Source organism: Trachurus japonicus, chromosome 16, assembly GCF_045865225.1.
Source record: "Trachurus japonicus isolate A0001 chromosome 16, Traja_1.0".
NCBI classification, from domain to species: Eukaryota; Metazoa; Chordata; class Actinopteri; order Carangiformes; family Carangidae; genus Trachurus; species Trachurus japonicus.
Window position 1 is genome coordinate 19351545 of NC_140922.1, and position 142907 is coordinate 19494451.

The 142907-nt window shown below is 41.4% G+C and overlaps 9 protein-coding genes across 15 annotated transcripts; 2 read left to right on the forward strand and 7 right to left on the reverse strand.

Moving 5' to 3' along the window:
* The first annotated feature begins 429 nt into the window (after positions 1-429).
* thrap3a (thyroid hormone receptor associated protein 3a) lies at positions 430-15875 on the forward strand. 4 transcript variants are annotated; one of them, XM_085802417.1, is made up of 11 exons: positions 430-588; positions 5596-5752; positions 8613-9533; positions 9983-10675; positions 10823-10995; positions 11507-11618; positions 11930-12014; positions 13387-13565; positions 13667-13847; positions 14015-14158; positions 14286-15875. In XM_085802417.1, the coding sequence occupies exons 2-11, from the start codon at positions 5619-5621 to the stop codon at positions 14508-14510; spliced, it is 2847 nt and encodes a 948-aa protein (XP_085658543.1). In that variant the 5' UTR covers positions 430-588; positions 5596-5618; the 3' UTR covers positions 14511-15875. The 4 variants fall into 4 exon arrangements, with proteins under 4 accessions (XP_085658543.1, XP_085658545.1, XP_085658544.1 ...); XM_085802419.1 differs by having other exon boundaries at positions 11933-12014; XM_085802418.1 differs by lacking the exon at positions 430-588 and adding an exon at positions 5234-5462.
* A 1679-nt stretch (positions 15876-17554) lies between these two features.
* Positions 17555-29385, forward strand: mnmip1 (manchette microtubule inner protein 1). Its single transcript, XM_085802421.1, has 16 exons — positions 17555-17683; positions 18216-18373; positions 18485-18542; positions 19359-19468; positions 19771-19861; positions 19962-20023; positions 20106-20145; positions 20544-20638; positions 21018-21119; positions 21514-21565; positions 24052-24102; positions 24189-24306; positions 25166-25334; positions 26414-26610; positions 27974-28037; positions 28164-29385. Exons 1-16 carry the CDS (start codon positions 17680-17682, stop codon positions 28194-28196), a joined length of 1404 nt encoding a protein of 467 aa, XP_085658547.1. The 5' UTR covers positions 17555-17679; the 3' UTR covers positions 28197-29385.
* A 4175-nt stretch (positions 29386-33560) lies between these two features.
* eva1ba (eva-1 homolog Ba (C. elegans)) lies at positions 33561-36399 on the reverse strand. 2 transcript variants are annotated; one of them, XM_085802423.1, is made up of 3 exons: positions 36326-36399; positions 34746-34840; positions 33561-34646 (listed from the first exon to the last, which is right to left on the reverse strand). In XM_085802423.1, exons 2-3 carry the CDS (start codon positions 34810-34812, stop codon positions 34225-34227), a joined length of 489 nt encoding a protein of 162 aa, XP_085658549.1. In that variant the 5' UTR covers positions 34813-34840; positions 36326-36399; the 3' UTR covers positions 33561-34224. The 2 variants fall into 2 exon arrangements, with proteins under 2 accessions (XP_085658549.1, XP_085658550.1); XM_085802424.1 differs by having other exon boundaries at positions 34983-36399.
* Positions 36400-79482: 43083 nt separating this feature from the next.
* Positions 79483-97075, reverse strand: stk40 (serine/threonine kinase 40). Of its 2 annotated transcripts, none has more exons than XM_085802427.1 (11): positions 96874-97075; positions 93278-93404; positions 92678-92763; positions 91850-91993; positions 90552-90776; positions 90208-90260; positions 86510-86625; positions 84987-85131; positions 84469-84588; positions 84226-84310; positions 79483-83227 (listed from the first exon to the last, which is right to left on the reverse strand). In XM_085802427.1, the coding sequence occupies exons 2-11, from the start codon at positions 93393-93395 to the stop codon at positions 83009-83011; spliced, it is 1311 nt and encodes a 436-aa protein (XP_085658553.1). In that variant the 5' UTR covers positions 93396-93404; positions 96874-97075; the 3' UTR covers positions 79483-83008. The 2 variants fall into 2 exon arrangements, with proteins under 2 accessions (XP_085658553.1, XP_085658554.1); XM_085802428.1 differs by having other exon boundaries at positions 79483-83299.
* A 2147-nt stretch (positions 97076-99222) lies between these two features.
* Positions 99223-105977, reverse strand: oscp1b (organic solute carrier partner 1b). 2 transcript variants are annotated; one of them, XM_085802429.1, is made up of 10 exons: positions 105738-105977; positions 104143-104297; positions 103575-103742; positions 103042-103122; positions 102814-102917; positions 102314-102442; positions 101628-101697; positions 101223-101362; positions 101045-101108; positions 99223-100320 (listed from the first exon to the last, which is right to left on the reverse strand). In XM_085802429.1, exons 1-10 carry the CDS (start codon positions 105847-105849, stop codon positions 100201-100203), a joined length of 1143 nt encoding a protein of 380 aa, XP_085658555.1. In that variant the 5' UTR covers positions 105850-105977; the 3' UTR covers positions 99223-100200. The 2 variants fall into 2 exon arrangements, with proteins under 2 accessions (XP_085658555.1, XP_085658556.1); XM_085802430.1 differs by having other exon boundaries at positions 99996-100311.
* Positions 105978-106269: 292 nt separating this feature from the next.
* On the reverse strand, positions 106270-108391 carry LOC146972340 (cornifelin homolog). The gene is made up of 4 exons (XM_085802431.1): positions 108175-108391; positions 107213-107365; positions 106942-107078; positions 106270-106713 (listed from the first exon to the last, which is right to left on the reverse strand). Exons 2-4 carry the CDS (start codon positions 107322-107324, stop codon positions 106609-106611), a joined length of 354 nt encoding a protein of 117 aa, XP_085658557.1. The 5' UTR covers positions 107325-107365; positions 108175-108391; the 3' UTR covers positions 106270-106608.
* Positions 108392-109300: 909 nt separating this feature from the next.
* mrps15 (mitochondrial ribosomal protein S15) lies at positions 109301-113922 on the reverse strand. The gene is made up of 8 exons (XM_085802432.1): positions 113686-113922; positions 111068-111136; positions 110905-110980; positions 110750-110798; positions 110525-110609; positions 110348-110406; positions 109696-109887; positions 109301-109574 (listed from the first exon to the last, which is right to left on the reverse strand). Exons 1-8 carry the CDS (start codon positions 113816-113818, stop codon positions 109479-109481), a joined length of 759 nt encoding a protein of 252 aa, XP_085658558.1. The 5' UTR covers positions 113819-113922; the 3' UTR covers positions 109301-109478.
* A 1167-nt stretch (positions 113923-115089) lies between these two features.
* On the reverse strand, positions 115090-127138 carry LOC146972342 (granulocyte colony-stimulating factor receptor-like). Its single transcript, XM_085802433.1, has 17 exons — positions 126918-127138; positions 124788-124881; positions 123877-123951; positions 122062-122358; positions 120906-121035; positions 120596-120762; positions 119807-119976; positions 119487-119637; positions 119110-119192; positions 118776-118983; positions 118509-118697; positions 118185-118286; positions 117761-117907; positions 117476-117616; positions 117292-117388; positions 117121-117199; positions 115090-116602 (listed from the first exon to the last, which is right to left on the reverse strand). The coding sequence occupies exons 3-17, from the start codon at positions 123938-123940 to the stop codon at positions 116120-116122; spliced, it is 2508 nt and encodes an 835-aa protein (XP_085658559.1). The 5' UTR covers positions 123941-123951; positions 124788-124881; positions 126918-127138; the 3' UTR covers positions 115090-116119.
* Positions 127139-135405: 8267 nt separating this feature from the next.
* Positions 135406-137294, reverse strand: LOC146972343 (uncharacterized). The gene is made up of 3 exons (XM_085803351.1): positions 137144-137294; positions 136954-137012; positions 135406-136802 (listed from the first exon to the last, which is right to left on the reverse strand). The coding sequence occupies exons 1-3, from the start codon at positions 137182-137184 to the stop codon at positions 136021-136023; spliced, it is 882 nt and encodes a 293-aa protein (XP_085659477.1). The 5' UTR covers positions 137185-137294; the 3' UTR covers positions 135406-136020.
* Between the last annotated feature and the right edge of the window lie 5613 nt (positions 137295-142907).

Consider the following 142907-nt stretch of genomic DNA (forward strand, 5'->3'; position numbering starts at 1 on the left):
CATCATAATGCCACATCATGTAAATAATTAACAAACAAGAATACATTTGATTTGACTATATTGATTTGATGCTATAATAGATGCCACCAAGGACCATTGTTCACCACACACACACACACACACACACACACACACACACACACACACACACACACACAGACAGTAGCTGCTCCCTGTAGGAACACGGTTACTACAGTGACTCCTCGTCGGGGATAATTCCTGTTCCACGACAGAGTGATGTTATTACAGGGATATAAGGACCGATTAGCTTCCTATATTTACAAATGCAAATATGACTTAGTGAACTCATTCACTCAAAGACGGTGTTTTGACAGTCGGCGAAGGCGGAAGGAAATATGAACCTCTGAGCCACACGGAGCAGTCACACCCCCTTTCTCTAAACACCGCAGACTCCAGCCGACGCACACCAGCGCGCGCACACATACACACAAACACACTTGACACAAGTTGGGCACAAGAGCGCAGACACACAGAAGACCGGGGAGAAATAGTCTTTAACTCGTTGATGCAGAGAAACGCCGCGGTGACTGAATGTGACGCGACAATACACAAGGACAACGTCGACCGGTAAGTGCATTTATTCATTTTCTCTTTATTCTTTGGGCAAAAAAAAAATGGACGCAACTTCACAGTAGCTTTGTGACATAATGGCAGCGGGGTGGAAAATGAAACTTACAAATTGTGATGACAAAGTTATGTAGCACATTGTCTGATGGTTAAATAACATAAGAGCGATCCACTGGAAAAAAAGAAAACCAACCTTTGCTCGTTATTTTGTCTTTTCTATTGTTGTGAGTGCTTTTATTTTATTAAATGGTAGATTCCTTATTTTCCTTAACTTGACTGACACACTGTACTAATGGGAACAGGGGAATAATGCACTGTCCATCCCATCATGGACATGACCCACTGGCTCTGATACGCTTTCATTTTACGTCCAATGATGTCATTTGAACAGCTGTAGTGAAAATATCTGTGAAGTAAGTGTGGAATAATCTGCTGGAAGCTCAGCAGCTTCATGCAGACAGGCTACTATGACTCTATGAGTCAATATTCATGTCTTTATTCAATAGCTCCATGGACCACCTCAGGACTCAAGGGGGGAGCTTAGTAAAAACCTACAGTAACAGTAGTAAAACTGTTTTTAGTGGTTGGAGCGATGACGGTTGAGATTGTAGGTTTGACTAAATTGTCCCTCCACCTCCAGTAAACAGCGACAATCCTGAATTAACCCCAAACAAGCTACACACAGCAACAAGAGCTGTCTGTGAGTCATGAGCTTCCTGTACAGGCTCATCTAACTGGCTTCTGTGGTTCCATGTGAATACATTTCTGGAGTCCAGTGATGCAAAAAAAAAAAAAAAGAAAAGAAAAAGAAAACATTATCACGCAATTTCCTGCAGCCGGGCTTCATGGATCCTGGTCAATCCTCCTTAACAAACACCAGCTGCACAAAAAGTACATACACCATGAAAAGGTGTGCCCATATTTAAATATGCTGGCCTGAACTCAAGTGACAGTGCAACACATCTGCTTTTTTTCTATTGTCTGTGCCACTTTCTTTGTGGGAATATAGAGATGACCACTTAATTGACTTTCTGTGTGTGTATGTTATAAGCTACTGTTCTTTAAAGACATAATATATGGAAATGGTGAAGCCTGTATGAATCTTATTTGGTTGCACCATTTGCATGTGGAATTCTTCAGTAAGTGAAACTGGTGCCCCCACAGCAAAAACAAAAGTATTCAGGTTAAACAGCATGCCACTGTCTGCCACTCATAATAAACAACACGCACCAAACTTGTTTCCAAGTTTACGTTTGTGAGTTGAGCACAGGAAAACAAACATCAATTGTAATAATTTCGAAAAAAATACACAACTATAACTCATCATTTGCCAGGCTGTTACCAACTGACCAAAATAGAGAGGACCTTTAACTGCCAAGTCCCCCCTTCTGTTCAACAAACGCAGTGATGACAGACAGATGAGAAGCATGTTGGTGTGAGGATGCCTCAGTGTCGCCCTGCTGTTTGCCATTTTCCAAGCAGAGGTAGCCTCATGTGTGTTGTAGAAAACCCATTCAGTAGTAGTTTCTGAACTGCTGACTGTGTCTGTAATAGATTTTCAACTGGAACTAAATGATTTAAAACAGCACAGATCCTTCCAAAAAATCTGATTACCCTGCGGAGTCAAGAGTGATATTGAACTGCCTTAGCTGGCAGAACGTTAGGTGCTACTGGGATCATGCGGCCAAGTTCAATGCCAAGCGGAAAGGTGTTCTCATCTGTCATTGTAGGTGATTAGCAAAGAATAATGTTGCATTAAATCTCCTGCATGAGGTGATCTGTTTGTTTAACAGCTAGGTTACGGTAGCTCCCTCAAGACAAACGACTGCTAGCCAATACTCATTTAGACATAGCTGAATGAAGCAGGCCATTCAGAGGGAGATTTATTTGCTGATTAAACAAGCAAGGGAGGAAGCTGTTAGGTTTATCTCGTCTGAAACAGCGCTGCCAGTGCCTTCACTATCCATTAACCGCTCAAGTATGTGAAGTGCCTTGCTACATGTCAATAACAAAAGATTGTGCCAATGACAGTTGCCGTGGCTTTTCTGAAATAGCGGTTGCAGAGTCTCCGGGGAACGTATAGATAGCAAATGTTATTCCAGCTGCCACTATGGCATCCCAGTCTTAATGATGGCGCAGTTGATTGAGCGGACTGTTTCTTCTCCGACGCTTTGAGCCATGTATCGAGTTGCTGGACCATTGTTGATCAGAGCTACTTTTGCTGTTACATGGAGTAAGCAGCTGATGAGGATTATACAGCTGTCACTCCCTCCTCTAAGGGGACTCTTAATCATGTGTGTAACCGAAGGTCTGAACTTCTATCCATGTGAGAACCACTACCAGCTGAATTCTATTTTACTATTTAAGAGACCATCTACTGTATTCACTACCCCCTGTTGTTTCAGTTCTGTGTTAAAGACCTGCTTTTCTAGTTTTGAGTGCTGTTCCTCTTTGTCAAGTGAACTAGATTTTCCATTCAATTACCAGTTAATATATTGCAATGATTCTATTTGTCAGAAAATCTTGATACAAGCATGACATAATGAAAAACAGGGGTCAGGAAAAGCGGAAGGCTGAGTTAGACTTTAAACCAGGAAAAATTCTGTTTTTTTCTTGGTAATACGTAGCCATTTTTCGCTGCACCATAAAGCATAGGGTTTCTTACAGCGTTGACAAGTGTAATGGCATGCCATGGTTCAGTGGACACATATTTGGATTGGTGACAAATGGTGAAGTGAAGTGTTTTCTTGGTTTAGGATGTGGTAAAAGGTGTGAATTCAGCTCAAGTGAAAAGGTCCTTACAAGTACAGTAAGACACGTGTTTGCGTTTGGGTGCCCATATGTCATTAACTGTGCTGGTGTGCTGAAATCTAGTAGCAAGTGATTAAAGACCAAGCTTGCCACAGCCTTTTTTGAGAGGCTGAAATCTCAGTGATTAGGCTGCCGACCACACAGTGTGGAAGAGAAGCAGCTGCAGATGGTTATCAATGGAAACTGATCCCAGTGTTCAATTCTGCCCACCAGTTTTCAAACTTGAGTACAGGAGACAAAGGCAATGGATCCTCAAGACAATGTACAGACATAAGGTTGTGTGTGTTTTTAAGTAGTCATAATGCAATCGTTTCAAGAGCTGATGAACCGTAAGCTGTTTTGTGTACAGTTTCTAATGACACAAGTTTCAAGAGAACTATTTTCAGCCACGTGAAAATGTCTGAAACACAGATGTGTCGGGTTTCAGCGTTTTTATACCACTATTATAACAAACTTAGAACAACCCACTACAGTTGAATTTTTCCTCAGGAATCACCTTCAAGGCCAAATTCCTCTTGTATATAAAGCAAAATTAGTAAGACTGTCACAATGTATTTGTTTTATACGTGCTACCACATGCTGGAATGGGGGCACATCTGAATGCCATACTTTTCGGTGTGCACTGTAAGCTAAATTGACGGTCTGTCTAGGGTGGACCTTCAGGAAATTATTCTCTGAAAGCCAAAAACAACAAGCTGCCAGGAATAAGGTGAGTGTGAAGTTCACCAAGCACACAGAGGAGGCAGGGTATGTGTGTGTGTTTGTGTGTGTGTGTATGTGTGTGTGTGTGTGGAAGGGGGTGGGGGATGGATCCATTTCAATACTCTCCAAAATAGTAGCAAAGATACACAGAGGGACCACCATGTGATAGCGTGCACTGGTTTTGAAATCCTCCGTCATGTGTAGTTGGCAATTTCCTCTTTCCAAAGTCTCTGAAGATGACTCTCATAATGAAAGATCAATTATTTGATCCCTGGTATTTTCTGTTCCATTAGGACCATATGTCAAGAGATAATGCCAAGTGAACCTTGGGAAGAATTAGATCGTCCTACAATAGAGTTTTTATTAATAATTTCAGGGGTTTACAAAGGAAGCCCCGCAGGAGTTGAGAAGAAACATCCTTTGAAGTTAAAACTGTGTATCTGAGGGCTGTGTGCACTGAGCTGTAAAAAGTGAGCGTCTCCTGTACCAGATTCCGAGCAATCTTCAACCACAAACAAATGTGACATGGTACATTAGCTATTATTAAAAATTAACTACTTTCCCATTAACTGAGTGGGGTGATAATGGGTTGAAAATTCCCCTGTGTCATTTGCTTAAAAGTAGTATTAATCTCACCTAATAATCCAAAGAACAAACAATCCGTACACACATTACATTTGTTAAATGTTGTGTACAACTACACTTCGCAGCACTGTACATGTATTCATCTGTTTTCTTTGGAGAAACCTGGACAGACCCGTTGCATAATCCATTTAATGTGTGAATCATTTAAGGAAATGCAATGTTACTTGTTACATTGCATTTCCTTAAATGATTCACACATTAAATGGAAACTTGACTGAAAAAAAAACAGTAGCTTTTAACACTAAAGTCTGTGTCGTCTTTTAATGAGAGAAGTACAAAAAATTCTCTCAACATCATAAATGTTGATTTGCTATCTTCTGCTGTAGCAGGAAGAACAGGGCTGGTATATCTTTCTGATAAGGCTGTCTTTGTGGTAAATATCCTAAAGTTGGCTCAGCAGTTAATATGTCAGATGACTGACGTTAGACTGCCCTCTATGCAAATGATTGGTGACTAAATAAAACTGGTTCTGTTTGGATGCAACGACACTGCCCTCGATTGCCGTCTTCCTTTTCTCACAGCTGCTCTGTTTCTTCACTCATCTTTTGCACCAGCTGGGCGTTTGAAGTGCATCTTGGATGGCTGATCTGTGTTGGATACTTCATTACATGGATGTGTGACTACCAGCTTCTTTCAAAGTCATTTTTGTTCTGTGCGACCTTGCCTGTTACCTCAGATGATTAATACGCATTCGGTACAGCCAGAGTCTTGATAAGGTGATTTAAAAAGGCTTTGATACGTTCTTTTTTCTGTTCTTTCTTTCTTTCTTTTTTACGACGTGTACGGTACGGTTCATGTACATAGATTTTTCAAACCCTAACTTGGACATACAACTCTTTTGTGTGACAGTTTGAGGTGGGCTGGCTGCAGTGATGTCCAGATCCACAAAATCTGCCTCGAGGTCTCGGAGCCGTTCAAGATCCCGTTCGAGGTCCCGGTCAAGATCCCGCTACACCTCACACTCCAGAAGTCGCTCCAGGTCCCGGTCCAGGAGGCGTCGTTACAGGTAAGAGTCCATTTAATGTTTGAGAAATCCGTTTACTGTACTGTGTCCTTGGAGACAAGAGCAACTTGGTCTTCCTTCAGTCCTAATTAAAGATTTGTTATGATGGCCCTGAGCCTTTGTCTGCAGCAGATTGTATTACAGTGTGATTAAAGAATGCGCCTAATTCCTTAAGAATGAACAACATGGAAACTAGCAGCAGGTGCAGCTGACAAAGTGCCACCAGGTTATGCAAGGACATGAACAGTGATCATCCCATGTTTTCTCTGTCTTTCTTATTCAAATTCTAGCCAGTAAATTTTATCATCTCTTTGAGGGTACACAGTATAATGTTGTGTAGGAAAAAAATGCAGGTTGTTAATTTTTGACAGTGGAAGTATGTCAACGGACACTTCTGTGATGTGTTATGCCATCTTTTCTTGTTGTCTACATATCGTTTGATTTCTATCTGTAAGACCTTCTCTATATGAACAGACAAAGCCGGTGTAATATATCAATGGATTTGGGTCTGGTCCAATAACTGGTGTCAGCTTGTGTTGAGGGGAAATTGTTTTTTGAGGAAGAGTTCTGCGGCCAGTTAGTGAATTAACTAAAATTTGAGTGAAAATTATTCAGTGATATTGTTTGCATTGCATGGGGAAACATTTGCATTTGTCTTAACCTCTGTGGCATATGGAAATATTTCATCAAGCAAATCAAGGCAGCATTTGATGTTTGTTGCTTTGCTTAAACCAAAGTGCCCTGGCTGTGGGGTCATCTGCTGGCTCTGATGTGCACTTGGAAGAAAGGGCCAGGCTTCACTCTGATGCCTCTGCTGTTTCTGGCAGAACGGCTGTGGCATGGCAGTAAAATGGCAGGGCAGCTCATTTCCTGGCAGCGTCGCAGCTCGCATTAAAATTAGCATAAAGAAGAGACATGGAAGGAATCTAATGGTTAACTCTTCCTGTGTGCACAGGGCACACGTGCAGATAGGCTTGTGGTACTGAAACCATGAATGCACACATTTGCCTAGGCTTTACAGAAGTACCGATACCCGAGAAAAACAACAGGCATTGAAATGATTTATTCCCCTTACAACCTCCTGGGAAAAACATCCCCGACATGTTGACAGGACTGATAACTAAAACCGAGCAACAGTTCCAGTCTGGAGCTTAATCTTGACCATCTCTCACTGTCACCATCTCCTGCTTTTAACACCTCAGGGCTTAAATGGGCCACAGATGTAGCCAAACACTGTGTGGACTTCAATAAGAGAAGCTATGTTGCATCTTGCTTGAATATTAGATAAATCAGTAGTTTGGTAGTCCAACTGTCCTTTTTATAAAGTCTCACTACTCTGGCTGAACAGCCCTTGAAACTAGCAAGCATAGAGGGAAAGGAGTTGCGTAGATTTTTTCCCACCCCCCTCTTACGGTCCATGTGACTCCCTGCTCCACCAGAGCTGGCCAGAGGAGCTGCAGTGTCTGTAGCTCCCACTGAGTGTGCAGTGCTGCCTAGTGCGCTGCCGTCTTTAATCACTCTGTATTCCAATGAAAAAACACACTAGGTGAGTTTTTCAGCCTTTATCTATGGCTTCATAATGCATTTGCATGTGGTGTTGCACTGCTTGGATCTGACAGTTGAGAAATATGGTTCTGCAATATGTTGTAAGCTTTGTATATGTTTGACATTTTCTTAAAAACATTTCAGGAGGTCCTAATATTATATTAAGAGATCAGTGGGCAAACGGAGCAGTAACTTTTTATTCAATGGTAGCTGTAGAAAAGTTGCTGAAGATGTAGTTGTAGGAAAAAGTGACAAAATACAGAATCATTATCTCTAGAGTGCAGTGAAAAGTTAGCAGTTGTGTTGGTATGTGGTTCGCTTTAAAGTTACAAGTTTGGCTGATAGAATTATTAATCTGAAGAATAGAACATCCTGTATTGTGGTAGCACTCTTACGGCTATGTTAGAAGTTTCAGGGCTGAGTACAACATGAGGCTCTTTTTTTGTAATCAGAAGCACAGTAGAGCCACCATGTGGACGAATCTGAACCTGCAGCCTGGCTCAGCAGCATGCTGTAAACGTTCTGCTTTTCTCCATACACTGCTCCTTTGTGGCCTTCTCTAAGCTTGGAGGCTCATGTTATACACTGACATGTTTTGACAATTCCAACAGTTTTATGGCTGCAGGATGCAGCTGCACATTTTGCGTGTCATGGTTTTGTGATTCATAAGTATCTGCCTTGCTTGTTGCATGTTGTTTAGCATCTGTTAAAGAAAAGCGAAAAGACTGGTTTAAAGTGTGGTGTATCAAACTGTGTTTGGCTGCAATCAGTCATGGTTGTTTTTATACACCAGAGGTTCATCAGTAGTTAGTTGTCTATTCAGTCATTGTGTCATTCAGTACACTACACTGCTCTTTTTGAATATATTTTAAGAATAATAAGAATCAATGCCTTTAAGTACTGACTGTTGATCTTGGATTATGTACGTCAGTAAGAAAATGAAAAGTCTAGCATGTGTCTAGAAGGCATTTATTCACTTTGTCTGCAAGTTTTGGTGCCAATAAATATGGCTTTAGATTGGCTTTAGTTTAATGGCTACTTTAACATTGGTCAACAGAACAATTCCCTTTCAAGTCAGTGTATGTAGAAGTGCTTGCACGTGTCTGTCTTTTGTGAAACTGTATCAGTGCACTATTCATTTTAGGCTGTGGTTAAGAGTTTGTGGTAGGGTTGCATTACATAACATCTCTGTCGAGTTTTCTATTTTTGGGGCCAGAAAAAGAACAGAAGAAAAACTCTGCACATGTTACACTCTGTCTCTTTCCAGAGAGAAGTTATGTGCTTTCTCTCTTTCTTTCTTATCTCAACTTGTTTGTAGCTCTAGGTCTCGGTCACGATCAAGATCTCATTCTCCATCTTATCACCGAGAGAAGAAATATCCCAGAGGATACCACAACAACCGGGAGTTCCGGGGCTACCACCGCGGCTTCCGGAGACCTTACAACTTCAGGGGCCGAGGGCGGGGCTACTTCCCACGTGGACGGTATCAGCGTGGTGGCGGAGGGGGTGGTGGCGGATACAACAACAACAACTTCCGCCCCAACTGGAAGAATTACAAGCAGTATCCTCAAAAGCAGCAACAACAACAACAGCAGCAGCAGCAGCAGCAGCAGCAGCAGCAGCAACAGCAGCATCAAAACCAGCCAAGAGGACGATCACACAACGTCCAGAAACGCTCAGGAAGCCCCCCTCATGGTCACACTCAGCACTCTGACCGATCCTCTTCGCCATTATCCCGACACTCTCAGCATTCTTCCTCCTCCTCACACTCATCTTCTCCCAAATGCAGACCATCCTTTTTGCTGGTTAATCAGCAGAGCTCCAAAGATGTGAAAGATGAGCACTTGGCCCCAAGGGAGGTCCAAAAGGGAGAAGGGGGAGATGGGGAGTCAGTGGAGCTTGTCGGGGTGTCGGGAGAAGATGCCAAAGATGGCACATACAGTGGGAAAAGTGAGGGGAACTGGCAGGCCCTGACAGACTGCAATGGCAGCGCAAAGAGAACCAGTCCTCTGGCTAATTCTGGTCAGAGCAGCCAAACTACAAACCAGTCTGGTTCCTCCCCTAAAAACACAAATGACACCAGCAATGGTGCCCCCTCCTGGCAGATGGTGTGTACTTCATCCCCCACAAAAAAACCTTCACGAGAAGGTCTAAACCCAATGCTTTCCAGCTTTGACTTCTTCTCCAATGAGGAATACCTGGATGGAGATAGAGCAGCAATCTCCATTGCCTTCAGAAAGTAAGGCCTATTTTTACTTATCCTCTATCAAATTGATTCTGACATTGTTATAGCAAACTATGCATGTTTTATAAAAGCATACACATAGCACGGTATGAATTATTGTTTGGTTCTCAAATGCTTCCAGGTGCCTTCTTTATAGCACAATAAATTGCAAATCCCACAGCTTTTCAAGATTTGTGTAGTTGAGTGTAGTTGTCATAACAAACCAAAAGAAAATTTTGGTTTTGGGGGGATTCAAAGTATTTCATTTGTCAAACAGCATATTTAGTCCATATACTCTGTGATAATTTTCACAGATAAAAGACTACCCTCTCACAATTCACAGTTTTACCTTTTTTTGTAGAGGCCCTGTCAATTGTTTTTGTTTTCTTAATCTACTTGTGCAGTTGTCTTTTAAGTAGCATGTCCAGCTACATGCAGCTCTTTATCTCTTTGTCATTGTTCAGGTTTCTGGAGGAGCAAAATAAAAAAGCCACATCTTCCTGGGAAAATGGCAAGAACACAGAGGCAAATGATGTGGATATGGAGCAGGGGAAAGTAAATGGTAAAGCATCAACCTTGAACACAGATTCTGTATCAAGGAAGTTCAAAGAGGATGCAGAGAGCGAAGTGTCTCTGACCAGCTTTTTGAAGGCCTCTCCTTTTCTGTCGGCTGACGGGGAGGAAGAGGAGGAGGTGATCAGGAAGCCTCATTCAAAGTCATGTTATAACGACTGGCACAATGGCGATGAGTCCTCTAAGCCAAAGAGCAAGGTCACTCACTCAGCCCGCGAACTGTTTGAAGAATGCTTTGGAAAATGGCAGAATGTGGCCTATTCACAGATAGCAAACAGTGACCTCGACGCCATGGCAGAGGAGATATATCTCAGTCGGAAGCAGGATAAAGCGGCAGCCATTGCCGCTGCCCTCGCAAAGAGGGAGTTCGCAGGAAAGCTTGACGACCTCTCCCCAGACACAAGTTGTAAGGCCAGGAAGATGGTAAAATCTCCATCAGCCCCATCCCCTACACCACCAGCAAGTAGGAATTCTGACAGAGAGATGTTTATGATCAGGGGAGATGACTCACCTCTCATGTCCTCAAGAAAACAGGAAGCTAAATTTAATATCAGAATGGATTTCCTCGGAGACAGCCTGATGAGGTGAGCATCATACTGGCATTTCTTGTCCCACATAAATTCTTTCCACAGTGAACCAGAGGTACAAGAATTTGCTTGTTTGATCTAAATGGACAACTGTTTCAGTCTATATATTTTGGAAAAACAGTGTTTTTTTTTTGTCATTTTCAGCTCTTCTGATATTTTAGCTGAGGAGCGACAGTTGTCTCAGGATCTTGTGCAGTCTTCAAAAAAGGATCAGCAGTTTCGCTCCATCTTTCAACATGTTCAGGCTGCTCAGTTACCCAGGAGTCCCTCTGAGCTGTTCGCTCAACACATTGTCACCATCGTTCACCACATTAAAGGTGAGTTCTCACTGTGTCTGATACATCTCTCGACATATTCACAACACACATTTACCTACGTAAACTGACACAGGTTCATTAGTAACAAAGTATCTGTTTTTCAGAATCATACGCCATATTGTATTTACTTTGGCCATGGGGTTATAGGCTCATCTTTAACTTTCAAATAAGAGTCAAGCAATCACAATGTCATTTTTTGCTGAAAAAGCAGCATTTAAACTTTGAGAACAATGTAAAGCAGTAGGGATGAGCAATATGGAGTAAATTATCTGGAAAGTCAATTAGGAAACTGTTTATGGACACAATGAGCATACAGGTAGGTCTGTCTTTTGTTAATCCAGTGCATTAAATGCTTGACAAATAAGGGGTCATTAATGCAAAAATTATATAAAAAATTCAATATTGTCCAACTGTAAAGCCTTTGCATTGATTTGCAATATTAGCTATAATTGCTGAATAAATGAATCTGTATATAACAATAGCCTGTATTTACTACTGTTTACCCACACAGCTCAGCACTTTCCGTCTTCTGGCATGACTCTTAACGAACGATTCACCATGTACCAAAGACGCGCTGCAGAGAAGGAAATGATGAAGCCAAGAAAAAGCCCAGAGATACACAGGTAGAGTCGCCTATTGAGTGACCCTCTCACCTTCAGTGTGCTGTGGCTTCACCTCCTCTTTTAACAGCTTTCAGGTATTCCTCTCACCTTTCCTACCTGAAAAATCAACAGACTATCTTGGCTTATTTGTTCTCATGCTTGGTGGAGGTCAGTTTTATTTTCCCAGCAGTTTTCCTTTTCTTTTTTTCTGTTTTGTGTCGCCCTTGTAGTTAAGTGTAGCTCACAGTGTTGGTGTTTCAGTAGCTTTGCTTTTGTCGCTGTTAAGATGTGCATTTAATTGTCTTAATTTCAACTTTGTTTCTTTCTCACAGAAGAATTGACGTTTCAACGAGTGCTTTTAAGAAACACTCTCAACTTTTTGAGGCGATGAAAAGCTCAGAGGATGGCACTTACAAGGTGACTGAACATTTTGCAGTATGAAGTATGTTGGAAAAACAAACAACAGCAAACAAGTGAGGAAGCCAGATGCCTTTAGACTGCACTCTCTAAAGCCTGTGGCTTTCCTTCAAGGGGGATGCTTCAAGTCTAAGAAATGCACATGCAAAATAAGGCACTTTGACTTTGTTGTTTGTTATATCGCCTTCACCCATGGTGAATTGAGTGAGTTATACAATGGGCACAAGCCTGACCAAGGCTAAAGAATCAAATAAGGTCAGAAATGGAAGCCACTGTGCCAAAGCTGTTCAAAGGACTCTAATCAATTGTCTTCGTAAGTATTCTTTAAAACAAAATAAAAAATAAGGAACGGACATAACCAACTGCAATCACTACATGCACCTCTGCTCATATTTTACATCCATAACTTTTTGAATACTTTCACAATGTTTCTTTATCGATGCGCATGGACACATGTGACCACCATTTGTAAAAATGAAGGATAAACACTACTAAAAAAAAGGAACATTTTTATTAAGTAACCGCAAATTAGCATGAGCTCATATCTTCTTTTTCACTGTTGCTAACGATACAGGTAGTTTTGCATGTACAGCCAAATACCCTATAATACCCTTTAAAATGCATATACACCAACTGTTTCCTACAGCATACCTCAACGTTTTTAAATTTTAATGTCAGCTCATAGCATCAGTATGGTATGACAATCAACCGACAATGACTTGAAACTTGTTTGAAATAGGAAATACATCACATTGAACAATAGAGATCATTCTGAAACCACTTGTGAAAGGACCCTGTTGCTAAAGCTCCAGCATGTGGGAAAATGTGGGAACCAGCTGATGGAAGGAGGACAAACAAGCCATGATGATGTGAACAACATTTGTTGCTATTGACCAATGGATTCCTCAAGAATCAGATGATGGCATGTCCCGCTTCAATGCACCAGTGAGGCGGCTTTCAAAACACACCCTTCTTGAATATAAATTTGACATAAGAAATAAAGCTGACAGTGATGTGTTGCCCTTTTTCAAGGAACTTACAAGCCTTTTGCAAGTTGATTATCATACCATATTCAAACTGCCAAGAAGCCACCTTGAAGAAATAATGTCAATCTAAAAACATATGCTTTGGAGAATGGTTCGAATTAGGTATTCCTAAAGACATGCAAAACTACTGGTTTGGCTCTTCAAGTCCACTGGGAAATTCACTCCAGATTGACTTGGTTTTATTCATGCCAGCTGACTGTTACCTGAGTTTGTCCCCTTTTTCCACTATTTAGTTTACAGACAAATTTGGTGAGAGCAGACTGATAGCATCTTCATGCTAATGCAAAGTCTGTCCACTACGTTGTGCTCTGTTTTGATTTGCCCAGGACGGCGGGGAAAAAAAGGGTGACCCAATGGACCTTCGTTTGGATATTGAGCGGCGTAAAAAATATTCCACCAATGAAAGAGATTATAATCAGGATCGGGGAAGAGATACAGGGGATTCCCCAGATTCTAGTAGAGAGAGATCTGCGGAGAAGTTCTCCAAACGCCACAAGAAATCAAAGTATGTGCAACCACCCTTTACTACAAAAACATTGAATAGTGTTGTCCATACACTTAAAACAACTGAGCATGAAAGATTTTGCCTACCATTTCTGCTTTTAGGAAAAGTAAGAAGAAGCGCTCTCGCTCAAGTTCATCCTCATCCTCCTCATCCTCCAAGTCCCATCAAGAAGGAGATTTGCCTCAGGACAAGTCTGATCCCAAAGATGAAGGCTTTGATAGGGCAAGACTGGGTCAGAGGGAGTTACCAGGGGCCGAAAGAGGGAAGCCACGTGGAGGATTTGTAAGTTAAACAAATTTTGTTGGGTAGGTGGTTTTAAGGTGATGCGATCCTGTTTGAGGAGCATAGTTTGAAGGAATAGCTGCACTGGGTGACTCTGTACAATTGCCTTAAAAGGGTTTCTTCGGTCAGTCTCTTTTTTTCAGTTGCATTTTATTCTCTGATTACAGCAAGTGCGAATTCGAGGAAGGGGTTGGAACAGAGGTAACTGTCAGGGGAACAGTTCACTTAGTAACCCCATGAACATGGTAGGCCACCCGAAAAGTGAGGACTGGGACCCAGAGTACACTCCCAAGAGCAAACAATATTACTTGGTAGGCACAATCTTTTACCCTCTCATCTCTTTCAATTCATGACTTGGTGTTAGTTCGTCAAATCTGGCTGAAGCTTGTTACAGTTGTTGTTGACACCCATCCTTCCTCTCCTCTTGTTTCCTTTCAGCACGACGACCGAGATGGGGAGGGAGAGTGCAAGTGGATTGATAATCGCGGGAGAGGGCGGGGAAGCTTCTTACGTGGAAGGGCACGATTCATCATCCGCAAAGCCACCGGGGGCTCCAACACCAATAGCCCCAGATGGGCCCATGACAAGTTCCAGGTCAATGGGGAGCAAGGTGGTGCCCAGGAAGAGGAGACAGAACAGGACCATAAAGTGGGAGAAACTTGAGCGCTGAAGCAGTCTGCCGAAAATCATAAATGTTTTCTGTGATTGAGTGATCTTATCCATCACAATGGATTGATAAATGATTTGAGAGTCAGCTATTAGTAGGAAAACTTTTAAGCTTTAATTTCACATTGACTGGACAAAACCAGTTACTACATCAGGATACAGCTTGTTACTAGTAGAAGCACTGTTTAAGGGTGAAATGCTGTGTCTCGTGACAACCAAGGTTTGTGTTACATGTTTCTTTGCTCTTTCTTAGTGAATTGAATTCTTCTGTGCAGCATATACACCCATCATATTTATACCTTTCTCACATGGGTAATTAGGAAATGGTTACATTAGGGGTAGAAAGCGAAAATTACTTTTCGGATCAACTGAGTTTGTGCCTTAGACTTGTGAAACTGAAGAAGCGCTTTCTGAATTGGCTGTGAGGTGACTTATGGTATCACATGTATTGAAATCTACTTTAATTCTCTATCCATTATTGTAGAAAAAGCAGGCATGTTTTTTAACTATGTCATGCAGCAATAAATACACTGTAGTTCATGTTGACACAAAAAACACATCACTGTTTAGCCAATTTAGCACTCTGCAAATGACCCTGATCTGACAATGGGACCAAACTGTAAAGGGTCAAAGGTTACGTTCTGCAGTCTTTCAATGTACAACAGATCTATAATACCATCTGGCAGCCTAGGAAATTGTTATAAGGCTAACTACCTGTACATTTAACACCTTCCTTAAACGTTTTGCTATCAGAGATTTCTACTCTTCACAGTAGCAGTTTGCTCGATCATGGATACCACTAATCAATGTATAATTATGATAGCAATTATATATGTTTTCCATCGTAGTTTTTCTACCTGGCTTGGCAGGATTATGACTTTGTAATGTGGCGGAGAATGTTTTCTTATTACAGTAGATGTGTATGTGATTTTTGTTTGCTGATGGCAAAGTTTTCTCCATCCAATGATGTTCATGTTGGTGTATATGGTGTGCAAATGTGTCAGCATTTAACAGGTTCAAAATGAGCAGTTGTTTAGTGTATAGTTTGTAACAGAAAATTGCAGGGCGGTTTATATGACAAGGATTACATCTAATCCTATAATAAGAATGTTTTTTCAGTGCCTATGGTTTTCTTGAAGTGTAGGGGTAAACTCATTTATGTTTGGCTGAAAGTCACAATTTGTGCCTTACTATCGGTGCACTGTTCTTACTTGTACAACACAGGCCTATACGGATTATAATTCATGTTTAACTGTTAAAAGGTTATCTACATATGAAATAAGGTTTTTTTGTTAAATAGGTGTTGTTACTGTTTGTTTATTTCGTAGAGGATGTAAATTAAAAATACACTGATTTCTTTGATGGTTTCTTTAATGTGTGTCTTTTATTGCAATTACACTTCTGATGAGAGAAATTTCATCAGACACTGTATTTTTCTCTATTCAAATAATTAATGGGAAAGAAGCAAGCAACTAAACCTGCATCAATTTGCACAATTATCTGCAGCACTGTGCACCCACTGAAAAATCCAACTGAAAACCATGCTTTTAGATACCAGAAACAGCCTAATTTCCTCTGCGCGATAGTACAGTGAATAATTGTTAACGTGTTAACCAATGAGGAATAGAGTTTATTTCTATTGTGTTGTCTGAATGAGCATGTGAAAGAGATCTCCCGTATAACTCCATCAATTTAAACAGTCACCCCTGGGGACAGTTTACCAGTTATTCAACTTGAAAATAAGGAAGTAGAGCAGCTGCACAATAAGTCACTACACATCTAGATTTTTGAATGACACTGCCATCGTGTGTTTGAGCACAAATTCACACATTAGCCTTATGCAACCTGGAGATCATGAATAATCTTTTGGCAGACTGGATGAGTTTTCCCACATCCTGCTGCACCAACCAGGATGGCTTTGTTGAACATGTTACAACTTAGGTCGACTCATGCACACACAATAATAAGAAGGTGCTACTGTATCTGCATGGTGCCTGTTAGCTGTTATGGTGCCTGGTTAGGCTTAGTAAAAGAAATGGTCAGGCAGATCGTGTAAACCTCTTCAGAGTCAGATGAATAAATTCAGCTGAACAGTTTCTGCCTTTTGATAAACATTTCTAAATACAAATGTACAAACCTGACTAACATAAATTTGTTCTCGTGTTCATCCAGACTTCAAGTGGAGTAGTGTCCAGTTGTACTATGGTTTAATATTTTCTATAAAATATCATATTTTCTATCATTCTTCTGCTGCATCATACTGTTATTTGTAAGATACATCTTAGTGTAATTGGCTTTTTCTAAATATGTTTTGTATTTATAGACCATAACTTAAAATCTCACACGTTTTAAAAAGCAACACTTGATGTCATCCAAGACAAAACTGATAGATTTTCTATTCTTCACACTTTTGATGACTGATTGTCTGACATGACCTAGATGAGGAAGTAGTTGAGTGGAGCTTAACTCCATATCAAGTGACAAAACCACCATAACATGTGAGTGGTTTGATTTCATCAGAAGATAAAGAAAAGGGTTTATTTATTATTTGGTTTGGGAAATTCAGCCTTGTTTGCCTCAGTTCTGCTTTCTATAAATGGCAAGCACTTTGCCTAAAGAGGTTTACAAAAACATGACAGACACACTGGAACAAACTCCTCCCAACAAACACTCATTTGAAATCAGTGGCTAATTTATCCTATAGTGACAGTGCAAAAGACGGTGTTAAGGTGTGATTGTTGTTCTTGTGAATGCTCTTTGTGTTCTGATATTTTTTGTTGCTCCAGAATAACTAAGTATATTGTCATGCTCTATTTTAAGTACCCTTATTATGGGCTTTGCAAACCTGTCTTACCTGTTCCTCCTTCTCCTCCTTCTGCCCACCTCTGTCTGTTGCTGTCTGTTTCTCTCTCTCCCTCTCTCTCTTGCTCTTTGTACTGCATAAGCCATCCTACTCCTTGCTATTGGCTTGTCATGACTAGCCTCAGGAAAGGTTGCTCAATGTTAATGTTTGACAAGTAGGAAGAAGGGCCTTGGCTGCCATATCTATCAGCCTTTGACAACACAACCACACTCTTTCAGTTCTCCTTCAGACTCAAGAGTTTGTTTGCCACTTTGAGAAGGAGGCGCATATTCAAATCAAAAGGACAAACCTAAGAAAGACGCCATGGGTGAGTCAGTTTATGGCTTTTTCTCATAGATGAGTAGACTTTCTCTCGGTTTAATAGTATTTTTTCTCGGTTTTTGGTCAAACACAAAGGACACTGGTGACAAAACTGAGCTGGTCTTTGTGTGTTTAATGCAGTGGTACCACTAAATAGCTTCACATACTGTACACTGAACATATGCATTTGTGTTTGCTCAACATGAGGGTAAACTTATTTGTGTCCACAGATCTTTAAGTCAGTGAGTGTTTAAAATAAAAACCCAAATGGCTTTTCTGCAAGTTGTTGGCTTTCTTGATACTGCAAGAAAATACTCATGTGGAAAATATGGTTTTCTGTGAGTGAGGAAAGATCCCTGACAAGCGTGCAGTGGACAGTTTATCCATAATAATCCACATTTACTTGCAGCTTGTATTCTTGGCCAGAGCTTTCTAGTGCTTTTGAAATGTCAAGACACATCAACTTGTGAGGCAAGTACACACCAGCCTTTGAATGAAGAATCTGATTTTCTGCCCCATTTACGGCTCCGCCACTACAGAGGTGCTGGTGCTGGTCGACTTCGAGGGCACCATGGCAGACGAGCTCGCTATCAGTGCGGGGGATGTGGTCGAAAAAGTCACCAAGGCAGGAGAGGAGGGGTGGCTGGAGGGGCAGCTGAGGGGAAAGAGAGGCATCTTCCCTGCCAACTTTGTCAAGGTATGTTGACATGACACTGTTCTGTAATTGTACTGTGTGTTCATGTCTGCATGTGTGTGTGTGTGTGTGTGTGTGTGTTACAATAAGCCTTGTTTTGTTTTGTCATCACAGGAGGTGCCGGTCTATTTGACAGGAGACAGCAAGAGGGAACCACGAAGCATCAGAAAAAGTACAGTCGCCTTTACTCTTTCTTACTCTTGCTATAGTTTAAAGATGAAATATTCCCTTGAGATGTATTTTTGTTCATTTTATTGTGATGAGACACTCAGACGTATCTATAACTCAAAAAATCCAACTGACTTTTATCATCTTTTCCCCCAAATCATGCGATCTAATATTTCAAATTAAAACAACAACTTCATCTTCTCAAAAGTGCAACATTTCTCCCTAAAGGAGTACATTTTGCTGGGAGTTGGTATCGCATAAATCTGATTGTGTACAAGATCCCGAGTTAACTGCCCTCTGGCATCACAGTGTTGTCTGTTTTCAGTTCCCCTCATTGAAGAGGTGATTTTATTACATTAAATGTACTCAGGTCTACACATGCAATGTCAATAAACCACTTCTCTCAGCTTGCACAAGCTAAAAAAAAAAAACATGAAAATATTTGACAATGCTATTCAACTCAGGTTGGTTTCTCGGCTGAAACCTTTATGGTCTAAAATTGCAAGTGCTAAATATTGTGGTCAGTGTGGTGCATGATAGTACAGCAAGCAAGATGACTGTGAATACCACATCCTTACTACACAAAGATTGATTATACTGTATGAACATAAAGACCTACAGAGAAGCTTTGATGGATCGGACACATAAGGAAGATGAAAAAGGCCCCACAGTGCCCATAATCAGACTTGACTACTCTACCTTCTATCAAGCTAAACATACAACTATTGAGCTCTAGTTTCTTCACCTGCAGTGGCAGCAGGTTATTAACCTTACACACCTGTCTGTCAATGTGGCTGGCGGTGGTTCTCTGTGTTTTCAGCAAAGAAGATGAAACCCACAAGGAAATGCGAGGCAATGTTCGCCTACAGCCCTTCCAATGAGGATGAGCTGGAGCTAGTTGTTGGGGAGACAATTGAGATCATCAGAGAGGTAAAGTCATTTAGAATCCCTGCTGAAATATTCACAGGTGAACTGACATAACTGACTTCAATTCTGCACACTCAGCAAAGGAGTGGTTGTCAGCTGCTATTGAGTTGCCTGAAGCACCTGCTAAAACCTGAGAATTATATACATCAAAATGTTGAACCGGTTTCCCAAGTTCAATCATTGTCACTGTGTCACATTCTCTTTGTCTTTGGCTGCAGTGCCAATATGACGTAGTCTCTATGACAAACAGCTTCAAGGAAATGCATGTGACTTTACATTCTGTCTTCCTCATATCTTTATCACAGATTGAAGATGGATGGTGGATGGGGGTGAAAAATGGCAAAGTGGGGGCATTTCCTTCAAATTTTGTCAGAGAAATCTTTGTTTCTCCTAAAGGTTGGTAAATCCAAAGCCATGTGTGTTTTCTTTATGGATAATCTAAACTTATATTTAAAAAAAACACTGCCGATCTCATTATAACTTACTCTTTTGACAGACATCATGCACAGTGAGGGCAAGGCCAGACCCAAACTCACAGATGCTCTGTTCAGTAAGGATGTACGTAACATTGAAATAACTTTCCTATAACATATATGGATCATTTTCCTTCCATTTACATTTTGTTTTTGTCTCCATGAAGATATCACAAAGAGCAAGTGTAAGGAATACAGAACATAACAGTAAGTCAAAGTTTCTCACAAGTGCAGTTTAAGTTTAGCAAGCTAAAATGTTTGACACAGTTTCTAATTTTGAACAGTATGTCCAAAAGCAGCCAGACAGGTTTATCTATACCTTAAAATACTGTCAACACTCCAGAGGATTCCAGTACTTTCACCTGACTGGTAAATGGGTGTGGTAAGGAATAAATACTTCCAGTAAACAGGCTTGATTAATCACTGTCTATTCTTACAACACAGTGGAGTTTCAGTTAGAGATGAGTGGTTTGCTCTGTAAATGTTTCACACAGGGCTGATCAGATTAGTCATTGTTGGATAAATCTTTACCATTACAATTAATGTATAACACAATGCCCAGGTCCTTTATAAATGGTAACCATGTTGTCTCCATGTGTCTGCAGTGAAGGAGTGTTGCCAGGTCATGTTTGACTACAAGGCCAAAGCAGGGGACGAACTGGAGCTGACTAAAGGAGATGTTGTTGTGATACTGAGCAAGGTTTGAGCACATTTTATTATCTGGCATGACACGTTTGTCATGATGTCATACTTTTAACAGACTTATAAATTCCCCCGGGAGCAATTTCTTATCTTGTTATAGTAAGAAGCTGCATATATATACAGTATGTATCTAGCCAAACCAGTTGTGTCACACTCCAGGAAATCATATGTGCACATGATGACAAACATGTTCCAATGTCACAAATCTAACGGCTGTAAAAATGACGAGGCATTATGTGGGGAAAACCCAAAGAGGGTCTGAAGTGGACTGATGACGAAGCAGCCGGGTCTTGTGCTTGACCGTGCGGTAACCTCATGTCCCAGAAGACCACTCAGTGTTGGAGCTTCTAATGTGACTCTTTAATCTCCATCTGAAGGAAACAGAAGATGAAGGCTGGTGGGAGGGAGAGCTGAACGGACGCTGTGGCTTCTTTCCTGATAACTTCGTCATGGTGATACCACCAGTGGACAGTTTACAAGTGAGTGGACCTGACACACTAACTGAAATAAAGTGCATCTTCATTGGACCGGACCTTTCTTATCGTTAAGGAGTGTTTGACCATTGCAGGGCACTGCCATGAACCCATGGACATGCTTTACCGTAACTAATAGTACCTAATACTTCTATTATTTTTGAAATGTCTGTAAATTGCAAAGTACCTAATGTGTGTTTATTTTCAACTGGCTGGTATTTTGTGTTACTTAAGTCTGCAGCCTGCACACAGTGACTCAGGGTTGAAGTTAACATCCTCTCTGTTGGAATTACTCACTGAAAATTCCCTCAGTGGAAACAGTGTGTTGAATAGAGGTGTCTTAATACACGGGGGGATATACTAGCAAGCCTGTTGAGTTTTTCCGTTTCTCCTCCTCTAGTCTGGAAACACAAGCCAACCGCCTGCACGCAAAGTCAGCAAGAAACTTTCAGGTAAGAGAACAACATCGATCAAACACAGCAGCACAGGAACAGATGTGAGGTTGAGCTTCGTGTTTTTAGAGGTTCTCTTCTGACTCATATGGTTTCTGGCTGTAGTGGTGTTTGGCCTGGCAGTGTGCTGCTCACAGTCTGGACATTGATGGCCTGTTGTTTTAGCAGATGGAGAAACTGGCAGCATTCCTGGTTGGGCACTTTTTTTGGCTTGTGGTAGAAAAGCAGTCAATAAAGGAACCCTGGAATACCTTCAAGCCCTTACACTACTGCTTCTACATATCAATTCACTACAATTATACCTTTAATTATACAATTCAAAAATAACTGTGTGTATTAAACCACACAGTTGAAAACTTACAATAACTACTGGATTCCAAATTCTCCTCAGAAGATTGATCATCATTATTCATAATTTTTTTTTTACACAATGTTTGTAGATTTTTAGATACAGGAAGGACAATTTTCACCAAATGTGCCGATTGTCGTTAGAGTTCTATAAAGATAAGATGTTCCTGCCTCTATTGTTTCAGACCTAGCTGTTACATAAAGAAACTATTTCTGACGTAGTGCAATCAGATATCTTGACTAAAAGTATGCACCTAGTCTGTCCTGGAGCACGTAATAAATAAACTCAGTGTAGCTCAGTTGCTGTCTCTCAAAGTTTTCTCCGTACTGAGAAAGTCAACATATAAAAGGATTTATTTTTATTCAAACAATAATCTGAACATTATTTCCATTGTTTATGTTTTCAGATTTGGTGCATTTAACAGTGAGTGCAACATTAGGAACATTATTTTAACTTTAACGTCTGAATAGCCTTATTATCATGTTAATTGGAAAATAACCAAGAAACAAAAAAATCTCCAATCAGGTTTACAAAGTAAACATATATTTGAGCTTATTTGTCATTGCTGCTTTTGTTTTAGATCATGTGTTATTTAAGTCAGGTGATTTAAAAACCCTGAGTATGCATTAACAGCATTTGAAAGAAGAAGATGTCAAGTCTGCAAGCTGCACTGAGCAGGATGTGGCTTACAGTCAAGTTTCGGCTGAGGAATGCTGTCAGTGGTGCATGTTGCAAATTTAGCACATTTTTGGAACCAACGAAACAACAAATATGTCGCTTTATACTTCTGGATTTACTTTAGAAAATTCAAAATGCACACTCATCAAAACATCTATGGTGAAACAGAGAGATGAAAACAGTGCTCTCACACACAGAGTGCACTTCCACTTAAAGCTGTCACCTGGACCAACTGAATATCAGCTCCATCTCACATTCTGTGTTGCCACCACATTATAGTCATTATAGCATTATTTCCCCCTGCACACTATCACTCACAAGAATTCTCACAGGAAGTCTCAGACTATAGTGAAATGGGGGATGGTTAGAGTGGTCATGTGACACAGTTCAAGAGTCTTGGAGGAAACAAGGCGGTGGAGGTGGGGATGCGAGGGGAGAGAGCTCTGTCACAGAGATTTTCACAACCAGCCCAAGGAGCAGCATTTGAGCTACTACTGCTGTGTGGATGGTTTGCTTAAGAGGGAATGTTACACAATGCTTTGAATAGTCAAGGTAGGCTTCCTGTATTTTTATTCAGTCTGTTGTTGTCTGAGCCTGAGTCCTAAAAGCTTTTAGGGAAAGCGTTGTTGTTTTTTTCTTGAGGGCAATGCTTTACAGTTTTTTTTTTTTACTTTTTATGTACACTTTTCTATTTGTTTAGCAGGGGTGTAACCTGGTTTGTAAACCTTATCTGTTCTCAAACTCTTTACTTGCATGGCAAACAGGAATCACATTACCTTCAGTTGACTGAAGCTTCCTAATTTAAGCATCTGTTCTCTCAGTCTCCAAGGTGAACTCTGTCATGGGCTGTATTATTGTGAGTGTCCCTGATGAACCTGTTGAGACCCTGGGGAACTGTTCCTCCAGTAGACTGGATGCAGCTGCAGCGATGTGCATATCATTACTTTCCCATGCAACTGCTCCTAAACTAGATTACAACTGAATTAAAAGACCATTTGCATTTCATCCCCAACACATTAAACAGTAGGCCTAAGGGTTTCTGGAATATATGAATGTAAAAATTACTCTCGCTGACTTATGAATTAAACCCATGTTTTTTTTTCTAAAGTATATTTTTGGGCTTTTGCCTTTAATCGATAGAGTAGTAGTATAGTAGTAGAGAGAGACAAGAAATGGCGAGGCAGAGAGAGGGAGAATGACTTGCAGCAAAGGGCCGCCCGAATCGGGATTCGATACTGGGCCAGCTGCAGCAAGGACTATAGCCTCTGAACATGGGGCGCCTGCTCCACCAACCGAGCCAAACAACACCCCATAAACCAATGGGGTTTTAAAGACAACAATACATTCACAAAATAACAGTTAGGAAGTCATGTATGCACTAGATTTCCAGACGGCTCCAAGTGACAATATTTTTGTAATAAAATAATTTTTCATTCACTTTTTTTCCCCATTTTTTCAGTGAGGATAGAGGCTTCAGCGATGGAGAAAGGCGGTCAAGTAAAAACAAAAGGTATGAATACCATTTTCACCCACTGTAAACATAACACTGTTGGGGAATACTCGATCTAAAAATAATGTGATGACTTTGCTGTGCAGATGAAAAACCAGAGACTAAGGACCTGAGAACCAATCCTCCAACCAAAGTCAAGCTGCCATCTATCCACAAGCCCAGTCCGCCTCCAGTCAAAGACAAACCTAACAAGCTTTTACCCAAGTGAGTTCTGCCAAACAGGTCTGGTGCTCTCTCGCACTACTGATCTCCATGCATTACCACTTAGGACTTACTGGGTAATATGTCGTGACTCGTGGACACAAATAGTGATTCATGTGCAACCTTTCTAAAGCAACACAGAGCCTTTGGGGAAATGTCAGGAACACTTTCTCCTCTTTGGTCTGGCACCAGGCGTGGAGCTTTTAGAAGTTAAAGGTTTTGGTTGCTGCCACCAGTTGCCATGGTGTCTTAAATAGAAGAATGCCAGGATGCCCGACCTTTAGTGGCTCAGTGGAAACTCTGGGATGAGTCAGATTGGGCCTAAACAGACGAGAGCAGCCCATTTCCTGTTTCCTGAGCAAAACACACACAAACATGCACACACACAAAGCTGAGAAAACAAAAACGGCCCTGTCTTGAGGGGGCTGCTAATAAGGAACAAGCTTTCTGAAAATTATTTCCAAGCAAATACTGTTGGTTTGGACGGGATAGTTTCCAGGCTTTCCTAGTGTCCTTCTTTATGTTACATAAACTCACTCTTCTCATTACCTCACATCAGATTAAACAAACAGTATGTGAAATGGTATTGAGCTTTCACTCTAGAGACAAGCCATCATTATATGTGCTGTGAAAGTAAAACACATGCCAGAACAAAACACAACTTGCAAGGAGACTTCAAGGCTTCAGCTGCCATGCTCTGCACCTGCACCCATCAGCTTTTAGGAGACCGGAAACCTCATTCAGTTTTTCTCCCTTGAGAATGTGAAGTATGAAAAACTACAAGCCACAGTTGATTTTCACCGATTGATTTTTCATTCAGTCAAAGGTGGATGTAAATTTAAACTTCTGCTTTTATTTTTAGTAAAACCAATGGCGATGCGGCTCCTCTTTCATCAAAACAACTTGAGGAGAAAGAAAACAACAAGTTTGATGGAGTGGATGTGCAGACTGAAAAGTTGAGCCACCCTACAGCAAACAGAGCCAAACCCCCCCAGAGGAGACCACCAACAGGCCTGGGGACAACAACACAAGTACGTCCAGTTGTGTGACAGCCAAATGTTGATGTAACTTTAGCCTGAAGCTCTAACAACACAGAAGGAAGGAGTTACATAATAAATGCATGAGTGTGCAACAAACACAACCTGCTAAACCAACTACTAGGTAGTATTAGCCACTATTTCTGAAGATGACCTTTGCAACTTCCCTCTACTTTATCTTGTAGGTAAACCATATGTCTGTCATACAAAGAATGAGGACAGATTTCCTTGAAATGCATATTTTAGTTGATCGTTTTTATACCCATCTTTATATTGCAGAGACGTTTTCTCGTGTCAGGTGATTTCTAGCAGACAGAAATCAAGGAACAGAAAAAAAGGTTTTCCAATCAATACCATGGGTGGTAGATATTTTATAGGCTCTATCTGCCTCACCCAGGCTATAAAGGTCCAGCAAAAGAAGAGAAGTTATTGCAACAGAGGAAGAGATAAGAATTGTTGCACTTGCACCCTCAATACATCAGGAAGAAACTATGTGACGTGTTTGAACCAGAGAAAGGCCCGATAGTGGAAGACACACCCCAAGTTTTCATTAGCTGTCTACATTCTTTCTTTATGTAACAAGTTTAGGCCTGATCCCTAGGGTATTAAATGTTATCCTGAGAAATAAAGGAGCATAATCTCTAAATTATCCTTTTAAGGTCTGACTGCTCAAAAGAGATTACAACAGGTCGTGCGCAATGATGTCATTTACTACTAGAGAATTTAACTGACTTAAACTGACCTGTGAACACATAAAGCACATGTTTTGTTTTTTTGAAAAACCTTTATTTAACCAGGTAAAGCTTATTGAGATATAGAATCTCTTTTTCAAAAGCGACCTGGCCAAGAGGCAGCAAAATTACAAGTACGAGCAGTAATACAAATTAAATAACAATAGTTCAATAAATAAAAATGAAATGATCAGGGATAGATTGTGTTTGTTTTTCAGTTTCTAGTCTAAATTTAATTGTTATGTAATTTCTATTCATTTGGATGAGTCAGTGTTTTACCCTGAAGCCTATTAAGTTCATTGGTCTGCACAGTGTAATGGAAAGCCACCTTATTCATTGCAGGGTACAGAAAATCTGCTGCCATCGCCAGCAAAGCCTGAACATTGCCCTAAGACACCGCCTCCTGTTCGACCAGCACCACCCAAAGTAGCTGTGGATGGTAGAACTGTGACCAATAAAGAAGAGCCGAGCGTGGAGAGCCTACAGGCCGAGATCAAAGAGCTGCGGATGGCTCTGGATCTGCTACAGACACGACACGAGTGAGTAACACTCATCTGAAATGTGGGCATGTGAGTGGCAGAGACGTGTTTATTTTTAATACTAAATTCGAAAACAGTCTTGTCATCTTAAATCACAAAGAGTGACTTCAAAACATTAGGAATTGTTTCTTATCTTCTGACTGAGATGGTGAAGACGCCTCCTCTTTTCCCAGTTGAATTTCTCATGTTTGAAGACTTCAGCGCACACAGGAAGTGACTAATCAAAACCTAAGAGAGAAATACAAGCTGTGTAGTTAACTTGAGTGCTTCATCCTGCAAAAAAAAACTGGGCTCCACAATGTCACATCTTTGGCATCTGTTGTCTCTTTGATTGCTTTGATGTGAAACATCACAGAGCCCTGGCTGGTAAGCACGAGCCATGCTTCGTGTTAACACGTGATTCCCTGCCCACTTAACTTTAACCAACTGGAGCCTTGGACAATGTTTTTTGAAAACATATTTCTATTTTAAATTTAAAAGCATTATCTTTTATAAAAATAAGAACTAATAACACCCACTGTTCACCCACACAGTTCCTTCCCTTTGTGTAGGCGTATTCTAAGTAGCTAGTGTGACTGACATCTCCCTCCCTATCCAGTTAGGTTAGTTTTTTATGACGACTTACCCTGGAAAAATGCTTATTGATCATGACGTCACCAACCTGCACCACCCTCATGTTTTGTAAAGGCAGGTCATCAAGGTTTTAATCTCTGCCAGTCACACAAACTGTTTGCGTGTGTTTTTCCTCAGACCACTGAAACAGAGTTATAGAAATGTGTACAATTATTGGTCATTGCAGGTCAGCATCAGAAATAAACATATAATGTCAGTTAATTCAACCCACTGGCCCACCAGCCGGCCCAGCATGCATTAGAAGCAATACGACCCACAGGCCAGTGGGTAGAGATACCAAAGCATCCCTAGAGAGAGACATCCCTAGTTTTTGGACGTCACACTGTGAGAACTTGGTCCTATATTTCTGTCACTTTCTGAAGGCTGCCTTTAGCTCCATATCAGCAACTTGTCTCACACTTCAATTTAGCACGACTATTTCGCATCGACAACCGCAGATTTTCCTACATTTCTCTCACCACTGTCAACTTAGATTGCAGATGACCTAAAATTACATACCCTATCCCCGAAAAAGGGGTCATAGATATGTTGGTCAAATCAGTGTGTTAGTTGTAAACTTATTAGAACTAACTAAATGACTCCTAAATTTAATAAATTTGGAAAAATGTAGAAAAGATAAATTAAATCCTAATTAATTCATGTCATATACAAATGGCAGTGTACAGTGTAGCTGACCTATTTAGACACGATCATGTCTTTCATCTCTTCTTTTTCGGTCTCTTTTGATTAGGCAAGACATGCAGGAAGTGAAAGAAGAACTGAGGGTGCAGAGAGACAAACAACTGGCGCTGCAGGTAAGTGAAGCGCGTCTTGGGTTTTGCGTGAGTGTCTGCACTACATACTGTATTGCCAAACCAGAAGCTGTGGTTCAATCATGACTGTGGTAGTAATCTATTGTTAAACACGTCTTGTCCATACAGGAAGAAGTAAACAGTTTGAGGATGGCTGTCTGATACTCTGCCTCTCAGGCCCCCGGACTGCAAATTGAAACAAGATGAACATTTTTCTTTTGTGGAGTAGAGAGAGAGTGGGAGAGGACAAGTGAGCTCTCCCACTGCGGACAAACAAAAAGAGGGCAACGTTAGAAAGTATAGTTGACCATGGGATCAAGCCCCTTCTGCACTGGACTGAACCATCTTGATCCTCCGGAAGACTACACTGTTAAATGTTTAAACATATTTGAATGCTGGAAAGAACAAATATTGATACTCAGCGGGTTACACTTGACTGTGGATTTATGTTTTACATTGTGCTACTTCAACTGTTTATTTCTTATCATAGGTTTTACTGTATCTTTAAAATCAATGTCTCAGCAGAATATGTAATATAAGCTGTAAATAAGAGGAAATATTGTGGTTTGTCTTTTGCAAAGAAATAAAAAAAAAAGGCATCCAAAGGAGCATTGTTATCTGATGTTAGGACCTGAAATACTATTGTTAAAACGTGGACTTGCAGGTGAAATTTTGCATCAGAATGTAATACAACATGAATCCACTTGGGGGCACTGTATGTCCATTCTTCTACATCCAGAGGCGCACCATATTCAGTAAATGCTGGAATTATGTAAGTGAACTGGTGCCTCTGATCTCACAAAAACAAACAAAAGAACTCATTTCCAGAAGATTGAAATATGAAAAGACTTAAGCATTTGGCAAACAACATGTGTTAATGGATGATGCTTTAATCAGAAGAAATATTTTTAAATATGCTGCTGAAGCACCACAGGATTTATACAAAGTTTGTGGTCAGCTGCAGCATTTTTGTAGCTAAGTTGAAAAGGCATCCCATGTCACCAAGAAAACCTGACTCACTCTGAAAACTCTTAAAATAGTGACTCATAACAGTGGGAAGATTTAATAAGAAACTCTTTGCACCCATCCCAGGGAACGCTATTGAACTTGACCATGTTTGGATCCTGCCATCTTAAGAATGAGGCATATAAATCTGGTTTTGGCTCCAAATGATGGTGGTAGTAGTGGTCGTGTGTTCCTGTCTAAGCCTAAGCCTACTAGTGTTGCCCACTACAGAGCACATCTGGACAACATCTGGAGCTCATCAGGGACCGGGTGCTTCTGAAACTGCCATGGGAACGTACTATTTTTAAAAACTGTGTTGAATAATGGTGATCAAGGCCACATTCCCTCTTGGACAAAGGGTGAGAAAAACGAGCGTAAACAGACAAAAGGTCAGATGATATAGCAGAATTTTTTATAATTTTTTGGAAAATATGAAGAATGAATACTCCTCCTGTGCAAACACAAGTGGAAATTTCACTTCTTTGACTAAGGGGAACTCTAAAGTCTAGTGATGACGGGTACTGCTTACACTGCAGGCTCTCCTATAAATCATAATACCCCACTTGTGTGAATATTTGACTTGCTGGTAAGAAATGTTGTGCTGTAGGTCTCCAAACAACCCTTGTACAGTGAACTGTAACAGCAGAGAAATGTAAGGCAAGTAAGATGAACTGAAGTGTTGAAAACTGAGTCATTTTGGAGCTCAGAGGTCAGATACAAAAAGAGTCCCTAGGAGTTAAATTTAGAAATAGTGAAAGAGGAGCTGAGAAAGAACAGTCGGCCTGTGTCACACAAAAAGGTCTGGACCTATTCATAAACAAATCATATGCATGACCTCATGGGAAATATTAATAAATCTGCCACATATCAAAAAAATATCTTAACATGAGCCATTACCTGAGGGGAATCAAAATCATTACACCAGAACTGCTGTGTATGCTACATTTTATACTTCACAAAACATTCATATTTGACCAAATCTGTAATAAAAAAGAAAATCGTTTACCTATTGTAAAGTGGTTGTGTTGTAATAAGGGGATGTTTTCTGCAATCAGCCAAAGAGCCACAAATGAGAGCCTTACATCTTGTCATCTGTTTGCGTTTGAGGACATCTTTCCCACACTGTGTTGCGGTTCAGGCTCATCCATTTCCCTAAGTGGATTTTCCTCATGTTGACGTTCACTTAATTTCAGTGATGTATTGTTTTTGCAAGTACATGATTACCATCAGGCTAAAATATGTTTCTTCTAATTACATGCGTGTTTTGATTACATCCTGCAAAACGAAAAGGACACAGTTTAAAATATTCAATGGTGGGTCTTCTTGTAAAACATATTTTAGGTCCTATGATTTTGGAGTAGAAGCCAGTCACAAGAGTTTTATACAAATATAATTACACAACTACTTCAAAGAGTCCACCCCATCAACGCCTCCGATTTCTGAAAGCCCGTGACCACATGTGAGGTTTTTCCAAGACCTCAATAGAAGAAGACTTCAGTGTGGGCTGCATCTGAAAGCACAGTGGGCCCCAAGGCAAACCTGAACCCTGTCTGTTCCTCCAGCACAGTTTGTACTTTGAGGAAGACTCTAGTAGTAATTCTTGGCCTGTTCTGCTCTCCAAAGATGTTCCTCTATGCAATGCCAGCCTAAAGTTTTAACACTGAAGTTTCTGGCTCCACATTGGCCAAAAGAGAGAATGTGGACACATGCCGTACCCTGGTGAGTATTTAGTATATTTTCCCTTTTGTATAGCTTTACTAACATGCCAAGAATGCATACTTCCATGACTTCTAAATTACCAAACCCCAGAAGACTGACTTGTGATAACGTCCAGTACAAACATTCGCCCAATGCAGGGAATTCATCAACACACTGCAAGTATTGATTGAGAGCCAAACAATATTTCAGCCAGTCGCCTCACGCGAAACAGATTCATTATGGGAATCATATTTGCCATCTTCTCCATGGCTCCGTCACTCCCTACACCACAGTCAGAACAACAGCATTTTGAGAATGATAGTAATAACTTCTCCTCCCAAAAAAACACATTAAACAAAGTGCCTGACAGTATTACTGTATGGAGCCTACTATATGTTTGGGCAATTCCTCTGACAAGGAAGCAAGCAAATTAGGCTGTTTAGAGAGCATCTTCCTTCTGTGGGGCAGGCACCAGTATGACCAGTTCTAAACAAAGCATCTCCCATCAAGAAATATACTATCAAGCAAACTGAGATAAGTGTTAGTAGTTATATCAGAGGTGGGCATCAGATTAGAGATGTAGGCCTAAGCAAAATGTAGGCTAGATGCACGATATGTAAGAGAAAAACAGCCAAGCCAGCAACACACTCTGAAATATTTCTCTAAGATGACAAAATGCATAAAGTGTACGTCAAAAATAATCATGAATGTGATATTATGTTATATTAAAAAGTCATCAAATTAATCTGCATTCCTGATATTACCACCCTTCATATGTCAGTGAGCCATTGGGAAACAAAATGAATATGAAATATTTCATATGCCAAACAACCAAAAGGAGAAAAAAAAATCTATCAATGTTGGAATCCAAATCCTACACAGCATATCAGAAGAATAAGAGCAGAAGCACAGGGAGCCAGCAGAGCAAATATGAACAGAAAGTAGCAGCCAGCATCACATCAACACATGAGCAGGGAAACAGACAGTAGACTACATGAACAGCATAAGCAAATGCAGCCAGCAGATATTAGCAGCACAAGAGCACATAGGCTAGTAGCAGCCAGCCATTACCAAGGCAGCAGTGTGGACAGAAAAACAATTTAACAACAGTTCAACTAAGCAACCTGGGTTTGGAGCTGATAGCCTACTCTGTCAGAAAACATTTAGGCTAGCTAGGCTCAGTCCATCCAGTAATTTTTAACCACCTGGGCCAAACTGGAGGCTCAAACACCAACCCAGCACATCACATGGCTTAACTTAAGTCATTGCCAAATGCAGCTCAACAATGCTAATGCAACTTTCACAGTAGGATACGCTACATGTTAGAATAACAATTAGCACTTAGCTTTACTATGCACTGCTCCCAGGTGTTGTGGTCCTGAGGAGAAAAGTCCGACTTCCGGCTTGAAGTGGCGTTTCAGGACAGAAGTGACCCAACAGCCGGCGGCGACGCAAATATACGACTTTATTTTAACACATAAAACCAACTTTATGAAACATAGTTGGACTTTCAGATGGTGAGTGTTTGGAGAGAATACCACAGGGGCAGCTCCAGACAAACTGCCAGGCAGGTGCTGTCAGGTTGAACTTCCCGCCTTCCGGTGTCCTGCCGAAAAACACTGCCCCTCTACTCAGGATTGCAAGGGATGATATTGAACAAAAATCCACTGTAGGCCAACTTACTTACTGTAGCCTACTTATTGTTGTGGATCCTTGATAATTAGCACATAGCTACTAAGTAATTTCTAGTTATGTGTTGTTATGTTTTGCTATATGACATCAAAGCATTCTGCATTAATTTAGGCTATTTATCCCCATAAAATCATTGAAATCACTGTGGAGAAATACAGTAGGCACAATAAGCATTACATTTTTTTTTTTTAATTTCCTACCAAACCAAGGGTAGGCCTATACAGTTTTAAACCTTTCACCAAAATGTAGCCCAAATAGGCTACTGCTGAAACTTTTGTCCACTTAAACTCATTACAAATTATTAAGTCCATCACTCTGTTTTTTTCAAAAACTGTAAAACTTATTAAACCTCCCACAATTTCGCTCAATTGACACCAAACTTGCAGGAGCATCTTCAGATTGTAGGCTACAAACAATCCACACAGACTTTGAGCCTATGAAAATGTTTGACTGTAAACAGTATAGGCTACCATCCAATTCTTGCTAAATAGCTACATTTTCAATCTTCCTGAAAAAAATCCACTTTAAAAAAATATATATTTTCACTTCCAGCTAATTAGCTCAATGAGGTAGGCGCTGGTTCTTGGTGTCAGACGTTGTGTGTTCCAGCCCCAGCTAGGGTGATGATGACACATCAAAATGTTAGATGTCTTCACTTGGGAACACATGACAACAATCCTCTCTAAATTCCAAAACATTTCACAAACAAACAAATCAACTAGCCATTATGTGCTACAGCTTTGGAACTTTCACTTTCAAATTGCCTAATTTTTCCTAAAATTGCCCGGCCCCGACCAATGATGCGCAGCAGCTATAATTTATTTTTTAATTTTGTGTTTTAGTTTTTGAGAAGGGAAGGAAATAATTGAATTTAAAGTTACTCTGGAGCTACACATTGTTATCAGAAAATATCAACCTTTACTCTGCCAGAGCCTTGTAGAAACATAAAAGCACTAGGCCTATGGGATTCTCAGACATTTTATTATAAAAGTGTAATTCTTTAACCATAAGACAGAGACACTGAACAGAAAAAATACATGACAACAAATGACCTTTCAAACATACTGATAAAAATCTTCATCATAAATCCATGGCCCAAAGGTATACAGAGAAGAAGAGCTTTGTTGTTTATTTGTTTGACATTTGAGCATTATGAGGAGACACAAGGGGAAATAATTACAGCTTAATACTTTAATTCTGTCATTTCCTCTGCCGGAATTAACCCTGAAATATTGGCATCGATGTAATGTATTTTTAAATTCTTCCATTTTAATTGTCTTTGTGTTATATTGTAGGTAGTCTCTATCCCAAACTGATTCATATGTGTTTGTTGAAACCATGTAATTCCATTTTCCTTTTCACTGCAAACAAATAGCCTAATCTTCTTGAAACATACAGTACATACATTGTACTTATTTCTATATAAATCAAATTGTGTGCATTTCTAACCTTAAGCGCCATACATTTAACAGACTGATTACTTCAAGTGTCCTTCAGCTCCCACATTCATACTCCATCTTTTCCAAATGAACCAACCAGTTGTTAAGACATCTCTTGATTTAAGTTCGTATAGTCAGTTGAAAATAACATTGCTTATTGAAGTGCAATATCTCAAAGTTCAGCTCTGTCTGAGCCAAGTACATATCAAAGCTGGCACATCACTGTCCTGACATGTGTCCATGTGTCATTTGTGTCAACACAGTTTCTCAAGTCTTGCAGGCTTCAGGAACACCAGGCCAGATATAAGGTCTTTGTTACTCCTTCACAGAGTTTACAGTATTTCCCTTGCAGCCTCTTAGTAGTAATGCACTCTTCCAATGGTCCCCGTTCCCGTCCCCAGGATGTCAGGTTGGCCGTTCCTCCAGATCTCACGTATGATACGTTCCCTCTCCTCCAGCCGCTGTGCCCGCTCCAGCTCTTCGGCTGAAGTAAATACGTTCACACTCAGCGTCCCGTCTGACTGGCTGCTATGATTACCAACAGGGATTTCTGTGCTGGGCAAAGGGATCGGGGCCTCTACATCATCCACCTCTTCATCTTCGTCCTCCTCGCTCTCCTCCTCCTCACTGATGTCCTTTAATTGTTTCTTCTCAGGTGTGGAGGTGGCCACTTTGGTCCGTGGCTTGCAAGAGATGCGGATGACCAGGAGGCAGAGCGTCAGCACCAGGCCGAAACACACTCCCAGAACAAAGTAAAGGCCAAAGCTCTCTGGGTTTGCTGCAGAGAAGACACACATGAACAACAACAGTTAAATGTTGTCACATCATTAACAGAAGTCAGAGTAGATGCTGTGCTGGGCTGCAGAGTGAGGCCTACCTTTAATGTGTGCATAAGCGGCTATGCTGTTGCTAAGGAGGTCCATTTCTTTCTTCTTCGCATCCATGGTGAGCTTGACTTTGTTTTCTTCACACCTGAAAAACAACAAACATGTGACACCATGTTAAATCTGACTTTAATGTGTAATGCAGATAGACTTTAATGCTCCTCCAGTTGTCAAACACCCTTCCTCCAGTGTTATATTCTGAGCCGTGCTTGGATGTCAAACCCACTGACCACAACAGTTCTTGATACGCCTCAGGGTGGGTGGGATGAGGCCTCCAAGTGTCACACAAAAGCTCCTCTGTGTTTTATTTAAGCACTGGCTTCATCTGGGATTGTCATAACGCATTTGGCACATGGCCTTTCTGCCTCTGCCTCTGCCATGCTCTCTGAATCATGACAGCCCTCTGTAAATGAGGTCAAGTGTCAATTTCCCAAGCGGCCACAAAGGACTCTTTCCCCTCTGATAGGACTTCCAGATCAATCTGTGAGGCTCAGAGGAAAAGGCCAAAGTGTTGTTGACTTATTTGTAATGTTTGGACTCGGTGTCCCTGACATTTAAGCTGTCTATCTTCCTGGCATCCTGTTAGTATGAGGAGCCCTATTGTGTTTTTAACTGTTCCTGTCTGCAGTGGTGACTCCTATAACTCTCCCAAGGAAGTCTTTCTGAAAGTAAAAACCTGTGGAGCCATTCACGGGATGAGGTACAGTACAAGAGCATCTCAAGTTCATTGTAATTTGCAGTCTGTTTTTTGTTTTCAGTAGTTATCTGTATCCAGTCCTCTGTGTTACCTTCATGCTACCTCCTCGCTCTGTAGCTTTTGTCTCCAGGAGAAACAAATCTGTTTCTCATCTGCAACCAAACATTTATTGGATTTGCCTGCATGGAATACCACACCAAGGTCGTGTTGCACTGTTGGGTCTTTCTGTATTTCCTCTGTTAACCTTACCAAGCTCCCCTCCCTCTCCACCCTGCAGCCCTTTCCTGCTGACTCTGGTTTTTCTCCGCCACTTTGCCATTTTGTCAACAATTTCCACCTCCCCGGCTTGATGACATCATGGTGTTGCCCCATGAGGCACATAGTGTTGATGGCAACCGGGTTCAAACTAAAAGGAACGTGGCTTTAATCCTTCCAGTTAGTGTTAGCACCGCTCCCCTTTAACATGTGCTTTGTGTTGTGGCTGGCTGTGGAAAAAAAAAAAACACCCTGTTCATGTGAAATGATGATGAACTCTGAAGTCGTCCGACGGCAACCCGTGTTCACTGCTCTCTAAGTCGAACCACATGTCATTAAGCCTACACATGGATCATATGGATGTCCTCAAATTGCACAAACCACATGTTTGTGTTTGCATTTACCTCTAAATTACATCCACTGATAACCTCAGAGCCTGATCTCTATCATGGTGTGAATACCTCAGTGATTTATGAAGCATTTGGGCTTATTTGTTGACACGGCTTTCAGTAAACCATATGTGACGTGTCCCACTAATGAACATTAAAACACGGCAAACACTCTCCTTTAAAAACAGGAGTAAATACACAAGGAAGAACAGAGAGAGAGAATGAAACTTACCACAAAATGAAACTTTGGAGTGTGTCCTCAGTCCCAGCTCATAGTGTAATGGGAGGTTGGAGAAGAGATGCAAAATGATCACGATTCTCTCTTTTTCTCTCCCTTGCTGTTGGACCGTGATCTTTGGTCCTCAGGCTAAACAGTTCATTTGGCCACCCTGAGACAAGAGCAAACACACGCACACACACACACACACAGAGAGAGAGAGGGAGAGAGACAGAGAGACACACACACAGACATCCACACACACAGACGTCAAGCTACATTAGAACCAAACTCACTGAGGTGTCTGCAATGCAAACACTGACAGGCCTATTGTAGGATACACGGTCCAGCTAGAGACCAGAGGCAGGCTTTTCAGTTGCCAGTGGTTCAGCTGTGCTCCCTTGAGCCAACACTGGGTAAAATGCACAGAGACTGTAAAAAGCACAGGAATGTCTAAGCTGCCTGGGCAGAGCAAATGGTATCTTTATAGTGAACCTGAACATTGTAAATGACCAAAATGGTGATGTCTTTAAAGTAATTATATTGGATTTGTGAAGGTAGGTACTTAAAACAGATTATATCACTTAAGTTGGACTCACATGAAGTGAACCAGCTGTAGGACTGAAGTTACCCCATCTCAGAGTAAAGTACAGAGTGCAGAATGAACAGGGCTATTCATTATACAGGGCTAGTATCACCTACAGTTGCTTTTTCACCCACGTTCAAATTTCGGATCATTTCTAAACAGTTTGAATACAAGGAAAAGTTTAATATCCTGAAATCTGAAGTTTCCCTGCCACAACAGAATTGCTTCACATTTCTAGCACTCAAACCTGCATCAAGAGAACAAGACCCCCAGAATCACTTTCTTTTACTCAATTAAAGTCCTATAACTTGCTGGGGGTCGATGTTTTACATGCCAGGTGGGTATATCCAGAGCTGTGAAAAATGCCACGCTGTGAAGTTTTCTAACTCATAGCCATGTTTAGGAAAAAGCTCCTCCACCAGCTGCAGTTGGTTTAACAGAGCCTTTGTGCTTTCCAGGGCAGATTTTGATCTTGCTGACTCTTGGCAGATCCTATGTACACTGCAAAGCGCCTGACTGAGACAGCGCTCGGGGGCTAAGTGACAGAGTGGTCACTATGGCAACGGGCTTTCCAGGCCACCCCCTCTGTCCCCACGGGAGCGAGACGATGGACCTTTTGTTTCTGCTCCACACCGTAGGGATGGACCTACGCACTGTCTTCCTGGCGAGTTCCTTCCTTTCTTTTCAATTATGAACAAGTTCATCTCCTCTCTCCCACAGAGCCGCCTCCTCCCCAGCTAACGGAATCTATTCATCACTATCCAAGCAGAGCCGGAGAGCACGGGCTTTCAATGAGATGTTTTGTTTTTGTCTCAAGGGTAATAAAGTGAACGGCTCGGATGACTACAGTCGTTCTTGGAGCCAAGGTCAAAGCTAACGAGTGGACACCTACAGTACAGTAACCGGCCCCCTCTCCCACACTGGAATGCAGCAAACCTGAGCTTCGTCGGCACTCAGGCGTCTGTTACTGGTGATTAATGACAAGTGCAGACCTGTTTAAAGGCCCATCTAAACACTAATTACCCTGCTGTGTTGTTTTGTTGTGTTTTTGTTTTACCCCAAGTAGGAAATTATTAACAGACCCTCTCTCCTCCCCAGCTTTGTATCCATGACTCAACTTTCAGTCATTTTCTCCAACTGACCCAATTTGCTTTTCTATTGCAGATGTTGCCCTTCCCTTCAGCCTTGAAAATGAGACCTCCATCATAACAAAAGAGTCATGCCATAGTGATTTGGTCTATCATTTTGTCCCATCATGTTTAACTCAAACTTAAGCTGCATTATTAACTGTCTGGTAAATATTATGAATGAAAACAATAGCAGTCCTTATAATATGGCTCTTGTCGTAATCAAATACTGATGCGGAACTGGGGTATGCACCCCATGAAAAAAAGTAATAAACAAACAATGGAAGCTTTGCACTTATAAATTTCTAGATTGCAGTTTTCAGAGAGTGCTGACTTGTGGGAGCTTTCACACCATCTGCTGTGAAATAGAAGTGACAATATCTCAAGAATCAGGACACCATATGTTATTGTTGTTATGTTATGTGGTAAACTTAGTCTCAGTGCAGACTATAGTGTTAAACTGAAGCTTTCCCTTGTCTTTCATAATTTAGTAGCAAATATATTTAGAGTTGAGATATAAAAAGATGAAATGACATTTTCCAGTGATCTGGCCGAGCCAGCTGCAGCACGTGTCACTCTGCCACATCTGTGACGTTAATGTTTGGTCCTTTTTTTGTCCCTGCAAGCTTATCATTTGCTCTTTCCCGGCCTCATATCCTGAGGTCAAACATTCAGGCATCCCTTTCCTGACTCTTTTGCACGCTGCTGACTATTAAATAATCAAGTAACCCATCCTGACAGGGCTTAAATTGCGTGGGAAATGTATGTCTAATGATCCAAAACAAAATATAATCCCAGCAACAAATGGTAAAGATTGCAACTAGCTCAGCTTTTTTCCCTGCAAAATCTGTCAGTCAGTGATGAGCTATTTATGTAAGGAAAATGTGCCCTGACTGATGCCAGCGTAAACAGACTATGCTGTGCTGTTATGGCCTGAGAAGAGGTCAAAAGCTATTTCTAACCGAGCGCTGTTTGCTTTGGTTTGGATGCAGGAGCGAGAGTGGATGAAAACCTCAAAACGATCATATAGTGTTATATTTTTTGTTGTCATCCACTTGAAGATAACCACAATGGCTCTTCCTTCCCACAGGGTTTGTCCCTTTCCGCAGAGTCAACATCCAGGTCCAAGCCTTCCTTAAGCATCTCATCCTATTGTCTGGGATAAGTATAAGACAGAATGACCGAGCTGTCTGCTGTACACACACGTCAGCTAGGTGCTTTATCAGCTACCTCCAAACAGAGCAGACCTCCAAAGCAAAGGTTTGTCACAGAACAGTGGCTATTTTCCCCAGACACTTCACCAGTGATACTTGTTTCAGAAACCGTCCAACCACAATGGGCTACTACTCTTGCACAATGAAAGAATCAAAGTCATAACCTTCCGTGGAATTTATGCAAGGAGTCAAGCCACATTTGATTTATCCACAGAAGATGAAAAGGTCAGATTACACAAGGGAACAAGTCGGTGTTATTTCCTCATTGTCCTGACACACGCCGAACCGCAGAGGGAGAGAAATATTTTTAATACCTTGAATTTCTCTGCAACCACAACAATTCCTGGCACAATCGAGAGTCTTTCTGTGGTCCTCCTGGGATAGAACTTCACAGAATGAAAATAGCCAGACTTTAATTAAATCACACTTCAGTGTTTTTAAACTCAAGTCCTACACACAGGCTCTATCTAGTAGAGGAAGCTGCCAAAAGAATTTACAGCATCTTACATAGTATCTTTACTTCAAATAATGTTCATTAAAATGTGCCGCTTTGATTCGGTGGCAGCTACTGAAGAAAATCAGTCTGGACTTAATGATGCACAACATCAAACAAACCGATCTGGGTAATTTATTCACAATTTTTAGCTTGCAGAGCACATTCTGAAACTCTACATGGTCTCCTTAAATAAATATACTGAATCAGAGCTCAGACTTGGCTCAGTTATTCTCCTATACTCAAAAAGAAAGTTTCTCAGTCGCTGATGAAAGCTTAACAGCTACCTACAAACTGCCAAAGAATCTGAAACTGAACACAAAAATATCTGTTGGACGTCCCTACAAGCCATTCATCACACACCTGAGTGATCTCCAAGTCTTAAAATATAATGGATCTTCAAGATCTCTCCTAAACAACAGAGTTACAGGCAATCACTCCGTAAACAGAAACGTTGTCCAAACCAACATCTCCATTTACAGAGTCTGTGAAAGCATTCATGAAAGTTCACAGGGTGTAGATAATTTCTTGTGGAAGCAGAAGCAAGATTACTTCACATCCAAGAGGGATGCAAAGAATATTTCTGGAGGAAAGTGGGGTTTGTTTCTTTCCAGTTCCTTTTGACGTGAATATCTTGGGATTCAAGCTGTGCTAACTGTTACTGCTGCTTCCCTCTTGTCAAGGTCTGCCAGAGTTTCTGACTGAGAGGAAGGTTGTTACATTTGGAAGCAGGACAGGCATGTGGTTGCCATCAGGACAGAGACATGGAGTGCCAGGTGTGGGGGACCCCAAACAGACCCAGGTCAAGAGTATTTGCAAATGCTTTTATAGTTGGTTTTATGCTTATTTTGTGTCGGATCAATGAGATATAGTGTGACAGTGAGGGATGTGATGAACTAAAATAACCCCATATGGGTTTTTGAGAGTGAACGCCACACCAGCGAGTGACTGCGCCTCATGCGCCACATCAAAAGAGACAAATGGCGACAATCAAAGGCGTAGCAGGAAGCTACACATCTTAAAGTTAGGGTCAGATTGTAAAGTACTTGGAGAGATAAACAGGCGCCAGAGAGAAAAAAAATATTGAATTTAACAATTAGAAAGAGTAGCCACATGTGTAATGAATACCAGCAAATGTGTCTGGGGCACAATGGTGGTTAATAGTGGAATAGTAGAACGGCACAGCCCCTGGTTTGAGTTTGACTGGAAAGCTTATTTGCAGCTCTCTTTCCCTCTCCACTGTCTGTTTTTTATACTGCACTGTATTTCATAAATGCAAAATGCTGGAGACAGCACAGAGTGGAGGTGACAGAAAAGTCAATGCGAGAAAGCAGTAGTCTGACAGTACTGAAATGTTTCAGCTGTTGTGCAGTACTGGATCCCAGTTTTGATTGCACTCCTCCCAGTTCTGAAGCCAAAGGTTACAAACCCTTCTTCACTTTGTAAACAGCAGTTGTCATGGAACCGAAGATGTTGAATCTGTCTTTATATTCTGTGCATCTCTAGGACTTCAAACTACATCCGCTGATGAAAATTGCAAGATACTGCTAAATGCTCCAGAACAAACACTTAAGAGGTTCTTGAGTGCAGTCTCCCACTTCCAAGGACAAGAATAAACGGTAAACGTGATTTGCTGAGCCAACATAAATGAGAAGACCTCAAGGTACTTGGAACCACGGAAAGTTTAAACTTCTAAAGTTAAATAACAACTGAACAAACTTCATTTGATGATGAAAACCATGTGATATTGCTGAAAGTTCGAGAATAAGAAGTGACTGGAATTTGCAAGGATTTTTCTTTTCTTTTGTCAACGTCTTAAGGTTATTTGTAATCATTTTCAGATTGTAGCTTAGGGTATATTCATGTTTATACAGTATAATAATGAGTATAATACTAATTTATCCTGAAATGAAAGTTCACCCAGCTCACACCCTCTGCAGGTAAAACCATCCACATTCTCAGTCACATGTGACCCTTGTCTGAACTACAGTGTGCTGCCAGCTGCTGAGACAAACTGCTTCAGTGAATGCAAAGTCAGCACTTACCCAGTTTTTTTTTTATTAAGTTTCCTCTTGAATCAATCTCAACACACATAAAAAAAATAAGATCTAAACCTGTCTTGTTTGTGCACAATTCAAACTTTGACATTTTTGTTCCATTACACGGTTCAATCATCTCCAAACGTTTTGAATATGCTTTTATGTTTGACATAGAGCTGAAAGCAAGCTTTGTTTCTTTCCACATGTGTTGATGTATTGGTCTTTGGGCATGTACTTTATTTGACGTAGACTCAATGAACAATAGCTTTGGACTCAAGGATAAAGACTTTTCCCTGGGTAAACACAGAATCAAACCAGTAAGGCATTGTTAGGCAGATATTATTCAAGTTTTGAGCTGACACTTTTCAACATGGGTATAAGTTATAAATTCAACATGACTCTGTATGCCAACATGGCGCCAGCTTGGTTTAGATTAACTGCAACCCTTGCCCGAAAAGATCCCTGTGTATCGTTGTCATAATAAGTGAACCACAGTGCACTGCTTGTCCTAGAACATGTCTTATGGGCTATGGCAGGTAATAGTAGGGTAAAGGAGATATGGGAGTGAGCCAGGGGTTAGGGCAAATGGTTAATAGTACCCAGATGTGTTCCTGATTTGAGTCAGAGTCAGAATGCTTTACTATGTAAATGAGGAGGAGATATCCCACGTACCATCTTCAAATTGACGTTATCATGGTTCCAATCAAGCAAATCATGCAGAGCTCATGGCAGTAGCAAGACGAATAGAAACCACAGCTGTGTGTGTGTTTGCTGACAGGGGTTATTTGTGCGTGTGTGTACAATATATGTCTGGATGTTGACAGTTACTGGTTGTCTGTGTATGTTCCTGTATGTTGAACTTGATTCACATGAACATTCCTCTGTGATTTGCGAAAGCACAGTGGGTTTAGATCATCCCAAACCTCAAGCTCCAGAAATAGAGCATGAGCTCACCCTTTTCATCGATCTGGGCTCGCCATCCTGCTGCACGCCTACGCCACATACTGTATCAATTACATGGACCCTATGGATTACGCTGTGACACAAATCATGTGAATGCCCTTTCCATGATTGGCTCCATAGCATTTGTTCATGAGCACAATACAGTCCCAGGCCCATGAGTTTCAGGAGGTTCAGAACTTTGTGACAGGGACTTTGTTTGTGTTGTGAAAGTGAAGATTGGTTGGGTGGTTTCAGATATTTATGGGCCTTTGAGTCCATGGCATTTACTGACCTCTACCAACGACCAGTAGCAATTAGAGAAACAGCAACAGCATTGTGATCTGTCATGATCACAGTGGCATTGTAATATTACAATAGAGATGAGTTTGTATTGTAAACTCCTCTGCGCTTTGACCTTAAAGGAATATTTCAGAAGAGATTATTTATCACACTGGGGAACGCTCTAGAGATACTAATAATATCTCTTTGTCTTTTTTTGTAGCGAGAGAATGAAATGCTTTGTGATGGTTGTTAGTGTGTGGGGGTGGGAGATTTGAAAGATTTTGTTCCAATACAAAAGTAAAGCCCAGAAAAAAAGAGAAGATCTCTGTGTTATTTTGTCAATGGCGCTGATATTACAGAACACTAAACAATCCTAGAAATTATTTATTCATTTATTTTTTACATAGGAGCATGTACAACTCTTTAAAACGTTTAGCAACTCAATGGTCTGGTCTCTCTTGCCAATGTTGTTTTAAACCACATGTGGTACATATACAAAAGGTTGTAATCTTTGCATCCTCTTTAACAAAATATTTACACTGAGCTTAAAGAAAATAAAAGGTTTCGGTTTCTGTGTGTCCTACTCATTGCATGTATTTGTGTGCTTGTGTGTGAGTGTGTGCACTCAAGGTAGAAGTGTGGGCTTAGGCAAACCCAGTGGACTTAGCATGTCAAACACCTATTTGAACCTCAGGTTATTAAAGAGAAGCACTGTTAAAGGAGCAGTGACTAAACTTCACATTCAGTGCTATAATTTTCCCATAAGAGGATGGCCATAATACTGTGTATTTACAAGGGTTTGAAAAGGGCATTAATGAAAACCAGCTGCTGCATGATGGTGAAATGAGCAAAGGAATGTTTTAAGGAATTTTCTTTCTAAACTGTATCAGAGAGTCCATTTGCAAATTTACTACTTGTTCACAAGAGTACTATGGAACAAGTTGTATGGTTCAATCAATAGTGAATCTCTATGAAAAAACATGGGTGGATGAATGAATGGGTGGAATACATGGCTGTTTTTCAGTCTGCAGCACTGTATAGTCACTAGGCAAAAAATTATCCTCAGCAGGAGTTAAAGCAAATCAGCAACAATTAGTTTAAATGGAGCACTCTGTTGATGGGAGTAGATATATAGCCAGTGTTCAAAGACATCAGCTGATGATCAGCTGATCTGGCTGACACTAAGGACTTCACGCCTTTGCCTAAATATGTGCCTTGAAATCCATTATGACAGCGTTTCGAGTTTTCGTACATTAATCCTTCACGGTGTGTTTCTGCTGGATATTAGCTCTGGCTCTGTTGGCCGGCTTTCTTATCTCTGGCTTGATCACTGGATTGTCCCAAGTAGAAGGACTTGTCAAAATAACAGGTCAGCTAAGGTCAGTCACTGTGCCTTAAAGCATACACTGAGCAAAAACTGAACTAACTGCTGTGGTGTTTAAATGATGGACTATAATATTTTAGGTTTAAATAATACCATGTTTATGGCCAAAGGGTGTAAACAGCAAAACTGTAACTTATGTATGCTGAAGCTTCTCCTATATTCACAACTGTTTTTCATTTTCTGTTGCACCTTTACTTTTGAACATTGCTACAATACAGAACCACCAGCCAACAATGATCTCTTTATGCAGAATATGAAATCTCTATTGGTAACATTGGGGGAAAGAGACACCTCGCACTGAATAAATAGTACATTATGGCCAACATCACTAAAGTTACATATTAATTGAAAAGTTACCTATAAAATGCAATGACTAACCTTCAGATGATTTGTTTCTTAATGTAATAATGCTCTCTCAAGTAATTCACAACATGGAAAACTGAAAATTAAAGGAGCTGCTAAATGCAGATGACAGGGACTGTTTCATGATGACATGGATGAAACTCCTCAAGATCAACTAAATGCATTGTCTGTGGGGGGCTTCATCCAGGATGGCATTGTCACATGCCCTCATTTCTGGCTGAAAGTGGTTATTTCTCCTTCATCATTATAGATCTCAACCTTAAAACAATGGGATTATGTTTATTTCTTGTCAGTGTATAAATCTGTCTACGTTGGGTTTTGGTTGACTTCACTTATCCTGACTTTGTGTAGGCTGAGACTGTCTGTATCTCTGCCACAAACAAATTGGTATCCTGGGAGTTTAGACAAGCAGTTCAAATCACAGTGTGACCTCTGACCTCTGGGTAAATAGAATAAGTTAACAACCATCCTCAGGACAGATAAGACAGGCCGACTGATAAGTGAGTCAGTTGGGTTTTGGAAAAAGGAAAGTCTACTGGCACAAAGAGCTCACATGGGGTCATAGAGAAGTCAACTCTTTCCAGCCATGAAGCCTTGAAGGGGTTACTTAACTACAGTGAGCATTCACACTCATCCTATGGACAGTTATCTGATTGACTGGAGGAGACACAGCTGAAGTGCTGCCTGCCTAGTCAGATAATATAAATTAAAGGAGACCCCCGAGAGCAACCCATCCCAGCCCAGCCTACACCCATCAACTCCCCCTTCTTGCACCTCGCTTTCTCCCTGATAAGAGGTGCTAACCACAACCATCCAGAGAGAGAGAGAGAGCCACGAGAGCTGAAGCATATGTTTCACTGTTGTTCCACATTAATGTTTCTATGGACACATTTAAGACGGGAGGAACAGCTGAAAGAGAAACAGAGCCATCTGGACCATGTGTACACTCTTAAAACCTCCTTTTGAAATCCGGTGATGTCTCTCGCCTCTCTGATTATATGATGTCTGCTCTTTTTGGCCACACAAAAGAAAAAACTAAAAGCGACAGGATGTTTGCTTTGATTGTAGCAAGGTGACAACTAATTAATCACCACAAGGTTAGCCAATAACGTGCAGCTGCACAGGAAAGCCATACCCGGCTTCTCCTGTCCTGTTTCACCTATAAGTGCTGCATCAGCTCCTCTTTGGTTCATCAAATACATGCACATCTAACAGGACAACATTATGATGCTTTTAAACTGGTGAGGACTGAGAGGTGTTTATTCAACACCACTTCTTTATCACAGGTTCAGACATAAACACTCACATAAGGAACCCCCTTTTCACATGAAATGAAACTGAGAGCTGCTGTGATGAAAACCAGATATCAAACTTTATAACACAAACACACACACCTCTAAACAAGCCTGCAAAAGTTTGAATTCAAACAAGCTGCTAGCAATAAACTTCCACTGCTGCAGGAAAAGTTCATCTACTGTGAAAGTTCAGAAACAGAGAAGCTGTGGTTCACTGGGGTTTCTATGGTGCTGCGCATACACTCAAATGAACTGTCAAACTCACCAGTCAGTGATAAGAGAAAACGTCCCTCTGAAATGGCTCAGTCCACACACACAGAGAGCCTCGGGCAAACTGCAAATCTTTAGTCCTCTTTCCCTCCAAATTTAAAAAACAACACTGCACTACAAGCAGCCCTGCCTGTTTCTGTTGATTCCCTGTTGCTGCTGTGGTCAAGTCCTGAAGAGTGTGTGTGTCTGCCTGAGCGTGCGTGCGTGTGCAGAGTCTGGGGAAGAGGTGGTAACTTCCTCTCAAAGTTGGAGACGGAGTGAGTAACAGAGTTTTCTCCCTCCCGGCTCCAATCCACAAGAAGCAGGAAAAGCTGTCATACTATCCCCCTTTTCAGACGAAAAAAAAAGAGAGAGAGAGAAAAAAAAGAGGAACAGCCTAAAAAGGGCAAGCTCGGGGAAGAGAGGAGGGAGGGAAGCAGTGGTTGTGTGTGTGTGTGTGCATGCATGTGTGTGGTGTGTGTGTGGTGTGTGAGGGGGGGTTTCTCCCTCTGTTGTTGAGGAAACAGGGAGAAAGCAACTCCAAGGAAATTAGCTCAAGTTTTTTCCATGCACAGTCCAGTGTCACAGGAAAACAAAAACAACAACAACAAAGCAAATTTGTGTATGTAAAGCTGTTGGACAGCTGTGTAAGATTTCAGCAGCACATATTAAAAGAGCTATTTAAAAGTTTTTTCTGGCTCTTTGCTTGCCAAGATCTGTGCCCTGCAGTGAAAAGCAACCCTCTTGTTTTGCCTTTATTTCTATCACTTCTTTTTTACTACTGAAGTTTGCATGCTAACCAGCTAGTGCCTGCTTTGTCACTTTTTCCAATACCGAGTCATTGTAGCCTAGTCTGCCATGAAGGAATGGCAGAAGATGGCAAAACTGGTAAGTAACACAGGCTATGAAGCACTAGCAAAACCTAAAATAGCTCTGGTGGAGCCGGGGTCATTCCTATGTTCCCTCAGCCCTATGTTCCCACATTTCTAACTTTTGTTGTCACTGAAAATTAGGCCCTATGTTCCCACAGCCCTTTGGTCCCACCATTGGTTGGGTTTAGGCAATGAATAAAGGAGTTGGTTAAGTTTAGTAAAAAGACCAGGTAGAGGCTAGACAGGCCAGATAGATAGAGTCCAGATAGGTCAAGAGAGTCCAGTGGGAACATAGGGCTGAGGGAACATAGGCACGCTCCCGAGCCAATAGTGTTCAAGGAAAACTTTGGGGAAAATTAGTTTATCAAGTCTCTTGACGCTGTCTTGTTAGAGGAAGATTGATATGCTGCTCACGTCTGTATGCTATATGAAGCTTGTGCAGGCTCCTGCTTTAATTAGCTTATCTTAAAGAGGAGACAGTGAGGGAAATGGCTAGACTAGCTAATATAGATAAAGTGTAAAAAATTGTAAAATGTTACGTGTTGTTTTTGGGTGCAGAGACACAACTTTTTGCTGTTGATTTTCACATTAAATCTCTCCACAGGGCATTTTTATTGAGCATAAATTGGCCAGGGGGAGTCACTCTTTGAAAAGGAGAGAAAGCAAACACATTTATCCACCAGGTAATATTATTCACAGTACATCACTCTTAATATTACCATCTCTTAGTGCACCGCTGCAACATAAACCATTTTTTGCTGACAGTGTGTCATAAGAACTTTCCAAAGAACTTCTGAAGTTGCAAATTTATTATGTCCCATTAGCAGCAGTTGTATAGGGATGCTTACAATACACAGAAGGCTGCCTCCTAGTTTGAATTTGCCATCGAGTCAGAAATGTTATGAGCATTTGCAACTTATTACTGGAGTCACGTTCCTCCCAGAATGCAGCTTTAATGAGACGGCTATATGGTTTTGGTGAAAGCAGCGGCACACAGAACACGGTAAACATGTAATCACACTAACATGTCAACTCCCATGCTGAAGGAGTTGACATACTAACTGCTAACAGCTGCGAGCTACATGCGAAAAAACCTTTTTGACATTTTTACGTGAAATTGCGTCAGCGATTGACCGCACAACTCAGGCAACACTGACGATGCTGTTATTTTTTCCAGTGTCTGAATGTTGCAACCTGTCAAATACTGTACATGTGCAGCACACACTCTGTTCTCATGCTTGTGATATTTTGCAACCAATTTTACTGACAACATTTCCTCTACTGAAAGATCTTTACCATCTCATCTGGGCTAAGCTGTAAATCTTTGTGGCCACCAACCTCCGTCTTGACCAGATTTTATTAAAGCCATACACTCTGGGAGGCATGGTGACATTTTTCATTAAAGTTGCCACTATTCTTCATGGGAAATGGGGAAGGAAAGCTGAGACCAATGAAATCAAGAGTTCATTTTTATTCTTCCAGAGGGTCAGTGTTAGAGCAGAGTTGTTATTGCACTACACCCTGCTGGGACTTGAGAGAACATCTTGGTCTTAATCCCACATATTTCACTCATTAACCCACTCACTAACCACAGCAGTCTGCCCATGAGCGCAGATACAAGAACCCACTTCAGTTGAAATTACATTTCATATTGCACCCTCAGGACTTCAACTCAAACATTTTCCCACTGCCTCTTTCTCAAATTTCTGCTTCACCATATCTTCCCATAAAAAAAAGATACAATCCTGGAAGCAAACAAAACAAAAAGGAAGGTGGAAGGCATCTCTCCAATATCCCTCCCTGTCAACTTCATAAATGATGAGGAGGTGTAGGGGCTGGAGCAGGGGGTTAGGGGGAAAAGCTGAGTCTTTTTCTTGAGTGCCAGGATTTAAACCTTTCTTTCTTTCTTAAATCAGTGATCACATTCCTGCCTGGATATCCTCATGGCTGGCAGATGTCCACCTGTCCCTGGGGCTGATTTATACTCTAGCTCGGGGTTGGTCGGAGAAGGGTGGATAAGGGGCAGAAAAATGGAGACAGAGAGGAAGAGAGAAGAGAGGGGAGAGGAGGTGAAAACTAAAGGCTTAAAGACAAATGAGCAGCCTAATTGCACGGTGCCTATGTGGCTGTCAAGGAGGCAGACTTTCCCTGCCCTGGATCATGTCTGACGAACTCAAGCATGCCAGTGTAGTGTTCAATGTAAATACACAGTATATTATGATAAGCCATTGAGAAGGAGGAGGTGGAAACAGGGAGGAATAGGTGGCTGATAACCAGGCAGGGTCTGTCTGCAGGTGGGAAAGGATGAAGCATGCAGTGAAGGTGCATGTGTGTGTGTGTGAGAGAGAGAGATAGAAGGTGGAGGGTGGGGGGTGGGGGAGATTTGAACAAGATAGCACTCGTTCACAAAGCTCACTGCCGGCGTGAAGCCAGCCGATACGGCCTAAACAAGTTTCATAGGAACAAAAGATAACCACCGTCTTTAACTTAGATTAATATTTGCAGTGCGTCTCATGAGAGTCGCCTCACCCACTCATTTTCCAAAGGTTGCCACACAGAGCTTTTGTTGCTGATCTGCACCGTGGGGAGTCTGTGTGAATGAACGGTGTATGGAAACGTCTGATGAAAGGCTTGGTTTGACCAGCTGAAGCACGTCACAAAGCAAAGAAAATAAAGACAAGAGAGCCTTATGTTATTTCCATAGCACAGACAAACACAACACAAAACAGTGACCCCCCACCTCCCCCAAGAAAAGCAATAATCTGATAATCAACCTGCAAGAGGAATAATTAAAGCTTTGCCTCCGCTGAAAAACATAAGAAAGGAAAAGAAAACACCACCCATATATGACTCATCTGAACAATGAAATGAATATCCTTGGGGGTCATCCTGGGAAAATTAGCATCATTCTTTCTTTCTTTTTTTTTCAATCAAAAACACATGGAGATATCAAAACTGTAAACACATGGAGCTAGGACTCTTAATTTACATCAAATGATAAAGAAGTGAAGACAAAAGAGAGGAAGAAAAACAGACCCTGTCATTTCTCATCAAGCTCGTCAAGACTCTGGCATTCACAGACTGCTCATTAAAACTTCCATGGCAGATCTGGAGAGGGATCTAGTCTAGCTCTGCACTCTCAGGTAGTCTCCACACCCTATTTCCAGTGCATGAAAACACATGTCTCTGTCCTCAGCCCCAGTGCCCCCCATTAAAAAAAAAAAAAAAAAAAATCTGTGGAGGCATCTGCCAGCAGTAGCTTCTTTATGGGACAGATGGGATCCTAGTGCAGGGAGCTCTTGTGCACGGGGCTTGTTTTGTGATCATAAAGTCTGATCCTTTTCCTTCTATGATTTTCCACTCCCTCCACATGCATGAAGAATAAATCACATGCAAATACATGGGCACATAAAAACACACTTGCACACATGCATAAGAAAAGCATGTGACTGACTCACTGCAATCCTTCGTTTGGTTTGATACACCTCCATTCCCACATGGGGAGTACAGGAGTTCTGTAGAGCTGAATCAGATTTGAACTGTGGTGCTCACAGCATTAAACACCCAACAGCAACATCTTTCTCAATACACAAGGTCAAGTAGCACAGCAGAATTCATCCTTTAATGTTTGAAGCTACTGATGGTGATCTAATGAGCCAGAATATGCTTGCAGTAGTCATCTACATTATTTCTTCTCTCCATTTCTTTCGATGCTCTGCCATTTACTGTCATTATTTTGTTTGAGGAACTGTACAATAATTCAGCTGAAAAAGCTTTTAGAAAAGTCAAAAGATATCCGATCTCGGGTCAGCACAACCAGGCTATGCTTTGCTTTAGCTTCACTGTAATCTGTCATGTAGCATTTCTTTCTTCAATATGCAAGACAAAGTGTGTTTCTGGGGTTTACTTTCCATGTTCTGGCCTCCACTGCTACCCTTACTATGAAAACCGTTTGTGGCCACAGAAATACAGCTTCCACAAAATGAAATAAAAGTGTAACGGTGTGAGTAGTTTTGTTATTGTACAAAGGTTTTAACTATTTCATTTAACTCATCAACGCTCACTCTTTGAGAGTTCAAGTTGTAATCTCTAAAGTCTAAAGAAAAGTGCAGAGTTCAGTCCTCTCTGCTATTACAGATGTGTGAGTTAACCTCAACCCCTCATCCAGGAATGTCTAGGGCTTGTGGGAAATGTCCATTAAAGGCCACTAAAGACCAAATATTGAATAAATGATATGAGATAATTTCTCAAAAAGCTTCTGGACTTGGAAACTTCTGTGCTCTCAGCTCATTTTCATAGAGTTTTAGCATATGTCAGTGGGAATTCGAATGATGGACAGCTCCTTTTTCACTGTTTATTCAAAAAGATACATTTGCACCATTGACTCCTGTCTCATAACTGTTTGCAAGCCATTAATCTTTTGAGAAGCAGTTTTTACAACCCACACATGAGATGAAATTGAATGTGATAAATAAAAAAATAAACAAACAACACCAGCTTTCTCCATTTTGGGGTTTCAGTTGCCTGTAAAGTCAACACTGTCAACTTCGTGCTGCTAGTCAACACTGTGGCATTTTCACTGGAATGAATTGGTTTAATTTCATCATTTTAAATATTGTTGTGACAGATATTCTGTGTGCAGTGATTCACATTGAAAAGTTTTCCTTGGAAACTCTGAAAACCAAAGTCCCAAAACCCTTGACAGGGTGTTCCATAAAGTATCCACACAAGTGGGGACATTGTTTTTGACAAGACACACTGCCGGTGAATGTTATAAATACAGTACAGTACATTACATTGTGCTATATCTAAGCTTTTGGAAACATGCCAAGAAATGGGTGTGATACCTCACTTCCGGCACACCCATATAGTCCTGAATAAAAGGGAGAATGAGGGAGAGGTCTGTTTGGTATTAGGCGGGAACTCCGGGACAGGAAATGGTCCAGGGTTGTAGAGAGGCGGTCCATCCACAGAGCGGGCAGTGGTCCCACCACCAGGGTTACAATAAGGCCCTAGTGTTCACCCTCGCCCCCGGCCCTCTCGCTCTCTGTCACTTGACACAGAAGAGGGCTGACAGAGATTAAACGAGTGGAGGAGGAACTGTAGGGTTACAAAAGTTGAACTGAAGTTGAGGGGTGAGATTACATAAACATCTCAACACCTTGGCAACGCGACATAGTCCTCCCTGCCTGCTCAGTTACATAGTTTCCCTCTCTCTCTACCTCCTCTCCTGTTCCTCCACTCTGTCTCAGTCTGTGACAATAAGCTGCCAAAAGTCATGAGGATCCAAATACATTAGTCGGAGCTCTCGCATTCCTCCTACTTAGTTTATCATATTGATGATCTGATGGTGTCAAGTTAGACGCTATTAAATTAAATCAAAAGAGTGAGGTCTCACTTACTGAAAGCATTTCCTGCAAAATAGAATACAGTGGCAGGTATTAATCGTCATAAAAGTATGTTGCAGTGCATATTAAGATGAATCATTTCTGAAGGTCCTGAGCACTTATTCACACGCGAAGCTGAAAATGTTTGAATGCAATATTATTGTATTGCATCTAGTGATGGTTGGTTGTTGTTTGGTTGAGCCACCACTTTGGTCCAGATTAAAATATCTCAACAGCTCCTGCAGTTATACCACTTTTTTCATTCATGGCCCCCAGACTATAAAGCTGTTTCACATTGGGGACCCCCTTAGCAGTTACTATTTTCCTATACTTCACCAACCACTCTCACTGTCTTGACAGTTATTACATTTACTTAAAGGTCAGGAAAGCAAGTTTTACTTTTCAACCTTTATCAGTCTAAAACTTAGGTTTCCCAGTACATTTTACTGCAGGGTGACCACTCCTGTCAGAGTACTTTTTATTTATTAAATGTAATAATTTAAAATGCAATATATGCAACTGGCAGACTGCTTAAACAATGTTTCCATTGCTGCAGCTGTGCACATCTGTATAACCTTACCAAGAGCGTGCAGGAGGCCACCACTGAAAAAGCCCTTTTATACTGTAAACCCTTCGTCCTTTACATATTTAAGAATAGCTCTTTGTGTGCATGCAATACATGGAAACTATGTGACTGACCAACTTCCTCCAACAGCCTTGAAGTGTTGGATATAGAGGATATAGTGGTGAAGCCCTACAGCAGATTCCTGTATAAGCTTGGATTAGGAGCCAAACAACAGGTTTATTAACAGCCAGTCACATTAATTCTCTGTCGGCCCGCCTGGAGCGCAGAGAGAGTCACATCCACCGAAGAGAAAACCGGTCAGCTGCAGGCCGAGATAATGAAAAATAATTTCCACTTCTGTCCACTCTCGCCAGCAGCACCACTCCTAGCAAAAAAAAAATCCCCATCTGTTTACACACGAGTCATAATGATGGCCTTTCTGTTACAGGGAACTGTAAAATATCTTAAGTATATACCCCAAAATAAGCAGGAACAATGTCTCACTGTGTTTATGGTTTTGAAATTTGCTGAAAGTTGTGATAGTTTCTACTGTATTTCAAGATGTGGGGTCAAAACACTGGAACTCTTCAAAATCCATCTGCTGCATAGTTTCATTTGAAGATAGAAAACAACAACAATATTTTTCACACAATTTCTTACATAGAACCATTATGCCAAAAAGAGATCAACAACTAAATTGTGTCTTTGTGTATCTTGTTGACATCCAAGCTGACAAATATCCTCCTTGGGACCTGTGTAGTAGATGTGTAGTGATAATGATACACATACTATATATAATATACATAATATACATAAACTAAAAAGTATTCAGAACTGCCTTTGCAAAACTATAATTTTTTACCTTTTCATATGACACGTGATGCTTTTCAGTAGCTCTGCTAGACATTACGAAAATGAAAAGTTGAGCTGCCGAGGCAGGAAAATTGCAGCCAGCACGTTTCAAAGATTACAGCTGTTGTTGCAGAGAATATAATGCGGCATAACCACGGCCACTAACACTTACACAGTATCAAATTTGAGGCTGACACTAAAAACAGCAAGAGTAGTGATTATGGTTTGATAAAGGCATCAGTCCCAGAGCAGGCTGGAGCCGGTTTGCTTGTCTGTCCTCCATACATACACATACACAGACAGATTGAGAGACAAAGAGGAAAAGAGAGAGCAGCTGTTGACTGTCAAAATGACACTATCGTGTTTTGGCCGCCATGTTCAGAATATTCTGCTCCCTCTTGCTCCAGTCAACCATCCGTAACTTGCCACCACCCTTGATCTGGCCTCCAGCCCTGCAGTGCCCCCTCAGAGCTCTCCAGCATTTCAAAACAGACACTTTCCAAACACTTTGAGGGATTGCCCCTTAAGAAACACAGAAACACAATGGCAAATCTAACGGTGTAGCAACTGGCCGAACAACATAAACAGGGACAAGAGTTCAGAATTCTGATGAACTTTAGCATTGTGGGTTCTTCATGTGAGATCAGATCACAGAGGGAGTTGGTAATTAGTCTGAAATATGTGCAAATTTCCCTTTTAAGAACAACATGAACACTATGTTGACATTATTCACTGAACACTCTGGTCAGGAGGAGACGGTCACCCCGATTCCCCCACATGTGAAAACAACCTGAGGCATCAGTTTCCAACAAAACAACTAAATAAACTCCAATAATGCGTTTTCACCCTCTACGAACCCTCACCTTCCTCCCCCATCCTCGGTGATGCCCAGGAACCAGGACGCTGTTGAGCCCCACACAAACTGCAGTGCAGTGTGCCTCGGGGCTTTTCAGAGGCACCAATTTGGTTTACACATAAACAATTTGGGACGAATTACAAGACTGCAACTGCAGCCTGTTCAGAATAATTAACTGTTTCCAGGTCACAGTTGGAAAAAAGTTTTAAAACGCGTTTTTATGGATATGAGAATGATCTGTTGTTGACAAATAGCAGTTAAAGGAGTTATTTATAAGTTTTGCTATTGCTACATAGGCGATGTAGCAATAGCAGGAAGTGAACAACTTCCCTATTAGATCAAGGAGCAGGAAATAGTTACAACATAAAGTCAGTAACTGCTGCAGTATTATACTGTATAATATTGGATGATACAACAGCTTTTAAGAGTATAAAGCTTCTGTTTATGTAGATCCTCTACATCCATAATTTCACTCTTTTAAAAAGGAGGTGAACAGTCAGATTATGTCTTTATCACCTACTAACACAAGGGATTAATGATCCAACTGAAAGATTAGGTTGAGGTTTGGAGTAAGTTAGGGTTGTTGTTGTTTTTTGTTTTTTTTAACAAGTTGTCTGGAAGAGTCACTTGATCAAGACGAACAATGTTCCTCCAAGTCTCTGAAGGCATGTAAGCATGTCATGAATTCATTCTGGCAAACGTCCGTGAAGCTGTGATGGTCTCATGATGATGCAGAACAAACTGCACAAACAGACTGCTAATGACTGATTCTGTTTTCCTTGTAGAAAGGAGGTCAATGAGTTCATCCCAGAGGGTATAAGACGATGGCAGTGAGATTTGTCACTACGAAAACAGACAATATTTCTACCCCCACTCATTCTGCCAGTCTCTCCCTCTGGCCAATAGCCCCCCTCCTGGGGGCCGCCCTGCCAATCATGTCACAAATAAATCCTCACAGCCCCTTTCCCCTACAAGTCTCCATGATATACATCCTGGAACCACGAGGTTCCCAAAGGATGCTCAGCCTCACAGTCATCCCCTTTGTAAAAACAGCCACTCCTATCCCTGTATGCACTTTACACACACATATACACACACACACACAATGATAGATAGACTTTTTAGAGTTGAGCTTGAACTAAACTATCCCACAGACATGAACTAAAAATACACGCCCCCACTTGTATTCATGACCGCTGAGAATAAGTTGAAATGAAACATCAAGAAGATATGTGAAGCAGACCGTCTTTTTGCTCTAAACCACAAGCACTCGTACAGCCCTGGGTGCACAGCGTTCTCAAACGCCGACACATAATGACATAGAAACTGGCATCAATAAGATGTCAACAAACAATCTGTTTCCATTCATGCGTTTCCCACAGTTAAGGGTCTAACATTGACTGGGCTACTATGAATATGAAAATACCAAACACACACACACACACTGGGCTGTATGGTGCACACATTCAATTGTAGAATAAAGATGGGTAGAAAAACTGCACAAAAGCCAAATGCAGGCATGAATTTTGTGTCTGAATGATGCAGACTAGAGCCATTAGATGCTGGCTTTTTTTTCTCTCCCTCTTATTAAGGTGGAGCCTGGAGGAGTGTAATTGAGATAATAACATGGTTGCACACAGCTGCTGATAGGGTCTGAAGAGCTGAGCCAGGTTGGAAGTGAACACTGAGAGTCAGAGGAGTGCAGGTTTACTTCACAGCACATTCTGAGGACAGGACCCAACAGGCCAGGAGACGAGAGACAAGAGAAAGAGCAGATGTTAATGGAGGATGAGGTGATGTCTCTGCAAAAGTCAACTTTTGCATTTGTAAAAATAAATACTTAACAAAAACTAATTAGCATCCAACATTCACTGCCTGTAAAGGCTCTGTGTTGGTACTGACAAGTTTGTAGCTTGTTCCTTATAGAGTCAATTATTTTCTAATAGTGACCCGAAATCACAGCAAAAGCAATGTGAAAACTTCCATCAAAACTTTCTGCAGCATAATCCTCTCAGCCACCCATCCTTATCTTCAGGGTGTTCTTCGTCCACTTCTTTCATGTCATACTACTGACTCTCCATATAGCTCCAAAGCTTTGCTGTGCAATTTATTGGTGATAAACACTCTAAGAAGAGGATTACGCAGCAGTTTTCAGCACGAAGGGGAGGTGATAAGACGGCTATATAATTTTCATGTTAACCGAATGGTTTTTTCTACTTTCTAAATTGCCAGTCATTTCATGGACTAATGGGGCTAAGTTTTCTCTGCCATATATGGACTTTGAAGCATGAGTAGCCTGACATCACTGTCAGATCGGTGGGCACAGTGAGTTGCTATTGGAAAGTGACGATAGGGCAGCTGATGCATGCTTAAAGAAAAAGATGAGATAGAGACAGGAGTTAGCATGTTGATGCTTTCTACCAGTGGAGAAAGCCCCTGGTGAGTAAAGGAATGAGGTTTGATGCTGAACCATTACCCTAGAAGTTGTTGATGCTAACGCTGGCGATGTAGCAACAGCAATACTTACAAATAGCTCCATTAGGTGAATAACTTGGCTGTCTCTGTAAGATAGAGACTTGAACCAACTCCAAGTTTTTCCCACGTAAAGCCTGGTGTGAAACTAATACCCTTATCTGAGTAGTCTGCTGAATAAATGATAAGAGATGAACTGATAAACTTTCAGCGCCACCTTTCAAGCCTGCAGGCTGCACATTTGATAACCAAAATATAGATCTTTGAGTATCAAAAAAGATAAGAGGGCATTCGTGTAAGTGTAAAGTAGAAAAAGTCAGATTAGGTGCACATGCACATCACAATCACAATCTCACATGCACAAAAGCACCCACCCAATACACAATAATTACAGCAGTCCACACCCACATTGGCCAGCAGCACACACCGCTCACTTTTTTGCCACTGAATCACACAGGCATCCGCTTCCTGTTTGCCCCCACCCCAGAAGCTTAAGCCCCATGTAATCGTTCAACACCACTGCACTTCCTCTCCTCTGTCCCTCCATCCTGTCGTCCCCCTCTGCTGGGAACTGTTGACTCATGGTTGACTAAATCAACAGTTTTGGGGTAGAGGCATCCATCTGTGGACTGTGGTCACTGCTGTGGCCTGCTGGTCATTTACCTCTTTACCGGAACAAACCCCTGCAGTTACAGTCAACACACACTGACACTTGTGATAACAAGCTGAGCTGCTTTTCATCGGAAGAACAAGCACTTTGACACCATTGCACAGTCGGTGGAGCAAAAATTGTGTCAAAAAAAGTGAGTGAACAGCATGTAATTGTGCCAGAACGACTTTGTCACAAGTTCTGTTTTCAAGACCCGAGGGTTTTTTGGGGGGGAAAGCAGATGTCCTTTCATGCTCAGTTCTCACAAAGCTTCTCTGGCATGCAGATATGTGTGACCCCCTCCCTTTTTTAACAGAAATAAAAGAACAGCAGGAAATTTGTTTGGTTGCAAGATACTGGCTGCATGTCAGAGCACAGGGGCTTCTTCGTCTGTCAGCATCTTGTCTTGCATCTCATCGAGTCAACATCTAAAGTGCTTAATGGTTTATTCCTCCAAATGTGGAGCAAGACCCGACATGTGCGGACAAATCTAATCTTTTTGTGCACAGCCAACCCATATCAAAGCACCCCCTTACTGTAAGATATCTCTTCCCTCAGGTGCAGCCAGGAATATATTACTGTCATTCAGAATGTAGAGCTACAGAGTTCATGTGCCATTTGTTCTTAGCAGGACTGCAGCAGCCTGTGGCACAGAGAGGTCAGAGAAAGACAATCATTTATGGAGCATATGTAGACGCTAATCTTCAAGGATCAAATTTGAATCCAGGTGATTCATGAGATGTACAAATTGCTGAGGGTAAAGCTGCGGGGATCTCGGCAGACACATCACCACATGAACAGCATGAACAAAAAACAAACCTTGAAAACCTCTGCTGAATAATCTCCACAGCCATTGTTCTTTGACAGAGCACACACACACTCACACACCTATGTGTACACACTACATTAACACCCGGGTTCAGGAAGTGTAGTGAGTGAATCAAGCTGATATGAAGTGTGCATGCATGAATGAGTCTATGTGTGCTTGTGAATGCATTGCGGGTGCATGTGTGTGCTACATTGCATTTTTCAGTCCTCCCTTGACAGGGGAATGTAAAAACAGGACTCCCTCGGAGTGGAAACCATCTGCCTCACTTGTAATCAGCTTGTGTAGTGTCAGGGTGTTTACACTGAGGCTGCATGCTTGGTAGAAAAAAAACTTCATACATCAGTTTCCTGTTCCAAGCCCCCAGAGTTTACGCAGCCACGGCATAGTGCGATTCTTATCACTGATGAAATGCGTGGCCTTCAATCTGAGAAGCAACCAATCTGCTTTGCTCACACTCTTAAAGTTCTTGTGTCCTCGAGGTGGCAAGCTTTGAAATATTATTTAGATAGCCGTTGTTCAAGTGTTAAATTGTTGACCTTCTCCACTGGACTGATGCTGAAATCACTTCATGAAGTTTTCATCTTCACACCATCCACACTCGCTCCCAAGGATATCTCATTTTTTGCTCCATTGGGTGAAACATAATAAACATCTCCTCCGAGAGAGTGAAATTCCAGGGCTGCAGCTGTGGCGTCTGACTGCAGTGCAAGCAAGACAAGACTGTGTGACCCCGACACCCCCCCCCCCCTCTCCTCCAACGCCCCCAGACCGTTCACTTCTCTTACAGCACGTAGTCTCCCGCCATCGTCTGCTGGATCCAATCTGAGGAGCTGCGGCATTAACTGTAATGTGAGGACACGGCCAGTGTATTGACAGGAAATTAAACAGATGGAGCGAAATGTGCTTCAGACGTCTAAGTAATGACTGTACAGTGAAGCTTTCTCTGTTTGGGCTCCAAATCAAACAGCTCCCTCTCATTAGGTTTCTATAGTGAATGTTAATTAGATATAAAGACCGGTCATTCAATCCTATACAAAGGATTCTCTTCTTTTTCCAGTTGCTTGTTCAGCTTTACAATGTTCACCTCATTAGAACAACCTGATCTCACAGAAATGCGTGAAATGACCACGAACACCTAGTACCAGATTCCGTGCTCCTTTCACGTAATGTGTTAAAATTACGTGAAAGAAGCACGGAAACAGTCTCCACTGAAAGCCAATGAGTCCAACTTCCGTGAGATGGCCACGCAAACCGTGTCGTGGTGGATGCACGCATTTTCAGCTTCAAAGACACCCCCAGTGCGTCAACAGCCTGACGAACGGTCACTGTCCCTCCTCGTCACATGCTTGACTCATTAGGTGCCCGTTTTTTTTTTTTTTTTTTTACTTTTCCTTAAAGCTTTATTGAACCTGATGCTGCTGTGTCTGACTTTACAGCAAGGACGTCCTTTCGGTTACTATATATTTATTTATTTAGTGATCATGGTGTTTGGTGCAGAATAATCAATCAATAAATAAATAAATTAGGTCGGAAGCTACGTCAGACCGGGGGGGGGGGGTTGTGGATTCTACAGGTGAAGACCACTTCCGCGTTCAAAAAGCTGCTCTGTTTAATCAATATTCTGAAGAAAGATCTGATTATTAGCCACAACGCTGTAACCATCCAAGGAAGACTGTGTAACAATATTATGTGCTTCTGCTGAGTCCAAAAGCCCTGTGTAATATCAACTGTATTTTAAGAAAACACGTTTTGTTTCCAATGTCATATCACGGAGAAGCACTACATTACCCATAATCCTCATATTTATCAGCGACGTGTCTAATTGGTTGAGCTTGCTGTTACCAGCAAATGAAAAAATAAAACAAATTGAGCTTATATTATTTTCTTAGTAACTAAAAGGTCTTAACATCTTTTTTGTTTTCAACATTGAATAAAAAAACGGTGCTATATTGTTAAAATTCAACAATAAAGTGCATACAAGTTGGCTTGACTTCTTTCTTTTTTTCTTTTTTTCATAATTTTCACCAGCATCTTTCTGGTCCACATCACTTCACATTTAATGTAATTTTTAATTCAATGAGTGAAATTTTATTTTTTATCTGAAAAACATTATTATGAATTCAAGGGTCAGAGGTAACTGATTAGTGTTAAATGTAACCTTTTTGACCCTGTTTCCTTGAATAAATCACTAAGACTTTGATGCGGGAGCTGAGATTTTGATTTGATTTTGTTCAGAGCACTAGGGACAAAGTTTCTGTAGAATTTCAGACCTGTCGGACGTCCAGAAGGGTCACAGCTGACCGTCCAGGCTCGTTTCTCGGCCTTCAAAGCCTAGATTTAGAAGCCTTTTGTCTAATGACGTCCACATCCTTGGGGTTATAAGGCTGAAAGTTTCATGCATTTGTCCGGGGCCTAAGGCCATCCACCATGTGCAATTTCAAACCTGTGCGACCTTCACAAGTGTCAAAGGTCACTGATTTGTGACCTTTTTGACACCGTTTCCTTGAATAAAACACCAAGACTTTGATGCGGGAAGATGAGCTTTTAAAATGTGGTCCAGAATGTCTAGTAGATTGTGTGTGCAAAGATTCAGAGCTCTGTGACATTCAGAAGGGTCACAAAGAGCCAAAAAGCAATGCTCCTTTCTCTGACCTCATATTAAAGGAGAAATGTTTAAACAGCAATTCTTTAATAGCTTCCAGATGCTTTGGCCTATCAGGCTGAATTTTTAGCTAAAGGAGCTGGTGTACGATCAGGAAGTAGGGGAGCTGTGCATAAAGCCAATTGGTAAGTGTCAAAGGTCACAGGGGTCAAACATCAAAGTGAATCCAGCCATTCCTGCTTTTTCTCAACAAAACATACACGCTTTAAGTTATCATCATGAAATATAAATATCTTGTATATCAGAGAGTCCTCTATCTGAATATTTTGGTCCCGTTGCTCTAGGGGCCCCGGGGGGCCACTTGGCTTTCCCATGCTCCCACAGAGTTGGGCCTCGGGGTGATGGATAAGGGCCTCACCATGAGTCCACAGGCCAAGTTTCAAGTGATTTGGTCGGTTTCTATGGAAACAGCGGCCTCAAGGATACAGAGGAATGCGGCTGTTTGAAGCCCGCCTCTCGAAAAGTAATGGCTCGATCAGGACCAAACACACATCTACGCGTTCGTCTTGGGCCCCCGAACCATGTATTAAAAAAATCAGAACTGTACGACTTTTGGAAATGTGTTTTGTCTATTTCGGCTTTTCAGACTCAGAGTCTGTCAGACTTAAAGCGTGAGAGACCCTCTTCGTCAGAAAAGCCGAAATAGACAAAACACATTTCCAAAAGTCGTACAGTTCTGATTTTTTAATACATGGTTCGGGGGCCCAAGACGAACGCGTAGATGTGTGTTTGGTCCTGATCGAGCCATTACTTTTCGAGAGGCGGGGCTTCAAACAGCCGCATTCCTCTGTATCCTTGAGGCCGCTGTTTCCATAGAAACCGACCAAATCACTTGAAACTTGGCCTGTGGACTCATGGTGAGGCCCTTATCCATCACCCCGAGGCCCAACTCTGTGGGAGCATGGGAAAGCCAAGTGGCCCCCCGGGGCCCCTAGAGCAACGGGACCAAAATATTCTGATAGAGGACTCTCTGATATACAAGATATTTATATTTCATGATGATAACTTAAAGCGTGTATGTTTTGTTGAGAAAAAGCAGGAATGGCTGGATTCACTTTGATGTTTGACCCCTGTGACCTTTGACACTTACCAATTGGCTTTATGCACAGCTCCCCTACTTCCTGATCGTACACCAGCTCCTTTAGCTAAAAATTCAGCCTGATAGGCCAAAGCATCTGGAAGCTATTAAAGAATTGCTGTTTAAACATTTCTCCTTTAATAAGAGGTCAGAGAAAGGAGCATTGCTTTTTGGCTATTTGTGACCCTTCTGAATGTCACAGAGCTCTGAATCTTTGCACACACAATCTACTAGACATTCTGGACCACATTTTAAAATCTCAGCTTCCCGCATCAAAGTCTTGGTGTTTTATTCAAGGAAACGGTGTCAAAAAGGTCACAAATCAGTGACCTTTGACACTTGTGAAGGTCGCACAGGTTTGAAATTGCACATGGTGGATGGCCTTAGGCCCCGGACAAATACATGAAACTTTCAGCCTTATAACCCCAAGGATGTGGACGTTATTAGACAAAAGGCTTCTAAATCTAGGCTTTGAAGGCCGAGAAACGAGCCTGGACGGTCAGCTGTGACCCTTCTGGACGTCCGACAGGTCTGAAATTCTACAGAAACTTTGTCCCTAGTGCTCTGAACAAAATCAAATCAAAATCTCAGCTTCCCGCATCAAAGTCTTAGTGATTTATTCAAGGAAACAGGGTCAAAAAGGTTACATTTAACACTAATCAGTTACCTCTGACCCTTGAATTCATAATAATGTTTTTCAGATAAAAAATAAAATTTCACTCATTGAATTAAAAATTACATTAAATGTGATGTGATGTGGACCAGAAAGATGCTGGTGAAAATTATGAAAAAAAAGAAAAAAAGAAAGAAGTCAAGCCAACTTGTATGCACTTTATTGTTGAATTTTAACAATATAGCACCGTTTTTTTATTCAATGTTGAAAACAAAAAAGATGTTAAGACCTTTTAGTTACTAAGAAAATAATATAAGCTCAATTTGTTTTATTTTTTCATTTGCTGGTAACAGCAAGCTCAACCAATTAGACACGTCGCTGATAAATATGAGGATTATGGGTAATGTAGTGCTTCTCCGTGATATGACATTGGAAACAAAACGTGTTTTCTTAAAATACAGTTGATATTACACAGGGCTTTTGGACTCAGCAGAAGCACATAATATTGTTACACAGTCTTCCTTGGATGGTTACAGCGTTATGGCTAATAATCAGATCTTTCTTCAGAATATTGATTAAACAGAGCAGCTTTTTGAACGCGGAAGTGGTCTTCACCTGTAGAATCCACAACCCCCCCCCCCCCCGGTCTGACGTAGCTTCCAACCTAATTTATTTATTTATTTATTGATTATTCTGCACCAAACACCATGATCACTAAATAAATAAATAAATAAATAAATAAATAAATAAATAACCGAAAGGACGTCCTTGCTGTAAACTACGTCAGACACAGCAGCATCAGGTTCAATAAAGCTTTAAGGAAAAGTAAAAAAAAAAAAAAAATGTGACGAGGAGGGACAGTGACCGTTCGTCAGGCTGTTGACGCACTGGGGGTGTCTTTGAAGCTGAAAATGCGTGCATCCACCACGACACGGTTTGCGTGGCCATCTCACGGAAGTTGGACTCATTGGCTTTCAGTGGAGACTGTTTCCGTGCTTCTTTCACGTAATTTTAACACATTACGTGAAAGGAGCACGGAATCTGGTACTAGGTGTTCGTGGTCATTTCACGCATTTCTGTGAGATCAGGTTGCATTAGAAATGTTGTGTTATTTGTCATCAGCAAATGTGCGTTTTCAGCTCTTATCTCAGGTTGACTCATCGTCGCCTCATTTTCAGCATCCAGAAATAGCATAAAGCGACTTGTTTGGTTGGACAGTACAGTACGGGGGGTAATGTTTAGCCTGGAGGCTCAGGGAGGCCAGACATGTAATCTGGAAGAGCTCGACTGCTGAGTTCACCCCAGGACGTAGGAGAGGAGAAAATAAACTATTACAAGCTCACAAAGTATTCACTGGAAGCTATGGGGCAGTTTGTCTATGTGTGTGTGAGAGAGAGAGAGATGATGCATGCGAATGTGCAGTGGGAACAATAAACACAGCTTGGAGCCTTGAACTCTAAACCACACACATTGTTATGCCAGTTTTAATCCACATTGGAGCGTAAACACGGCTGACACCTTGTCAAAGGTGAGAAAAAGTCTTCTAAGTTGCCGACACACCTTTCGCTCTGTGAATATAAACACGCAGAACAAGGGATTTAAGTAGGTATAATACCGTATTAGTGCAGACTCACACCCAAACACAGGCAGAGCTACACACTCAGCTACAAACTATTCATCTGAACTTTGAGATGCTGCTGGTCCCTCACTCACTCGCCTCCTGAGTTCTCCTCCTCCTCCTCCTCCTCCTCACTTTGTAACTGAGCCTTCAGCGCTCTCCCAGGATGTTAATCTCTCCTGGTCCTGCCTGCCGTCTGAAGCCCTGCTGCTGCTCCTGATGGACCAGGTGTTTGGAATAAAAGTTCCTCAACCCGCTGCTGCTGAGGTGGCGAGAGTGCAGACGATGGAGAAGTGGGATCGGCTGAAGAAGCCTAATAAATAACAGTCAAGACCCTCTTAAAGCCTCTTATGGTGAAGGGATTCATTTACAACAAGGACACTGAGGGGAAAAATGTAATCCCGGCTTTGTTGCAAAATGCTCCCAAAGATGAAAAAGAAGTTATGGGAGTCCAGGTTTCATCATAACTGTGTGAAGAGGCGGCCTAGTGTCTCAATGCTTTATGAATAGAGGCAAGAAAGGTTTTCAAAGAGTGTTGCAACAGCAAGTGTCTCACATAAGAGATGAAAAAACCTGAAAAACAAAACAGAAAAAAAAAAATAGGATTTTTTTAACTAAATGGAAAAACAATAGGATTTTTTAAGAAGAAAAACCTAGAATAGAAGAGATTGAAATAGATAAGATTAGGACGGAGAACAGAGATTACAGTGCAAACAGTTAAGTTTTAGATCTCGACATCTTGATTTAAAAGACTTAAGAGCTGGAACAGATCTCAAGTTTTCGGAGCATTTGTTCCAGACATGTGGAGCGTAGAAACCAAATTCTGCTTCTCCAGGTTTAGTTTTGCACTCCGGGGATGGTAAACAAACCTGTCCCCGGTGATATGAGGGATCTGGATGGTTCATAAAGTAGCAGCAGGTCAGAAATCAGAACCAACGTTACTGCTATTTAAAATCCTTTCTTTGACACACAGGAAACCATGTGCAGAGATCTGAGAGTTTGAGTGATGTGTTCCTCTGTCTAGGTCTCTAGCAGCTGTGCTGGCAACTTTTTAGAGACCTGTCAAGACACCACTGCAGCCCAATTGGGCCTGAGGCCTTCAATTCTTTATATATAGTTAAAGCTCAGATCTCAGACTATGACTTAATCAGTTAATTATCCTTTATCTTAGTTTAACTTGAGGAAATGTCTGGAGAATATTTGTTCAGGGCACTTACTCTCTGACTGTATGGGCACATACGTCAAATTATAATAACAACATAAAAGTGATTGCATCCATATAACGTCCAAACAAAAGGGCACTAAAAAGTTTAAAGTGTTCCCAGAGCAGCAACGGCCCTTTTTCTGAATTCAATTAACGCAGGAAGAGATGTTATCTGTGTAATATTTGGGCTTCTTAAACTGTTCCTTTATCCGTGTTATTTCAGTGTGCTTCACACAGAAACACTGTGCGTCACTTCCAGAGAAAATAAAATGATATAGCTTTGCTGCCACATTTCTCAAATGCATTCATTTTCTCAAGGGAAATGATAGCCTGTCAGGAATTTCAGCCACTGCTGCATTTAAAAAGAGTGAGCAAAGGGCAGGGCCTGTAACAAAAAAAGAGCAGAGTCTTAATTTTCTGGATCTAAACAGAGCCAAAGTACACACCCTGTGTCTTCAGTAATTAATGCTGCCGTCCATTTCTGTCACAATGTTAAACATCAGAGACAGGGTGTGATTTTTATGAATGCTGCTCGGTAACACAGCTTGATAAATGGAAGGGGAGTATACTTACATAACCGTGTGATAACAGTGTGGTCATTTTACGATAAAAATAAATGACTGTTAGCAAAGCCTGATGGAAAACATTATATTTTATCACATCTGCAGACAAGCAGCTGCTTTACACAGCTGCGCAGAAGGTCAGTGACCTGCTGTGACCAAAGAACCCCAACAGAGGGCTGAGTAAAGAAGCAGCATGTTCAGGTGTCACTACACCTTCTAAACATGGATATTATCTGCACTGATCTCTGAGACATCTGACATCTGGTTCACTACATCCTGCTGCTACAACTGTTCGAGCTTCACACAAAAAAAATATGGAACTGCAGAGCAAAGCAGCAGTCAGGATGGGAAGAATCCCAAACCAAACCCTTGAGGAATTCACATCTGGGCCAACATGTAGCCAGAGTTAGGTCCAGACTTGTTTCTTCTCCATGGGTGCCTGGTACCACTTGGAAAATCCTGGTTTGGTTTTAAGTAAGTGGCACTCCACCCACGCCTCATTGGGGTTGGAGATGACCACAAGAATGACATCCTATATGAATGTTTGTCACCCACTGGCCACCGTCTAGTATGAGAACCACCGTGCACCCACTTTACTCTGACTGAGCGAGAATAGACCTGAGCAGTCAGTCAAGCATTACCCTGGGAAGCCTGTAATGACTGCCTTCAGCTCTATTTGGCCTTCTGTGGGGAGATGATGGCTAAGAAAGAAACAGAAACAGTGGGTACAAAAAAAACATCTCCACCACTGTTGTAGGTGGGTTGTTGCTTCCTGTTCTTGAATGCCCCCTGTTTTCTTTCTCTCATGCATCAAACTGAAAGGAAGTTGGAAAGGGTCAGATTTCCGGTACTTACCTAAAAACGCACTAGTTTCAGTTTAACACCTGAAAGTATGAGTATACATTCAAAACTAACGGCCTTACTGACCTTTTTGTAATCCACTTCTTGTGCACGGTGTTAACCTCTGTACCTATACTCGTGCAATTATCCAATCAGACAGCCATGGGGCAGCAGTGCAATGCATAACATCATGCAGATTAAAGGGATAGTTCACCCAAAATTCAAATTTCACTCATTATCTACTCACCCTCATGTCGACTAAGGGCTGGGAGAAGTTTCAGAGTCCTCCGTGCCTTCTCTGAGTTACAGCGGGGCTCCACGCAGCACTGCATGTCCATATGACGGTTGCGAATGGGCCTCACTTTTCTTAGTCCAAAAAGACACACCAAAAAAACATCCAAATACCTCCATAGTGCTCGTCTGTAATGTCACTCTTGTATTGAAGCCCCAACATGAAAAATTGTTCCGAAATAAATTCAATAAGTCTATATTTCAAGCTTGTTTGTAGCGGAAGCTCCCAGTGTTGCTCTGCCGGAATCTTGTGCGATTTGTGGAGCCGTGAACTGGGTGTCAATGCAAATCGCGCGAGATTTGTACAGACACAGGCAAAACAGTGAACTGAGACACTGGGAGCTTCCGCTACAAACAAGCTTAAAACATAGACTTATTTAATTTTTTTCAGAACAGTTTCTCATGTTGGGGCTTCAATACAAGAGGGACATTACAGACGAGCACTATGGAGGTATTCGGATGTTTTTTTGGACTAAGAAAAGTGAGGCCCATTCGCAACCGTCATGCAGTTCTGCACGGAGCCCCCCTGTAACTCAGAGCAGGCACGGAGGACTCTGAAACTTCTCCCAGCCCTTAGTCGACATGAGGGTGAGTAGATAATGAGTGAAATTAGAATTTTGGGTGAACTATCCCTTTAAGCCTCAGTCAAAGTTCACATCAAATATCAGAATGGGGAAAAAGTGTGATCTCGGGACTTTGACCGTGGGATGATTGTTGACACCAGGTGGGCTGGTTTTCAGTGTTTCTGAAAGTGCTGATCCCCTGAGATTTTCACACACAACTCTCTCGAAAGTTATTACTCAGATTAGTGTGAAGAACAGAAAACATTCAGGGGAGAGTGGTCAGACTCAAACTCAGTTAACCAAACTCATCTCAGAATGCTCAACTTGTGGGACGTGGATATGGATGGTCTACACAACAGCAGAAGACCACATCGGGTTCCACTCGTGTCAGCCAAGAACTGAAATCTGAATTCACTGACCCAGCCTCCCCTGTGTCAACATTCAAGACGGCTGCTTGTGGTGAAATGGTGCGGGGAATGTTTTCTTCTGGGCCCTTAATACCAATCAATCATAGTTTGAATGCCACAGCCTATCTGAGTATTGTTGCTGAGCATGTGCTTCTTTTAATGGCCACAGTTTACTGTCGTTTACTGGCTGTAGCTACTTCTACCATGATAATGCATCATGCCACAGAGCAAAAGCAAGTCTCAAACAGGTTTCATGACAACGTGTTTCGTGCTTAATCACCTCCTCAGACATTAGATCTGCATCAATATCTAGATCTCAATATATTTTTTCTACTGTCAATAAATAAATAGTACATTTCTCATTGGGGATAAATAAAGTATTCTTATTCTTATTATTCTTAAAACCCATGAAAAACCCACCATATACTGTGAAGTGACTGGGAAAACGAAAGGCAATATAGGCTACTTTAAAACAAACAACTGTTGCCCTTTCTCAGAGTTACAACTCACTCAAATGGGAACACACAAATGTGGCACATATATTTACAGATCCAGTGTGACTTACGCTTTCTGATGATATTATTATCTCCAATGTCCATCTCAAACACACGTCCATAAATCCAGTTAGAAAGAAAAGCAGCAAAACACTCCTTATCAGTGCAGAACTTGCCTGTGATTTTATCATGTTTGAAATATCTTCTTCGCTATCACAGTAATCCAGGCAGTTGTATGTTCTTCCATGGATGCACTTACAACATACACTGTCAACAGCTAGTTTGGCATATTTTAAATGTTGCCAATATCTCAAAATGTTAACAAAATGGTTGTGAAAAGAAAAAGAAACAACAGGGCTTGAGTTGTAGCCCTCATGGGAAGTCTGCATCACATGGCAACATTAAACTTCCTGTTTATATCCCCCCCAAGGCCATTATGGGAGTTGTAGTTCCAAAATTTAAATGTTTTTCTCCCATTTCTTGTCAAAATGAAGAATAATCATATTAACAAAATCTGTGAATATTATGTACCATCAATATTTTGTTTGAGTACACAGGAAGGTGTTGAAGGGTCATAGTTGACTCAACTGTCTGAGAGGGGCCCACAGTGAAAACCTCTGACCTGAGTCTGTTAAGGCTGAACAAATATCACAGTGGAGGGAACTCCAATATAATGGTACTTTAAAATTTCCTTCCACAATTAATGGTGTTGAGGATAAACTAAAAGCTGATTACATTTAAGAAGGAGGTGTTTTATTGGTTATACATTTAGCATTTCATTTGTAGCAACAAACTGTGACACTTCATCTTTCACAGGCTTTGTGCAAGTGCAAAGAAATCTTATGCCATATGGTGTCATCCTTATTTGTGTATCTGTGATTTGCAGAGTTCTTCTCACTACAATCATCGTGCTAAGTGGAAGAGACGTGCACTCTCTCCCTCTTAACCCATCTGCTTCATCCTGTGCTTTGATGTGTGTCTTAGTGATAGACTTCCAGAGATTAGGGCTCAGCTCTGAAGTTTGACTCTTTGATTGAAGAAAATATTTACAGCGCACACAAAAAGAAAGAGATGGATCTCGACCACCCACACCAAAAACCGGCGTTTGAAGGGGGCAGCGAGAGGAAATCCGAGGGCTGTTTGCTACCAACAGACACAGGATGAAGGAGTGGGCGGAACTCGAAAAGAAGAGGAGGAGGATGTGAGAGTCTGAATTTATTCAGCGTTTTGGTAAATCTGGTGTATTTACTGGCAAAATGATGAGCACAAGGCCTTGTGGTTTGTTGCTGGTGGGCTTCATTTTCCTCCTCGTTCTCACATGTCAAGTGAAATCACTTGATTTCTGTAAATGATTCAGCTGTTGGACGCCCACACAAGCCAGTGCTAAAACCCAGTGTTTCATGTACTCTCACACTATAATTGTCTGGTTTTAGTGTGAACTGCAGTAACATGACAAGGCCCCAGGTGTTTTTTGACGTACCAGCAGACTTAACATTGTGGTACTGGGGTGAAAAAGAGCAGTTTATAAAGGTGCTGAAAGCAGTGGGTAAAAGTTAAATTACAAAGCCAGAGCAGAGCTATGTTTCTATGTGAAGTTTTTTTTCTTCTTAGGAATGAAAGCTTCAGCTTCTCTGTGCTCTGTTTAACAGCTGCATGTGTTTGTATGTGCCATGAATGTTAATAAACCTAAAAGAAACAGCTGTTATTTCGTGCAGATTTTATTGTTTGCAGGAAAATGGGCCCCCAGAGCTGCATCATCATCTTGTTTCTGACAGGGTTCTGACATGATATTACTTTTCACAGTCTACTCTCTAATATGGATGAAATAGAAAGAGAGACTTATGGTACAGAGAAAGAAAAAAAAAGAAACACTTGGTTTTAAACATGAATATGAGGCTAGTTTCCAAATGTTGTTAGTGATTTAAAGTGCAGCTGTAAATTATTTCAGACACAGTCCTCATGCCCGTCCAAACCGAATAGAAACATCTCTCTGTGCTCTTCCAGGAAAGTACAGTATGTGATTTACAGTAAGTGTGTGTCCTTATTGTTTATATCTGTGTGTTCGAGAAAGAATGTAGCGTGAGTCCGAGCATCATCAGGGACAGAGAGCTGCAGACTGACAACGTGAGTGAGCGAGAGTTTCTTTTTCCCATAGCATTAACATCAGCCCAGTTTTCTGCAGCTTTGTCTCTGCTGACTGTGCTGAGGGAGTTGTAATCACCGCCGATGGAGAACGGGCTCTTTTCCCAAACCCACATTAACCCTACTCAGTGAGGGATTGGCGCTTTTTTTTTTTTCAATTTGAAAGGCAGGTAAATTGAAGAAAGATTTCATACATGTGGTGAAAAGATGCTTTCCTTTCTGAATATGCCCAAGAGGTCTGGATCCGATTCACCACTGTCACCAGCCCAGGTCACACAGAGGAGGATCGTCTCACTAAATGCTGATGTAAATTTTCACTAATCATACAATCAGACTCTGGTCTCAATCCGGAAATCTTTGCTGCTCGGGGAAGATTTACAAGGATTTTAAGAGGCAGATGTGTAGATGTGAGCCACAGTTTATGCTCCATCATGTTGAGCATGATTTGTGGAGACAAAAATAAAAGCAAATGTTTTATTTTTATTTGCTAATGTCAATACGCAAATGTAATAGTTCAGAAACTGAATGTATGATGGGATTAATCAGGCTGAACTGGGTGAACAGGTCACATGACACTGGCTGACCCTCTGAGAAGAAGCATTTCAGCACACCTTCATCAGAGGCAGCACTGAATGGTCACTGAATTTAGATCACAAAGGAAAAAAATGATACAATATAAATTACCTTAGTTTAATCTAACAAGATACCAAATTGTTGATCAACAATTTGAGATAGACGGGAGTGAAACCTCACAGATCAGAGGATGAATCCATGCAGGGCTCGTTCATGTTAGTGAGACAAAGAGAACATTAAAAACAGGAAGCTGTGAAACTGTTTTTCATAATAAAGTTGTTCAGCATTTGATGATTTAAGTGATCTCAAAATCATGAACATAGAGCAGAGTTGTCTCCACTGTTGTCTCTATTGTTTGGCTGTGTTGTCTCATTCACATTTTTCACATCTATTTTTCACAAATGTCTAGGATTTTAAAATACATGAATACACACATTTTGGATTATGTTTATTTCCAATGGATGATAATTAAATCAAATTGAGATACTCAATTTAAACTTAGGTTGAAGAAATATCATCCATTCATTCATTCAAACTACAGTAGCTCTTCCACAAATAGGGGAGACCGGGGTCAATTGTAACATTTTTTGGTTTTGATGTCATAACTCAAAAACCACTTGAGCTATTTGGATAATTTTTTTATGTAGGAATCTTCTATCTATGTTCTACTTGTTAACAGTAATTAAATGTTTTTACAAAAAATGTTTGAGTCACAATATTGATTCAAACACAAGAAGGCAAATGTTACAATCGCCCCCACGTGCGGGGGCGATTGTAACACATACGGGGGCAATTGTAACAACATACTTTATACCTTTATATAAATACCAAGGACCAAAGTAAACTCCCAATAATGTAGACATAGTTAATACCATTTAATATCAATTGAACATATATAAAAAACACTTGTCTACTGGTAAGAACAGTTATTAGTTAACAGTTAAGATCAAGAAGTCCATCTCAAGACCCCAGAGGCCATGATTAGTTTTCAAAATGTCTTCTTTTGTCAATTTATAGTCCAGAATACAGAGATAATCAATTTATATTATCATATAAAAGTATGAAAACCAGAAAATATTCATATTTAGGAAGCTGAAACCAGTGAATTTATGACATTTTTGCTTAAAAGTAGCTTGAACCGATTATTCGAAATCATTGCAGATCAATTTTCTGTCGCTCAATTGATTGAATAATTGTTGCCACTATAAAATAAATAAATAGGCTTCATAAATAAATAGTTACAACCAGTTTTTTAATCAGTTTCAATACTAAGCTATACTTTAAAGCTACCCTGCTTGCCTGCTCGCTAGCTTTTTGACAGAGTTATCAGAAAAGTCATCAAAACTATATTTTAACTTTAATAGACAACAAAGATAAATATACATATAAATTAATATAGCACTTTTCTATATTATAAAGGGGGGGAAATCAACTAATTTGAGGGTGTTACTGAACTGGACATCATTTTGATGGTGTCGGGGGCAATTGTAACAGGGCGTTACAATTGCCCCCGATTCACCACCCATGATAAAAAGCTGTCTGCTGGCAACAAACAACAAAGTTAACATATGACAAATATTGCAAATGATAGCCAACAAAATTGTCAACAAAACTGGATGTGTTTCAATTATTAGACATTAAAGGTTAAGAAGGAATGAGAAAAATACCGATGATGAAATTTTTTACTTTCATACCTCAAAAATGAGTCATGTCAGATAAAATCAGAAATGCATGAGATATAAGTTTTTCCTTTGGTAGGCAGAGAGGGAACATCAAAAAACAAGTGCATAATGAATTTCATGGTTGTATCTCATTTCTGATTGGTGCAATTTAAAATGTTACAATTGCCCCCTGTTACAATTGACCCCGGTCTCCCCTACACAGTATCTTACGATTACCTGCTAAACATCACTCCAGCATGAATACCGTTGGGCCATACACACACACACACACACACACACATACACAAACACACATTTAAAACACACACATGCCTCCTTGTTCACCTTGTGGTGGGCTGTTCTCATGGTGTTGACAGGGCAGACAAGGGCTCCCATTGACAGGGTCGCCCTCCTCCCCGTACGACCAGATGTTCAGAGTTAGCGGGCAGTTTGAAAATGACACACTCCTTCTTGCGCCATTTTGGATTTCCCACTCAGCTCCTGACAGATGGGTCAAGGAGGTGAGGAAAGGTAGAGGCAGGGCCGTTGCTAGGAATTCTGGGCCCCCTGAAAGAATACTAATGTGGGCCCCTGCCCCCTGACTTTTCCACTTTTTTTCTTAGACTACATGAGTATTATCATTTTTTATTCAGCCTACTTTGTTTTGATGCTACTAGGGCTGTTTTCGACTAAGGATTTTCATAGTCGAATCTGATTCGTCAGATTTTGCCATAGTCGACTGATCGTCGAACCTTTTTTTTTTTTTTTTTTTTTTTTTAGATAGCAGCAAATTTGCGACTTTTTCCGTTTCAAACAGAAGAGCTAAAACACCCCAAAAATATGGTAGGTGTAAAACAAATACCTTTATTTATTTTCCACACTTTGGATGATTTTTAGTAGCCATTGTGAGCCAGAGTATGCGTTTATGTTACGTTGCCCTGGACAACGCTCCTTTTGCTCGGACTGTGAGTCATCCCTCATCCCTCAACGTGATGAAGGATAGCGGTGGTCGTGGACACAGAGAAACCGGGTAAAACATGTAGTATCAAAACAAACGGAGGTCAGAAGGACTCGACAATCCGTACATTACGTTAATCAATCCTGTAACACACACAGTGTGACCGCGGCACCGGCAGAGAGACTGACAGGCTGCAGAGGGACGAGATCACAGCTGTGACTCCCGACACTGATGGTGCGTTCATGACAACTCGGAAGTCGGAAAGAAAAACAAGTTCCTCTTCTGAAAAACTCTGACATGTCAAACTTTAGGATGTGTTAGGGACTAATTCATCTGTCTAACCATCAGAACTATTGACACTTGAAACGGTAAACACAGCTGATCCATCGAAAAAAAAAAAAAAATCACCGCTGGAGTTAATTTATTTTCCGTGACTGAAAGCAGGTTCTTGAATGTAACTCGGTCAAAGTCAGATGTATCCTCACAATGTTTTGCTGTTCTGTCAGGTCATGCATGATAAATGTTGACAAAGTTAGACTGTCAAACTTCCTTGATTTTAAACTTTGGCGGCTCTGCCCCTCGTCTTTTTGCCACTCCGTGAGTGTTCTGCAGTGACTTCTGAGTACCGTGACTTTGACGGTCCTACTGCTCACCTCCGCTCATTTGAAAAAAAAAAAAAAAAACCTCCGCTCATTTAATTGTGCAACTGCAGTGGGTGATTTATTAATACGTAAGACTACCGTTTAAACGCACACATAATTTTGAACTCTTTATTAACAGAAAGTAGGCAGATTTTGTATCAAAATAGTCTTTTTATAACGAAAAAAGACATTCTATGTAACAATTTATGCTCAGCAGCCGTGGGCACCCCCATATAGTCAGAATGTAGGGGTTAGATTCGACTACGAGGTTCATAGTCGAATCAGACCCCTCCGAATCGAATCGTCGAATCGTCGACTTTTGGAGGTCAGCCCTAGATGCTACTGCAGATTACTATGAGTATTAGTCAGGGTCTTATGCAGAATAAATCAGTCATACAAAGATTAGACTACTGGGTTTTTGTGGGCCCTACTGGGCGCTGGGCCCCTAGAATTATCATCACCTTTCTCCCCTATACAACGGCCCTGGGCAGAGGGAGAAAGGGGAATTCAGTCAGATACTTGGCTCAGTATGTCATGGAAGAAGAACAGTTCATTAAAAAAAAGTGTATACGAGCAAACTTTTCATTTCTCACTCTATAACACTCCACTGTCTGTCGCCGGCCGGGGCCTGGCTCTTCTCAGCGTCCTCCTCTGGAGATTTACGCACCACTGTGATCAGATCAAGCCATGTGTAGGCAAAATACGCAAGACGTGGATTAACCTGGAACGAGCCGTCATGTCAAATGCAAAGACACTAAACACGCGTTACAGAAAGTAGATGACAAGAGTTTCAGGACAAGGCCACAGAGAGACACAGCAGCTGTAAACAATCTTGTGCTACACGCTGGCGGAGTTCAGGTGATTATGAGTAAGAGGGGTTATGCCCTGGGTCTGCATGGAGCTTTAGCTATAAAACTCTCTGGTTAAGATTCATACCTGCACAATCTTGTGATAACTGCTACAGGATCTGTTCAAGGGACAATACAATAAAACAAAACAAAAAGTAAGATAGTTAGTTTAAACATGCTTTCTTCTGTGTGGTAGGCTACATCCTACTGTGTAGCTGGAGGCAGCAGCCATTTAGCATAGCACAGAGGCAAAACAGGGGGAAACAGTTATAATAACTATTCAGCTTTTTATTAGCTAGGTGACATTTTCTCAAAAGTCTACAGAGCAGCAACTGTGTAGCAAACCTAACACCTAACTAACACTAGCCAAACAGCTTTAAAAAAATAAAAATAAAAATAAAAAAGCATATTTTCTCTGTTTAGTTTGCACTTTGATGACATATTATGGTATAAAGTAGAGTCTTATTTCTTAGGGGAATATTTCTACCCGTGTCCCTTGTCACTCTGTTGTGGTAGGCGAATGAGAAATTGGACTGGGCGTCAGAATGAAGTCTATGAATTGGTTTTGTATTCAAGGTTTGACTCATCGTTAATTTTCTATGAGTTCAAAGCCATTCATGCTGAGGAAAACAGTGGGTTTATCACAAACAATACAATTGTCTAAGTTAAATTTGGTCAATGTCCTACTGAGTGAATCATTTCCCTGAATGTATTGCTGTAGGGTGCACGCACCATGTGTGCAGCACCACAACAAAGCCTCTGCATGTGCTGGTACCAGATTTACAGCCACATCACACAAGTCACTGTCTGTTACTGACTTAGGTTGTTCCGTTTAATGTGGGCACAGAAAATGAGGACTCGCGGTGTTGTTACCTCGTCCATTTTATTGTCCCCAGTGTAAGGATCAAGTTAAGATTATAGACCTTCAACACTGATTTCAAAGTCACACAGCATTGTTTTGGGAACATTGCAGCATGTGACAGTAATTAACTGAACTGCAAAATAAATGAAAACAAGGACATTTTGACACTTGACACAATTTATGTGTTTTGTGGTCATAAACTGCTCACTGTGTGGCTGATGAGACTGTGTAATTGTGTTTGATCATCCATTTTATCATCTGTTTTAACACTCCAATGTGAGAGCGAGACAAAGTAACTTGAAGTACAGAAAAAACCTTTAGCAGATGTTTTCCACCCTTGCCTCTTATATGGGACCTTATGCACATGTTTTGAAGTCTGTTTTGTGGCCATTAGAGCTTGCCAGCAAAAAATGAGACTTGAGAAAATCATAATGCTGGTAATCTCATCTTCTTCTCTCCTTTATGAGTCTTAAAAGGTATCAGCTGGAAACAAATGAAAATGCTTATTCGATGGATCTGTTCCTTGAAACAGGGCACAGTTTGCTGGATGACATTTGCTACTGAGAGCTGAGGGATGGTTGTTTCATCTATCTGTTTATGAGGGTATCTCAACAACTATTGGAAAGACTAACAATCCCCATTGGAACAAAAAACACTGAGGAACAATTCAAATCTATTGCACAGATAGCAATTGTGTATAGTATGCACATTCCTGCTCCTCAGAGGATGAACTGTTTCTACTATGACACTATGTTGCCTTAAAAACATCTCATGAAGTAACAGGAATGCTCTCTAAGCACTTAAACACTCTCTGGAGAATAACAACATTTTCATTCTAATGATTGTAACGATAGCAGTTCCCTGTGAGGCCCAAGAAATTGCTTAAGTATTTCTTCTTTGTCACATCCAACATTTTCAATTTGTGGTGTTAACATTCATTGAAATCCCTATGGGCCTTTGGAAATTAAATGTTTTTGCCACAGAGAAACAGAAGTTCTCTTCTTTGGGGTTGGTTTTAAATTGAGATAGAAAGAAGAACATAAACAGCAGAGATTAGACCGTGTTACACAATGTTTGATTATCAGCCAGCAGAGCCACATGTTCAGAGGCAGGAACTTCAACCAGCCACTAACTATTCAACTGCATGACATCTGATGTTGAACGCTCTGAGGCGTAGATCATCTGATTTCATGTGTCTTGTCTTTAGGCAGCTGTGAGAACAATGTTCAGCATTGTAAATAGTCATATATTTTGTTTTTTGCTCAAATGCAGCATAAATTCAGTTTGTGTGTCTTTTTTTTCAAGTGTCTGTCAGGAGCGGCCATATAAAACTTATGTAGTCACAGCTGCAGACACATTCACACGCTCCAGCAGACATAAACACCTTAAGACGTAACGCAGCTGTGCACTTACATCAATTATTTCAAACACTTTCTAAACAATTAAATACACTGCTACTAGTAAAAGTACACACACGCTCAGAGATGTGACAATTCTGCTACATACACACATCTGGAATTGTGAATTGTTTACCGGTTGTCATCCGTGTCCAGCTGGATCAATCCCGCTCTTTTCCAGTGAAACTGAATACGTAATGCTCTCTGAGGTAATTAGGCAAGAACATTGCACATGTCTTAACAATCGTTTGTTTGAAACTCACATGGATGCAGGATGGACCTCCTCGGGTCCAGCTGGATGTAGTTTATGGTGACAAAGCATCTGTGGAACTTTGACCCTTGAGATCTCTGGACTTTTCTACTTAGCTTGACATGCCGAGAGAGGGGTGTAATGACCCAGAGGAGAGAGTCAGTTGAGACAGAAAAGGGTGGGAAAGGTTAGTCAGTATTACATTATTCTTCTGAGTGCGCCAGCACAGCATTTTTGTCCTTGGCAGCCACTTACTGACTGAAGGCAAAAGATTTAACTTGGACTTTCTGTGGGAGCCACTTGATTGGACTTAACTCACCACCCACAATACACATGATACAGATGTGCATCACTGAGGTCATAAAAAAGAAAAAAACAATAAGATAATTCCACTGTGTTTCAATGCGACTGTGTAAGCTTTGCACAAACCATTACCACAGATTTAATCCAACATGTCTGTCAGGGCCGTTTATGATGAGATTTCCATGTGCATCTCTGTGTAGTTTTTGGCAGGCCTGACATGATTTCTAATGGAATTAATGCCCTGTTCAAGAGGGGGGGAGGTGTGTGTGTGTGTTCAAAGGCCTGAGGTGATGTGGGGAGAAATCAGGAGAGCAACCCACAGGGTCCTGCGGTGCTGTCAGCGTCAGCAGGAGCCTTCCTGTTTGGGCACATCTACCCCAGTCTGGTCCAAAAACCCGATTCACCACAAGACTGAGGCGGTTTAGACGCACAGAGAGTCGATTATTCTATACTCTGTTCATTCTTAACACAGGTTTCACCCTGTGAGGCCACAAACCGCAACATGTAAAACACACATGCACATGGCTGCAGAAGTACAGCTGAACATATCCTGTAGGTTCTATTGTCCACATATGGTAGAAAAATGTGTGGAAACCAACAAAGATGAACATTCAGTATTATGTCGCCTAAACTGCCAACATTACACACACACACACACACACTATCGCTGGCTTTAGTTTCATTTTTTAAGAAAGTGCTCCACCCGGTGGTGAAGGAAGGAAGTACAAGAATACAAACATGACAGATAAATATTTCCATATCAAAGTTTATTGCTGACATGCATGTAGAGATCTGATGAAGTAGAAAAATATGTTTTTTATACAAACGCGTTTTCATCTGTACAATTACGCAGTTTTCTGTATCTAGATGCCCATGTCCGACCAAGCAGCTTACAACACATTATCCCATTGGGTTTAAAACTACACCACATCTCATATCCTACACAAAGTTTCCAGTTGAAACAGTCAGTAATATTGAACATATACTGACAACTTAATAACTTTAGAACCAGGGTGGGGAAGAAAAAAAAACAAAAAAACTTTTTAATACTATTATTCCAATTCAGGGGGTATATCATGTATAATTCTTGCTATGAATTTAACTATTAAGACCCAAATGAGTAAATTATCTTCAGCGTCTCCATCCGTTGCTCTGGCACACCTTGCAGGTTCAAAATCATGCAACAGTCACATGTTTTACACAGAGTTTAACCTCACACTATTTCCATGCTTTTCAGTCCACATTGCAGTCTACCAATACGACTCTGTAAAAACAAACATCGAATGTGGTACAATCCACTACCTAGGAAGTGAAACACTTTTTGATTAAGAGAGAGGGGGGGCAGATAATAACATCACATCAAAGGTCTATTGAACCTCTAGGTACTATTCTGTATTTGGGCATCATGGAAGATGGCGTAAGACATTTCCACAGAACGATCACTTAATGTTAGCATTCAGCAATGGCTACGGTGTTCATGAAACACCCTTCTCTGATGAACAACCTAGACTACTACAATACTGCTGTATACCCATGGAATTCACATTGAGGTGGGAGAAAGCCGACTGCTCTCTTTACATATTATTTTAGCCTCCGGGTGTGGTGGTTGATGGCCAACGTGGCCTATAATGCACGTCAATAGGCATGTGTTGAAACAGAGTTGGTGTCTCACTGGGTTGAACTACATACAGTATGACCAGCACAGTCATGATGGTAATTATTTACATACTGACCAAAGAGTGCAGCCTTGACTGAGGGACTGGGGGTCATGACAGTGGAGGGGGTTTATTTAAAAAAAAAAAAAAAAAAACTACAAAAACCCTCCCATGGATCAAGATGACATGCGAGTATCATTTTGTATTGTGTAAAAAATAGAACTATGTAAAAGTCAGTCTTGTTATTAGTGTAGCTTAAGTTGACCACAGACTTAGTGGTGAAATGGCAAGAAAATGATTTAGGTATCCAAAAAAAGAAAAACAGAAAGATGCTACTCGTTCATTAATGTGGCTGGAAGGATCAAAATGAGATCTTTACGTAGAGCCGATGTTGAGCTTCTTAACACTTCTTAAAGCTGTGAGAGTAGAGATTCAGGGCCGGTTTCACTTACATAAATTACACCCAGTCTTAGTCTGAGAAACTTCAAAGATATTTTCATGTACAAAGAAGCTTTTTGACTGAGTGTGATCTTTGTCCGTGATAGGGTTGGAGGGGAGCGGATGGGGTCAGGAGGAGGAGGGGTCTACACTAATGAATAAATAAATCAACATGAAATTACAAGAAAAAAGAAGACATTTGAAAATATTCCAGAGCCTATGTTCATGCAATCAGATTGAATATAAATAGGAAGAAATCTAGAGAGCCTGAAGCAGGTACCAATATGCAAAGGCAGGTTGCAGTGTACAGATGCCTAACAGTCACTGGTTAGTAGCTTTGCCATGGTTTGAAGAAACACTTTGATAAAAGAGAGGAGTGCACCAACAGCCAAGAAGACCCAGCAACTAAACTTGAACCCTATGAGTATGTATTTTCATTTCTCTGTGAAATATCACAGTATCGATTACTAGTCACCAGCTAGTCTCTCAGAGAACCTAGAGAGTGAAATAGCACAAACATGTACAAGTTCGACTGGAGAGAGACACAGCTCTGGAATGGCAATGGATAGGTGATAAATTCCAATTTTAAGAAAGCGTTCACGACCGTCGCTCAAACATTTTGTCAATGTTTCGTCTTCGCAAAGCCAGCTCTGGTTTTCACAGTGTCTGCCACGGAGGCAGGCCAGATAACAGAACACAAAGGTTGGAGGATAGCTTCAAGGGTCTGAGACTGTGAGAGGTTAACAGCTCCACAGCTCCACAGACTCTCGTTATGTCTGGCCAGAAAAAAACAAAACAAAAACACACACACACATACGCACTCACGGATACCGCACACGTATCAAAGCACAGAATGAGAGTTCACATTCATACTGAAAAAACACTTGTCCCATGATCTGTCTTGATAAAAGAGAAACAGGGAAGTTGGAATACCTGGAAGCCATTTGATTCTGAATGAGGCTGTGGGTACCAGTTTCCTTGGCTAAGAATAATTTTAAGACATGTTTTTTGGCAATAGAAACATGACAGTGCCTGATCTTCACTATAATGGCACTGAGGAAGCGTTACCATCATTATACCTTGGCAGGGAGGATCCGACAGTTATTCCCATTCAGTTCTTGGCATTGTGACTTCCAGGTACCTCACACTAGCTGCCTAGATGCTAAAAATAGATTTCCACAGGGGTGAGAAAAAGCAAGAGACAATGCGTTCTGTAAATATCAAAGGATGTGTGTACTTTGATATTCAATATCTTCAAAGCAAAAGGTAGGGATAAAATGCTACTTATTATGGTGAATGTGGTAAAAAGCTTATTCAGATTTTTAGAAACCACTGAAAAGGTTTCAAAGCATCATCACTGACAGAAAACATTAATGCTTTATGTCACTGGTGGCATCAAGACTCCTTTGTTACAATCCCTCGTCTCAGAACAGTGAGCATGGTTTACCAACAGAGAAAAGAGACAGAGAGGTAGATTGATTTGAAGTCAGAGTTACAGACAGGAGCGGTCTGGATCACTTTCGAAACAGGAAAACAGAGAGGAAGAGAGGGTAAGTGAGAGGAGGAGGGTGGAATGGAGGTATCGAGGGGTGACGGCTGTGATCAGGTGATCTTACTTGAGGCAATACCATTAACCACTGGGAAGAGGAAGGGTTGCTACATGATTCTGGTCCTGTATTGCTTAGGGGATCCAGAGTTGATGGGTAAAGTGTTACAGTGGGGGGGTGGATGGGGAAAGGGGGGGTGGGGACTCTAAGGAGGGGAGACAGAAGGAGTATGGGGTTAAATAGTCTTTTCAACACTCGAGGCAGAGCCTTGTGTTAGCCCCATGTGAGACTGTGCCGTCAGGTTTATTGCACAGTGAGATCTGACTGTGGGTGACCTGAGGGCAAAGAACCTTTGGTTCACATCTTCCTGCAGGCCTTTTCATATTTCACTAGAGGACGCAGACATGGGGGGTCAAGTTCTGGGTTGGCAGTTTGTTCTAATGCCCTCCTCATGACCGCTCCGCCTAGCTCGCCCAAAGCCCACGTACGACTTGGGCCACCTACACCTTGGTTCAGGCTCGGCCTCGTGAATGCAAGTTCAGCTTTGGGGCTTTTCCTCCTCCGTCCTCTCTGGACTGCACAGGTCTCTTTATTCCCTGGGGAGACCGGAGAGGCTGGGAAGGATGGTTGGGAACTACTTCCGGAGGAAACGTTGTGCCAGGATGGCGGCATCTAGAGGGCTGACGGGCTGTGCGTCGTGGCCCAGACGCCTTACAGGTGGGATGTTGCCAAACTGGCGCTTGGTGAGAAAGCTCTTCGCCTCATGGATAGTGTTCTTCTCTTCGGCCAACAGCAGCTGCTGGCGCATGTAGTTCTCAAACTCATACTGTGAAGACTCTTCTATCACCTTGGCCTGAGGGAAGAAAATGTATTCTGTTTAATGTTCTGCATCATCTGGGATGAATAAAATGAGCTTTTAGTGTGTCTGAGAAGTGAAGAGTAAAACCAGCCCATTTACATTGATACACACAACTGCATCCAGCTATTAGCAAGTCTATATTCTCCATCTTAACCCTCAGGTCCTGATTAAAATATCACTCCATAATACTATTGTGACGGCTTAGCAAAAAGGCAGGCAGTGATTTTGGTCAAAGCTTTTCAAAGCCTCCCCCAGGTCACCCAGGGGAGGCAGGGAGGGCAAGGACGCGGCCCCCCTGTCTGGAGCAGACATACCGTCTGGCCCCAACCACGGAGCTGCAGCTGGTGTGTGCTGGAGGGGACCGGGCTGTGGGTTTTCCTCAGGCTGCTGCTGCTGCTGGACATTATGTTGTCTCTGAAATTTACCAGATTTAACATTTTATCAAAACTTGCCCAGCTGATTCAAATTTTTCTTATTCTTTTAGTGGCCGTGCGTGCGACTCGACGGGAGTTGAAATATTATCAGCAGCAGCAGCAGCAGCAGTCAAACGAGAACCAGTCACAGTCACTCCAGATCCAGAGAACCAGCCCGGTTCTGTCAGCGGATCCTCCCAGAGAGCTCCCTGAGAATGGTACGTCGCCTCCCGGGTAAGATGCGGGAGGGAAACCTCTTTCAAAACTTTGATCTACAATATCAGATTATACCACTTTCTCCCGGTCGATTGAGGTCCAGTAAAAAGTATGATGGTCTTTCAACTCACCTCTAGCTATGTATGCAGTAGGATGGCTTCGCTTTACACAGAAGGTCACGTGATCATGACATTTAACCGACTTATTACATAACAACTAAAAAATACTACTTTGACGTGATGTGTTGTTTTCCATAGGGTCCAAAACTGGGCCATATTGCAGGAATAACGCAAGTCGGTTTGAACAGGACCTGAGGGTTAAATCTGTCTATTGAAACAGGGAGCCTGTAAATTAGTAATTTACCTCTTGCAGATGTTCTGGGTGATTGATCTGGTCATCAATATCTGGCACCACCTGTAGAGGGCCACTTAACGATGAAACAGTTTGCCTGTAATTAGGAGAACAGAAGCATGATGATTAACATCACTGAGCTGTTGGAACTGAACAGCAGCAGACATCGCACATTTGTCCCTTCATTGCAATTATTTCTAAACCCCTCAACAATAAAGACATTTCCATCTACAGGCCAGCAGGGGGTGCAATTACCATGAGGCAATGATGGCACTAAGCGACTCCAGCACTTCTCCTGCAGTCAGCCTCTGCTGAGGGTCCAGCACCAGCAGCTTTCGGATTAGGCACACTGTGTTCTCTGACACACGACCATCTCTGTGAGGAGGTGGAGGGAACAGGAAGGGACAGTTTTATTAGTAAAGTGTGACTACAGTTAGTCACAAGGCCTCAAAGCTATTAAAGACTGTAGTACCACTGCTTTAAGTCCAAACTGAACATGAAAGTATTTTGCATTAAAGATCATTTGTCAAATGGCTTTCTATTGTGTTGTGGTGAAAATCCATGTTTGATGCAAATCTTTTTCTTCTGGGAGAAAACTCCCTGTCAGGGCAACTGCAGTTACAGTTAATTTCATTCAGTGTTGCTGAAATATGAACCAATGACTAAGGATAACAAACTATCTGCTTTTACTGTGATTTGACTGTTATCAGTGTATATGCTATTGCTTTAAATGCTTCTCCACCAAATGCCACAGGGACAGGACGACCACTCACTCCGGGATAAGGTACTCAGCAGCCTTGATCTTGCGGAAGAGCTCTTGAGGTATGCTGTCATAAAAGGGGAACTGGCCATACAGCATGGTGAACAGGACCACACCAAGAGCCCACATGTCACTGGGTTTACCACGATATGGCCGACCTGAGACACAGGAAAGAGAACATTAGTATGCGTTTGATAACAACATGTAGTGATTGTTTGGAATCGACCACTTGTTGAGTGCAATAACAGTTTTTGCCCTGTGTGACTCAGGGGTGATCAGGGGTGATCAACCCTTCAACAAGTTCAATTCCTGTCAAGTCACTAAGTCTAATGATTAACGAGATAAGCAAACACAAACACAAGTAATGACTCCAATATTTTTTCCTAGAAATGCCCAGCACACTGCTGACTTTTAAAATGGGAGAGGTGCTTTTATAATTAACCCTGAGCTGTGGATCAGCTACAAATAAACTGGAGCTGATGAGGGTGGAGCGTCATGGCTGTGCATGACCATAGGCAGTGTTGTTACAGCCAGGCAGGCAGCAGCAACAGCAGCAGGCAATTATGTTAAAGCTTGTGACACACACACTCACACGCAGGCAGGGGATGGGAGGGGAAGGGGGTAGATGGGAGTAGTTTCCCTCCAGTGAGTCATCAGTGTGTGAGTCACTGAAGCTCTGTTTAATTGTGTGCCTGTCACGTTATGCTGATATACACGCCCGGGTTTTATCTACAGTTTGAGTGGCTGGAGGTGAGCGATTTTTGTTATTCTCAATCTTGTCCCCTGTCTACCAGGATGCCGTTCTGGAAATCCGTAAAAATTGATAAACTCATGGTCTTACATGTGCATGCTCAAGCATCAACTTGGCTGGTTTGTAAAGCTCAGGTTTGCACATGTCATGACAAATCAGCACTGTAAGGCTGAACAATAAAAATGGATTTCCGCTTTTTTACAGACAAAGTGTTTCACACAAAGAGGAAAAGTAGCCTCCTGTGCAGACACATGCCATGAGAAAATGCAACATCACCATGATAACAAAAACAAGGACGGAAAGAAAAGAGCTATTCCTGGCTTTTGCTAGTCCAAGATTGCAACATAACCTCTTTCTTGTTGCCTAATAACCGGAAAATCAAACACAAGACTGACTGCTAAATGTTACGCAATGGCCTATACAGCAGAATTCCATCTCCATCTCATATGGACACATACCGACAAGGACTCAATGTCTAATTACAATGGCCGGCCATTCTGAGAAATAACTGCAATAATTTTGTTTCACTTCAATTCTGTTTCACATTCAACAGTGATAAAGGCGGTGAGGAAGACTTTCACACCTGTACACAGATGGTCAGTAGCTGCAAAAATAAAGTGCGACTGTTAGTTTGCCAATTTTTGAAAGTGACAAAACCTGGATGATGAACATCTACCAGGGCTAAATGTCAGGAACGAGATGATCAGAACTACGCAGATACTTTGAAAAGGAACTTCTTAGTTGTACTTTCACAAAAAAAAAGGCATATTGTTTGTTTCACTCACCACTTAATACATCGGGGCTGATGTAGGCCGGACTTCCTCTCTGGTCTTTCAGCAGGTCGTCCTCACTCACTAGGTGTTTTCCGAGGCAGAAGTTGGTGATAGTGATTCGGTGAGTCCTGTAAGCACACATGTAAACGGACTCATCAATACCTCATTTTGCACCAGGAATCAATTTTTAATCAAACTCGACTCCAGTATTTCTGGTTCCCACGCAGCTATACCCATGCCCACTTTGGATTCGCTACTTTAACTTCATTAAACCATGGACGATACAGTATACCAGCAAAAACAGTCTTACTCATCCTTAGAAAATGTAAGTTCAGAATGTGAAACACTGCACTCACAGCCCAAAGCATGAGGTAAACACAGATGCAGGAAGATCTTGCTAATGTGCCATGTTGTTTTAATAATCTCATGGTTCACTTGGTCTTAACAATACATCACTATCTCATGACTAACAGATGCAAAACAGAGCGTGCACATCCAGCGTGCAAAGTATGTTAGTATGATACTTATATTTAAAAGTATTTGATTTAACACCCAATTCTTAATCTGAGGATCTTATACTTTCAGTTTCAACTTCAAGAGAAGCATATGGTAAATTGTGCAGAAGCGGTTGCAACACATCAGGAAGCGTGGTCCTCTCATGCAACCTGACCTCCGTGGGCTACAGATGACATTTTTGACATGAGGGCCTTTAAACTCTAGAGCACTCCACATGACAAATTTATTGTAGATGAGAACACAAAGTACACTCAGGAGAAAAATCATCTCCCTCCTCTGTTCTTGTTTTGTACCGTCCTATAAAAACCCTATGCAAGCTCCAGTGCTCTTCATAAAGTGAGTTTATTATCACCAACATCATTGTTGTAGCTTTCAAGATTAGGACCACTCCAGACACATTGGCGCTTTCAAGTCTGTGGAGACCCAAATGCTGTTACCAGTGTTGTTTGATTAAACAGGTTTCTGTGGAAACAATGTCGCCCTATTAAATGTTTGAGTCATCAAGGTAAAATTGCTTGTGGCAGAGTTCAACCTAAAAGTATTAAAAGTGCAGGCCTATGGACTGTTCTGCATCAGTTTGTTCTTTTAGAAAGAGAGGGAAAAAAGCCGCACTTTCACAAACATATGAGTCAACCTGTGGCTTGGGATAATTGTCCTGATGACTAAGCCTGCATGGTGAAGGGCTGGCAGTCGAATATATTAAGCTCAAGAAGAGTTAAAATATGTACACGAACGCACAACTTTTGAGAGCACCCACACAATCACTCCCATGCTAAACATGCACGAAAATGGACCCAGATGCCCGAGCACACACACAAAAGCAGCCATGGTCTAAAGCCTGGGTCCTTGATCACGCTTTTCACCCACATCCGCTTTCTAAAAAGCCTGAGGTCAACAGCTTCCCCTATTCTCTCTCACTTTCACACCCTGCTCCATCATACACACACTCACTGCTCCCATTACAGCGTCTGGAGCCAATTCCTGTCAAACACTCAATTTTCAACCAAATGCTCCAATCTCAATCTTCCTTTGGAACATTCTGTCCACATAATTTCTAGCTACTTATGTGATTCAGCCGCTTCAACAGCTTTTGTGATGCAAGTCTCTCTAACCATATAGTGGCCTTGTGATCTGCGAGGGGATGGGCCAGAGGAACAGAGTGTGATGCTTCAAGGACCCTCGACATAAAAGCTTCCTTTATGGAGGAGTCTGTCCTTTTGTCTGTGTGCATCACGACCCAGGTTTCTATTCTTGCATCGGAGATTGGGTAAATTAAATTGCATGTTTGCCTCGTGAGGAAAGGGTCCCTGGGGACTGAAGAGAGACCACACCGTCTCTCCTTCCTGGTCATGTGACCCCGGGTAAGTCAGGAAACCAGAAACCCAATGCCCCAATGACTTCTCCTCCTTCCCCACAACGTCTTGCTGAAAATACACCAGCTGACGAGAAAGGAGGTTAAACGCAGGGCAACCTCTACAGAGACCAGGAAAAAAAACTTTACTATGGCTAAATGTTTTTGTGCATTTCTCTTGTGGCAATGCACATTATTGTATCATGGCTAGTGCTTGACTGATACCATTAGACAAGCAAGTAGTGGTAATTCAGCTATTATGTATGTCCCTTTAAATATATAGAAAAGCTGTGACATACGTTGTCACCCTGCAGACTGATTTATGACATCCTGCTTTCATAACAGCTGGCTCTGCAAGAGGAAATCACATTATTCTTGCATAAACTGCTGAGCTTGTTGATGGCATCGGTGCATTTCCCAGAGTGATGACGAGCACTGAGCAGAGGGGGTTTTGGTCGGCCTCTAGATTGACTGTGTCTTTCCCATGCTGACTGTACATTCATACACAAACAGGGTGGAGTGCCAGAGGAAACATGCATGCAAGCAAAGTATGATGCATGAAGGAGGAGGGAAAAGTGAAAAGCAAAAAGGGGATATGACAAACGGGACAACAGAGGCAGGAAAGGGATTTGGGGTGTAAAACAAAATAGAGAAAAAGCAGTGTAGAGGGTAAATAAATGATGACTATACACGTGTATGTGTGTGTAGTTTGTGTGTGTGTGTGTGTGTGTGTGTGTGACGTGAATTGTGGTGTGAGTCAGCTCTGAGCTATGGGGCCTTTGGCAGGCCTCTCCTTTGTCTCCAGCTGGGACGGAGTGTTCTGCCTGTCTGCTGCTCTCCCCACTACCCTCCTCCCCTGACCAAAACACTCTCCTGTTTCATCACCACCACCACTGCTGCTGCTGCTGCTGCTACTGCTGCTGCTTATGCTGCAGGTGGTGGTGGGGGCAACGGGAGCTGGTGGTGCATGAGACAAAGATTGCACATGATAAGACATCTCTATCCAGTTTCCATAACATGATAACATCTGCATGTCCGTGAATGTACTTAGTCTGTGGGACAACACTTGCAAGTGGTGTAAACATTTGAGATGTTTGTAGAAGCGAGGTGTGTGTAAGCAGATGTGGTAATCATGTTCTTTCAAATGAAAAGACGGGTATTGTGGGATCATTAGTCTTCAGGGAATGTGTGTGCAGACTAGGAAACCGTGCACAGGATCAACACAAAATCTGTACAAATTAATATATAAAAAAAGCAAATAGCAGCTAAAATAGTAGTGCTCTCACCATGAGAGAGAGGCTTTCACCTCTCTCAGCACGTAAGGTGTTTGGACAGGGCTTTACAGATGAGTAGTTTTCCATTCTGCGAGGCCTATCTGAACTGCAGCACTCAGTGACCTGAGGTGCACTCAAAAGGGTCCTGCATGCTATTTAACATTGCCCAGCCCCCCCAGACCCGAAAAACTCTCCCACTGAGAACAAAGCAGTGGCATATTCTTTGCTCTCTTTTGCACCAGAGTCCAGTTCACCTTTTGCTTCCAAAAAATCCAGCCACAGGGAATGAATCATCAGCTTTTACTCAACACACAGGCACAAAACAAGAGACAAGCACAGGAGAGTGAGGCTGTAGGTTCCTGCGACTGATCTCAGTCTTGGACTGAGAATGTGACCCCTGCTTGGGTTTAAAGCCAAATGCACACTAGATATGGGCTGCTGAGGCCTGCTGAGGACTCTCACACATGTGGACGGAGACAGGATGACTTACTGGCAGGCTAAAATGACATGACCTGGTAGAATGAGAGAGGGTTTTAGCCAGCTAGTGACAGGGCTGAGCTTTATCTTACCGTTTGTTCAGAACCATGTTTCCCAGCTTGAGGTCTCTGTGCACAATGTTTTTCTGCAGGCAGGAAAGACAAGGGGAAAGAACTGTTTGGTCGTATCGTTTTGTAGTGATTCATAGGTATCAAAAACAGTCAGTTTGTTTCTGGGAGTGGCACACCAACATGGGAAATGAGTAATCAGAAAGGATGTGCTACGAGTAAACAATAACAAGGCCATTTCTTCTGCTATTTAACAGAATTACTACAGTGACCAGGCTTTCTTCATTGATGGAAATGGAGCACTACACATCCATAGCTTGTTGGATGGTATAATCCTGCAGCAGGGTACATAACAAACCTCGACTCACCTTATGAAGGGCCTCCACTACACGCACCACATCATAGAAGATGACGATGGCCTCACGCTCGCTCAGTCGCTTCTCCTTTATGACATAATGCTGTAGGTTTATTAGATCTGCCGTCTTGTCGCTGAAATCGTGAGCACACAGGCAGTCGAGCACGAGGCAGATCCGCTTCTTCATCTTGCGCACTTTGTTGGCCTCCATGTCCTCCACAATTTCGTAGGCTCGATCCTGGGGAACGACAACAGAGAGGGTTGTGAGAAATGATCTTCGGTTCAGGAGGCCACTTCTGTGTGCAAGTGGACAGAGTTGTTGAATGTATTTTAAAAGCACTTTCCAGTGTCCAATCAATAACAAGTTGAGGCATCCTTGAATGCATCAAACTGAATGGATTTGTGTACTGTACAGGCTGATCAGGCCGATTCATTCAGCTTAGAAAGACATGGATTCAAGAAGGGCAGAGGCCATCAATCAACGAGCCAGCATGTAGTTGATGTGAATAAGACGCATCCCACTCCTCTACACCGAGCGGTGGAGGACGAATAACAAAGGTCATTCCTCTTCTTCCAACTCCAGTCTTAGCAGAGTCACCACTTGGTATTGATTTCTGTATCAGGTTGTCAGGTTTTTTTTGGATTCAGTCAGCACCTCTGAAAGCGTACATTATTAACTGGTTCTCTCACAGTGGAGATGCACTATAATAATCCAATCAATATTGCAGACCTAAATGAATCAGAGTGCACGGCTCAATGCTGCTATTCTGAGAACACCGGCAGAGTGGAGCAGGCAGGATGTGAAAGAGAGACAAAGAAGGAAAACAGAGAGAGGGAGAGAGAGAGAAGGCAGATGGAACAATAACAAAGTTAGAGGAGGAGGCAGACGGGAAGACAGGTGAGGGAGGGGAGGCTCATTGTGAATGGATGGGGCTGTGAATAGAAAATGACTGCAGATAAATGTGGCTATTAATGGTACTCCCACTTCTCTATTGAAACAAGCCTGATAAGGAAAATACATGCAGCTGGCCGGACTAATGACAAGCTTACCTCTGCCATTACACAGCTGAAAAAACAACATGCTGCTACTTGTGCTTACATGGGGACACCATATTATAAACTGAAATGAACAGATACTTCTCCATGGTGATGCTGGTGTATTTATCCGTCTGGAATATGCAGAACATTTCGCCCACACAGTGCAGAGTGGAGGACCAGAAACTATTTTTTCCCCCCATGAAATGACTGATTTGAGTGTTTACTTGGAAAGCACCGGAGTTAATAGTGATTTGTGTACAGATGTTAGTCTACCTGGAAGAGGCCGTGGTGGTGGACGACCCCATCCTGGTTGTGCAGTAGAGAAAGGAGGGAGTACTCTGTGTGCAGCAGCATCTTCCCCTGCCTTTCCTCCTGAGTCTCCCCTGCAGAGTCCGCCCGCTCCTCCAGCGTCAGGATCTACCGTGATCACACACACACAAGAACAGAGCAAACGTTAGAGGTCACGTGACAAGAGCTCGTACAGGATCGGACAGCGAAAAGAGCGTTCGGTCCATCGAGTATGCAGCTAATCTTCTGTCCTGCCACTAAATACTTTAATGACTTGAGACATGACATGAAGTTGTATCTACTTATTGAACAAGATGTTATATCTGTGGAGTGGACGTGGCAAAGCAGGACGGCACCTTCAAAATAGTGGCTCGTATACTGATGTGAAGTAAACAAGCTGTGCAGCAGACATTCAGGCGCTGCAGCCACGGTAGGAGGGGAGGGTCACGAACCGATTCACTACATGGTCGTGGGGGTTAAAAGTTGACATTCCAGGTGGGGCGTTACCTTCCTCCCTTCCTTGTGCCCCCACCTCTTCTATTAGCCTCCGCTTGTCTGACAGACATCGGATAGCCCCTATAAACAGATTGCCTGGTTGAGGTTTTGTTGTTTGCGTCACACTGAAACAGGGGGGCCGTAAAGTGAACGCCACCAAAGGAGGGTCAAAGGTTCAGAAAGTCTACTGGAACATTCAAGCTTTGTTGTGAGAGATGTGCTCAAAATATTTAATCTAATCTGCGCTGAACTTATTGCGTTTGTGTGCGAGAGAGAGAGAGAAAAACACGAGAAACTTGGTAACCTCGACACACTCACTTTGAGCTGATAGAAGTCATCTGTGCCATCCTTTCTGGCCAGACACTGCACTATGCTGGGCACTGGTGAGTTGCCCAAGCGAGGCCCTGCAAGAACAAGAAAAAGAACAGCTGCATGACCAAAAGGCAGGCCACATGCCAGAGTGTGTGCTCTCGCTGCAACTCATTAAAGGCTGCATGTGCATGTACCCATTAACACCCCTGGTGTAATGTTTTCTTTGGCACTCTGCATTGCAAACAGTAGAGGAGTTGTATAGTAGAGAACGTAAAAAGACAGAGCATGGGAGAAAAATACATTTTCCAGAGGGAAGTAATAACCCTGCTCCGGCACAGACTCAGACCTTTCTGGCCGATGTCATGGGGATCAGCAAAATTCTTCACATTCTTGTCCCAGGCATGCGTATACACACAGACAGACACCCCACAACTCTCTCACACACACACAAATACCTGCCAATTAGTGATTTCCTGCACACACATGTAACAGCTACACATATTCACAAAAACAAAGAGAAGAAATGCACGGTAAATGCAGTTTTGGCCACACAGGATGCCATTTTGATACTTTTGGGGCTTGGGCAAATACGGGTAGCTTCCTCACCAAGGATGAAGGGGCCGGCTCTCTTGGCGTTGCTGCCAGATATCCCAGGACATTGCAGCTTGCTGGCCCTGCCTGATGTCTCTCCAGCCCCCCTCTCCGACGAGCGCCGCTTGGACATACTGGAGCTCTATGGGGAGAATAAATCAGATTAGTACACAGGATAAAGATAGTCAAGTCAAAAGGGTAAGTGCGTACATGCGACCGCGAGGAAACAAACTCTCAGCTGATGACGAAAAATAACATAGTAATCTGTGACCAGACAATGGTTTTATAAATAGCCTGTTCAAAAATAAAGACTTCACCTGGAGCTGGAGCTGTAGCCCTACAGGCTGGTAGAGAAAACTGATTAGTGAACAGGAGGGAAAAGGAGGTAAACTTCAGGGCAGCTCCTCCCAGACTATTTTAAATATCCCTCCCACACATTTACCAACACCTCAGTGTGAATGTGAGGCCATTACGGCTCCATTCAGAGTGATGGCTGCTGGTGTCGAGGCTAACACCTCAGATTCAATCTCCCCAACAGAAATGCGAATGTGTCACAATCTGCAATTTAAATGGGGAACACGCTCACGTAATTGCATTGCAAACACAAAATTCTTTAAAAAAAAAAAAGAAACACAGGCTCTTGGATTTGCATCTCAGCTCTGAACCACACATCCATCTTTAGCTTTTCCTGCTGCAGTGGACAGGGGTTTAGAAAATCCTTCCGCTTAATCTGCGCGTTTTATCTCAAAATCTGTACAACCGGCTTATCTGTGCAGACCTTCCTCTGAGAGGACATGCATGTTCAAACAAGGCTGAAACAAAAAAAAAGCCAAGCCCTTCTACTATGATAAGACACTTGATTCACATGCCAGAAGAACCAGTGACACAGAGTGACACATCATCACTACACAAACTACTCTAACTGCCACGGCAAATCTACCTCCCAGATTTCTGAGAGCAAGAGGTATGCTTTGTTTACTGATACCGAGTTCCTCTGTGATGAAGCCTCATTTGTTTCTGGTAACAGGGAAGTAGTGCCTTACACTGAGAGGTATGATTCATCCTCCTGTCATTCTAAGTTTCCATTGGACAGAGAGGCTTTCATGTCCAGGTGATAACACTGATAAGAGTTAAACGTGTCCCCAAGCCTCTGACATGGACACCATGTCAGCTGAAGAATATAAAAAAAATAAAAAACACCTCATGAGACTTGGGTTCACAAGGAACGACAACACGAAGCGACGCATCTGTAGTAAAAATGTCACTGACGGATAGAGGACAGAGGTGTGCATATTTCAGCCAACAAAACAACAGAGGTGACTCAGACTAATAAAATCCAAAGCGCCTCATAAACTCAAAACAAGACGTCGAGTGCAGAGCTGGAGAACGCCAGGAAAATGTCATATGCAACTAGTCTTGCGAGTGCAACAAACTGGAGAAAATTAGTTTCCTAATGAATTAAACCATCTTCCCACTTCAAAACTAAATGGTGTGCCACTCGCCAGTTGGCGTTTTTGGGCAGAGAGAAGGCAGGACAGTTGGCAGTCAGTATGGGCTGGTATGAAATCTCACTTCCATGAGGCTTTTTGTGATCCCAGACAGCAGACAGTGTCATCATCAAGTCTCTCGCCCATCTGTCTCTATCTCCACTAGTCATCACCCACTGCGTCTGATGAGCTGAGGTTTTCTGAGAGCATTTATGGCACAAGCCAGAGTGACACCGAGTCATGCTGCCAATAGTAAGAGAGCGTCTTTCTCAGGAGCAGAAAAAAAACAAAACAGAGGATAGTCAGCTACTGCAATTCATGAGGCTCCTGGGCAGGAAATTATCTGAAGTTTTTTTCATCCAGCAGCCAAAGTGGCTGGCAGAATCAACAATGTACATACTGCTTCTAGTGCTGCCAGATAAATGTGTTTTCAATTGTTGTTTGAATGCTATAAAGACTTTTGCATTGAGTAAAATTGAGCACAGCAACTAAACAGGAATTCAGTTTCCTAAATTTCTGACAGGGTTGTTTTTCTGCCATTGTGCCATGTATGTATAACCTTCCTCTTTAAAAGCATATATTAATCAAATTTCAACTCATGGACAGAAACTGCTACACAATACACATAAACAGGGCCCATGGCTGTTCATCTACCTACTAAGCACCAGCTGAAGTACTGTGGAGCCAACCCCCAACACATCTAAAAAGCAAAGGTCAATGCAACCAACTAATGCACACTGACCTAAATGACATCAGCGCAATGACAGCACACAGCTATCCTTTTCTGACACTGCTGTGCCTCTCTGCACAGGCAGTGATCTGGCAAGCAAGACTGCCTCTAACTGCCTCTGACTGTACCAGAGGGAGGACAAGAACAGATACAGCCTCTGAATCATATCACACAAAAGGAGGAGAGACACGCTGCCGGTGCCCACGGGAAATGTGGGCTCCTTAAATAGTATCAGAACAAAACAACCACGTAGGTGTCTCGAGATCCACCCACCCAGACTCCAAGTCACTTGTCTGGCTCTGCAAGAACAACTTAATTGCAAAATCAAGGTAGTACAGAGTGGACAAAAAAGCAAAACAAAAGGGCACTGGAGCAGGTAGTAAACATATCTAGGATCTCAAAATAAAGCAGGAGAGACGCTCGATAAATCCACGAATAGATCTGACATAAAAGTCAGCACAAAGAGGTAAAGCTCCTCGAAGGTCATACAGGCTTGAATCCTGCTGCTTGACTGAAATGTCAATCAATCATGTAAGCTCATACCTACAACTGCAGCTGTTGATTATTACAATAACAACGTCCTTGACCGCACAACAAGGTTGTGGACACAAGGTCACACTGTAGATCACTTGACGAAGGTAATTGCGAATGCACACAGGCTGTCACACACGGGGTTTGGTGCCATTTTGCGACCACAAGGTCTGGACACCGTTCAGCTCTGCCAGCGAGCAGCACCGTGAACGAGACGAGTCGTGGAGTAAAACGCTGACGTTATGCCTTTCAACTTGTGAAAAAGCCCACTCGACGAGCTGCTAATAACTCGATTAACCAGGTGCTAATGTGTTTTACCCACAACCATTACCATTAGGTCGCCCCGTGACGTTTTTTAAAACACACATTAAACCTCTCACACCGGCATGCGTTACTGTAGACAACGTCTGACCGAGACGGTTGTTTGAATAAACACGAACGTATTACTACACAGTTGAGTTATTTCACGATATAAATAAAACGAAAGGCAACAAAACTAAGTTGAAGTGCACATACAAAGTTAGTGCGACGACAAAGCTCAGTGAATTTCTGGGCTAAAGACGCTGCCACAGCTGCGGGCACACCGGCCACACAAAGGGACACACAACACAACACAACACGGAGTTGGGCTGTCGGTGCAAACTACGGAGAGCTAACGTAGTCGTTAGCTAGAGGTCGGCTGCTTTAACGTGGACATGTCCGTGCCGGGTATGTAACAATGCCAGCACTGGCGAGAGACATTAGGTAACGCAAGGCTGGAGGCTACAGAGCAGCCGTGAGGCCATTTAAACAAAGTCGGCAACATTACAGCTGGCTAGCCGTGCCACAGAGCTAGATAGCAACGTAGCCGCCGTAGCGCTTACCTCGAGCCAAATCCGCCGGGTAAAGTCTGCGTTGTGTCCTTACAACATGGACATTTCTTGGGTAAACGCTGTGGTGGATGCGCGGGGGTTCTCGCTCAAACAAGGGAGACCACAGAGGTTTGGTTTCGGGTTGTTTAGCCTCTGTTACCGAAATGAGCAATTAAGGATAAGCCTACGCTCTTCGCTGATCGCATCTTTCCACAGCGACAGCGCCACCTGACAACGGAAATGACGCACACACTTATTTGATTGACAGCTGCGATCGACCAATGGCAACCCCTTATCTGCCCTTTCCAAGTAAATGGTTGCGCACTGATGATGAAATTCTTTAGACAACAAAAGTTGCTAAACGAAACATCATTACATCATAGTTGTCTTTACGGGAAATGTCTAACACATACAATTCAGTTTATTATGCTGGTAAATGTCATTGTGGACATATGATATTATGTCAACAAAGTTTGTTATTTATTATGTCATATGCATGCATACAATTATCCAATTAGGCTACCCTTTGAGTGTAAGAGCTTCATTGGGCAGGAAATAATATTTTTTACACTAAGTATTACAAGTTCTACAGATAAAATCTGCCACAAATAGTTTCCTCAAGCACATTTTTTTATAATGAGCCATCAGAAATGAATTTACTTCCTCTAGAAAGTATGGGTAAGAGATGATCATTTAAAGGGCCTATCAAACCTATCATGACAAGCATGAAGCCTTTTATGTTGATGGAAACCATGAAATACCTATTTCTGTTGTTAATGGTGTTGTGCACAAAGAGAGAGCTGACTGCTAATATTTTTACCTCCACACTGTAGTTATTTTAATGAGACACATATTGCACTTCATTTAGGTTAACCAGATGACTCAGCGAAACTGCGTGTCACTGAGACAATCTGTACTTCACCTGATAAACACATACACTTTTCAATATTTGAAACTTGAAATTGTAATCTGTCAGGGTGTTATTGCTAACACAACTACCAGTTCAGCTCAGTAAAAAGACAATTTGTTGACATTTACTCAGCAAGTAGAGTTTTGAATGGTGTCAACATTTAGCCAAGCCCACCAGTGTTCTCAATTTAGACTACCTTATATTCCAACCACAGCTACCAGTTTCAAACCAGTGGGCAGGTGTGACAGACGCAGAGGCGAAATGGCACAGGGTTATTCAAGTTGCACCAGTCTTCCTGCCTTGACTCAGCAGAGCATAAGCCCCCAGCCACATGAAACATTTGTCAGCCTGTGGCTTTACAGTGCTCTGCCCACTGTTTTTAAAGAGGAAACTGAATCATAACTCAGAATGCAGGGTCTCTGCAGAGAAATGTGTTTTGGATGCTCTTTTGGTGTGTTTGGGAAAACTAAGGTTGACTGGATATTAAAGACTTTTACAGTTGTAAATCTTTATATTTGTAATATTTCCAGTGGTCATAACAGAACAAGCTTTGTAGTGTTTCCTAACATTTGAAAGGGGAACATCAAAAAAGGGACTGTTACTTATAATCTCAGAAATCACACTTTTTTTTTTCTTTCTTTCAATATGCCACACAAACAGACTTCTCTGTATTGGTATATATAGGGTATGAGGTGTTTTCTTGTGAGTTCAGCCTTGTAGGATGACTGGCACGAGCTCCAGTTTCTGTTTATTTTTCAAATTGGCTGTATCCTCAAGGCATGTTGTGTCTCTTGCCTCTCCTTTGCCAAGATTATTGGGAAGACCTCCTCACCAGAGTCCTCCTCCCCTAAATCAATTCAGAGAAATGTCTCGGCATGTTTTACCTGCATGGTATGCACGGTGTTTGTGTGTTTGTCTGAGTGTAGCTGAGTGGGGGAGTGCAGACTATCAGTCTCATTTTGACTCCCAAGCAGACTGCACACAAATATCGTGGGTACAGATTGCTGTTGCTATAGCAATTGTCATTGTAAATCTGTGGGAGTATCAGGGGGAGATACTCAAGCAGATGCTGCTTGGAATAATCTGGTTTGGTGGTTAAATGGTAGAAGTGGTATAAATAAATACACTCAAGTAACACGTGTTCATTTACATGTGTCTTTCCTTTCTTAAAGTGAATTAGAGAAAAATGTATTAACTCTTGCTCTCAGGAGTTGACTTATGACCTTAAGTGCATTCTTGAGAAAGTGTTACTGCTATGGCATAGTTGGTTTGAACAGACCACATGTGGTATTATTTCTAGAAAGGTTTGACAGCTCCCCCTACTGTTTCATCTTATCAACTACAACAAGCTCTTACAGGATTTATACCATTATTTACACTCTATTGCATCAGTACCCAAGCCGATGATACAGTTCATGTTATATGTATGAAAAAGGAATTTTAAAAAAAAATGAAATGTTCAACTATTTATTAAAAATCCTACATTGCACATTCAACAATTTGACAATTGCAGCAATATGCACTTTCCTATACACAGAAAAACAATACAATGAAATAAATAAAGTATGCCATAAACATATTTACATATTAGACAATTCCTTATATTGCATCCATCTCTACTAATTATGCACTCTATAATGAGTGCACATCTGGGCCATATCTCAATATTCAGGGACATGACATAGTACTGGGAAATAACTTGCTCATACTGTTGATGCTTATAATATTTTTAAGGTAGTACAGCATGATGTCAGATAAACACATACCTTACCAAAATTAAGTTCTGACGGAATTTGAATCATCGACAGAAAGAGCACTTGGGTTTCCTCTGATTTCCCCACAGTATCATCTCACTTGTTTATCAGTGAATACAGAAGTTAAGAAACTCCCTCTTCACACTGTGTAATAAAGAAAAGCAAAACAACAGATGATGAACCTGAAAATCCTCTAAAATTCTAACATATCATTGACGTAAGAGACACAACCTTGTCCAATGTGCATTTAGCGTACAGTCTGAATCAGATTTAAAAAATGTGACATCTTGACTTTAAACAAACAGATGTTTCGCTATCACAACACACATTCAACACACTGATATAGACCTACTGTATATTTTGATGCACTGAAACTCTCCTCTGTTTACAGCAAACATTCTATTACAGTGTATTACAGCTTAAAGCTTGGTTCATGACAAATTATTTGTTGTTAACTATGCTAATTGCAGTTGGTCATTTGAAAACCAATGGAAACACCTTCTCACATTTGCATGTGAAAAGCACCCAAAGAAGAAGGTTCTCCGGCCGCATGTGAGGTTGCTGCAGCGTTGGTGCAGGTACAGACAGCAGACTGGTCTGCAGGGGGGCGGACTGCTGACGATGCATTGTGCCCCACCCCACCCCACCCCTGGGCATTTCTGTCTGGGTGACATGTCACAGACCATCCATCATGGCCAGAAGGTCATCTCCTTTGCTGCTGGCGCTGGGAGATTGGTCTCCAGACTCGGTGAACTCTCCCATGATCTTGGCCAGCTCAGCATTGGCCTGTTGGTCCTGGAAGACAATGTTATCCACCAATCATACATAGTGTTGGGAGTGGGCACAGGCATTTACACCTCATTAGAGTAAATCCTGTTTGAATGACAAAGCCTTGCATATCTGATCACTCACTGTTTTGTATAATCTTAAATCCATGATTGAGATAAGCAGCATTCAGCCATGGGGGTCCAATCATGTTTTTTTTATTTTTTTTATCAAGGGTAAAATACACCCTACTAGTTATCAGACTGCAGGCATGTTAGTAAACTAAACTAAGGTTTTTGCCATGATTTCCTTTCCCAGAAAAAAAACAAAAACAAGATGCACTTGTAGTCGAGAGAGGAGAGCAGTAATCCAATCAAGGCACACAAGGAAAAGAGGCTGTGAAAAGGGAAACTGACAGTGCAAAACAAAAGAAGCATCATGGCTACAATGAGGGTAAAGATGGGGATTAGCATTCTGCAGAATGTGTGGACACAATAGATGGAGGGGAGGCTCGTTTAACTGCAGCCTTCATCAAACACCACCTCTAGTCAGACATACAGAAAGTCATCTCTCATGCTGACTTCTCGTGCACTTTCATTAAACACTGTAATCAGCACTCTTCATTTGAGGTCAGTTGTGTTGTTTGTGCACTCTCACAACAAAATGAGGGAGAAAAATATTCTGTGGGTTGAGCAGCGTTGTAGAACGTACTTTTTTTTCTCCTGCACCAAACAGATTGTGAGATGAGCTTTACCTTTGTTGCTTGGATGTTTATGACTCCATAGAAAAGCTCATCTGGTCTTGATATCAGTGCTTCTCTGTAATAAAGGAGAGTCATAATTTTAGCTTCAAAAATTAAAATGAGTTCTTTTTTCTTTTTTTTTTTACACAAGGGAAATTAAAAGTTTCACAGCAAAACACAAATGACTCACTCTTCCTCCTCATCTGTGGCAAAGAGATTGACTCGGAAACCGGTGTCTGCATTTCCTGGTTTCTGAACTTCCAACCCCCCCATTAACTTGGCCAATAGATTCAGCTCCTCTTTGGCCAGAGGGTTGGGAGCAGCATTGACCTGTTGACACACAGCAGATTGTTTACTTCAGTATGTTTGTGCTAAACATGTTGGTGTTGATGTTGCACCAGGAAGCAGACTATCATTCTGGACCAGGATTACCTCACCAGATTCCTGTGTATGTCAGGCATTGTGGACACTGTACATAGGTCAAACCTGTTGGAGTCAACATTGTTTTCCGAGCACAAGAGACGCTGTGTATTAACAGTGCAAAAGTATGCATGGTTACACTGTTCACGGAAAAAAAAAACAGTTTTACTTTTACCTTTGTGTGCTGAGCAGAATTTTTTGATGTTCCGGACATGTGGGTTTCCACCGGACGACTCACACTGTACCTGAATGAAACAACACAGTGACAACACAGTGTCAAAGATAACGAGCTACAGAAGTTCAAATTCTTAATTCAGCTGGTTCTTTTGCATAGTCTTTGGAAATACAATGTCAATACTCTATCTCGGCTATAATTGTATAAATAATAAACAAACTCAAGGGCTAAGGAGCAGGGTGGTTAATAATACACACAGCTGCCACTCACCCAAGTGACTTCATCAGTTCTGCAGAGAGGTACTGTAGGGAGTTTGAGGCATTTAAACTTCCCCATACTTCCCATCCTCAAAGGTCTATGAAAACATTTAAAACCACAGTTTAAATGCCTAAAGGCCCCTAACAGTCAGCACATGTGACCAAACCCTCAGTTCCCTGGTGGCCTGGAGGTTAAAGGGAGGACCATGAACTGCAACAGCATGGGCTTATATACACACCCCGACATCTCTCAACTGTCGACTGTTGACCAAAATTAACTTTAGAGAATGATACAATATCTTAGGTGAGTGGTGGAACGTCGTCTAGATTCCTTTGACTTAAGGTACTTTAATACCTTTAAATACCTCATGACCTGGTTGGCCATGGTCATTAACGCATTGTCACTGCACAAAGAACATAAAGTCATACATGTTTGTGCCTAGTTTGGTGACCCTGTCTCCAAATATCTCAAAAGATCCTTCCCGGACAGCAGAGGAGTAGCTTCCTCCATTGTTGAACTGCAGCCTGTTCACTTCTTCACCAGTGCAGCTAAACATCCTGCAAATACCAGACACAAAAACACAACATCTATCTGATGAAAGAAGTTATGTGACACCCTTAAACTGTCCGTTCACAATAGACATACAATGATCCAAGCTAAACATACATCACATCTAAATTTAGTAAGTGCAAAGACTTGTTCAATAACCCTCTGTAATGCAATTAGCTGCAGATAGGCCTACTTAACATCAGATTACAGTGCATGTGAACAATCAGAAAACAGTATATCACAAGGAAAAAGGCAAACATTAGACCAAAGGTATGTTTTTTTTTAACACAAAGCTTTTTTATCTCACTATATTTAGATCATTCATCATCAGAGTGAAGATTATTTGCTAGTGAGGGATAAGAGCAGTCAACAGTGATACCTTATCAAGCCAGGGACTTGTGTTCCATGAGGCACAGGGCCACTAGTGGGTAGTACAAAACGGCCATTGGAGTTCTGCACTTTGTCCTTAAGAAAAATTGACACCTGGCACAGAAGAAAGACATACAGCAGAAGGCTTGTGAGGAAAATGATCCCAAACAATAAATACTGTAATAACATCTAATTAATTCTACCAGCATGGGTAAAAGTTATAAAATTGTGGACTTACCCTTATATGCATGTCTTGGAAGAAAATTAGAAGAGTTTGTCTAATCAGCTGGAATTCACCACTACACAAGGGTGTGTACATCTATGAAGTGAAAATAAAAGATAAATACAAATTTAGGAAAGGGGAGATGAACTTGACAGAGACATACTGTACCGTCATGTACTAGCAGCTGTAGATTTATATAAGGCCAGTTTCTATTAGTGGCGTGAATGGGCCGCTGCCACTTTTAATTGCTGACATCATTACTCTGATATCCTATCTGCAGTTGGATTGGATGACTTACGCCATCTTCCTTATTTTGACTGGTATTTCATCTAGCCTGGATAATATTTTTTCACTGACATGTGTTTCCTATTGTTGCAAGCTGCGCATGCTGCATACGTTTTGGTGCATTTTTGCATTTCACCTAACCTTACAACGTTTGACCTATATTTCACCAAAAGCCAAAACCTCAATCATCTAGCAGCACACTGCAGCAAACATCAGTAGGCAATGTGTAATGTTGCTACCCATTTCTTCCACACGTGTCGTACCTCTATGAGCTGACGGTAGGTCTCGTCAACCTGGCTGAGGATGCTGGGAGTGTCTTTCACAAAGTCCTTGATTGCATCCATGTGGTTGAAGGACACAAGGAGGATGTCCTTCGGCCGGGGACACAGCAGTACCTGGTACTTGAATGCCATGGTCATCAAGTCATAGAGCTGCAAGGGGAACATGCATCACTTGATTGTCTCATGCACCAAAATCCACAAACTGCTACATAATAAACAGCAGAGGGAGCCACATGTGTATTATTAGATGTATGGACTAGATACACCACTACTGCTATACACTTGTATTATAAATATACAGTATTAATTGATATGTAGATTTATGTCATGTAGACCCAAAGCATGTTTGAGTTTACAATTTCATTCTAGTGTGTATACTGATGATCTGAAAGACAAAGACAACTGTGTGGTTGATTGTATTACATGTCTAGTGTGTGGGTAAAGTCTGTGCAATGGACCGGAAATTCAAATTAGAGGAGAAAGGGAACAGAAAAATTCAAAACGTACTGGTTAGAAAACAGTCTGCAGCTGCTGGCCCATATCACTGTACCTTATCCATGCTAGCTTGATTGAGTCTCATTATGGAGGCGTGGGCCAGCCTGTCGAACACGGTCCGCAGAGCCTTCTTGGAGTAAAGTTCCTGTGGCTTGAAAAGCTCCTCCAGAAACTTTTTGTTGAACATGGTGGTGATGATGTCGTTCATAACTAATAAGGCAAACGGTACAACAGAGAAGTCCACAGAAGTTTAACTTAGGTTAGACAAGTGTAATCGCCACACCGTGGGCTCAGAAGCAGGCAGATGAGCATTCTACACTACATTTTGGCCAAAGCCATTTCACCCAAAGCATGAAGGCCCTAACAAAGCAGCAGCATAGAAAGCCCTCACTCAGCATACAATATGTCCTATATGGAAGCAGGTCTGCAGCCAGGTAGGAAAATCGTAATATTTTTTTCACAAGCTGTGCTTTCTGTCAGTTACTGCTGCAACTAACAGAAATGATCACAATCACCTTTTCCAAACATTTCTCATGCTCTATTATCTCCTCAAAGCTGATGTTGGGTCATATTGTCTGTAGAGCTACTTACCCACAACGAAGCCAACTGAAAACAAAGGAGCTGTGACAAGTGAAACAGTGTGACAGACAGCATGGGGGGGACCTCGGATGAGCTTCTTGAAATATGCAGAAAGTAAGTGAAAGGGCGTCCCATCCACTTAAAGACAACCAGAGCACATTATGTAAAAGCTGATCTATGCATACGAGGTCCCATCTGATGTTTTTCCAAGTCCTCTTGTCTATGGAGCGCATTGGTTCAGTCTAGGCCAAAGCAGAGTGAAGAGCTACTAATGCATTGTAGCATAACTAAACTGAAGCTCTGTAATTATACCTCTCCTTCTGTCATCCTCTATCCAGCCAGCTATTGAGGAATCTTCATGAATTGAAAGGAAATAGATAAATGCAATAATGTCCTGAAAACATCTCAAGACTTCTTATAATGTGGATGTATGCTATAAAAATCAATATAGTAGTGTGGAAAAGGTTTTGGGGGGCAGGCATTTTAGACATTTACAAAATAACACCACCTGTGTCATCTGATCACTTCTATATTTATCTACAACAAGGCAAAAACACAAAACACACATCCAAAGTTGTGAAACTATTGACAAAGCTTTTGATTTCATTTTATTTCACTCCACTTTGTAAGATGTTGATTAATAAAAACTATTCATTGCATTATCCTCACTTTACGTTCAGTAACTTAATCTATAACTTTTGCACCATTCTGCATACATGCTGTAAAAGTGATTCATTGTGTGTGTTTATTATAGCTACTGTAGACAGAATTTACTGTGATTTGTTAACCACTGTGAATGACAGTAAAATCTACAGTGGGCTCCTGATTTCAGTGGCAACATAAACTGTGAGTTTGTGCGAGTTATGGCTTGATCACAAATCATATGTGGATTTACAAAAGAACATACTGACTTGTAACTTTAACTGTTGACTTTCTCTAAACTTGTGAAATCGCCATCCAGTAGAAGGAGAAACGCGCTGAAGTGAACGTGCAGTTATCTCATTACAACGAAGACACTTCACTGCAGGGTGACATTTGTGTTGTTAGCCGGCTAGCTGCTAAGCTAACTACCTTTCTTAGCTTTGTCGGCGGGGATGTTCTGAGCCCGGAGCCGCTGGTCCAGGATGTACAACATCTCCCCGCCGAGGTTGATGAAGAGCAGCGGCAGAGTCCGTGAAGACATGACGGTACTTAGACGGCCGGGTGTCTCCAGATAACAGGGGCAGCTAGCGGGTGTAGCTAGCTCGGATGCTTGTTGATGGGGGGGATCTGTGTGTTTGGTAAAGCCTCTTCTGGTTGCCAGGCCACGAAGACAACAGCCAATCAGAAGGCTGTGCGTTATGGCGTTCAGGAGAGGGGAGGGGTAAAGGCGGATGTGAAAATGCTATTTAACCACAGTGTGAAGTGTATTGTGCATCCAATGCATCCGCAATGCAAAGTGTCAAACTGATAAAAACAAAAAAACAACAACAACAACAAAAAAACAACTCTTACAGTTTACATTAATTTACATTTATTTAGAGTCAGAACACTGTTCTCAATTATGTCCACAGGACATCAAAAAAAGTAGCTGCATCACTTGCAATAACAGGAGAAAATACAATTAAACAAACACAGATTTTATTGAAATATTGTACAGTTTATGCTTCAACGGTTAATTATGTTGTGAGTGGGTGAAAAATATAATTCACACTACAGCGGAATAGGGCTTATCACACTGTAATAAAGTCACACACAGTATAAGACTAATATAGCTACTGAGTTACAAAGATTACTAGCGTCTCCATATGAGAGACAAGATAAAACAATCACTTCTACAAAAGCAAGACAAGTGTGTAAAGGTTACAAAAGGAAATTACAATCTGGATATGAAAGGACAGAACAATTGTGAATTTAAGTGCTCTGATTAGCTGGAATCAAACAGATACTCATTAATGTCATGTTACAATGTAATATCTCCATTCCTGATGCGGATTTCTCGCGCCATCCTGCACACCTCACAAAGTCCACAGGTAAAAGTCATCAAGGCGTCGTTGCATACCGTTCCCTGTGGTCATGAGATTGCAAAAAGAGACGAGAGAGAAAAAAAAATCAGAACACAGAAGGCCACCCCTCAGTTCTGCAATTGAGGTTACCTAATTTTAGGGAACACCCAGTATTTCTAAAGCATGTGCAGTTTCTGTTTTTCACAAGAGGTAATACTGAAAGCAGTCAGCCAGTGACTGACCACAGCAAAAGTGTGGAGAATATGATAAATGAATAGTGTGGGACATACCTGAATACCATAGGTCAGCCTCATGTGAGTCCTCATGGCTGTCATGCCTCCTGGCACACAACCCAAGCAGCAGTTTTCTCCGTATTTATTTGCCGTGTAGCAGCTCAGTGCAATCGGACAGAGACAACCAACAGCACCTGCACAACAGAAATTGAATTGTGAACGTGTAAAACAAAATGTTTTTAGTTGTTTAGAAAATAAGTGAAGTGGTGCCAATGCATCTTTGCTGTATGATGAAATCGACCGATATCAAAATAAAGCATCTACTCACAGACAAAGCAGTCAGTACAGCAGGAGCACAGGCCAGTGCTCCACTCTCCTGTTTGGACATTTGTCCCGTAGCCACCTGCTCCTGGTTGATGAGTGATTACTGGGTTCGACATTTTTAATCACTGGATTTCCTAGTTGGTGTTGATTTAGTTGCCTGTAAGAACACAACGAGCTGTTACTGGACTGGAACAGAGAAAAAGTGCACTTTGTTGTAGCTGGAAAAGCTGTGAGGGAAATGGCTTGAATCAATCTTGAGTAGTTGTCGTCAATGCTCGAACCCTAATGCAGATTACATCTGTTATCCACAGCTCAGTCAGCATTGATGAAACTTCCCTTCGTAACACATAGTATATTAGCGGACATAGGGCCTCTTTCTGAACAGCACTGGTTTATGTGAGCTTTTGCCTGAAGTCAGAAATGCACTTGTATTGTCTTCCAAACACAATAGGTATGCAATAGCTCAACTTCTCTGTCTCTGTGGCTGCTCAGGTTAGCCCTGTTAACCCTAACTCTTTTAGTCTTGACAGTCTTGACCTAGAAAATGTTAAATATTTAAAAAAAAAAAAAAAGAAGAAAAAAAAAACATGGCTCACATAATATTTGAGTTTGCCCTTACTTGGGTCAGAGATAGATCATATTGGTCTATAAATATAATGTGCACCACTGTGACTGGTATAACACTACAGTAAAGTAAAAATGATCAAACTACGAGCCATGAGTGCAAACTTTAACAATCAAAATGAACTAGCTGACCAAAACTTAAAAAAAAAAAAACTTGCAAAGTTCCAGTTTATCTTGTAGCAATGCTGATGAACAGTAATAATGTGAACACACAACTTTTTTTTAACACAAGTGAACAATTTTCAAATCTTGCTTCCGAACATGAACAATTACCATTTAAAGTAAATTTGCAATGAATTCTAATGTTAACCTACTATGAGAGGAAAAAGTGGTGTCACTTACCAGAAGAATCTGTCAGTCTGCACTCACACTGATCAAACTGACAAACTCCACACCGCACAGGAAACTGTGACGAGCCAGAGCTGTGACAACCTGTTTTGCTCACATACTGCTGTGTCTCACCAAAGATGACAAAGATCTGTGGTAATTCACTGGCAACCGACCGTAGACCTTAAAAGAGAAGTGCTGCTCTCCTTTGAGGCTGATCGTGGGTATAGGGACAGATCATAAGTCCATGTGTCTGTTAGGAGCCTCCATTTTTAATGTTTTTTTTAAACCTTGCATATCATCAGCAGGGTTCAGAGAAATATGAAACTGACGAGTATCGAGTTGACCACATTTTCACAGAACTCAAAACGCAAATGCATCACGTCCTTTGTGTCACATGGGGTTTCAAACCACTTTTGACACCTCTGCAAAGTAATGGCTACATTTACTCAAATGTTGAAGCCATACAAAACGCCAAAAACCTGTTTTCTGATTAATTTAAGCCAAATAAAGAAACAAACATGTCACATTAGTCACATTCAAACATATCTTAACTTGTTAATGCTGGAAAAACTAAGATATGAAGTAACTGGATTCATTAATGGACATTTGCAATATAATGGAGCCTGTATGTAAAGCAGTGAGAGGGTAGTGATGGTGATATCTCTGGTATATGTTTTGTTATCCAGTAGACTGGAAACAAGATGTTGACCATGTTTTTGATTTCTGAGGCTATAACTGAGGCATATTTGGAATAAACTGAGTTGCAGTGGATCCACAATATTGCACAACTGCTCTTGTTGTTGTCTCTGGCTCCTGTGTTACATCTAATAGACCTTTCACCACTTATACTGATGCTTTCAAGGCCATTGAAGAGTGTGGTCTGACACACTGAGAGGTTTCTTACCAGCACCGTAATTGCAACATCTAACATTACGCAATGTATGTCAAAAGACATATCTTTTAGTAGTTTTTGATAAAAAATGACACTACAGGAAGTTTGCTTTTGACAGATCTAAGTAGTCTCTAGTTGAGTTAGCTACACTTTGCACAAATGGACAACAGCCACCTTCATGCAGATTCCTCTTGTATCATGCATTTAATTAATAGTAATTTATTTCAGCACAAATAAAATCCAAAGTCTCATTTAAACATTTATTGCATTTAATTCTGACTTTTTCAGACACATCTGACATCAACCTGAAACCAAAACAATTTAAATGATATTTCCGGGTGGTTATCAGCATGACTCATTACAACATGTACAGGTGTAGAAGTAAAGATAATAAGTTTAGTTGTAATATACAGTTATATGTCTTTTATTGGGCTTTGGCTGCCTCTGACGCTGTGGAAGATAAACTTTGCTTCATCTTAAGCCTTTGCTCTGCTTTCTGCTTCTGCACCTCTTTGAAGACCTGTGAAGAGACATATGAAAAAGTGTCAGAAGAGATATAACACCTTCGCAATACCCAACACCTCGACCATGTTCACCACTCCCCTACACGGAGCGGAATAACGGGCTAACGTCTTTGCTACCTTGATGCAGAGTGCCTTCTTGGCCAGCCAGCGGCGGGTAACACGTCTGTAGTACTCTGGTGGGAAGGTGTAGGTGATGCCCAGCTGCTCACACACTCTCTCAAAGGCATCATAGCGAACCAACCTAAGGTGTTTGAGAATCTTTTTTCTTCTGTCTATAGCCATGAGCATCCGCCTCTTGTTAGCTTTGTCCTGGAATTAAAAAATAAATAAATAAAGACACTGAGGTTGGACATTTAATGTGATTCGAAGGGGCTCATACAGGAAAAAACGAGGACAACAAGTGACAACAATTAATTATAAATCTAACAGACACAGTCTAAAAACTCAAACAACCTGTATTCCTTAACTATGTCATTTTCAACCAAAATGCTCATGTTATCATGTGACATGGAAATTTCCAACCATGACTGTGCTACGCATGTTTGTATTTCATGTGGGGGAGTAAACAGGATATCCTGTAGTTCACACATACTCAACACCACAGGAAGACAAAGGAAATGTGAGGACATATTCATACGTTAACAGCTCTTTAATGGTGCAAACTGACTTAAATGTTACGTCATCTTCAATTTTTTTTTTTCATTAAAACTGGCCACAGAACAAATTTCCCCTTTGATGATGATGATGCTGACGGTACTTCCTCACTCACCTTGTGATGTTTCTGCAAGTGCTCCTGATAGTTACGGATTCTTGCTGTCAAAACAGCCACTGAGGGAGAAGACAAAGGAAAAAGTGGAGTCAACCAACATACTATTAAAATAGTCTAGATCTTATTTCTGTGCTTCAGGAAGAACACCATGTACAACACCAAAGCAAATCAACTCACCCTGCACTTCCACCGAGTTGCGGTCATTCTCATCCCTCTGGACTTTTGCAACCAGCTGTTCCTTCTTCAGCTGCAGCTTCTCACTCTGAGGACATGAACACAGAACACTCAGCTTCCTGTACCTGTAACTGCCACATCAGTGCGGTTTTTTGTCTTATAATCAATTACTAGCATGGGTATGGGCATATAAATGACAAAGCAATCTGTTGAGAAAAGAGAGCTTACATGACATGCTAACTCCAGTGAAAGAAGTCTTTTGATAACATCATCAGTCCTGTTAACAAGAAAACATCCATTTAGAAAGGTAGTGCATTAATCTAATACATGAATGTAAAGAATCATAATTATTTCTACTCATTTTATGTAAGGTATGCATGTACGTTTGAGCGAGAGGTACGGCTGAGTAATCCATCTTCAGCATTGATGGAGGGAGATCACTGAGTTGACTTGGAGGGGCTGGAAGACACAAAATATTTGGGTGAGGACATTTCAAAAAATGCCAGAATATGGAAAGGTCAGCGATGATGCAGCCTCATAAGATACCTGTCTTCTTTTTCTTTGCACCCCGAGCATAATGCCTCACCGGTGGTAGAATAGCAAAGTTTCCTGCAACTGAAGAGAGAGGGGAAACAACATAGTGAGTGGACAAAACAATAGAGGCATCAAAAGACAACATAGACAAAGGGCTGGTGGTTAATGTGAGCTCAGAAGAGGCCTGGCAGCTGCCTAAGAACAGGGGAATCTAATGCTGCTAGACAAAGGAACACATTACATTTGCTAGAGAGACACACACACACAAAAGTTGACACAGTGAACCATCAGTGATTGCCAGTCAACCCTGACTATATGGGAACAAATTTGCAAAGCAACTTCTACTACGTCTACTACAAGGATGACTCAAGACATCTGTGACAGTTTCAGTGATGATGCATCCGTGTTGAAAGCTGGTTTGAACGTCAATACTACCACACTGACACCTAATATGGGACACTAAATGTGTGATCTATGCAATTCACTAATGCAGTGACAGAGCTTAACCTTTCTAAACCATACAGCTTTATACTCAAAAGGAGGCCATAGATAGTTAACATGTGGTTAAACAAAGTATTTGATCCCAAATGATGCTGACTGCCATGTTTCTATTAAGGCAAATATTTCATACCTAAACTTATTAGGCAAATAAATTATCCATTTTAGGACCAGGGTGAGAAAAGAGCATGTTTTCTGTTGGTTACCAAACTCAACGTCAAGTTAAGTATTAAATATTTCCCTCCGTGCCACTTAGCATAATAGTAATACGTCTCCATTGTGAGCTTCGTAGTGAGAGAAACATTTGTACTGCGTTGTGAGAGACAAATTTCACCGGATGATAACTTATCTATTGATCTAGTTAAAGTAGCACAGCTCAGAGCACGAGCAAGATAATCTGTGAAACATGTCCGTCCCACCCACCAAATAGAGCAGCGAGGCATATATCAGATAAAAAGGGGACTGTGGTTTTCAATATCATGTCATATAACATCAAGAAGTGATGTCATTTTCCACGTCAGCCCAGATGCATATAGCCTATATTTTTAAATATTAGGCTAAATGCGATCATTTTATCGTTTTATCCTAAAAGGCATTTATGTGAAATATTGTCATAATTAGAATTTGAAGTGACAGGATTTGTTTATTGATGCGGTGACTCATGAAGAGAGTTAGTTCAGGTACCTCTGTGACAATGAGACAAAAATAGAGTGAGAAAAATGAGTTATAGTGTTCTACTTGACTTGGCTCTACTTGGAAATGAAAGTATAGCTGCTCTAGGTACGATCATGAATCAAGAGATGTTGCATTAGAAAAAGAGGCATGGTGAGGCAGGCAACACACAAGCAACGTTTGAAAAAGAGGTAACTGAGTCGTCAACATAAGCTCTGCAGCAGAGATGGGCGGTAGATGGGCTGTTGAGATGCTTGTTTGGTTGCAACAGAGTCCCTTTCAGTTGTGTGTTTACACTAATATGGTTTTAACAGCCCCCTGTGGTCACAACCCACTGCTGCATTTTCTACAGGTGGAAAATGTCTCCCACCAACATATAATTAGAGACATCTCAGACCCCAACTCCTCTCTGTCTGTTCACCCCCTCCTCTAACACCCACCTTCTCTGGACTTTGCACCGTGGGTGACAGCCCCTTTAGTGTGGTTGGGTCCACAATGTCTAAAAACCTACCTGTTCAGACTTTCCTTTCCTGATTCATAGTGTAAATATCATATTGTGTGTTCTATCTATTGTAGCTATAGCTCTGATGTATGTTGCTTTTTATTTTATGTAACCTCCATTGTATGGTATTCTTAGGTGACTAAGAACCCGCTTATAAATAAAATGTATTGTGTTACATTATATCATCATCATAGTCAAATCTGGTCAGAAATACAAAAGATGGACAAAAGAAATGGTCAAATAAAATTCTAAATCAATTCTATATAATTCATTTGCCTCAATGAATTTTGTTATGTTTTAATAAAATTGAACTAATCTCTTTCCTGGCTGTGGAGCAGCTTTTGTGCTGGTAACCAAAGCCCAGCATCATGCCAGGCATGATACTTAACATGATGGGAATATTAGATGATTTAAAAACTTTAAAGGATTTTAATACAACTGTTCTACAAGTTAAAGCAGCATTCAAGTCAAAGAGTAACCCTAGGCCAGAGCGATCTATCGCTCTGCCCTAGGCTACAAGCTAAATCACTTGTAAACACAGATAAGGCTACATGTTGTATGTTGTTGTTGTTGTTGTTGTTAGGAGGTTCAGTTTAAGGTAAAAATGTAACCAGGTAAAGACTAAAATCAGGAGACAAAAGACTTTAATATTCATGGTTATTAATTATCCTTACACTCAAACATCATTAACTGTTTAATTTACAAGTGCTGCCAATGCCATGAGTGACAGGTAGTAGGCTAGATGATGTGATGTCCTCTCAGCACTGCCCACTACTGTCCGTGTAGGGTGACTGACGGTGTCCTGACTAACGTGGACACAGAGATGCAGTAAACAGCCAGGTGTGTATTTAGAGATGTGTTGGCCACCTGTGTGCTGCTACAGACCCGGGCAGCCTCCGCATGTTTCTCTCCTCCCGGCTCGGTAACGGTAACATTAACGTTAGGCTAGGCTACTTACCGCAGCTGACTCTCGGTGCCGTTAACAACGCAGAGCTGCATGTCCAGGGCTTCACCGGCGCAGCAGAGCAAACCTCTCGCAAAACACCGGCCGAGGACTTCAGGGCGGTCCGCAGAGCCATGTTAGTGAACATGGCTCACAGGAGAGGTGTCAAGGTGGAGGATAAACTCTGTGTTAGTGGAGAAATTGTGACAGGCAGCCGTGGTCGACCCCTACATGAGGTTCGCCATTTTTACTAGACCAAACTAGCCGAGTGACGACGGAGGAACAGTTGTCCCAGCCCCAACGAATCGACCTCAGAACACATCGATTGGTCCGCAGCGTTTACGTCAAAGGAGAGCGATTAGTTTCGGTTTATCTCACAAAATAACAATAAAGATCGCTCTGTATCTCTTTTATTCACTTTTCATGTGCTCTAAAACAATTCCATGTAGCCTATTATATTTGAAAACATTTTTATTGCTTCTTAAAGTGGTTGTTAGGGACAAGTAGATGTCAGGTTGAATAGGATAAATCCAATAGGCCTAATTGATGGACTCACTGTAACATCATATTAATTTGAGAAGTAGCCTATATGATTTGTTGTGTTGTCATCAAGTTCTGTTTAATAACAATATGAAACCATTCATTCATAAAAGAGACTCTTGCAATAAGGCAATGAATCAGAGGTATTAAAATAGTAAAGATGTAGGCCTATACGGCATTAGGCTATATGACAATTAAACTGTATTGTTTATAATAAAAGTGGATATCTATAATGTTAAATTGCTATGGTAGCTGTTTCACATTAAATGACCCTCATGAAATCGCAAATGGCAGAAAGGAAGAGACTAAAAGTAGCTATACCAATACCTAATAATAATAATATTGTTTATAACTGATCAAATTGAATCCCTTTATGCAATGTAACATTCATATTTTACAACTATTGATGTAACGCTGTTTGGACCTCACTGAAATAAATGAGTAAATATTTTATAATACAGTCAAAAAGTATCACACCATTTTCAGTTGACCTTAAGTAAAAGAATGAGTAAACATCCAATCAAGGTTGAGACTGTCAAGATCCATGTCAATGAAAAAACAAACCCTCAAAAACAACAAAACCTTAGTCGGATTTATTTTGTCTAAAACCCATTTGCCAAAGAAAGCCCCTCACTTTTCCTCGGATCACCCCAGGTTCAGTAAGGTTGCTTTATTGAGTGATGATTTTACTTTGCCTCAGTGTGTGTTTTGGAAACTGCAGGCTACTCTGCTCCCATTTTAAATCACATCCATTCCCTACAGAAAACAACTCTTCGGATAAGAATCATTGGTAAACATCAAATGTTGAGGTATAGTGGTGAATGACCAGTCAGTTTGAAAACCACCTTTCTTTCTTTATAAAGTTTATTACTTTTTAAAAAAGAAACTGCTTAGATCGTGTCCTTTCAGCATACAAGTACTTTTGAGAACATTCACATACACTCACCAAGCACTTCATTATTGATCATACTTATATACTGAGGAAGGCCACTCTGCCCCTGAGGCCACTGAAGGTCACTGAAATCATCATCATTTTATTGAAACATGATTGATTGATTGGTATCAAGTGTTCCGTGGAAATTCCTCAAACCAGTCTGGACACACAAACAAGCCAGGTTGGGTCCATTGATTCATGCTGTTGACATCAAATTCTGATCTTGGCAGAGAGTGAGACTCATCAGACCAGGCTGTGTTCTTCCCGTCTTCTGGTGTCCATTTTTGATGAGCCTGTGTCCGCTGCAGCCTCTGATTTCTGTTCTTGGCTGACAGGAGGGAAACCTGACATGGTCTCCTGTTGTAGTCCGACGGCCTCAAGGTTCAGTGTGTTGTTGTGCATTCAGAAGTGCTTTTCTGTTCACCCCAGCTGTAAAGAGTGATTATCTCAGCTACCGTAGACGTTCTGTCAGCTCCAACCAGTCTGGACACTCTCCTCTGACTTTTCGTCAACAAGTTCTGTCTGTATAACTGCCACTCACTGGATGTTTTTTCTTTGTTTTTCACACAGTCCTGACCGGCCTGCTTGGCACCAACAAACATCCCATGGTCAAGGTCACTGAGACTGTTCCCATCCTGATGTTTGATGTGTTTGCTAATTGATGCTAATTGGGTGAATAAGCACTGAGTTCTTCATATCCTATAACCCACAACAAAGTCATATCAACAATCAAATTTTTCTTCAGATAAGAACTGTTTCCATAGAGGTGATGTACTGTATCTACAAAGGTTGGTACAGGTAAAACATGAGCATTATGATCATTAAATATCAATGTGATTTTTAGCATTCAATGGAGCAAGTATTTACAGCTATGTGTGCTATGCTGGATCAGCTAATCACAATCAATTCAATACACAAACCCAGATCTCCATGAATATCTTGCAAATCAATTATTCTTACAATCAAGGTAGAACTTTAGTCAATTTGATTATCATTCAAGGCTAATGCTCGTAGAAAAGGGAAGTCGTCCCAGAGAACATTCGGGTCCGGCTGTTCTTCAACTACACAATCGTCACACGATCCAAAAAAACACTGCTCCCTCTGCATCCCATCAGTAAACATATTCTGGTAGCATTTCGGACTGAAGGAGTCCTGATGCTCCAAGAGCGGCTGCGTGGACTCAGAGCGCAGGTAGACGTGGGGCTGTTCGGGTGGAGGGCTGCTGCACGGACCGGAGAAGATCACTGTAGCGTAGGGGACCGAGTCACTGTTGGAACCGGAGTATCCAGGGATGAACGGTGAACCGCAGATGGACTCTCCCAGGTCACTGGTGTCCTCTGCACTGTTTAACCAAAGATCATCATCTTGTTTGCTCAGTTTCATTGGGAGGTCCAGGAAGCTGAGGTGGGACAGGTAAATTGGATTGGGCTCGTCATTGTCCCAGGAAGCATGTGTGTCCTGCCAAAGGAAAATAAATAGGTCATCAGTGTTTTACATCCAATGAATACACAATATCTTAGTTAAAAGCGATTTCACACTATATTTATGAGCCTCCGCGCGCACCGTGAAATTCTTTGACCGGCGCAAGACAGACTCATGTTTTCATGCATCAAGAATTAAAGTCAGAGGTTCAAAGACGATCAGATACCGCCGTAGTTCCGACCATAAATGGCGATTTGGCGGCATTATTCTCATGACTCGCCGGGCAGCGAAAAACCGAAAACCGAAAGTAAGGAAACGCTGGTCGGCTCGCCCAGCATTTCCGCCACCACTAATAATAACAAAATAACGATAGAGACAAAACAATATATTTATTGAAAATGGGCCCATTACCAAGTGTGGGCAATGTAGATTCATCCACATTAATATGAGACTTTTTTATTGTCGCGGAATTTTTCGTTCTGCCGATGGAGAAACTCCTGGTTGTCCCTTTAAACAATAACAAAGCAGCAGTTTTTCTTATCTGTTTTCTGCACCTGTGTTGATTCTGATGTCCACCTCTTGATGCTGCTGTTCGCTGGATCAGGAACAACTGGCCAGAAGCGGCCCTTCAGCCTGGAGACACATGAGCAGTAGAGAAAATGTGTTGAGAATAAAAGACACTGCAGCTTGTCACCTACTGTAACATGGCGTGGGAATGATCTCACCTTTTGTGGTTGGAGAAACAAGTCATGACTATGAAAATCATCATCAGCGACAGTCCAACACCAGACGCAATTACAATCATCACAACAGTAACTGCATCTGAGAGGGGAAGAGATACATACAATCAAACAACTGATATGAGAATTTGCACACTCTGGAAAAAAAGGGGGAAAAAATGACACCAACCAAATGGCTCCATTTCAAAATGAAGAGTCGACCCATTCAGACTTCCACCAGAAGTGCTCACCATCATGAACACTTCATACAGAGACACAGTGTGGAGGTCTTTCAGGACCACCCTTCTCTCTTCGGGGTGAGCAATCACAACTGAAAGAAAAGAAGAGGTCAGACATCAGATAGCACCACATTCATTAGAAATAAAAAGAGGTTTTATTATAAATAAATAAAAAGAAAAGAAAAAACAACAAAGAAAGAGGTTTTAAAAGACCAACATTCAGTCATTTCACCTACCATTAATGGGTCCCTTGCCATCTGTGTAGAAGATTTTGTAGCCTTGGATAATTCCATTTCTTTGGTCTAATGGTATTTCATCCCAGGTGAGCTCAATATGTGATTGCCAAGTCTTTTTAATGTGTATTTTCGGAACCACAGACGGAGCTTTAAAAAGAAATATCTTCATTGTGAGTGATTGTTACAGCCACAGTGGTTTTATGGTCTTAAAATTTGACACTTGATATTATGTTTTTAAAAAATCATTATTCATTCATATCCACAAGAGGGCATTATTCCATCACATATCAGATTGACTGCACAATCCATGTATTTTTTACTCATATGGCAAACTCTTCTCTCACTTCTTCAAAGTTGAGGCAGCCCGACTCTCACACCTCTGCTTGCTCTTTGTGTGATTCTCTTGGCATCTTTGGTGACTTACCCTTTTGTCTTGAGTAGGCATTAACAGTCTGAGAAAGGCCTATCCCATCCTTAAACCGGGGATACACAGAGACTCCATAGGGCTTGTAGGGCTCAAAGCTTCCTATTGATGAAGGTGAAGAAGTTAGAGTGGATCAGTGCCCATAAACTCAAAACAGTGTGTACAGGCAGGCCTTGCACAGGCAAAATCAGGTTTTAGGGCGTGATTGTTTGATTCTTTTTTTGTGGTAAAGGATGAGACAAAGTAGGAAAACCAAATAAAAGGTCGGTAAAATAATAAGCACATAAACCTTGAGACCTGCAATACAAATACTATAAAACATACCTGTTACAATGAGGCTGGACTCGTTTCTGTCTGCAATCTCAAACTGGGTGAAGGAGAGGTCTGTCATTAACAAAGGTCTCCATTCAACCACGTAACCGATGACACTTGATGTGTTTGTGTTTTTCCACTGGACCACTAGGGCTTGGTCATCACGAGGAAGGACTGTGACGTCCGATATCACCCGAGGAGCTACGGGGACAAAAATATATTTCATATCCGAGGCCTTTTCTAAACAAGTTGAAGCACTTTCAAAGATGTCAGTTTTACCTTTAGGTTGGTAAATCCGCACTTCAGTGGGGGAGGATCTCCCTGCTGCATTTACAGCGCTCAGATAGACTCTCTTTGCTTTCCTGGGAAGCTGGAAAGTACAGTAATTCCCAGCTGTGGAGCACACCTTTCCCTTTTCACCTGGCAGTTTTAGCACCGAGACGATATATGACACATTCTGGCTGTTGCCGCGGAATTGTTTTGACGGCTAAAATGGAGAAAAAAAAGGGAGAAGGCATTTTAAAGGCAGACCTCACACACCCAACTAGAGCTATAACAGAAAATACCATCAGCTTATGGCAGGTGTCAAGCAGTGTGTGTGATGTGTGTGCACCTTCCAAAACAAGTGTATCCTGATTTGTTTGTGCATGTGATCCCCTGATAGTTTCACCCACGAGTCTAGGCGTCCAGTGGGAGCTGAAAACAAAAGAGACGGCTGTCAGCTCGGAATCTCGTCAAAAGCCTGCATTTCTCCCCTCACTCTTTTAGAAAGTAAAACTTTTCCATACAAGACAGGTCTATGGATTCACTGCCACAGTGTGTGGAAAAGAACTCAATACATCAATTCAGCTTGGGCTATAGAGCAGAGCAATGGGAGATGTAGAACATGACATTAGCATATATTGAAAAGGGCAGAAAATGGAAGAAAAGGCAATAGATTAGAAAATGTTTGAGTGACTGATTGTGTCACTGAATTGATCTGAACCCTACCACTCTCCAAGGTGACTCCAGACTGGCTGCTGCTCCATTCACTCCAAGGGCTCTGCTGGTATCTGACTCTTATCTGGGCAAAATACCGAGTGCCATGAAGCAGGCGACACTGGTACACAGCTCTGCTCGGTTTAGTCTTGTTCACCAGGATCTAACATGCACACAAGATCACACAAACCATACAGAGTTGAGACTCCCAGCGCCCACATTATGAACTTGAGAGCTGATACTTGTACAATATGGGTGCTTGTAGCTACTGCATCCAAAGTTAATCAACTAAACCTTCAGTTGATATTGACACTGGATTGATTTACACTCACTGGTAGTTCACTCCATTGACTGCTGTCAGCAGTCTTCAATCGGACCTCAAGGTTCAGGCGGAGGTTACTCGTCCAGGCCTGGTGCTGTGATAAGCTCCAGCTCAGCTTCAAGCAGCCGAACCTCCTCGGCACGGCCTCAAGTGTCAGGATCTTTGGTGGGTCAAACTTGGCTGAAATTAAACAGTCAAGAAAGCATGTACTCCGTGTTATTTGGATTTTAGTTCAAGCATTTTCACATTAGATTTAGCCTGGTTCAGGTATTACCACTTACTACTCAGTATTTTCTTTTTCTTTTTCTTTTCTTTTTTTAAATCAAAACCAAACAGTCCTTCTACAACACTTACAGCTGCTCTGACAGTAACCCTACAATCCCCAGAGACACCTCTAATCTTATGGATGAAAAAAATGTTCTGTCAACTGAGAAAAAATGTTTCAACCTGAAGAAAGGTGGCAGTTGGGCATTGTATTTTCTGTCGCATTCCTCTATAAAAAAAGTTTTGTTGTATTTTTATGCAAAATACTGGGTCTATTTTTTAAGGAAAGTAAGTGTGTCTCAAGTTGGTAAACAGGCCATACATCTTTTTTTATATGCAACAGATGGATATTCTTTTTCATCCAGATGGTTAGAAGTGTCTTTGAGGATCCTGAAAATAACTTCAACAGCTGTAACTGCTGTCGAACACTGTTCCAGTGGTCACCTCTTTTGACCTTTCAATGGAGGTTACTGTTTCAACACAATAGAAACAATCTGTGAAGTGTTTCAACAACTAAATACTCTATTATTTTCACCTGCACTGATGGGCTCCAAAATGATGAGTGCTGAAGCTGCCTCTCCGAGTTCATTCACCGCCTTCACATATATTTCCATTTCAGAGAAGAGGCCGAAGTGAGAACGAGGGATGGTATGGTGGTTGACTCCTGTCGGTAACTTGTATGTAAAGTTCTTGTTCAAATCCCTGAAATGAAGAAATCATATTGTGGGAAACACAGTTGCGCAACCTCGCAGACATATTTTGTAAATGACACTTTAGACATCCATGACACCAAAATGATGTTTCTTCTTTCTGGTAAGTTTGTTCAGTGTATGTCTGATTATTACCTTATCTTGGTGTGGAGGGTGTAGGTTGTGGGGAGGTGCGTCTCCAGCTGCCCAGGGTCCCAGCTACAGGTCAGGGTGTCAGTGGTGAAGTTTGTCTGACAGCTCAGGTTCTGTGGTGGTTCTGGTGCATCTAGAGATGGAAAAACAAAGTGACCATGTTTTTTTTAATAGAGTTGAAAATGAAAGTGACAAATCAATGTACATTCAACAACCACATTTTATCATGTGTGGATTTGATCGACTGTCATGTGAGGCTCTGTGAGACTAGTGCTACATGTGAGATTAAAGGGATACTTCACCAATTTTCTACTCAATGTCATGGCAAGGAAGAGTTTGGAGAACTTTCAGAGTCATCAAAACGCTTTTGGAGTTCCAGAGGAGTTCATATAATGGTGGTGGACAGTGCTCACTTTTGAATCGTCCAAAACACACACTATGAAACATCCAAATACGTTGTCCATACTGACCCAAGTGTCCTGAAGCCGCGACATGAAAAAGTTGTTCGGAAAAAAATAATTTGATCTCTGTTTTTAGCCTTGTTGTAGTAGTAGCTCCCAGTGGCTCTGTTGATGTTTGTTTACATCATACTTCCAATGGTTTAAAACAACGAACATTTCATAGTGTGTGTTTTGGACGATTCAAAAGTGAGCACGATTCGCCACCATTATATGAAAATCGGTTGCCAGCCGGACCCCCCCTGGAACTCCAAAAACGTTTTGATGACTCTGAACGTTCTCCAAACCCTTCCTTGGCATGACGGTGAGTAGAAAATTGGGGAATTATCGATTTTGGGTGAAGTATCCCTTTAATGTTTCTTGTACTTGGTCCAATTGTTCCAAATGGAAAGTACAGCTTCTCTTCAATGTCATGGATTGATACTGTACAATGTTGTTATTTTTCTATAAACTTAAAATTTGTTTTAATCCATAGATCTATTAGAACATGTCAGATCTGTGGTTGAGAAAAAGGTGATTACTTACATTTAATTTAATGACAATATTTTTACCCTCTCATTTCTGATGTTCACTTTAACTCACCAATTCAATATCTGTCCCAAAAACTGAATTGAAATGTTCACAATTCTTTGTCTGCTGGTGAAATTGGCAGCTTCATTTAATTAGCAATGAACAAATGTAAAAGAAGAAATAGATCTCACATCCAGCTTTGATCTCCACTCCTCCTGCTACTTGAACAGTAGAGGTCTGTAAACCGCAGGTGAGGAACGCCCTTGTGTGATTAAAGCTTGGGATAACAACCTCCGAAACCCTGCTGCTCTCGTTGGCCACGGGGCTGCTGGGAACGAAGCGATCGCCAAGGCGCCACTCTATCTGAACAGCTTGTCCAGTGACAGGAAGGCAGTCTTCTCTGATGACACAGGTGGCAGTGACGGGTGACCCCAAAGGCACCACTGAGCTGGAGGTCCGGATGTCCGCACATGGTTGTGTGACGTTCTCTGACAATAACAAGAGCCATTAATGAGACAATAATGAGCCATGTTGAAGATCTACAGTGGCAGAATTGAGAGTGTAAGTCACAGGCAAGTCGAGTCCTTCAAATAAGACAAAATTTTAAAAAATCACAATAATCAACCAGTTTTTTGTTTTTTTTGTTTTTTAAGGTTTATCTTACTTTTAAAATGAATGAAAACTGGTTTTACAACTTGTACATTTTAATGATATTTGACATTTTGTGGCAATGGAGAGCCTGGATCTGTGACTCCATCCATTCACTGCTACAATTAAAGCAGAAGTAAGCGATCCGGTTGTTTTGGCTAATACCGCGTTCCAGGCAGGCTTTTGAAACCGTAAATTACATCTTCACGTCACGACTTACGACTTTGTAGCGTTCCAGGCAACCCACTCGTGTTTTTCCGACCTGTTTTACCTGTGAAAGTCACTATAACGGCCACTCGTAACTTCCGACCCGTGAACTCGTACCAGATCGAACTGGTACCACTTCACAGGTCGGAAAAACACGAGTTACGAGTTACCTTGAACACACCATAACGTCTTGTCAGCCGATGGAGTTAGCAGCCCCCGCCCTCGTCATGGATCTATTGGTCCTCGTCCCTGCACACACAGCCCTTTATGCCGTTCTCTCTCCTCATTGGATAAAACTTGTAGGATACGAGAAAAGTTTTCTCTTCGGCTCAGAGCAGAGCAGAGTGACTGACAGACCCGTGTTTCGGTCCAAACACTCTATGTAAGTGATTGCTGTCGGAAGATGTAACTATTTAAGACTATATTAACACAAAAATAAATTGTAAAAAACAAAAATATCGCTTACTTCTGCTTTAATATTTTTAGTCTTATTATGACCTACACCAAGGAGGTCATGTTTTCACTGCTATCTATTTATTTATTAGCAATAAATGCTGAATATTTTAATCATTCATGTGTCCGTTTTTGGCCTTGGTGGAGGTATGCACTCTGCTGAATGCTATTCCAGTCTTTTCTATTAAAATCTGACACTTGCATTATGCAATGCAATACTACGTTCCCTTTCCTCTTGCAATCCAAGTTTCACTACTTTTACACTTAGCTCTTTGTTATGATTGCCTGTTCACAGGCCGTGCATAAACGAACACTCAATTATGCTTCAAAGACAAAAACCTGATTGATCTAAAAAAAAAATCACCAAAAATGCAAACACTTGATCAAAAAAGTCCTTTCAGGTCATGTGTCTGAACGCTAAGCAAAGTCTAAAGTTAAAAAGTCATGAATAACAAGTCAAAGTCAGGTTGAATCTTTTATCAGTGGACATCAAGCAAGTGCTAAGTTCTCAAATTTGTTATGCGAGTCATCTCACCTTTTATAAATTATTACTGTTATGAAAAAAATCAACAGCTTTATATTGAGTTTTGACAGACCCTGAGTCAGAGGAAGAGCAGGTGTAATAGCAATTGTCCTTGTAACTGCCGGTTGGGTATTTCCATTTAGATTTGTTATTTCATTCTGAGAGCGACACTCACCGGTCCTCGCTCCGTTCACAAATGCCGCCAGCATGACAATCACCAACACCCATATGGATATCATGGTGATAAAACCTGTTAGGGAGCCAAAATGAAATGCATTATTCTTAAATTACAAACTTTCATGCCCTATCAAAACAATATTTGAATTACTGTCCCTTCCCAGCGACACGCTACATTGTGTGAAGGAGGAATTGAGAGTGATACCGTCTGTCGCTTCTAAAGACACCATCAGTGCAGTGTTTCAAACTGTTTGGTATGGCAGGCTGATGTGAGCAAGTATGTGATCTCCATAATGCATAATATCTCAGTACAAACAGACACCTGGAGGATGAATTCGGTGCTTCACCGAAACAGTGGAGGAGAATCTGCAGGGCTGCCTGTGTAAGCTGTTTGCAGAGCAGAATAAAACCAACCCTTGCAACGATACATGACACACTCATGAATAATGATAATTCGACATTCATGACAGCTCGACTCCAAAATTATGTAGCATGATTACACATATTTTAAAATTAAAGCTTTCGAAGTTGTGACAAAATTAAATTTCAATTCTCTGCCGACAGTAAAAAAATAAGTATTTTGTTCACGCATTGCAAATCTTTCCACCTGCACTCTTCTATTAGAGGGATAAACCCACCAAGCAGACAGGAACATTGTAACTGCCAGTTGTTAAAAGGTAATCATCCACATTAGGCATGTGCTCCATAGCTTATTGGTCATGTATCATGATCAGAAGGGGCGGTGGGGGGGCTTGTACACTAAGCAGATGGAAGCAATTTTCTGGCATATTAAACGTCTGATATTAAGTCAACAACCTGCTTCTTAAAATGTAAAACAAGTACAACAAGTACAGGTGTGAGGGAAGATCAAATGGATATTGAGGACTGTGTTGTTTTTGAATTACTCACCATTACACAAACATGAACGTTTAAAACTCTGGTTGTTGGTTCACAAAGCTCCACCAATAACACACAGACATGCCTTCACAGCTCCACTGTGTCTCTGTGTCCAACAAGAGGAGAGACAAAGCAGTGGTAAGTCTGAATCAGGGCTGGGAGTTGAGCAACAGTAAATTACTGGACAACAAATGTTGCCTGAACAATAACACTTACAGATAGGCCTACGTGACACCATGGTGCCGCATATGAGCAGATGTGGTTTTAAGACATTTCGCAAGCAAGACATGACGTGAAGAGGAAGATTTCACATGTGAAACTTGACATTTTGCATAATATTACATCCACTAGACATTACTTAGATATGGAAACAATGTTTTTTTTGTAAGATTAATTAATTTCTTCAGTTGTTTCAGTCATTTGTTTCTGTCATGAACATGTCTGAGAACAGCCGTGCCAGTAAGTGCGACCACAGCATTGAGAAACTTCCTGTGATTTGTGTCTCCCTTGTCTGACACTGACGAGAAGTCGAAGAACCTGAAGGACATTACGTATTCCTGAGGCTAAAACATGTGGGCCACATCTAAATTCATGTTGTCAACAGACTCTCGAGAGTTCAATTCAGCTTATTTCTGGTACAGAATAACCTTCCACTTTTGAGCAGAAATTTTATGTCTGGACTGTCAAATTGCAAGCGACCCCATGAGACGAGGAGGTATTACTTGAATAATTTGTAACTATCACTCAAACTCACAGACCGATCGCTGCCCTCAGTCCACAATAACCAACTATTTGGTGAAGTCTGTGTTTAGCGATGTGAGGGAAATGGAATTTCTGCCTCCTTCTTATCAGCAGTGTGCATAAAGGCCTCCATTTTCCTCTGCTTTCCCTTTTTTTCTCTTTTTTATACGGTTTCTGCTTACTACTAATAGGTAATTGCCTGTGGCTCTGACAAAAGGCAACTGGGAAAAGGAGAAGGAGCGAGGGGGTGGTGGTGAGGGGAGAGTAGATATGCTATTAAATTTGGAGAGTATTCTGTCAACAAACAAAATTTGCCTTCTTTAAAAATAAGAATTGCGTGAATTAAGAGTTGCTATTTTCAGTGTATTGGCCAATCATGTTGCAGAACTGTTGACATTAAGATGTTTCCTAGATTCATTTTTTTCTCTCTCAGTGAGTCATGTCACCAAGTGAAAAGAAAAACATGTATTTTGCTATAGCCGCTGTTTCCTTTCCCGTTGGAGGTTACAAAACACCCACTATCAGGATTTGGCAATATCCTTGACACAGAGTGCAATGACAAACTTGCCACTGTTTCCCCTTTTTTTGGTCTTATTTCACACACTAAGCACTGTGTGTTTAAATATGGATTTCAAAAAGTGTTAAAGAGAGCTGTTTGTGTATTAAGACAGTTATTGATGAAATAACAGTTCCTTGAAGCTATGGCACAGAGACATTTTGTGTCAGCAGTTGTAAAACTCCCAAAATCTAGAGAGGAGGAAAGACATCAGTTTCACATCCGCTTTTCAAAGGGATTGTCACACCATAAACATGTTTAGCATATTTTAACACACTAATAATACTGCCATAGTGACACAGTAGCTGTGCCATAATGACTGCAGCTGACACAACTTATATGACGTGAATCATGATATGTACAAAAACAAAGTAAACTAATTATTTTTAATAATTTAGACATAGCAAATGCTGTTATGGAACATTTTAAGTATGTTTAAATTACACTTTTACCATTGAATTTCAAGCATCATTATTTTAAAAGGATAATTTTATCTTTAAATCCTAATTATCTTTTGCTTTAGGGTGTCATGTTTGTTTAAAAAGAAGAAGAAGAAAAGAAAACGCTGGCCTCATTAGACAGGAAACTTCAAAAGATGATAAATGGCACACGTACAATAGAGAACGGCTAAAAAAAAAAACTGATTAAGCAAGCGTTTTAAATTAAATTAAGTTGATCTGTCCTTCAGCTGGATCAGGATACAACTCTCCAGCCTGAACCTGTGTCACCCAGGAATAAGTTTTGCAAAGTTTCTCTTTTCAATCTGTCTCAAGGATCAAAATGAAAGAAGCAGCAAAAGGCTTGATGTGAAGATAAAGGAGCCATCAGAGAGGGCTGCCACTCACCACACAGCAGCTGCAGCAGACCCAGAAGGACGAGTGGCTCTCATCAGTCCTGATAGCAGAAGATGAAACAGTGGAGCTCACAGAGGTTCAGATTGTAAGGGCATATGTGTATGTTAGCCAAGCAGCCAGAGCAGCAGCAGCAGCAGCAACATCCTTGTTTTGAATTGGTGAAACTTCACTATTTTCCAGGAAGGAACACATGACTGACGGGGCCCAGTTATAGGAGAGAAACATGCAACGTTTTGGTTTTCTCGAAAGAGGATCATTGAGTAGTTCAGGAAAATCAATCAAATCTGTATCAAATTCCATAATTCTACAAATTATATTGGACATGTCACTTCAGATATTCTGCAATTTAAAGACTCACATAACAACAATTAAATTAAGAATGGCTTTTTCTCCTTAGTCAATCTAGTTTTTCGCAAAGTGTATCTTATTTAAGCCTGGCTAGTTAGTATTAGCTTTTAGCAGTTACATGTTGCTGTTGCTTTATGTAGTTGGAGCATTAAAATTTCACGATTTCAATCACAGGGGGGATGATGAAAAATTGGTGAATTAGCTTTAACTACAAGGTTTGCTGACAGTGTGATAGCTAATTAAAGCTAGCTAGATAAAGAGCACTTAGAGCAGTCTATTTTGTAGGTACTGTAAATTTTCAATGTTTTGTTGTCCATCGTTTTATAACTATGAAAATTAGTCAGCTCTGACCAAATATTCAGTGACTAGATATTGGCTTTGTAGGACTGTGATTGCTGATGGAGGCTGACCTATAAAAGTCTCTGAGCTGCTGTGACTACAAAGCAACTTTATTTTATGGTCTTTCTCCACAAGGTGTTATTATGGGGGCTGTCAAATGCCCTTCAATTTGACTCTGAAGAGCCGTCCAGAGTAACGCAGCAAGTCTGGTTTGGCCTGACCCCTCTGTGTTGAATGTGACCTTTTAAATAGTGGATCTGCTGTATCACTCAGCCTGCCTCAAAAAGCTGCCATCTCCCTCTCTGCGTCTGTCCAAGCCTTTTGTGAGCATGGTAATAGAACAAGCTTTTAAATAGGATTGTAAACTGTGCTTTGACCCCCCAAGGGCACTTGAAACTACTTGCCATATCACGTTTATTAGCTTATTAAATTGTAAAATGATTCTCTGGCTGACGCTTCAATTCAAATGGTGTGCGAGGTGAGTCAGTGAGCTCACCCACTCAACTTTTAATCTAACAGCTGTATCCCTGCCCGGTCACTCTGCCACCCTCAAACAGATAATGGAAGCTAACTGTTCATCAAGAGGCACACGGCGGTAGGTTTCTAAATAGGTAGCAACAGGAGGAAGGGAAAACGCAAGCACTAATTAAAATTACATTAACTGGTTATCATGCATTGACATATTTTGCTTGATCTTTTTCCTAATCAGCAGTAATGAACAAAGTGTTTTCCATCCACTGGGTATTACATGCTACGTTTCAGTGAGCAGTAAAATTAGCTGAGGGCCCCGAAGCTAAGCTGAACTGATGAAGCTTTGCTAGGTTTGATTACGGCCCTTGTTCTGTACTTAATATAACGCTGTCTCCTCTTTAGATTCTTATTCACATTAGAGATGTGACTAACCCCAAATTAGTCACTGCTGGATATATCCTTTCATATCCATCCAATGTTACACAGAGAATTACAGTAGTTAACTGCAATCACAACTGCAGCAATCAAGGCCTCTGCTCATCATAGATGCACGGCTACAATCACTTCTAAAAATATATTGTTTTTCAATTGCCCCCTTTTGTTGAGCAATTGCAATTCCCACTATTCTGCCCAACCCTGCTGTGTCAAACATGAACAAACTGTACCCTGAATACTCACAAACAGCGCCTGAAACTGTTGTGAAATCAGCCCTACAACCACAAAATTGAGTCACCGATCACTGGACCATGTTTGTCTTTGAATGTATTCAGTAAGAAGCCTATTAAAGCTGGGTCATATAGTTTCAGGTCTAAAACGTCATTACGTGTTTTGCCAACTTGTTTAAGTGAAAAATAGCCTATGTCATGTAAAAACTAAATTAACTTTATAACTTGTAATCTGAATACATATAAATGTTTTTAAAGAGTCAGCTGTCAAAAAAAAAGAAAATCTTCACTCAAGTGTCCTCGTTTGATTTTTTTTTTTTTTTACCAGTTTCAGACCATGAAATCATCCGTCTCCTGGACCTTTTTTTCTAAATACTACAGCCAATAGCAGCTATGAGAAGCGGTATGAGCTGGCCTGGCTTAGCTGAATAAAATAAATAATGCTATTCTCAGCATGCTAACACTGATAAGTACAAGGCTGAACTGTTAAGCGGATATAAAGTTGATGTTAATCTGAATTTAGCTGCTGTTTATCAGGGAAATTCTTTGACTAAAACACAAAGTACATCTGAGCATGTCATTAGTGACAGAAATACACTGCATGTATTTGGACATAAATCAAAGTACTGAAAAAGTAACAATTTGTGATCATGGATATTGTGTGTAGCCTATCATTGTGGCTTTCCATGTGATAATTGTCAAGATGTCTTGCAATACAAACAAACATGTCAGCCTCAGAGGAAGTCAGTCAGACGACTCAGTCAGGACCAAAGTGGTGAACCATCTGACTGAGGCGTCTGACATACAGTACACTGCAATCCCTAAGGCTTGGGCCACACTGGCTCACATGTCTAAAAATGTATATCTAGCTCTGAGACTGACATGTAGCCTGAAGCATGTGTGCTCTACTAGCTGCCCACAGTATCACTATAACTCCCAGATTGAGAAACATATGTCCTGAAAAGTGGCAGTGTGGAAGGTGCATCCCACCATCACTGTTGTAATCCTAACATCTGTAGACCTATGTATCATATTTGCATAGCACAGAACAACGTGTCCAGGCAGATGTATTTAATTAGAGTGAATCCTAGTCATGTTATTGCGTGTTTCTCTTGCAAAATGTCTATATCAGTTTAACAAGTTAGATTCTCATGCTGCTTGGCATTTAAAATTGATCCTGTAACCGTTACAATCATTGGTCATATTCAGCTTTCACACTGGATGACGCTTAATTCGTCTACATACCCCTGAGTTGTTGTACACCAAGGAGTATGGCCTCTTGCACTTCTGCTTCTACCAAGAGGGTTGGTCGAGCGAGCCAGCGAGACACTGTCAGAGGGAGAGAGAGAGAGAGAGAAGAGGGGGGTCAGACAATCTCCAACCCACGCTCCTGCTCCCTACACGCACCCAATCCACTCCTATCTAGTACCTGTCACACGCTGGCTGCAAAATGGAATTGACTATTGATTTCCCCCTTACCACAGGTCAGTTGTGCTGGCAGGCTATAGTGGGCTCACTGAGAGGCCCGCGCGGGACAACAAGAGGAGAGGAGCGGAACACGAGGGGGAAACACACACATTACAAAACACACGAGCACACGCACATGTTCTTATTAACCACCGCGTTGTCTGGGTTTGGGTAAAGGAGGAAGACAAAGAAATCTCCTTCAGCATGCGTGTGTAGAGCATTGCTGGCAAACTGACTACACACCCCTCTCCCTTTAGGCCTCGCACTGATGGTGGTGCAATTAACAGCTGGTTATTATGTTTGGTCAACTAATAAGTGAGTTTTCTCTGGAATCAAAATCTAATTGGAGAACCAGCAAGGCTTTTAACTGAAATTGCATTATAAAATCCACACTTGATTATAAGCACAGCCTACAAAAGAACAAGTTTGAATGAAAAATGATCAGAGAGTGTCTATCCTTCTGTTGTATTTTATGACCTCAAACATCAGTTAAGCCAGGTCTATGGCAGGTCTACATCAAAGCACTGACACAGTGACCTCTGCAGGTGATTCCTGGTGCGTTACACTCTTAAATTACACTGGGATTTGTTTTGTGAACCAGAAAAGATCAAGTTAGAGAAGGTATCCCAGATTTTCAATCATTTTTTTTGTGTGCACCCTTGAATATAATGTCTACTTCTGAGCATGCTTTCCTGGACTGTTTCATAGGAACTCTTTAAGTGGCTTGAAGAAGTGAAATAATAATAATAATAATAATAATAATAATAATAAAGTGTATTTATATAGCACCTTACAACATCAGAAAGATGATCAAAGTGCTTTACAGAAATAAATTACATTACAAGTGACAAAGAGTAACATAGCAGATACAAAAGCAAGAGAACACAAAATTTAAAATGCATATCAAAAGGCAAAAGTTACTCAATATTAAAAGCCTGTCTAAATAAATGAGTTTTAAGATGTGATTTAAAAAGTTCCAAGTCATTAATAAAATGTAGTTCAGGGGGTAGGGAGTTCCACAATTTCGGGGCCGCTATCGAAAAAGGCACGATCCCCCCGCTGTTTAAAATTAGAAAAAGGAACATCCAACAGCTTTATACAATCAGACAGATAGACTGGAGCAAGACTGTGGATAGCTTTAAAAACAAACATTATCAGTTTTAAAATGATCCTGAATTTAACTGGGGAGCCAGTGTAGTGAAAGAAGAACGGGGGTGATGTGACTGTAACGGGGGGTATTGGTTAGAAGACGTGCTGCAGCATTTTGTACCAGTTGGAGGCAGGAGAGAGAAGATTGCTTGATGCCAAAGTACAAGGAATTACAGTAATCTAACCTAGAACTGATAAAAGCATGGATAGCCATTTCAAGATCGTTCCTGCTGAGGAAGGGCTTAACTTTAGTTAAAAGGCGTATTGGAAGAAACTCAGCTTGACTACAGAGTCAATCTGCTGGTCAAAACATAGACCAGGGTCCAAAATAACTCCCAGGTTCCTTACAGCAGGTTTAAAAAGCGAGGCAAAGGAAGAAGAATCACAGTTACTAATCACATTTTCACATCAGAGGTACCAAAAACAATACATTTCATTTTAGACTGGTTCAAGTGTAGAACATTTTGTGTCAACCACTGGTCAATGTCCCCTAGGCACTTGGAGAGGGAATTCAGTGCAGCTGGAGCATTGGGGATAATCGGGAGGTAAACCTGAATGTCATCAGCATAACAGTGAAAGTGAAGATTATGAGTGGAGATGATCTTTCCAAGAGAGAGGCAGTAGATTAAGGGTAAAAAGAAGAGGGCCGAGAATGGAACCCTGTGGGACCCCACATGAGAGGGGGGCACGGGAGGATGAAAGGTCTCCAATCATTACAGAGAAAGACCTTTTTCTGAGGTATGAGGAGAACCATTCCAGTACTGGAAAGTGTGCAGTACTTCAACAGAAGACAAAAAAGAAAAAAGCTTGAGGTAAGTCATGTCTATGGTGATAATCAATACACTGTCTACAGAGGCTGCATGAGGGCTTATGTTGTACTCATGCCACATGTATAACTGTATTTCTGTCCTCTTTATGAATGTAACTGCAGGGATTGTGTGTTGAGCTTTTTGCATCGCCAAAATGTGGGCAGCCTACACTCAACACACCGTGCCTGAGTGCATTTTGCGCGGTGACAGACAGAAGACTGAAGATGTTGTGATGCTGCTGCTGACATGCTGCTTTTGCCACGCACATTATAGAAAACGCCACGTGCATTCTTGCTGTGGCAGCCCCGTTCAATACTGAAACACTCCGACATCAACAGATGGTGAATTAGATTTTTAAACTGACAAGAGCACTTTTCTGCCCCTAAGAACAAGTTAGAGTTGTGTGGTACATAATATCTACAGTGTAGAACTCAGAAATGATCTTTGTAGTGCTGGGGGAACCCATGTCCATTCAGATTACCGCTGTCTTGTATATAATGAGATTCAGGACCAACATAAGAATTTGCATATGTGTCCTGAGCACAGTGAAATATTAAGTAACATCACATTATAGAAGAGGTCAAACTGTGGTCAATCTGACAAATCTAACTCTAGTAGTCTCAGTATAATTTGTTGCAATGGGTGTTGAACTCGGTGATGAGTCATTATAATATTGGCTGATTACGTGTACGTCCCTTTGCAACAGGACTCCTCCTCTTCATGGTGTAAAAAGTAAACATCAATAATATCAATTAATACCTGAACACAGCATCCCAGAACAGCCTGTGTTCTCAACAGTAGGACAAGTATGCATGGATTACATTAAAGCTGCTTACGTACAGTGTTTTGACTTTTTAAAGATGATTTTTTGAGAAAACACTTCTGAAACTTTACAGCCTTAAAGCCGACAACACAAGCAAATACAAGCTCCGCTGGCTACCAAGTTGAGTGGCACGACTTTCTCCAAAGGCTCTATAAACTTTTACTGTGTGTTGGTCTGTGAACAATAATCCGACTGCAATAAAAACACAACCCGTCTGTGGAGCGTTTTGTTGGGGATGCCAGCGCACGCAGCCGGTGCCAACATATGAAACCAGATAACTTAAAACTTTATCCAATGATAAACTGCAAACAATAAACAGAAACCTGGTGGATGTGACCGAGTTCGTTTTGGTCTGCAGTTATTTATCTCTTTTTTTTTTTCTGCTCATTGCGAGATGTGCCCAGTATAGCTGCAGAACTATTCTGGTGGTGTTCATTGTTTAACCTTCCTCTTCTCTCTCAAAAGCAGAGAAGCAGCCATTGTTCAGGTCCTGTAAGGGAAAATGCAGTGGCTCAGTGTCTGCACATTTTTCAGCCAAGGAGAGATGCATTTTGTGGCCAGACGTGACAAAGAGCACAGACTCACTGCCAGGTAAACACACTCACTTTTCAGGCTGAGCTATACACACACACAACCTCACACACGATGGATAGTGGTACAGGCAGCCAGGAACAACTTGCAATATAATTACAGAAGGTGCAGAAATGAAAACGTGTGAAATAAAACTCAATACAAGAGCCCTGCAACAGATGATACCTGATCAATTTCTGTTCAGACTGTCAAGGAGGTGTTGATTTAACTCTGTCTTGGGGCCTCAGCATCTTGAAAAAGCGACAGAATAGTCCAACAGGTGGGAAAAATAGTAGTTTGTGGTGGTGATTTACTGGAAAATAAGGAAAAACATCAATATATAGTAGCACGCCATCACAAAGTTGAACTGAAATCTCTCAACAAATGGTTTACAACATAAACTCCACAGTAACACTACTGTGCAGTAACTACATTAGATTCTTATGTCACTCTCAACAATTAGTCTGTAATGTTTAAAGTTATACATTTATTTTTGAAGTTATAACTGTCAGTTTTCCACATTAAAATGGCTCTTATTTTATGACAGTATTTGTATTTCGTGTGTGAAGTGAAGTAAAGTAGAAGTCGGTGGACTACCAGCACACAACCCAACAGTCCTTCTCTTTTTCTTCCGTTCTTTTTCTTGTATCTCTATTTATGTTACACAAATGACCAAGGATAAGAATTTCACTGTAATTACTTGTAATTATATGTGACAATAAAGTAGACTTGAACTTGAACTCTTGCTTGTGTCATTCTGTTTGTATGGGTCACTTGTGATCACAGTTTCTCATTACCTGCATGTTTTGCCATCCAAGCGCAACAGAAAAGAACAAATGAATACAATTTTAATACGCTAACTCATCTGTGAACATTACTCCAATCAAGTGAGATTGATTTTCATTAGCTCTGATGGTGAAGACAACTCCCATGACACTGTTTAATGCTGTCATCAAAATACATCTTTTCCTATTGGTACGGTTTGATTATCAGACCCCAAATGGCTCAGATTGAGATGTGAGAGTTTAACTGAACCTGTTCATTCACTACTGTAGATTTGGATAACTAGCTTAAACACAACTAAAATGAGTTAAAACCGTATCTCAAGGGAACGATTCTGATAAGTCAGATTTATTTCTCACTGACTTTATGCTAATAAACCTCTTGTCCTGTGACTTCAAGATGTTTATGCACTGTTGATTCTCCTACCCTCTAAGTTTTGCCTCAATTTTTCAAACTGTACACAGGGTCATTAAGTCATTGATCGAGGGTAAAGAGGGGAACAACAGCAGGGTATCGCAGCGAGTGTGTGTGTGTGTAACAATCACAACAGTTGAAGCTGCATGGAAACCTGTTTTAGAGGTGTTTTTCCCTTCACTTTGTGGTTCTGAGATCAACATAATTCATGCAACATATACGCTCCATTACGTGGGTTTTAAATTCAGCCTGACATCACTGTATGTGTGGCCTCCGTAGGGGCTTCAAACTCACTCTCTCCTGCTGTTGCTGCTGCTTTTTTCCTTCCCAACCTGACATCTTTTATGATGTATGGCCACTTTTGACTGCCTTCCTCCCCGCTCCCCATAAACAGCTGATTGCTTCACTTTGTTCTGTCACTCATTTCCTTATTCACGTTGCGGATGAGTGCTCATAACCGACTCACTTTCTGGCGCCTGACCGATTGATTTATGGGTCGATCAGTGGATAACCTTACCCGCCTACCGCCCAACACACTCAAACTCTCCCATCAGTGCAAAAATCAAAGCCAATTGTTGACACACAATGTTTTTTCTTTAATTAATCTTGCGTTTTGCATCTTGCTTGTCTCTGAGAAAATCCATGCAAAGATAAATGTTTAATATTTGCTGACAGTTGCCCAAAAATCCAAACTCTGAAGCTGCATTTTAACACCTCATTATCTCTATTAAAATTGCCAGACCACCAGTGAAACATGCTGTCACTAAAAGACCATGGCTATTTGGAGAAATTACCATAACCAGTAGTAGTACTTGCATACAACAGATTGTAAACAGATTATGGGATTTGTCAAAGGCTGACCTTCTGTTAAGCAGCACCTGTGTTCAAACACTGAGCCAAAAAGGATATGTACCCATTCAGACCAACAGATGGCACTCTGGTAACACTACGGCCTCAGTCAGACATTTATAGTGAGGTGGAGAAAAAGGGAAAGAGAAACAGCGAGAATTATAACCATTTGTACACCTTATATTCAATGAGGCATATATGAGGTGTCTTGTTCAAGAGTTCAATGGCAATGTAGAAGCTTGTCCGTTGATAAGTTAAAGAAAACCAGACCAAAAATCACATTATTCTCCTTCACAGAAGGCTGGATGTTAACTTTAATAACTCCTCACAGGGACAGTATTCGACAAGACAGTTGAACTCTGTGTGAAACCCTCCAGTTCAATGACTTATTCAGTCTGATTTTGGTCTCATACTCGACGTCTGGGAATAGGGTTTCCTTGAACAAATGGTTTGACATTGAGATTTCTGTGCCGGGGCTGAATGACATGTTGAGGGAAACGCATCCTTTCCCATCCACCAAACAGAGGACCCCGGCCGGTCGTCGGTCTGATGCGGCCTTTGCCGGGGAAACGAGAGGAAGCAAGGACAGGAACTTCTCTTCCCAGGCCAAATCCAGTTGGACCCCTCTGGTAAGTGCTGTGACCCCTGTTTGGGGGCAGGGAGAGTCCAGTCAGGGACATGCCACGTCTATTTGGGACAGACTCGTCAACAACAAGGTCAAGCTTATTGTAGACAAATGAGAGCGGCTTGCTGCGACCTTGTGGATCCCCATTCACAAGGTCAGACCGGCCCGGGGCTTCAACCCGCGTGGACGGGGCAACATGCTTGACCTCTTCAAAATCAGACGTGCGGTCACCGACTGAGCGTTCTCTGGGAAGGCCGGGCACTCGGTTGATGGTGTATTCACTTTGAACTGGGTTGTGAGTGCCGCGGTTCAGTAGAAATGTGGATTCAGAGCTCCTGGTGTGAGCTTGTGCGTGTGCTCTGTCATCTATGGTTCTCACCGCTGGCTGATTTCGTCTGTAGAGGACCATGTCAGATTCAGTCTCACCCGGTTTCAGATGATTGTTTTTATACGGCTGAGGCCTTGACAGCGGTGCGGCGGGGCGGATCACACGGTGAGCCGGCGTCTGAAAATCAGGGGCTCCGTGGACCCCGGGATACGGCAAACCCAAGGCAGCGGCACGGGCTACGGAGAGAGAACAAAAAACATTCTGTTTAAGCAACATTAACAAACTGTATTTATCCTGTTTGCAGTTTCATCGCTGTGAAATGTCAAATACACCCGCTAATTGGTAATTATAAGAAAGCAGTAACATCAATCAAAGCGCACAACGCACCTCTCGCTGTTTTAGCACAATACACACCTCCAGCTGACACAGAGTGAAGCACAGTGGCGCTGGAAGAGAGACAACAAACACTGTAGCACAATAAGCAGCACAATGCTGAGCAGCACTGTGTCTGTGTGTGTGTATGTGTGTGTTTGTATGTGTATTAATATTTCACAGGAAACATTCAAGTTTAATATACCTGAGAAAAACCATCAGTGGCACATACATCCCTGCAGTCATGTCAGCACCAGCTTCATTGCAAGGCAATTACTGAGATACTTGCCACTCTTGACTCCTTTTGCAGCCACTCTGACGCAGTCCCCCTAAAAAAACCTCAGCCTGGCTTGATTTACTAATTACAGACAGCTGGTTGTCATGGGGACCGAAACTCAACCACTGAAACCAGTCAGCCACTGGCAAATTGCTTCATTACAAGCAATTAGTTAAAATGCTTGCTAGCAGCAGAATTCGACAAAACAAGACATTTTCTTTACTTGTCATTTTAGTGAAGTGAAACACATTTAAAACATGACAGTGTGCTCAGCAGAGATAACGGTCACGCAGATACTGTAGTGGTGGCTCGGTGCAATATTGGACTGAGTCGTGATTCTGAAATGTGCTATGCAGAAGTTTGCATAGTCAGAAAATGTGTAAAAATTCAAATATGATCTATTTTACACTCACGGAATAATTAATAACATCACCTTAGAACTTTAAATTACCTGAACAGGTAGCTAATTAAAACTTTTCGTTCACTCAACCTAAAACCGAGAAAATGATAAACAATTTCCGCTTGATTACCGCAACCACCACAAATTCATAATGATCCCATTAAGCTTGACCTCCTTTATTAAGCGGTTCAAAGAGCACAGGAAACATTAGGAGACTTCCAGTAGTTAACAGTGGATAATTCTTCAGTTGATTATCATGAAAATGTACACTTAGATTAATTTTTTTTTTTTTTAAAGAAGTATAATTAATCGTTTTATTTGACTGATAAAGGAGCACAGCTTGGATTCCTGCAGCTAGGGGTATGTCTGAGCCGACAGTGATGCAACCAAGAGCAGTGGAAGCATTTAATAATTCACCCAAATTATTTCTGTCAGGACTGACAAGCTAAACGGGGGCTTGATTTAATTCTGTAATTGCACGTTCACCTTTACCCTGAACCCATACTTTGGTAATTAATAGGCCCGGGCTTTATTTGAAGTGTGGCACAGCAAGTAATGGAATTCAAATTGCAGGTGATGTGAAACCAAAGAAGTGAATTCCTGCTTGACCAAGCAACTCATGTTATTCTCCATCCACACTGTCACCCAGGAGGGAGCCATGCCAGACAGAGACCCATTCTTGTGTCCCAGTCCTCCGCTCCAGACCTTCAGTACATTGTTGCCGTTGCACTAGACATGTCTTGAACTTTGCTATTTGACTTGTGGATTTCGCACAAACTGTCTAATACACTCTGTGGTGGTGGCTTGTCCATTAGCAAAGGGACTGTATTCGCCTTGCAACTGGCTGACATTTCTCAGGACTCCAAAGCAGATCTATATACCACATGGACAAGGTTGAATCGCTTGACACGCACCCTCTAGGGCCGGTGGTGGTAGTCTATATGAGGTCAGCAACAGAGGATCAGTGCTCCACCTCTCAACCTCAGGGTGATGCTGAGCCCCATCGCTGGGTTCCCATCACCCCCTCTGGGCCTCATTTGCGACGAGTGGGAAGTCTGTGGTGTCACTTCCACAGGATGTTGATGACACGGACTCGGCAGCCTCACCGGACCGCCAAATGACCAGTGAACTCTGACACCGGCAACGGCCCCGATGCGCCTGTAATGAGCATTTCAACCAAAGAGGCAGTGCGTAATGCAGCGCTATTAGAATCGTGATGAAACCACTCACATTTGTTTTGGGCTAATTTTCTAAACTCATGTAAATATGTATCAGAATCAATTAGGCCTAATAATATACAGTCCTTAGAGGATTCACATCAAAGCACATAAGCACACAATCCAATTAAGAGTGTTTACTGTTTAGATTGAAATGCTCAGCGTTCCGCTCTTAAACCCAATCCGCATATCAGTAAACAGTATTTGCCAGAGTATCTTTTCCAGTGGTTGTGTGTGGGCGTTTGTGTGTGCGTGCGTGTGCGCATGTTTTCATGTACGAGTCAAGAGAGATAAACAGTGAGAGTGTATGCAGCCTTGCAATCTTTAATACCTTTTTGTGCATTTCCTTTGCGTGTCAGTGTATCTCCAGGACACCCATCCCCGATACGAAGGTTGCAAACCACAAGAGAACTGGTAATCTGGAATTACAGACATTTGATTTGCTATTTTTAAGTGCATAACAGTGATACAATGAATTTTCTAAAAGTCAAACACAGCTAAAGGCGAAGGACATATATACTGGTACCAGAGCATTTTTCTCATCTCAGGCACATAAGCATATGATAAAGCCTCCAAAAATTTGTTAGGCTCATAATATAATGCAACATGATTCTCATTGGACAGCCAGCAGGTGCCAAGCGGTGTATGCGACACCTCATACTGTAGAGGATGAGGAGGATGAATCCCTCAGATAAAGCGCACAAGGCTGTAAAGCATCATGCAACTGACACAGAAATAGTGACACATAATGCTGTTTAAGAAAAAATATGCAAATCATGCGTGTAATAAAGCCCTACGAAGACAATGGCAGCTTTACAATGACATCATCAATCTTTCTTTTTTTTTATCTTGTTCCCTTTAACAACCTCATGTTCTCAACCTCACGGATAAGAACACACGATTAGGGCGACCTCCATGTTAATGAAAATGGCCCATTATTAGAGACATAAACTGGCAGGTGGTGACTGTTTCACTGAATTTCAGGCTTGTTTTCCGTCTCGTTTTTTCTCTTTTACTGCTTCATTCTCCCTCTCACTACGGTGGACAGCAGGCACTGAAGAGCTCTACTTTGAGCTCTCTGGCTCAGGCAAAAGCAACAAATACCAATCAGCTGAGGGAGCATGGGAAAGAAGAGGAGCAGTACAAACACACAAAGAGCAGCGCTTTCTGTGAGAAAGAAACAGTCAAAATGCACAAATAGTGAGATATACAAGAAAAAGACAGAGTATTATTGTGTACAGGAGGAAGGAAAGCGTTCGTTTCCACGTTACCAAATGAGTAAACCCTCCAATCCATCTCCTGTTCATACAACATTCATTATAGAGTGTTGCCTGCACCAGGCATGCTGAGCCTGCGATTTGAGACAACAATTAATTTGGGCTTTTTTTGGAGCCTGCCTTTCTCATCTTTTAACTAACTGAACACAGACTGTTGCTTGCAATCTGTCCCTCTCTCCAGGCTTTCCAAAACAGGAGAGAAAAAAACAACTACAAAATGCTGTAAGGCCTAAAGTATAATTAAGAATGACACCTCCAGGATGGCTCCTTTAAATTTCATACTAATTAGGAAAAGGAGCAGTCAGCAAATATTGCTTATGATATCCATAAACAAAGGCCTCTTGTGGCGGTTTCCAGCATGCGCGCAGTGGCTTGCATCGGGGACACAGTCACCTGTCAGGCCTCATTTCCATGTTGTGGATTCCACTTTGCATGGCGCTGTCCCACGCCATCTCCCCACGCTCAGCTCAGCGTCAGGGATTAATTAGCTATGTCTGGCTGTACAGAGGCCGGGACACCCAAGCAAGCTGGTCAGAGGAAGAAAAGAAACAAGCGATGATGAATAAACAGCGGTGTCTTTCTCATAGTGTCTCTTTTTTTTTTTTGCTATCCAAGCAATAGGCATCACCCTAATTCCCATGATGCTTGGCAGCAGATTCTGACAAGTGGGACTATAGCAACCAAATCCATATGCAACTACTTCGTATGGTTAAAGTCTGACAAACTAATTATGCAAGTCATTTTATAGTTGTGCAAGTCTCCACTGTATAATTTTGTCAATTAAAAATATTTGTGTACCTCCCTACAGCGTGTTACCAACACACTGCATGACAGTTTCAACAGCGCACGCTGAATCTATGTTTTCAAGGTATGCCGTGTACGTCAGGAATCCAATTACTTTAGCTTGAAGGCAGAATCAGACTGAGTCACCTGCCTCTGTCTGAGCCTCTCATTGTTTCATAAATATAGCAGCTCTCTCATTATTGCCACAACAATATTAATGATAATAATAACAGTAATGGGAAATAGGACAGCAAGGTAATTTCAGCTCTCCTTCCTTAATGTTGTAGACATGTTCTGCTCTAACAGGATTTTTTTTTTTTTTTACTCTATTTTAATATGCTAAAGGGGGGGTTCCTGCATTTTTCCATGTGAAGGGCTCTTGAATAGCATTAGCCTCTGGCTGGGGGCCCCTTTTACACCCCCTCCTGACAATTACTACAGCAAATTTTACAAAATAATCAACAACTTTTTGCTAATTTTTTCTCTTTTTATGAATACATTATAATTTATATACTTCAGTGGTTCTCAACCTTTTTTGAACCAACGCCCCCCTGACCATACCATGATCCTCTGACCGCCCCCCCCCCAAAAAAAAAAAACAAAAACAAAAAAAAAACAATGTTACAAAATTTCGCTTTAAACTTGTTTTCTACACTTATCTGTTACTTTATTCATATTTCACTGCTTTCGTGAAGCTAAGACTCTGGTAAACATATTTCAAGCACCAAAACAGTTTGTCCTCATGACGAAGGTGTGCTTTCACAAGGGATTTGAAAATTTTCAAAAAGCGGACTTCAAATTTCCAGCATTTGACCTAAATTATTTAATTTTTTACAGGTCTGTAGAACAAAAACTGCCCATAATGATGGTAATGATGACGGAGCTGTCCATGGTTACTTAACCAAAAGTCTCTTGACATATCAAACAAAGAAAACTATGGACTATGGAAGTTTTAATGCTCAAAATACAAACAATATCATGACGTGAACCCTATGTTCCTATGTAAAAAAAAAAAAAAAAAGATTGTTGATTTGGTGCTAGAATGTCCAATTGTGCGTGCAAAATTTTTTTGAGGATGCCCTCAAATCACTTATTTTGGGTAAACTGAATTTCAGAAACATTATCTTGGCTAACAATGTGGAACAATAAGGTGGATGTATTTCAAAAAACTTATTTCACCATTCCATATATTGATTTTTCGTGGCTTCATTGTAAACAAATGCACATGGCCAGGGACTGCTAGCAAAACAGCTGAAAAGCAGCAGACTTCCATAGTTCCTCTTTGATTAAACATTTGAAATCCCTAGTTTAATGTTACACTGCTCTCACATTTCCATTGAAGGTAGCTCCCCTCCCCTAGCACAGACTTTTTTTTTTTTTACCCCAAGCACGGAATGATGCAGGCAAGGTGCGCGTGTGTGCGTCAGGGCGGAAGAGACCACATCCATCAGAAAGGAGGGGAGTTGTAATTTTTGGAAAAAGGCAATGATGTATTTTTGAGATGGACTATGACATTATTTGTAATACATTTCACTCAATATGACCACTGATCATAGCTAGATGGTAAAATAATAAGTAAGGTAAAGTAACTTAAAAAAAAAAAAAAAAAAAAATCTGAGGGGGCACCTGCCCCCTCGGTTTCTATTGACATGACGCCGCTGGTAATTTACGGGCTTCCATCTTCAAACGGGGTGTTTGTGCAAGACGCTATATCTAAAGACCCAACATGCACCCTTTAACTATTAAGGTGGCGGCCAAAAATCACCTTAGATCGGCAGGAAAACCCAGTCGGGTAAAGTAGGGCGGACATGTGCGTGTGCTTCACCTGTAAAGACGGCGCCGCAAAAAAAAAAAAAAAAAAAAAAAAGACGGCTCCGGTCACCTGGTCGGTCCTCACAGGGACGAGCAGTCACAGGAGCTCTGCTATTCCTCTTTCTTCAGCCTGTAGCCTACACTAATGTTTGGCTGTACTTGGTATAAAAAATCCATCTAACTTCATTCAGGTATGGTTAAAC

Coding starts and splice junctions, on each gene's coding strand:
- mnmip1 (XM_085802421.1), top strand. Junction 20,146..20,543: donor AAGGAATACAGAACATAACA/GTAAGTCAAAGT, acceptor ATGTGTCTGCAG/TGAAGGAGTGTTGCCAGGTC. Junction 26,611..27,973: donor CTGCTACAGACACGACACGA/GTGAGTAACACT, acceptor TCTTTTGATTAG/GCAAGACATGCAGGAAGTGA.
- LOC146972343 (XM_085803351.1), bottom strand. CDS start 137,184: ATGACTGCAGGGATGTATGTGCCACTGATGGTTTTTCTCAG. Junction 137,013..137,143: donor CCACTGATGGTTTTTCTCAG/GTATATTAAACT, acceptor TCTCTCTTCCAG/CGCCACTGTGCTTCACTCTG. Junction 136,803..136,953: donor TTGTGCTAAAACAGCGAGAG/GTGCGTTGTGCG, acceptor CTCTCTCCGTAG/CCCGTGCCGCTGCCTTGGGT.
- oscp1b (XM_085802429.1), bottom strand. CDS start 105,849: ATGTCTTCACGGACTCTGCCGCTGCTCTTCATCAACCTCGGCGGGGAG. Junction 104,298..105,737: donor CGCCGACAAAGCTAAGAAAG/GTAGTTAGCTTA, acceptor TTGCCTTATTAG/TTATGAACGACATCATCACC. Junction 102,918..103,041: donor TCCAAGACATGCATATAAGG/GTAAGTCCACAA, acceptor CTTCTGTGCCAG/GTGTCAATTTTTCTTAAGGA.
- stk40 (XM_085802427.1), bottom strand. CDS start 93,395: ATGTCCAAGCGGCGCTCGTCGGAGAGGGGGGCTGGAGAGACATCAGGC. Junction 92,764..93,277: donor AGCCGGCCCCTTCATCCTTG/GTGAGGAAGCTA, acceptor TTGTTCTTGCAG/GGCCTCGCTTGGGCAACTCA. Junction 90,261..90,551: donor TAGTGGAGGCCCTTCATAAG/GTGAGTCGAGGT, acceptor TCCTGCCTGCAG/AAAAACATTGTGCACAGAGA.
- LOC146972340 (XM_085802431.1), bottom strand. CDS start 107,324: ATGTCGAACCCAGTAATCACTCATCAACCAGGAGCAGGTGGCTACGGG. Junction 107,079..107,212: donor CTGTACTGACTGCTTTGTCT/GTGAGTAGATGC, acceptor TCTGTTGTGCAG/GTGCTGTTGGTTGTCTCTGT. Junction 106,714..106,941: donor GGCTGACCTATGGTATTCAG/GTATGTCCCACA, acceptor TCATGACCACAG/GGAACGGTATGCAACGACGC.
- thrap3a (XM_085802417.1), top strand. CDS start 5,619: ATGTCCAGATCCACAAAATCTGCCTCGAGGTCTCGGAGCCGTTCAAGA. Junction 5,753..8,612: donor TCCAGGAGGCGTCGTTACAG/GTAAGAGTCCAT, acceptor ACTTGTTTGTAG/CTCTAGGTCTCGGTCACGAT. Junction 14,159..14,285: donor AGAGCAAACAATATTACTTG/GTAGGCACAATC, acceptor GTTTCCTTTCAG/CACGACGACCGAGATGGGGA.
- eva1ba (XM_085802423.1), bottom strand. CDS start 34,812: ATGGATGCGAAGAAGAAAGAAATGGACCTCCTTAGCAACAGCATAGCC. Junction 34,647..34,745: donor CGCTTATGCACACATTAAAG/GTAGGCCTCACT, acceptor TCTTCTCTGCAG/CAAACCCAGAGAGCTTTGGC.
- LOC146972342 (XM_085802433.1), bottom strand. CDS start 123,940: ATGATATCCATATGGGTGTTGGTGATTGTCATGCTGGCGGCATTTGTG. Junction 120,763..120,905: donor ACCCTCCACACCAAGATAAG/GTAATAATCAGA, acceptor TCTTCATTTCAG/GGATTTGAACAAGAACTTTA. Junction 117,200..117,291: donor TGTTTCTCCAACCACAAAAG/GTGAGATCATTC, acceptor ATGTGTCTCCAG/GCTGAAGGGCCGCTTCTGGC.
- mrps15 (XM_085802432.1), bottom strand. CDS start 113,818: ATGTTCACTAACATGGCTCTGCGGACCGCCCTGAAGTCCTCGGCCGGT. Junction 110,610..110,749: donor CACTGGAGTTAGCATGTCAT/GTAAGCTCTCTT, acceptor TCATGTCCTCAG/AGTGAGAAGCTGCAGCTGAA. Junction 109,888..110,347: donor ACTTGCAGAAACATCACAAG/GTGAGTGAGGAA, acceptor TTTTAATTCCAG/GACAAAGCTAACAAGAGGCG.